The sequence below is a fragment of the Gymnoscopelus braueri genome (assembly GCF_963280865.1).
Source record: "Gymnoscopelus braueri genome assembly, chromosome: 19".
In the NCBI taxonomy this organism is placed as follows: domain Eukaryota; kingdom Metazoa; phylum Chordata; class Actinopteri; order Myctophiformes; family Myctophidae; genus Gymnoscopelus; species Gymnoscopelus braueri.
In genome coordinates this window covers 37,308,458-37,451,477 of record NC_137621.1, presented here as the reverse complement: position 1 = coordinate 37,451,477, position 143,020 = coordinate 37,308,458, and the positions used below count along the sequence as shown (strand labels likewise).

General features: G+C 40.9%; 11 protein-coding genes and 1 long non-coding RNA gene across 24 annotated transcripts; 6 read left to right on the top strand and 6 right to left on the bottom strand.

Moving 5' to 3' along the window:
* Positions 1-98: 98 nt before the first annotated feature.
* On the bottom strand, positions 99-2,735 carry LOC308075097. The gene is made up of 3 exons (XR_013932159.1): positions 2,171-2,735; positions 582-686; positions 99-185 (listed from the first exon to the last, which is right to left on the bottom strand). It is a non-coding gene; the product is annotated as an uncharacterized lncRNA (long non-coding RNA).
* A 1,659-nt stretch (positions 2,736-4,394) lies between these two features.
* nubpl (nucleotide binding protein-like) lies at positions 4,395-10,386 on the bottom strand. Its single transcript, XM_080414721.1, has 11 exons — positions 10,237-10,386; positions 9,354-9,504; positions 8,716-8,750; positions 8,389-8,479; positions 8,176-8,215; positions 6,976-7,066; positions 6,338-6,431; positions 5,995-6,080; positions 5,449-5,569; positions 4,966-5,048; positions 4,395-4,880 (listed from the first exon to the last, which is right to left on the bottom strand). The coding sequence occupies exons 1-11, from the start codon at positions 10,372-10,374 to the stop codon at positions 4,818-4,820; spliced, it is 993 nt and encodes a 330-aa protein (XP_080270847.1). The 5' UTR covers positions 10,375-10,386; the 3' UTR covers positions 4,395-4,817.
* Positions 10,387-11,024: 638 nt separating this feature from the next.
* LOC308075096 (D-aminoacyl-tRNA deacylase 2-like) lies at positions 11,025-13,239 on the top strand. The gene is made up of 3 exons (XM_080414722.1): positions 11,025-11,283; positions 11,425-11,494; positions 12,276-13,239. The coding sequence occupies exons 1-3, from the start codon at positions 11,167-11,169 to the stop codon at positions 12,623-12,625; spliced, it is 537 nt and encodes a 178-aa protein (XP_080270848.1). The 5' UTR covers positions 11,025-11,166; the 3' UTR covers positions 12,626-13,239.
* Positions 13,240-14,002: 763 nt separating this feature from the next.
* On the top strand, positions 14,003-33,327 carry LOC308074789 (uncharacterized protein; the record flags this gene model as incomplete). Its single annotated transcript, XM_080414290.1, has 19 exons — positions 14,003-14,124; positions 15,479-15,638; positions 15,893-16,029; positions 21,883-22,058; positions 22,632-22,824; positions 23,847-24,124; positions 24,473-24,558; positions 24,927-24,988; positions 25,586-25,824; positions 26,161-26,350; positions 26,691-26,753; positions 27,434-27,557; positions 29,262-29,403; positions 29,584-29,778; positions 30,174-30,264; positions 30,475-30,947; positions 31,469-31,598; positions 31,981-32,050; positions 32,981-33,327. The coding sequence occupies exons 2-19, from the start codon at positions 15,479-15,481 to the stop codon at positions 33,325-33,327; spliced, it is 3,156 nt and encodes a 1,051-aa protein (XP_080270416.1). The 5' UTR covers positions 14,003-14,124.
* A 180-nt stretch (positions 33,328-33,507) lies between these two features.
* LOC308075046 (uncharacterized protein) lies at positions 33,508-36,383 on the bottom strand. The gene is made up of 2 exons (XM_080414634.1): positions 36,119-36,383; positions 33,508-35,076 (listed from the first exon to the last, which is right to left on the bottom strand). Exons 1-2 carry the CDS (start codon positions 36,330-36,332, stop codon positions 33,956-33,958), a joined length of 1,335 nt encoding a protein of 444 aa, XP_080270760.1. The 5' UTR covers positions 36,333-36,383; the 3' UTR covers positions 33,508-33,955.
* Positions 36,384-49,565: 13,182 nt separating this feature from the next.
* On the top strand, positions 49,566-54,066 carry LOC308074788 (eukaryotic translation initiation factor 4 gamma 1-like; the record flags this gene model as incomplete). The annotated part of the gene is made up of 2 exons (XM_080414289.1): positions 49,566-51,725; positions 54,031-54,066. The coding sequence occupies 2 exons, from the start codon at positions 49,566-49,568 to the stop codon at positions 54,064-54,066; spliced, it is 2,196 nt and encodes a 731-aa protein (XP_080270415.1).
* On the bottom strand, positions 53,294-57,175 carry LOC308074612 (uncharacterized protein). The gene is made up of 2 exons (XM_080414120.1): positions 56,927-57,175; positions 53,294-55,380 (listed from the first exon to the last, which is right to left on the bottom strand). Exons 1-2 carry the CDS (start codon positions 57,099-57,101, stop codon positions 54,074-54,076), a joined length of 1,482 nt encoding a protein of 493 aa, XP_080270246.1. The 5' UTR covers positions 57,102-57,175; the 3' UTR covers positions 53,294-54,073.
* Positions 57,176-61,753: 4,578 nt separating this feature from the next.
* fam216a (family with sequence similarity 216 member A) lies at positions 61,754-65,213 on the top strand (the record flags this gene model as incomplete). Its single annotated transcript, XM_080414288.1, has 6 exons — positions 61,754-61,769; positions 61,941-62,068; positions 62,467-62,593; positions 62,995-63,170; positions 63,530-63,537; positions 64,048-65,213. The coding sequence occupies 6 exons, from the start codon at positions 61,754-61,756 to the stop codon at positions 64,166-64,168; spliced, it is 576 nt and encodes a 191-aa protein (XP_080270414.1). The 3' UTR covers positions 64,169-65,213.
* Positions 65,214-65,357: 144 nt separating this feature from the next.
* Positions 65,358-69,264, bottom strand: vps29 (VPS29 retromer complex component). The gene is made up of 4 exons (XM_080414732.1): positions 69,154-69,264; positions 66,840-67,031; positions 66,140-66,375; positions 65,358-65,927 (listed from the first exon to the last, which is right to left on the bottom strand). Exons 1-4 carry the CDS (start codon positions 69,154-69,156, stop codon positions 65,810-65,812), a joined length of 549 nt encoding a protein of 182 aa, XP_080270858.1. The 5' UTR covers positions 69,157-69,264; the 3' UTR covers positions 65,358-65,809.
* Positions 69,265-72,217: 2,953 nt separating this feature from the next.
* LOC308074234 (eukaryotic translation initiation factor 5-like) lies at positions 72,218-84,637 on the top strand. 3 transcript variants are annotated; one of them, XM_080413598.1, is made up of 12 exons: positions 72,218-72,316; positions 73,137-73,361; positions 76,170-76,452; positions 76,645-76,726; positions 78,177-78,349; positions 78,634-78,745; positions 79,664-79,791; positions 80,694-80,855; positions 81,204-81,365; positions 81,937-82,101; positions 82,913-83,053; positions 84,194-84,637. In XM_080413598.1, exons 3-12 carry the CDS (start codon positions 76,381-76,383, stop codon positions 84,290-84,292), a joined length of 1,296 nt encoding a protein of 431 aa, XP_080269724.1. In that variant the 5' UTR covers positions 72,218-72,316; positions 73,137-73,361; positions 76,170-76,380; the 3' UTR covers positions 84,293-84,637. The 3 variants fall into 3 exon arrangements, with proteins under 3 accessions (XP_080269724.1, XP_080269722.1, XP_080269723.1); XM_080413596.1 differs by having other exon boundaries at positions 79,658-79,791; XM_080413597.1 differs by lacking the exon at positions 72,218-72,316 and adding an exon at positions 72,324-72,607 and having other exon boundaries at positions 79,658-79,791.
* A 2,009-nt stretch (positions 84,638-86,646) lies between these two features.
* mark3a (MAP/microtubule affinity-regulating kinase 3a) lies at positions 86,647-134,970 on the top strand. 11 transcript variants are annotated; one of them, XM_080415028.1, is made up of 20 exons: positions 86,647-87,277; positions 92,071-92,259; positions 94,469-94,522; positions 103,773-103,821; positions 104,762-104,827; positions 106,666-106,736; positions 108,134-108,190; positions 111,440-111,676; positions 113,636-113,776; positions 115,404-115,503; positions 120,135-120,247; positions 120,408-120,555; positions 123,814-124,034; positions 124,185-124,288; positions 126,287-126,562; positions 127,680-127,706; positions 130,871-130,950; positions 131,409-131,462; positions 133,106-133,150; positions 134,081-134,176. In XM_080415028.1, exons 1-18 carry the CDS (start codon positions 87,227-87,229, stop codon positions 131,459-131,461), a joined length of 2,037 nt encoding a protein of 678 aa, XP_080271154.1. In that variant the 5' UTR covers positions 86,647-87,226; the 3' UTR covers position 131,462; positions 133,106-133,150; positions 134,081-134,176. The 11 variants fall into 11 exon arrangements, 9 of the variants coding, with proteins under 9 accessions (XP_080271154.1, XP_080271152.1, XP_080271155.1 ...); XR_013932184.1 differs by lacking the exon at positions 130,871-130,950; XM_080415026.1 differs by lacking the exon at positions 131,409-131,462 and having other exon boundaries at positions 134,081-134,310.
* A 2,222-nt stretch (positions 134,971-137,192) lies between these two features.
* Positions 137,193-142,190, bottom strand: ckba (creatine kinase, brain a). The gene is made up of 8 exons (XM_080414816.1): positions 142,061-142,190; positions 141,391-141,592; positions 139,511-139,665; positions 139,171-139,303; positions 138,465-138,636; positions 138,072-138,195; positions 137,686-137,875; positions 137,193-137,536 (listed from the first exon to the last, which is right to left on the bottom strand). Exons 2-8 carry the CDS (start codon positions 141,581-141,583, stop codon positions 137,358-137,360), a joined length of 1,146 nt encoding a protein of 381 aa, XP_080270942.1. The 5' UTR covers positions 141,584-141,592; positions 142,061-142,190; the 3' UTR covers positions 137,193-137,357.
* Between the last annotated feature and the right edge of the window lie 830 nt (positions 142,191-143,020).

The following is a 143,020-nucleotide window of genomic DNA, read 5'->3' as shown; positions in this document are numbered from 1 at the left end:
AAAGTAGCAAAAATAGCAGATCTACAAGTTCACAATGAATCACATAGCAGCACATTGTGAGATCGTAGATATGCTAGAAACATGGAGAGATGTTTTACCGTCCTCTGATCTGCATGGCGAACACAGTCGATGAAAGGATCACTGGTGTTTGGATCCGAGCTACACACAAAACAACGAACCTGGAGCTGATAGACACACAGACAGACAGACAGACAGACAGACAGACAGACAGACAGACAGACAGACAGACAGACATGAAACAGACAGATAAACAGACAAACTTCAAACCCTGCAGGTTTAATCTGCACATAATTTATACATGATTAGAAAAACCTATTCAGTGCATTTTTCTGTTTTTTGTAATAATGGGAGATGGAAGTCCTTCCAGTGATGTCATCAGAAATATACCTCATAATAATAATAATAATAATAATAATAATAATAAGGGTAATAATAATAATACTAAGGGTAATAATAATAATAATAATAATAATAATAGTGTTTTGTTACATCTTTATACTTCACTGAGCCTTCATTGATCAGAGTTTCATAATTAATGTGATGTAGCCTATTTCACCAACCCTTTTGAATGGACACTCAGGACGATGTGTGTGGTCATTTGCACCCGAAGCCTTACTGCAGACTGTGTTCTTTAAACGCACGTCAATTCTCACCCGGGGTGTGAGCTGCAAGAGAATAAGAAATGACCCAATTCAATTAAAGTGCCAAATTCCACTTCATTTTCAACCTTATCTTCATATGATTGGTCCTCACTAATGTCTACTCTGTCTACTCACTCTGTGTCTCATCAGTGGGTGTGGACAGTACAGAAAATGCCTACCAGTGACATCATCGGTAGGCAGGTTTGGTCACTTCAAACACGATTTCTAAAATGTATTTGAATTCATTCAAGAACAAAGGCTTCTATGTCAGCATGCCAACTCTCCAGGATGAGAAAGGCTATAGTTTCTATTAGCTCGGAATCCCCATTGATGATGTCACTGGTAGGCTAGACTGCCCCAACGCTCCTGATTTCGTGTATAGAGGGGCGGGTGTAAAGAGCCGGCGAGAGATTGCGGCTGATCCCATTGGTTCACCGATCTGTCCGTCAACCCCCGCCCCGTTAACACAACATTACGAGCGACGCCCACTGCACTCTGGTTGGTTGGGAAGTGAAACACTTCCTCATACCGAGTACACCGACGCGCTGGGCCAGGCTTTTATTTTTTAGCAACACTAAACAATAAAAGCCTGGAGATCGAGGCTACTGGTAGGCAGGCTTCTCAACAGTCCACCAATGAGACGCAGAGTGAGTGGACTCAGACTGAAATGGTGTCATCCAGTAATGAGCATTAGTGAGGATCAATTCGAAAATATAGAGCAGAGACCGGACTTTGTCCTCCCAACGCTCTGAGTAAGCATGTTTTGGGTCACTGGCTGGGGGAAAACGTCCTTTTAACTCTCTCAGTGCCAATTAAATAAAAAAATTATTGCGAACTGTGCCAACTTTTTTTTTTTTTCTTCAAAGTAAAAAAAAGGTGCTTAGGAAGCGAGATACAGCCTTTTTCAGTTATAGGTTAAACAAAGAGTGGATGGAGCTGCAAATCTTCAGATAATGATATCTTGGGTTCTGAACACTTTTTTCAAAGAAATATTTTTTTTTATTTATTTTTTTAACTCAGGATTTCTCGTTCTGGCGCTGAGGGTATAACCCTAAAACTCGGGATAACTCGGGGTCTGGCACTGAGAGAGTTAAGAGGAAGAAAGTTCATGTCAAACATAGTGATGTCAAACAAGTCTATGAAATCTACCAAAAGGTTTTATCTGCGACACAATTTTGTACAAGTGGGGTCTCTGTTTCATCTCTCTCTCAGCTAAGGTGTCCTTCGCCTGAAAAACTTTGAAATAAAAACTATAACTAGGCTTTACAAAAAACTAAAACAAGAGCCCTACACTGTAAGTTCATTCCACACTAAACAATCTTTTTGCTCGACTTTTTGCTCGATCTATAGCTGAGTCATTCCACAGTATTAAGTTACCAGTAGATATATTGGAACAGCTCTGATCTGTGTTTCACAAGAGAACACATTGTATCATAACTTAAAGCTACATTCACGAAAACAAAAAAATACAGTGCAAAAATAATGATTCAATAATAGGAGGGTAGTACCTGTGCTACATCACCGATTGCAAAGAAGTTCAGATGTCCATAATTAAGTTGTTGATTAGCTTTAATCAGAGCCAGATCAACAAAGCTCTTCAGGCGAGGTTCCATCTGGCTGTAGCTATTGTCTGTCTGTCCTGTCGCCAGGCAGAACACACAGCTCAGGAACAACAAGCACACAGTGAGTCTCATCTTCTGCAGCATGGATCCTGAACAGGAGAATATAGTGTTGGTTAGACCTTCAGAGCAGTTATTACAGTTAATTAAAAATATCCAAATAACGGAAACTACAATTGACAAAATATTTTAGTTCACTGAAATAAAAACTAAAACTAGGCTTTACAAAAAACAAGAGCTGAAAACTGTATTGTGTGTTCACAAGACTAACTGAAACTAACGGACACTTCGCCGATTTTGAGAAAAACGATCCCCATAGCGTCAAATGACGTTTTCCGTAGGTTCTCACCTTATGTCCGCACTACATGACTGCAAGTGACTACAGCTGTAGTTCAAATCCAAACCAACCCCCGTGGCTCAAAGGACCGGCCCCTGAGGGTGTCTCCCTAACATTTCGTACACCCTTTCCCCACTCGGCCACTCCCATTAGCTACCTCACATGCACAATCATGGTGTCTCCCAACATATGAAAGTCCGACCAATCTATGGAGGAAGATGACTATTTTTACGTTATCTCGGAGTCAGAAAAAACAGCAGGGTTACTTATTTGAACCCGAGTACACCAAAGAACAACCGCAGCACAGGGACGAGGAGCAGCAACGCGTCGGGATGATTCTTGGTGGAACATACACAGTAGCCTGTCCTATCCTATACATGAGGGACACAACGTGAGTGCTGGCATCAATCTTTCATTATTGGATTTGTGGAGCCGTAGCGTGCATACGGAAAGTTAGTTATTGTTTACTTTGACTGTAGCCCTGAAACATGACGGTCATGGCGGAACTTCAACCTGGTTTTGGCACTTTTTCCATTTACAGCCCGTTCATCTACATAAACGGATTTCTCTACCTGGCAACACCAAGTTGCCAGGTTCTGGAGAGAAACAAGCAACCAGTGTTAAATCGTTCGGCATTAGCGGTAGCCTCTCGGGAACTTTCAGCGCATGTTTGACTATCATGAGACTCTACAATGAGTAGTAGTAGAGAAAAAAATAACTTTGCATCGGTTATAATAGACGAATTTCCCTAAGCCACGCATTATGACAACGGAGGGGGTTGAAAAAATGACGACGGGGGAATCTCTGGAAAAAAACAACGCCACTTTTTACGTCGGTAGGTGAGTAACGACACATCAAAGATAACACTTAAAATGTCCGGAATTCTCCTTTAACTAAACTGGAAAACCTACAACCTAAATTGAAAACTTGAAGTCAAAAGGAAATCAAAACAATAAGAGAAACCATAATCACCTTGCTTCAGAGGAGAATGTTTTGTAGTGTAGACCTTCTTCAGAAGAACATGTGTTATATATATCTGGTCAAACCTCAGTCCAGAGGACAAAGAGCAGCAGATCTTGTGATTCCTCGGTTAGTTAGTTTGTTTGTTTTTGTGTGTGTTTGGCTTCAACCAGAAAGTTCATTGACCATCTGCAGAAGTGTCTTGTCACAGTTCAAACAGTGGTGATTTATTGATCGTTCCTGGTATCAGTATGATAGTCATGATAGACAACGTCAATAATATTTGATAGTATTGGTTTCATGCCAACACTCCTTTCATCAGAGGTAATACAAATTTCACATTTTTATTCAAACATGTTTCTACCCGTTTGTAGAGAGCCCCAAGTTTCTACAAAGACTCTAGGCATCGAGCTCTAGCAGATAATATATTCACCACACCACTGTACCACAATCTGGCTCACAAACTGTGTTCCATGTCACACACACACACACAACACAAACACGCCCCTCAATGTATTTCACATTTAAACACAAACCATGCAAGGCACCAACTTGCTCCTTGGGAGCATTTAGGGGTTCAGTGTCTTGCTCAAGGACATTTCAACATGCAGCCAGGAGCTGCCGGGAAACGAACCAGGAGCCTTCCGATTCCAAGATGACCACTCTACCTCCTGAGCCACTGCCGCCAGCACCACCATAAAAACAATCTTCCAACACTAACTCCCCAAAAAAAGTCCAGTCCACTCACTCCAAAATTAACATTTACTTTACAGTAAAAACCCTCTGAACAAACCAGGCTTCTCTTTGAACACAATATATAATATTGTTGCTGTCGGGCAGAAATGTTTAGTTTTTTCCATAAATGCATGCTCTATATTATACTTTGTGGTATGACACAGTTGAGCATAAGTAGCAAAATTAGCCAATGTACAAGCTCACAACGTGAGATGTAGATGTGATGATTCAGATCAGATGGAATCAACATGCAGGGATGCGATTTCTTTGTCAGTCTTTCAGAGAGTTGTCCAACACAGGAAAGTGCTCCAGGTCCATTTGGTTCCATTTGGACACTCTCAGAGTTAAATGAACTCTCAGAATTTTACAATGCAGTCAAACAATTTCTTATGCATTTCTATGTGTATGCGTGTTTTCCTGATCACATCCCCAAAGATGACCTGTTGTCCATTTGTCCACAGGCTGGTTGTCAATCAACCATTCACTTCCTGTTGAAGCTGTCAATCAAGCATTTACTTCCTGTAGTCTCTGGACAACTGCAGACGCCACCTTCCGGTAAGCCTCAGCCTGGAATAACACAGACACAAATTAATTAATTTCAAATGTAATTGAGTGAATGAAGAAGAAGAGAAGAGAAGAGATGAGTGCCAACCTCAGGACTGTTGGGAGAGGAAACGACCACAGGCTTGCCTTTGTCTGACATCTCTCTGATGTTCAGATGGAGAGGAATGTCTCCTGGACACAGAAACGGAGAGAGAAAGTAAGAGAGCCATGGAGAGATACGGGGTGGGGTGGGAGGGGGCAGGTTAAATGTAAAATTTCCATAGCTCTTTTTGACCATTTTCAGACATTTTAGCCCTGCCAAAAAAGTGATTGCCTATACTGAATATAATGATGATTGGTATGGTAGAAGGTATTGACCATATTGGGGGAGCAATATGGTCAATCCAAACCTATTCCAAGTATGGTCTAAATTGTTTGTGTCATTTGACAGACCAGAATTTTGTCTAAATTATGGTATGCTTTTCCACACTAGCAAATGCTTGCATGACAACCATGGTAAGAATTTCCAGAATGTAGGAATGAACACACTTTACAAACAACACTTCATGAATAAGTTGTATAAAGTTCTTACCCAGGAACGGTACTCCCAGTGTGTCTGCTAGGTGTCTAGCTCCGTCAGAACCAAATATGTGGGTCTGATGGTTACAGTTTGGACACTGGAACACGCTCATATTCTGAACCAGACCCAAGACCTACATTAGAGTGGATACATATAGTAAGTATATGTACACTGGTGGTTTTATCCATTAACAAGACAAAAAAAAAGAACACATTATGTGCTGTTTGTTACTTAATATCATTACAATACACTGTAGAGGGATCAATCTGTGAATTCTTTACTTCTAATCTATATAACATCTACTACTGTATGTCAAATGCTATTACATACAATGCCATTTTCTATACTGTGAAAATGCCTGCTCTAAAATATGTTGGTTAATAAGGAATGTACTGCAAAAAAAAGATAGAAGCTTCTTTTGAAAACATGGTAATATTAACTTTAACTTTAATACATTTTAAAGTGAAGAGTGCATTAACTATTTTACAATGAAATCAAATTTTGACTTTTGCAGGAGATTTCCAGTGAACACACATCATAGTAGGGTTATCACCTTACCGGCACATTGACTTTCTTGAACATCTCAGTACCTCTGCGTGCGTCTAACAGAGCAATGTCCTGAGGTGTGGACACTATGACAGCCCCTGGAGGACAGACACATGGAGGACACTCTTAATGAAAAAGGCAAAATAGAGCTGTCTGTGTTTGTTCCTCTGAGTGAACTGATGAAGAACAGGACTGAGCTGACGGAAGGCCTCAAAGATGCCATGGTTCATAATTCTTATTGTTTGATATATATTGGGAGTCTAGCGTGATATAACCTAGCGTGCATGTGTGTGTGTGAGTGTGTGTGTGTGTGTGTGTGTGTGTGTGTGTGTGTGTGTGTGTGTGTGTGTCTGACCTGCTACAGGGATGTTCTGTGAGATTGACAGCTGTACGTCTCCAGTACCAGGGGGCATGTCTACCACCAGATAGTCCAATGACCCCCAGTCTACCTACAGGCACACACACACGCGCACGCACACACATCACTGAACATCAAACTGCAAACATCATATGCCAATATTGTCTACTACTCTACACTAACTAAAATCAGGTATCTGAATTATACACAAAAAATATAAATGATGATCTAAAATGAAAATAGCTGCTGTTTAAGGGTAAAGCCCAATTTATATGGACTGAAAATAGCCAATCTATAAGCTCACCACGTATTGCAGATGCAACACTTGGTGAGCTTAGTCATTTTAGGTCTGCAACACCGTCTTACGATGAAGTATAAATGGTTGCTAGCAGTCCAAAGCAACTGGCCGCGAGGCTGACCAATAACTTGCAGCCAACTTCCCCTCAACAACAAAGAGGAAGTGAACGTGACTGCGGCTAATGTTTTTAACATTGTCCTGAGGACAAAAAGGCCAATTCTTAGCAACCTTGGTTGTCATGGAAAATAAACTATTGGAACTTGGATTTCATTGATCATAAAGTTGTTGCACAGTGCAGTAAATCAGGGCTATAATGACGTTAGTGTTGGTATCCCACCTGTCTGAGTAGTTTCTCTATGGCTGACATCACCATCAGACCCCTCCATACAATAGGAGCTACATCATCTACTAGGAAACCCATGGACATACTGCAAGTAGAGACAACACATGCAAAAAAGCATTGTGATTATGTACACACAGTATATAGACACAACAGCAGTGTTGGGCTTGTTACTTTAAAAAAGGTAATATATTTACTCATTATTCTAAGTAATCTTATTACTTTACTTATTACTCCCTGCCAAAAGCAGGGTTGCATTGCTCATGGGACGACCTTGCACGCCGTGCAGGAACCTATTTGACCAGGAGCATGTGCAGGCACATGCATAGATTTAAAACAACTTTAAATTCACACCTCTACAAAGTTTACAAAGGCTCCCGACTCACACCAGGTGAATTAACATAGGAATGAGCCTAGACGCATATCAATTGTCCATTGTGTCCACCTGTAGTGTAGGTGTTAAGCGACGTGCGCGTCACGTCATTAAAATACACGTCACGTCATTAAAATAGAGTGCAACCACGTTCCAATTCAGCAATGCAACACTGGCCAAAACGAACTTGTTAGTTACCAAATCAACTTTTCCATTACTTTGGTTAAATGTGTAGTACCTCATAGGAGTTCAAATAATACTATCTGGGACTAGACTGGGGTCACGTCGATTTGCAGCTGATCCGGTCTGGGTCTCAAGCGGAAATCCTCCCAATACACGCAAATCTAGATCTCTAGAGACCCACAGTTTCACCAAGGCGCGAGAAAATTGTAACTAAATACTTTTGGGGAAAGGTAACTAATATTATTACTCAAAATGTTATGTAAATAGTTATATTACTCGTTACTGAAAAAAAGTTATAAGATTACTTTTTCCATTACTTACTCTCATTAAACACTGCACAACAGTCACTGTTTTTCCGGGGTTAAAAGTATACTTTAAACAGGGAGTCAGGGACACGTGTCTATTCCGTTCTGCGATATCTCGTCTTATTGTTCCATGTTAGGAACTCTGATATATTTACATTTATATTGCATTCTTAACTCTACTCTATGTATTTTAATATATGCTGACCCTCCCAACTAAACAAATAAATATCAGGGTGTAGGTGTGTATATTGTTTAAAAATTGTATATGATGTCATATTATTTTCTATGTATAACATATACATGATGTTAAAACACCAGAGGAATTGGGCGACTAACCATGGAATCCCAAAGTTGGTGAGAGGTATCATCAGGTTTTCTTAAAGGACAAAGGACATGAAACAATTTCAACAATCCGGTCTTTCCATTCCATTTCAACAGCTCAAGATGATCATGACCACAATTACCATTTACACTTAGTTTGCACTATACTATACTGTACATGTCTGTCTGTTTGTTTAGTCAATGAATCATAAATGATATATGACATACTGTCAGAGAGCTCTGGGTTTCCCTTCAGGTTCATCAGCTTAGGGACAGATGGACCATATATATCAGCATCTAACAGACCAACTGACTTCGACTGGCAGAGAGACAGGGAGAGAGAGATTTTCAGGACAGAAAGAGGAGAAATGTGAAAGGGAAAGGAATGGAGAAGAGAGAAAGGAGGGGAAGGGAGGAGAGGTACAGTATGTAGATATATGACATACAGCATGCTATTGTTTAAAATGTTTTCTATCAGGCTACATATTTTTGTATTTTGTATCTATTCTAAAAACCTTAAATATCAGGGAGTAATGATTAACATGGCGACCTTACCGGATCATTGGCCATTAGTCCAAGGGCCAAATTCACTGTTAACACAAAATGTAAACAGACCATAAATAAAAACAAGATTCAAACTTTTTGTTTATAATAACAAAACACTTTAGTTGTACAGTACATCAACTTTAATATGCAGAATGCATCTCAAAGTGCATCTCAAATGGCATTAAACAATGTTTGCACAGTCAGGCTCTCCTCTCCATTACTATTCAGAAGAGAAGATAAATCTTCTATATTTCTAATTTTTCTATATAGCACTGGTTGTCAAAGTGGGCCCCGGGGACCCCCAGCCCCAGGGGTCATGGATGCAGGTTCCAGCGGGTCCCCAGCAAAAAATAGCATAACAATCAGTTAAACCACTTTAACCCTATATACTACATCAGCTATTTGAAAATAGCCAATCTACAATCTCACAAGTTGTGAGCATGTAGATCGGCTATTTTTTAAAAGAAATCTTGAAGAATTGTGGTAAAATATGGACGATTTTTAAAACATTTTATCAACACAAATCTTGTATGGGCTTCCCTAGCACAAACTCTTTTCAGCTGGGGGTAAGCAGCCAAATACATATGAGCCAAAAACACATGAAAAGGTTTGAAAAGCACTGCTATATAGGCCTGGTAGCAGCTTACCTGCTGTGGTGGACTTGCCCACGCCACCCTTCCCAGAGGCCACTACAATCACCTGTTTGACCCCAGCAATGGGCTTCTGTTTGGGCAGTCCCTTGGCCATCTGCTGCCTCTGTCTCTCCTGGAGGGACAGTTTGTTTGCAGCCCCTGAACTCTGAGAGACAGAAACAAGGAAGGACAATGAAGGAACGAAAGAAAACAAAACTGAAATGAATGGAAGAATGCAATAAACAACACATATTGCAGTCAGGAGCAGCCTTGCACAAGGTCCAACAGTATTCCAACATGAGACAAAATGAGTAAGATGAAGTACTACTGTACAGAGTGTATGGAACAGTGATGTAAATTAGCTAAGTACATTTACTCAAGTACTGTTCTTAAGTAACTTTTTTAGGTATTTTTAATTTAATTTAATTTTAATTTATTTTTCAGTACTTTTACTTCTACTCCACTACATCTCAGAAGCAAATATATTATAGAGCTTGTAGATTTGCTATTTTCAAAGACTTTTATACATTTTATGCATTTCAAAACCTGAAATGCGACATTCTGCGTAATGAGTACTTTTACTTTAAGTACATTTTGATGCCAATACCTTTGTACTTTTTATGTTTACTCAAGTAAATGTTGAATTCCAGACTTTAACTTGTAACAGAGTATTTCTACATTGCAGTATTGATACTTTTACCTAAGTAAAACATTCGAGACCTTTTTCCACCACTGGTATGGAAGTCCCAATCGGAATTAAATGGAAAATAACATCAACTTATCCAACATGACACAGTAGGTCCACAATTACAGATAGTGTGATGCAAGGTTACATATATAGAGCTGTTAGCTAATGCTAAGCTAAGATCCCTTCCCAGAGAAGAACATCTAGACTTACCTTACAACGTGTGAAATAAGCACAGTACCAGGGGCCATGTTTTATGTCTCTCCCTGCCTGTAACACACACGCTTTGTCAACACGAACACTGGATAATCTTAGTAAACATGAGAGTTTGCTGTAGCTGCAGAGAGCCATGTTTGGCAGCCCTTGTGTTATTGTTAGCAAGCTGCTTCGAGACAGTCAAGCCTGCGTACGGTTGCGCAGCACATCAGCAGTACTTGTGTAAGTATGTCTCAAGTACTGTACTTTCTAATTTACTGTCTGGAGTATTCCCAATTTTCAGTACTACTCCACTACATTTCAGAGGCAAATATTATACTTTCCCTCCACTATAATTATTTGCAAACTTTAGTGACGAGTTACTTTGTAGATTTAGATTATTATTGCAAAACATGCATTAACCACTTCAGCCCTTCATACATTTTGTCCATTTGAAATTAGCAGATCTACAAGCTCTGCAATGCATTGTGAGCTTGTAGAGCTGCTATTATCGAAAGATTGTGAAATGGGACATATGCATGCACAATGAGTACTTTCTACTTTTGGTACTTTAAGTACATTTTGATACCAATACTTTTGTACTTTTACTCAAGTAAATGTTGAATTCCGGACTTTTACTTGTAACGGACTATTTCCACATTTCATCCAGTATTGATACTTTTACCTAAGTAAAAAAAAAGGTGTACTTTTCCCACCACTGGCTATGGGATCCGCATGCGAAAATACCACGCAGCCATGAGCATCATCCAACGATTGTGAATAACACGCGGAAGACGTAAGTAAGTTGCACCGGTTTTGCCCTCACCCATACATTCAGTGGAGAGTACCTCAGTTTTACACTCCAACAGCTTTTATAAACATTTGCCATCCAGTTCAGTTGCATGTCAGTCTACTCTGCTGCCTTGTAACAACTGAGAACGTTCAGAAATGACAGAGAAGGCTCCTGCACATACAGTACTGGCCAGGACAGTCCTGCAACAGTGTCTGCATGGCAGGTTGCAGGTGAAACCTGCAGATGAACACTCTGAGGCAGAGTGGGTTGAGGTAAGAGGTCAGATGGTATTATATCTTGAATACAGGGAAAGCCACAGCTGGCACAATGATATTATGCTCAAAACAGTGGTTCTCAAACTTTTTCATGTCAATGAGCCTTTTCAATTAATCAGATCTTTTTTTTGCTCCCAGATTGGCAGAGGGATGGTCATCTATGTCTGTTTTTTTAAAGGAGCCACAGACAACATCCTACCTAAGATGGGTGAGCGTTTTGGCCCTTCCTTTGTGTGCCTGTCTCTCTGTGTCATTCTTTCTGTCTCACATTCCCCCCAACTCTGTCTCGTAGTGTATGTACTTTGTACTCGCACTTGTTGCTGATGGTCAATATAACTGATATATTTACATTTATATTGCTTTCTTAACTATACTCCATGTATTTTAATATATGCTGACCCTCCCAACTAAACAAATAAATATCAGGGTGTATGTGCGTATATTGTTTAAAATTATGTCTTATTATTTTCTGTGTCTCGTAGTGTATGTACAGATGGTAAAAAAAAACTCTTGATCTTGATCTTTCTCTCTGACATTCACTCACCTAAACTATTAGATTAATATAATCATATCTTGGTTGTGGGTTCGAATCCACCGTGGTGCATCCGGCTTTGTCGAGCGTCTACACGAACACAATTGCCCCGTGTTCGTGGGAGAGAAGGCGGGTGGGGAGGGTGGTATTGGTCATTGCACGTACTCCTACGGGCTGGGGCAGCACCTGTCAGTAGGGAGTGTTGGGCGGGAGGAGTAGAACGAAGGCTCTACTTTCTCCTGGTGGGGGCTCCTCACTGGCAGGTGAGTCAGTAGGATACGACAGCAGTGACAACACCGAAATGTGTGTGGGGAGAAATCAATTTGCATAACGACTAAATTGGGGAGAAAAAGGGGTACAATAATTATTGTCTACTCAAATGTTGAAGGAAAAAATATATATATAATCATATCTTGTTTGCTGCTGTTTCCCCCCCTCTACACTCCTTCTCCTCCAGTCTCTACCCTGTTGAACCAGAGGCTGTGTGAGTCTGACTCTGGGAAGTATGTCTCTGTGCTGGAGCTTCCCGGCAGCCTGCTCATTGTTCCCCAGGCAACGTTGGGAGGAAAGGCCAAAGGCAGGGCCATGCAGTACCACGCCAACATCGGCAAAGAGGATGGACAGAGACTCTACCATGAATTTGTGTCTCTGTGTGAGAAGGAGCTGATGCAGGCTGGAGGGGAAACGGGGAGTGGGGCGACAGAGCTCCAATCTGGAGCAGTGGTGCTGAAACATGGGACGTATGGAAACAGACAGGTTCTGAAGCTCGACACCAACGGACCCTACACTCATCTGATGGAGTTCTGACCTGCACAAGACAAAAAAAGACCAGCGGACTTCAAATGGTTTCACACAGATTCAATATAGTGAATAACTAAATGTAATCCAAGGAAAGTTATATGACTCTGTCAGAAGTTCTGAAAAAGCACTAGGATACATGTTGTTTTTCCTGGTAAAATATGTCAAGACCAGAGTCCCGTCTAAACCATAATTGTTTTGTTGTCAAAATATCTAAAAACGAGTTTGAATCCTCCACAGTGCATCTGGCTTGGGCTGGCCCTCCAACAAACACAATCGGCCTGTCACTGCATTAGTAACTCCTAGCAGGGTGCTCAACTGAGAGGAATAGAATGTTCTTATGAATGTGTTATGTCCTCTGGTGAAACTTCTCACTGTCAGTGTCAGGTGAAAAGATGTGTCTAGCCTGTAAAATGTTTATAGATCTCGTTTGTTTATTAAAAGCCTGGCGACTTCATGGGTATAGGAGGAGACACGTACTCGTCTACACCCTCACTGGCGAATTACAAATCAGAAACTCAAAACTTAAATCAATTTAGCGATAAATGCTTTTCAACTATATGTTTTTCCTGCCTTCCTCCTTGGATTGTACGAATGAGAAAACAATTAGTTAATAAAGTTATTTTTGGGAATATTTATTCCTTATCGTTGTTTAATTTATACACTACACCTGAACCTTAGCTGTTGGTAGTCAAGGATGTGATTGCTGCAAAAATGTTTGTTATTTGATCATCAAATCTTGTTTTTGTTCTTGTAATGGTAAATTCCCAATGACCTGGATTTGCATGGGTAATTGTTTTGTTGTATACAGATTACAGAATGATGTGATAATGTAAATCCAATGTACAGCTTTCCTGACATCAGATGAAAATGGATAGGCCTACATGATTTTTTTGTATTCTCAGGTGAAAAATATTTCACAAAAATGATTGTGACTTCTTTCACAGCATCATGCACACGCAACTTTTATTTGTATGAATAAAGCATAGAGCCACCACATATTTCCTTTGTGTTAAATGATCATAGTTAAATTAGTTATTAAACCCGTATTATTTTACTCTGAAATAAACGGGATGATCGAAGCCTGGTGACGCAAGGATAGAAGCAGGTTACTAAAGCAGTGGTTCTCAGAGTGGGTTCCATGGACTCTCAGGGTTCCTTGAGCCTGGGGATTCTAAAATGACCCTTGCAAGTCTGTAACTCTGACAGTACCAAATGGATTTGGTTCCATTTGTACACTCAGACTCAGAGTTAAGGGGGGGTCCTTGAAGTGTAAAAGTTTGAGAACCACTGTACTAAAGCACTTGTTCGTACCCCCCCACACCACTAGATGGCGGCAGTATATAAACAAGTCGGAAGCAGAAGTCTGAAATGGCTAGGGTTACAAAAGTGTTCACAGCTTTAAATCAGAAGCACAACGTAACTTTAAGCGTCAATTAAAGCTTATATTCAAGATAGTCTCAAAATAGTATGTAAATTACAACACACTACAACTCACAATCAACAAGGTAAGTCATTTTTGGGACATGTTGATGTGCCGAGCGATGACTGACTCGTGAAACTTTGTTATGGGTGTACCGACGAGTTTTGTCCCCCGACGTCAGTTTGTCTCAATACGCTACTGCATGTGGGATTTTAGCTCCGACGGAACCTCTCCCTCCGCTGTATAGCTCCGAGATGAGGTTCCTCGTTTCTCGTTGCCGTTTTAGCAGGACATTGTCGCACATTTTCCACTTTACACGTTTCTTACCCCTTTCTGCACATCGTATCCAAAAAGTAAAGGTTTTCTGCCATGCTCTCAGATGTTTTAAGTTCTAGCGCACAATAAAAGCTATCCAACGAGTTGAAAAAAGTATTTAATTCGCCTCTGTCCTCATCCGGTTACATGTTTTTAAGACATTGCGCAAGAGTTGCGCCCGTAGAGATAACATTACTGATTCCCCTACTGGTCAAATGTTGAATTGCATCTTCTAATGCAAAATATTATGGAACCGGCTGAGGACAGAGGCGAATTGAATACTTTTTTCAACTCGTTGGATAGCTTTTATTGTGCGCTAGAACTTAAAACATCTGAGAGCATGGCAGAAAACCTTTACTTTTTGGATACGATGTGCAGAAAGGGGTAAGAAACATGTAAAGTGGAAAATGTGCGACAATGTCCTGCTAAAACGGCACCGAGAAACGAGGAACCTCATCTCGGAGCCATACAGCGGAGGGAGAGGTTCCGTAGGGGCTAGTGGGATTTAAAGGTGGGACCAGTGATGTTCTCAAATGTTTTACTTAAGTCAAAGAATCAATACTGCAACGTAGAAATACTCTTTTACAAGTAAATGTCCAGAATTCAAAATGTACATAAAGTACCAAAAGTAGGAAGTTCCATTTTACAAGTTTTCAAATGTATAAAATTAATACAAATCCTTTTAAAATAGCAGATGTTACGCATTATGAGCTTGTAGATCGGCTATTTTCAAATGGCCGAAATAATAATCACAATCTACCAACTAGTAAAGTTTTCAAATAATTGTAGTGGAATAAAAGTACAATATTTACCTCTGAGATGCAGTGGAGTAGAAGTAAAAGTACTGAAAATTGGAAATACTCAAGTAAAGTAAACAAAAAAATGCCTCAAAATTGTACTCAAGTACAGTACTTTAGTAAATATACTTAGTTACTTTACACCTGTGGGTGGGAGACACTTTAGCTATTAACGTTATATACTATGTATGTATGTGTGTGTATATATATATATATATATATATATATATATATATATATATATATATTGCTCTTCCCATTTTCACCCTTGTTTCCTGTTCCCATTTTGTCTCTCATCTTCCCCTATACGCCACTCATCTCCTACAGATGTCAGGTGAGTATATCTTCAAGTCCATATATGGACTTGAAGGACGCATGATGGACAATGTGGAGTTGTTTGTTCGTACTGGAACCTACCCTTCTGAGGTTAAAACCAAGAGTGAGAGGTATTCCATCAGAAGAGCAAGCAAAAAAGTCATCTATAAAGGTGTGTAAGAAAAGGAAAACAAGTTGCCTGTCCTCTGTGAACTTCATTATTAAACTATAATGTAAATAGTTTGTTTTTGTTTTGTCAGTTTTTATGTTTGTCTGAATGTGGGCCACTGACGTTTGACATTTCCAAAACCAAAATCAAGAAATAATGAATTCATTAACAGATATATATATTATTATTATTTCTTTTGAAGTTGATCCTTGAACTTTAGCATAGGAGAGTGAAAAACTTTAAATTCTGTCTGTTAGATAAATGCCTGTTTAAGTCGTACAAGGGCCGCCTTTTGAAGGTGGTTAGGAGCTACGGGGAACTGCAGGAGATCCTGACACGTTACCATGAAGACAACGACCACGCAGGCATCGGGAAGATGAGAGCACAGATTATGGTGAGGTTCTCTCACTTCTGAGCACACCCAGGAGCTAGTTCTTGAATAATAAATACAGAATTGTTATTAGTGAAGCATTCTCAGTTTGAGCCAATGATGGGGCATACAAAATAGAATAATTATTATTATGCAAGTGCATTTGTGATGTTTTACTAATTATATACTGTATGAAGAGCAGAGACAGTGGTTTCAAACGGTGTGTAACGCGCTTTGATCTGATTCTTGAGGTTGGATAATGATGGCAACGACGAACCCAGGGTATGTCGTTGCCTTGTTAAAAAAAACAGGGGGAGACGTTACACCCTATACTTAAATAGCAGATCTACAAGCTCACACATTGTATTATAAATCTAGTATTTTTGAAATAAGGAAATTAGAAATTAGTGTTTTTTGTTTTGCTCCAAATAGGGACACCATGGTTATTAATGTGCTTAAAGAAATTATAAAATTGATATATTATCAAACTTAAATATCAAACATTTCAGACAGTCTACAGTTCCCAAAAGGAAATGCGTGTATTTCCTATTCGATCTGGAAAATACATATCCCCACTGGCCATAACAACTAATGATCATGGGGGATATCAAAAGCAAAGGCATGGATCCCCCCAGCAAATACGGAGAGGGCGTTCTTTGTCGTTGCACGAGCAACTCCTACAGGTTGGTCAGGCCTGTGTCAACCAAGGATTATATTTTAAAAAGCATACAACAGCATCATCACGTAACTTGGTCCTGCAATTCCAGCTGGCAGATTCGTCAGTGTTCGTCAGGCACTGGGAGGCAAACTGAGCAGGAAATCCCACGGAATGCATTGCAACTTTTATTAAATAATCGGTTCAGGAAAATAAAAGAAGATATATCATACTTAGTTTTTTGGTCTCTTGTTTTGCAATGTGCATATACAGGTCTCATGAAACCAAAAAATACCATGACAGTAGCGATTTTAACTATAAAATATAGCTGCAAGCAGCGTTAAATGGGGCCAAGGAATGAAAGGCAAAAAGCAACATGCAATAATAGCACAATAAGACGTAGAAACAGAATAGATTGAACTTGAGACAAAGCAGCCCATGTAACTAACAAATGAGCATTCTCAACAGCTGAGCAGAGTGCTGAGGGATTGTGGCTAGCATGCAGGGGAGCAATCCAGGGTTAAGAACCTGAGAAATAGACATTGTGAGGGCAACTTTCTTGTAGCTCTCACTGAATCTGAGTCTGTATGGGGGAAATTGCGGGCTATGTATGTTATGCCCAAAACTGGGACTATGATGTCAGTCCTGGACGTTTCGGTTAGCTCCATATATGGAGTTCCAGGAGGGTTTCTCTGATGTCAGAACTAGGTAAGTTAGGTATCTCCATGTATAGCAGTCTAGGAGAGATTCTATGATGTCAGAATTGTGGAGGTTGATTGTCTCCATCTATATATCCATATATGGGAAGATTGGGATCGAATAGGTCACTAAGGGTCGGGACTGTTAAATGCTGGCAAGTATGCCCTGAATGTTGTTTACACAGTGTGTTCAGCTGTTTTACAATTCCTGGTTCAACCTCTGGTCACCAGGTGGGGCCAACGCCTAATTTGTGCATATTTATATAGACCCCTTAACAGACGACGTCACACTGATAAGAACCAGTATGCGCGCGCTGGCCGGCACCAAAAGAAACCCATTCTGTCATGTCTCGCTAGGACGCGCCTCACTAGCCAACACACAAGAGGAGGTTGAATGAACTGAAACCAGCGCACCCCGAAACAATATGTTGGGAATTGATTGAATGAATGAAACGATCACCTGTGCGTATAGACCAATTATTTGTTTACCAACATTGTGACTGGACGCACAGGTGATTGTTTCATGGAATCAATTCCCAACATATTGTTTCGGGTTGCGCTGGTTTCAGCTCATTCAACCTCCTCTTGTGTGTTGGCTAGTGAGGCCGCGTCCTAGCGAGACATGACAGACATGACAGACATGACAGACATGACAGAATGGGTTTCATTTGGTGCCGGCCTGTGCACGCCATAGAGTTAAAAATAATAGAGAGGGCACCGGATATCGCCTCCCATCCACTTGCATTGAGTTGCTCACCCAGCGCATGGGCCCAATTGAACCCTTCTTCCGGGTTGGAAACGTATTGGAAAATGTGATGGGCGCGGCCTATTTGGGTCCTCAGTGACGACACTGGAGCACCATGGGCTCGTACATATACTGTACATTGGCCACACCTGCAATACCTCAAATGGCCAGCATGTCCATTTGGCTTCAATGAAACCACTGGGTTCTGGGGGCTTGGTGCACGCATACTGGTTCTTATCAGTGTGACGTCGTCTGTTAAAGGGTCTATATTATAAAGGGATGCCAAAAAACATTAAAAAGTTGAAACATGGAGATACAAGGTTTCAGATTTTTTTCCCCCTTCAGTTGACCATGTAAGACCTGGTTGACTGTCCCTTGTTACCTTAATATCGTCGCCGTTGGGCAGAAACCTCTTATCTCCATATTCTAACTTTTTGTGCTTTGTTCGTATATTACCACCCTACTTGATCATACTACAGCGTCACACAAAAGCATCAAAAGTATCAGATCCGCAAGCCACACGTTTCGAGCTTGTAGATCTGCTACTTTTGATGCTTTTGCATCCTGAAAAGTAACAGTTTTGGACATACAGTATGAGGTTTCCACCCTGAGAGCCACTGGTGTAGCTGTCAGCTGACCATGCTTGGTTGTTATACTAGCTTATGTCGCCACTACTGTGAATGCAGCATATTACTCAAATTAGATTAGTAATATGATGAATTAGATGAATATAAATTAATATATAAACAAAAAGTAGATAAACAAATGGAAAACAATACAAAATAAATAGATCATTATATTATACGTTTGAAGGAATGTCATAAAACCTTTAACACACTCACCGCCAAAGGACTCACCGCCAAAGGGGAGAATTCTCCCCTTTTCAGTCAATGGTGTTTACCGCCAAAGGGGAGAATTCTCCCCTTTTAATAATTTTTTTTTATTCTGTTTTTGAATTCCTAAAATGTTTCTCTAATTTTTGAGTATAAATTTATAACCCTAACCCTAACGAATTAATAAATAAAAAAATAAAAAAATAAAAAAAATCCATTCACTTCAATGTTAAAAAATAAACGGACAAATAATTCACATTGTTTCTATAAAAAAATGATTAAAAACCCTGGCAGTGGGTGATTTTATTATGAAAAAACTTTGGCGGTGAATAGGGAGGACCAGCAGGCCGGCGGGCGGACGGCGGCCCTCTGACATCACACTAATGTTACTGTGAGTCAGCCATAACCATATAAGGAATTCCCAATGCAGCTACGCCGAAATATGGACTGTTGTCGTCTAAGTCGTCATGGCATGCCCATATATGGGCATAAACTGAAGACATCAGCAATCTCCATATATGGGCATAAAAGGGACAAGGCATGACAGAAATAGATCTCGGCGCAAACCAATCAGTCAGCTCCATATATGGGCATATACTGATGACATCAGTGATCTCCACATATATGGGCATAAAAGGGACAAGGACTGACAGATACAGAGATCTAAATATATGGGAATAAAGGGAACACAGGTAGACAGACAGAAACAGAGATCTCCATATATGGGCAAAAAGGGACACAGACAGACGGGTACAACGGGTAGTCTGACAAAGCCCCCGACACTAGGACTCAGACAAATTGGTCGGCTAGGCGGTGAGACGTAGGTGTCAGACGTAGGTGTGAGACGTAGGTGTTAGCCTACGAACCTCTAGGTTGTTGTTTTTTGTAGGACTGACCGATCAGTCAAAATCAATATGTTTGATAAGCAATAAACATAATCAATATGTTTATTGCTTTTTTAATAAACATACAAAATACAAACATAAACAAACAATAAATAATAAAACAATAAAACAGCTCAGACACAACATTCATAAAATAAAGCTTCAAGCTTATTCGATTAATCAAAAACGTAGGCTAATCAACAGAATAATCTTTAAGAAAAGTATCAATTGTTGCAGCCCTAATGTAGTGCGCATGCCGGTGTGCGTGCGTGTGTTTGTGCGTGCGTGCGTGTGTGTGTTTGTGCGTGCTGTGGTTTGTGGGTTTAACAGCGAGGCTGTCCCACAGATAATTTCCCATGAGTATTTTATCCTGTGAACCAACTCCCTCTCTCACCACAACCACAGACTCTCCTCCTCTCCTCTACAGGTAGCAGTAGACAGACAAGACTAAATAGATTGGAGGGGGCCTACCCAGCCTACTGTAGACCCCTGGGGCAGTGGTTCTCAAACTTTGTCATGTGAAGGACCCCCAAATTGATATGTATTTGGCTGCCCATCTGAAAATCTTTTGTGCCAGGGACCCCCAGAAGAGAAGATTTGTGTTCAAAAATGTAAATTATTCAACATTTCTCAATAGCTCGCAAGCTTTTATATCTGCTCTTTTTTAATATTCAATGTATAAAATATGTTTAAAGTGGTTAAAATGTTTGATTTTATGTTAACTAATTTAGCTGGGGACTCCCTGGAGCCCTCCCGGACCACTGTGAAGTGGATTATAATGTCCACGTCATGTTACATTATCCCGCTATTACACAGCTTACTTGTAAGGAAATCAATCAATCAATAATTTTACACAAATATTGATTTTAAACATGTATTTATTAGCTTGTAAGTTAACATTTCCATAATTAAAAAAACGGTATAATTATATTGATGTATTTAAATAGCACAGTGTAAGTTTCTGACTAGGCTGTCTAGTTTGGAAACCTAGCAGATTTGCCAGAGCTTATACTGCCCAGTCGAAAACTGTTCTCTTTAAATACATCAATATAATTATACAGTGCACACATCCTAAAACGAAATCAGGAAACAACATGTGACATGTCTTGATAAGCAATAAACATAATCAATATGTCCACACTATCCTCATCCCAGAAAAGGCATTCCAGGCAAATGCCTTCCAGACCTTTTATGTCCTGTTTCGTCAAGACAGTCTAGTCACTGACATATTTGAAGTCCTCGACTAGCTCAAGCACAGTCACACTGGCAGCAATCTGGGAACCCATCGCCAACTGAAAATGAAAAACAGCGCCCTCTGCTGTTTGTTCTATGTCTGTTGGCTCTGGGAGGACGAAAACGTAGAGCCAGAGCGCAAGGAAACCGGTGTTTTGTGTATGCCTTCAGCGCATCACTTCCGGTTGGTGCGACTATGTTTTCATTCCCACTAACAATATTTCTACACGGAACACTAACACCACTTCTCCCAGAGAACATGGATCGTTTTGGTTATAAGCCCACTTGTTTCTATGATGAAAGAGTAAGTTAAAATGCTACACAGAGGAGACCTCTCCTCTGTGTTAAATGCCATTACTTTTGCACACCAACCAGTCTGAAGATCAACCAGTAGGGGTCAGCAGTGACAAGATTACAGTGAGCGGGCATAACAACTAAATTGGGAGAAAAAATGGGCAAACATTAAAAAGAAAAGCATGTGCTGCCGGCCTCACCATTATGCAGCCAATATATGAAAATATCATTCCACAATCGAACGTTGCTGTTTCACGGTCTATATTTTAGCTCCTTGGTGCACACATAAACTCCAGCAAGAAGTTTACTATATGATACACAACAACTGAGTTTGATGGCAGATTTTTACAACTGCAAGCAAAGTCACGTGTTAAGTTAAAACATAACCTCGGGCAATGGTGGATTACCGGGTGATAATGTGTACACACACACACACACACACACACACACACACACACACACACACCAACACACACCAACACACACACACACACATGGTTATTTGATTAAATTACAATGTTGTGTCTTTCCTCAGTCTCTGTACTACTGGGGTAATGTGACGGTTGCCGTTAAGGACTGGGTGAAGAAGTGTCCCCAGTGTCGACACAGGATCCTGGGGCCCAAGACAGCAGGAACTCAGATACTGCAGTGTCTGGCCTATGGCTGTGAGAGCAGCAGCTGGAACAATCCCAACAGGGTCACTTTCCACAAGTACATAACTCTTATTTCTCTGAATCTTTCTTTCTTTCTTTGGTGGTACATAACATTTTACTTCTCTTTTTCAGATGTATTTTCCCTTGCTCTCTTCATTCTAGCTGTTTAAAATGCCAGGACATAATGGGTGTATGTACCTTTAAATGCTCAGGTTACCATAGTAACAGGTAGTTACGTAGTCACGTTTATGTGATTCAACCCGGGAAGAAAGGGGGCGTGTCCTCCAGCCTTTGTTCTACAAGTCAAGTTTAAGTCGAAACTATTTGAGTTTATTTAATATCTTCACAAGCATTATGAGTTCATGAGAAGAAAACTGATGTAAATAATACTGTGAAGTAGCCTACTGGACTAATACAGTTACAAAACCAAGTCACGTCTCCTCGTCCATTCTTTGCATCCTGACCGATGCACCATCTTGGTTATTGCATATAACCGAAAGAACTAGTATCCAGCCTATTCCATCTATAGCCATCTTTCCATCCATCCTTCTTTCTATTACTCATACCATAGCAAGAAGACAATTCTTAAAATGACCTCTCCAGGTTCAGCTTCTCTCCTCCTCTGTCCCAGGTTCCCCAAGGACCCAGAAATTAGGGAGAAGTGGCTGTCTGTGGCCCAGAGAGACAGGGGCTCCCTGCGGTACCTCTCCTGTCTATGCTCCAATCACTTTGACCCCTCCTGCTTCCAGGTCGGAGAGGAGGGTCAGGTCATTCTGAAACCAGAGGCCGTTCCCACCATCATGACTGTACAGAGGGAGGTCCAGGTGAAGGATACATCAAAATTAATGATAATATGTAATGATGTATATCGTTGCTGTTGGGCAGAAACCTCATATCTCCATATTTTAGTATATTTTAGTAGCGTAAATAGCCGATCTACAAGCTCACAGAGTGTCGTGACACGTGGTGAGCTTGTAGATCTGCATTTTTTCTATCGTCTGATCCCTCAACATATCAGAATCAGATCACAATCAGAATCAGAATCAGAAGACTTTATTGCGATGACATGTAAACATTTGGTTTAGTACAGTGGAGCGCAGTTTACAACAGGACTGGTGCAAGACAGGACAAGACAGTGCAAACCAACATCATAGTGCAAACTTGACATAGTAGCAGTTAGTGAGCTTGGTCTATGTAATCGGTCCTTTCAGTGTCCGTGAGCAAAACAACTGGATCAGGCCATTGTCAAAATCAAGAACGCATCGGTGGATTTCCATGAAACTTGGTTTGCATGATTAGTAGGCTATCCTGAGGGCATCTTTTGGGTCATAAAGGTCAAGTCACCATGAAGGTCAAGGTCATGGTCAAAATGACATAATCAGCATTATCTAATAAGGAATGGAGAGACTTTGAGCAAGAGAAGGTGCAGACAGGGTTTGTACATACACATGCGTTTTTATTTGGAATTGTGATTTCCTTAAATAAGGACGACATTGAAAACATGTAGGTGCATTGCTGAATCGTTGAATTTTATAGAAAATATTTCTTCCAGCATTCAGTCATGATAACATTGCCCAGCCCAAAGTATGTATTAAGACACATGCACATGCATACATTCTTATGTAGCACACTGGGTTTCCTTGTGTATGAAAGAAATTCTAAAATGAAGCATTTAATTGAGTAAAAAAAATAACATGGTAGTTACCACCTTTTTGTTGTCTTTTGTCTTTGTGCTTTTATGACATCTCTTTTTTTATAATTCTTTTGAGCTGTAGCAGCAGTATGTACCTGAATGGTGCATCTAAGTGACAATAAGAACTGAATCTGAAATCTGATCTGAATCTAGCTGCCCATTCCTGCAGATGAGGTCTCCCTCCAGATCTCCACTCTGGAGGAGCTCATCGCTGCCTCAGGCGCAGCAGAAACCGTGGAAACCTCAGAAACATCAGAAGCAGCCTTAGAACGCCCAGACCTCCGTGGGGAACTTCCAGAACACCAGTACTCCCTCCCTCCTCCTGACGACAACAACAACAACGACAACAACAACAACAGAACAGGGATTCAGGGTGTCATGAGGACATGCGCTGCTGAGCCATGTTTCGTGATGTATGACAACATAGAAAGGTACCTGAAGCCTGAAGTATAGATTAAGCATGAGAACTCATCAAGCTGCTTACATCATGCACTTACAGCCAGCCAGGAAAGAACTACTGCTGTTTATAATACTGCTACTACTGTATCAAACTGTAATTACTCCTGAAAATAAAGGCAGCAGCATTGGCTCCATTAATGTTTTGAGAGCACAGTAGCACAAAACTATTTGATGATCATAATGACCCAGATATACTTTTAAAATAATAACTACGCTAGCACAACACAAGGTTTTGTGGATGATTAATGCATGTTTATTTACTGTATTGTAATTAAAGGAGTGTCCTTATGGTCTTTTGAAGTTGTGTTGTGACTTTGCAGGTATCTGAAGCATAGGGTTTTGCCTCCATACACCAAGGTCCATAAGAACTCAGTGAGGCGAGCGTCCAAACGCTTCGCTGTGATTGGTGAGAGAAAAGAATATGTGGGAGTGCCAGGAGCTGACCGGATAGTGCAGTGTTTCCAAACAGTGGGTCGGGACCCAATTGTTGGTCGCAGACCCATTTTTTTTTATAAAAAAAAAAAAACAATTTCATAAAACAAAAGATCAAAGAAATTCCAATTTGTAGTGAAATTACAACTATGGTCCTATGTATTCAGTTTACTTGCTTCCTTTCCTTTCTTCCTACTATTCTGTAAAATAAAGCAATGAAAATGTAAACCAAGACTATACCCCACAGTGGAGTTTCCTGTCACACCCCAGTGTATGTAATGTCTGAAGTTGAAATGCTTTGACTACAAACTCTAAAATACTGCTGTTTCTTCTCTGTTTCAGATGGAGTGTTGATGTACACACAGGTCAACCCGCCTCTCAAAGTACCACGTAGCAGAGAAGAGGTGCTTTGATTCAAAGTTCTGCTCATTATTATTATTATATATTATTGTTAACTGTTATTACATAACAACCATTGTTTATTCAGGGAAGGCTTACTGAGCACTAGACATTTACACCACCCTGCCCGCAAGCTGCCCAGTGTAATAATAAGTCTTCCACTTTTTTAATTTTTAAGCCTATATAAGTATACATACTTAAGCGTTAATGATAGATAGTCTTTGAGCCTGAGGAGAGTATTTCTCAGTTGCTCTCTTTCCCCAGCCTGTGAGGAAATTCAAACTAGCAACCTCATTATTCACACCTTTCCTAACCAGTATGTAGCCCCCACTATTCGTGGTGAACTCAATCCTGGGGCAGCTCTACGTCAACCAATTCAACAAATCCAACTGATACTCTTTATTACAATAAGACCGATGATACTTCTACTGTGTCTGACAACAAATCGAAGATGAATAATAATACATTTTCATGATCTAAGTGTTTATTAGCGGACTCCTGCACAGATTCTCTGTTCTAAGTGAGTATTGGAACAGATATTGTTTTTGAAAGAACTGACATTATGTTTAGACATATATAAAGCCTTCATTTTCTCTCTCCAGGTGAATGAGATACTGTGCCACTTCCATGACAACCAGGGTCATCGGGGTCAGGGTATGTGTCAGCAGGCCATCGGGAAGCAGTTCTACTGGGCCACAGTGAGTAAAGACCTGGCCCGCTGGATCTCCACCTGCAACACCTGCGTCAACAGCACCAAGAAGAGAAGATATCGCTGTAGCGTCTACAACTGTACAAACTGCTGTGGACCAGTAGAGAGAGGACTGGGCATGACCTTCCACAAGTATGGAACATCATAATCTACTCCATTCTATACTATATAAAGTACAAGTTCTGTGTCTGTAGGCGGGTGGTTGGACGAATTATGCCCAAATAGGGACATGCCCTACGTCACAGCACTGACATCGCACAAATCGGTATTGTTAAGCAACGGTTAACGAGAGCACAAATTGCTGTTGCTGGGCAATAGTTTCTGTTGTGTGTTACATCAGACCAGAACTCGGATCAGCAAGAGAGGAAATGAGATGGGACAGGAGGGAGTGAAAGGGGGGAGAGAGGGAAGTTGTGAATGTTGTCTTGTACAGAGTACCTGTCAACACTGACCCATGTCGTTCTGCAGATTTCCTATTGAGAACCTGGCACTGTTGTCTCGCTGGCTGAGGAACGTGGGTCGACCAAACTGGCAACCTCCACTCTGGTCCTCCGTGTGTTCAGCCCATTTCACAGAAGACTGCTTCGACCACAGCGGGAATGAGGTCCGCCTCCGACCGGATGCTGTTCCTTCGCTCTTTGTTTACAGCAACCCTTGGGTGAGGAGACCAACACCTGTGTACATGGCACTTTACACTTGTAGGTTCATTACGCAGGTGTGGATGCTGGCCTCACAGGCCCAATTCTAGACCGCTTGCCTCCTACAAAGCCATGCCGTAAAAACGTTTTGCTTCATTTCATTGTATAGTGGAGACAAGAACGGGGAGAATAGAGAAATAATGTATGAGTGAGTGAGTGAGTATATACTCTCAAAGTACCATGATTGACTGTAGCAGTGGCAGGCATACTGTTACCAATCTACAAATGAAACCACAACCAAAATAAACAATCACATGAACCTGGGTTCTGTCTAAAATGTGCCTGTCCTTTCTCTTGCAGGACCAGGTCAGAATCAACTCAGCCCAGCCTGCTCCACTAGAGGCGGTCACAACCCAAGATCAGGTAATGATCTGGCATTAACAGCAATATTAGATAAATGAATGTTAGGGACTAATAGTAGCAGGTAGAATGCAGGTTGGATACTAACTAGTATACACAGCAAAGAGCACTCTGTATATTGTCAGGACAATACATGTTCATCAATTGTGTTTGTACTGGTCGGAGGGTGATGCACATGTATTTTCAGGAAGTGTTATGGTCAGCTAAGGTTACTTATATACAGTATGTAACAATAAAGACACCTTAAACCTTGAGTGGGGGGGGGGGGGGTGAAATGTATAGAGGTGAACAGGCTGGCTGGTGCTTGTGATGCAAAGCTCACCAACTGTGATGTTGTCCAGTCTACCCCTGTCAATCCTCCGTTATCCATATAATAATTTTTCCAGTCCATTCTTATCATAGGTTGGATCAGACAGAAATACTAAATGGCAAAAAACTAAATCAGATGGAGGTCATTATGCAGTGGCTTCATTTTCTTCCAGGGGGCAGCAGCCCTTAAGATACAGCCAGTGTTGTGCAATCAGCACTCAGCTGAACCTACGTGTAAATGCCTGCCTGTTTACGTGGATAGGATCAAATCCAGCTGTAAATATGGGTCCTCAGAGTTGAGCATGAGAAACATGGCATTAGAATATAACAAGAGGATGGTCTTAAATGTAATTCTATGTTTTCTGTTTGAGCAGATGTTCTTTGCCAAGTATGATGCAGTGGAGCGATACCTGCGTAGAGGAACCTACCCTGCACCAGGACTGAACAGTGTGGAGAAAAACACCTTCAGGAGGTTTGCCAAGAAGTATATCATTAAAGGTTTGTATAAAGGCTGTATCCAAACTACAAACAATTGCAGAGAAAAACAAAGAAGCCAACCAGGTGCTCAACAGAGATTGAAAAAAGTTACAAAAGTAAACTGATGGTGCTTCCATGATCAACGAGAACAATGACTGAAGAGAGAAGAAAAGATCTGAGCTCTAAGAAAACTGGAGGAGAGGGCGTGAAAATAAAATTAAATCACGTGAATCATGCAAATGAATAGTCTTATCAGATACAATTAACACTGTGTGTGTGTGTGTGTGTGTGTGTGTGTGTGTGTGTGTGTGTGTGTGTGTGTGTGTGTGTGTGTGTGTGTGTGTGTGTGTGTGTGTGTGTGTGTGTGTGTGTGTGTGTGTGTGTGTGTGTGTGTGTGTGTGTGTGTGTGTGTGTGTGTGTGTGTGTGTGTGTGTCATACTGATTATAGTCAGATAGGAACACATGGACATTCAATCAATTAACACATAAAGGAACACATGTGAGTGAGTGGCCAGTATTAACAGGAGAATGCTACACTAATACAAAAATATAAGAAAGTAGGGCAAAATAGAAACAAATATAGGCCTACCGCAAATACAAAGAATGTGATTTAATTCAAAACGTTCACGCACACACGTGCGTTTGTTGATGATAGATTTCATTTGCATGGTTTCTGTGATTTGACACTATTCAATGGTCTGTCTGTATGTTTGTAAGTCTAGATGAAGACCAGTCCTGTCGAAACATGTTAGCAATTTTAATCTCTGCAATACATGAGTATTCTCTCCAGTTTTTTTTCTGAGTGCTCAGTCCTTTTCTCTCTACAAACAATTGCAGTTACAACTAGAAAAAGTGCTCCTTGGAGCACAGGTCTCTGCCAGGTCAGGTAGGTTATTGTGGGCCAGCAATGTTGATGGAATATGAACAATCGGACAGATCCGTCTTGATCACATGACTATTGAGATCATGTGTACCAATTTGCGTAAAATCTGAAGAAGTAATATTTAAAAAAAAAAAGTTTTGCAATCAGTTCATGATTTGAAGCATTTTGTTCAAAACGGGCCACTCCTGCAAACTTTAGATGTCAATCTTAGCCAATCAGGATGGAATATGAAAAATCAAACAGATCCGTCTTGATCACATGACTATGGAGATCATGTGTACCGATTTGCGTGAAATTTGGATAATCTGAAGGAGTAATATCAAAATAATAATTTTACATAAGTCGGCCTCTTGGTAAAAGGCAGATGTGAAAAATGCAGGGCAAAACATTTTCCTTGGCCTGCATTCGGCCTGGTGGAAACAAAGATGGGGTGGGTGCCCCTGGTGGCTTAGACAGTTGATGCGTTGATCATATAACCACAATGTCTTAGATTCAGTTCACAGATTAACATGTTTTAGTTTTTAATCTTTCTACCCCCCCCCCCCCCCTTTTTTTTCCATTAAGGAAAAAAGGGGTAGCGCATGGCCAAGTCGGGAGGATTCGAGTTATGATTCATTCTGTCTACACAACTATTGAAAACCATAGGGTGATTGGGTGGCTGTTCTCCAGTCAAAGGTTTCAATTCATTCTCTATGTAAATGAGCCATTTCAAAGTCAAAGACACTCTGGTGAATAGTCCGATGCCTTCATTGTAACATGACAAGTGTGCAAATTGACCCCTATAGTTAGTAGTGCATTATACTGATCAACTCTACGTGACAATTAATCTCCTGGTTTCCTAGATGATGAGATGCACATGGTACGGGGGGGTCGTGTGCGTCGGGTTCTGAGGAGCAGAGAGGATGTGGAGATGGCATTGGTCAGCTACCACGACGATCTCAACCACCTTGATGTGAAAAAATGTCTCCGCCTGCTCAACGAGAGGTTTATTAAAAAAAAAATATTTTAACTTTCAATTCATCTTTAAAACAGAACTTGCATTGTTTTTATTATCGTTGATATTGTAGGCTGCACAGTGAGTGGTTCAGTTCTGGGATTATATGATGTTGTTTTACTTAGGCAAGTCAGTAAAAGCAGTATTTTCTCTGGCCTTTGAAACGCAAGGTACTTCTGGAAGACCATGAAGCCAGACGTTGTGCGCTGGATTGACAACTGTTCAGAGTGTTCCGGAACCAAGAAGAGGACTATACTGAAAAACCAGATGGAACTCCAGTTCTCAGGGGTTCTAGAACCCAACGAGGGGTTATTAGAGGCCATGGTGGGCTCCCCACAGCTGCCTCAAGACTCATACACAATCAGGTGGGTGGGTGGGGGGGTATTGTGTGTTCGCACTCATGGTAGAGACGCACACAAAAACACACTACACACACTAAACTGCACTCATCATTCAGAGAGATGAGCACAGACTCGCACTCATCATTCAGAGAGATTTGCACAGACTCACAGAGTACAGTGTGTGTATTCCTACATTGTTTGTATTACCTCCTTTTGAAGTATACCTACATTGTTTGTATGACTTCCTTTTTGAGTATTGAGTATGTCTCATACAATATTTTATACATATACATCCCTAACAAGAGTTATTGATTGTAACTAGTGTGGCATTTTCAGCAGCTTTAACACAGACACAAAAGCAACTGCTGTTTTTACATTTACACTATCTCTCACTTTTCCCCTCCTATTTGTCTGGACAGTGAATATGGTGGTGATGATGATGATGATGATGAAGAAACCTGTAGCAACGATGAAGAGCACCTGCCAGAGTGCAGTCTCAGTGACCGAAAGGTTGGTCAGTCTCTGATGTTGGCAACAGCAATGCGCACATAATATGCACACACTTGAATATTTGAATTAGATTAAGAGTATTTTCTTTCCTATGGGGAAAAGTGTACATGGCACTCCTCTCCCTTTAATTATGTCAGCTCTCACAGCACTGCCATCTCACTCCTTCACTCAACACTTACACTTTGTCCCCTCCTTTCACCTTAAACCCAGTGTCAGCCAAAACCTGATTCACAGTCTCCAGCCCAGAAAGAGGTCAGCAAGTCTCAAACTGAACCCGAACCTCAACCACGTCTTCAGACAAAATTTGCACCAAGAACCCAGGGCCTAAAAACTGCCCAGCCACATTTCCACACCCCAAACCAGATGAGCACGTCTCGAAGACGTACAACATTTGAGCAAAACAGTGGGACCCAACTCCACTCTCATCCTGGAATTAGAAACCAGCCAGCAAAACTCAAGACCACAAATGCGGAACAACCCTGTTTTGAAACCCAAACAGAAGCTCAGACCCAGACCAGCAGCCAAGCCCGAGCCAAAAGAAGGATTCAAGACTTGGTTTCCGAATCTCCAGCTAAGAGAAGGCCCAGTCAGAGGGTGGATCCATTGGTCCCCCAGGGGTCTCAAACCTGGCCCACCCCCAGTGTCTCTGAATCCATCAGGGCAACGAACGTGAAATCATACAGGTGAGTAATTTAATGTTGCTGTTGGGTGGAAACCTTGTTTGTCCAACGCTATTACTTTTTAAGGAAACGGAAAAAATAACCTGTGTTCTAAGGGATCCAATGTAGTTATTTAGTCACAAGCTCTTGTTAGTACTTGTCATAAAACAGACAACCATTTTCAAGTCAACCTGGCGTCCATATTTTGGCCATGTCATTATAGGTGAACTTTTTCTAAATCTGTGAAGAAAAATAGCAAAAATAAAAGCTTAAAAGTTTGTAGATCAGCTGTTTTCATTACTTTTGCTCAACAGTGTCATATAATGAAATATAAAATATGGCATGAACATAAAAAGATGAAATATGGAGATAAAGGGTTTCTGTCCGACAGCGACAATATGGCATAATGTGGTTAAACCATTACCATCATGTATGTCATTTTTTGGTTTTATTTAACTTCAACTTTTTATATTTCTTTTTATCTCGCTTGAGAGCAAAAGCAGCTTGTCTTATCATCTTGCCTTCACTTGGTCTGTCTTGTGCAGCTCCAAGTGTCCAACTGTCCCCCCTGTGAGGCCCAGTAAGCTACAGGCCAGGGTGGTGGTGCAGCACTGTTCTCAGGCCAGGTTAAAGGTCAGACCAGCCATGGATGGCGCTGAGGCACAGTGGGTTGAGGTTTGTTGGTTATTCATCTGTTTACCTGCCAACATGTGTATTATGCAGCTATTTGTATCTGAATCACTTAATGTAAGGGATACATGAGATAATTATAATTCAATTTGGTGATGAGCACAAAAAGAAACAGCCGTCAGTGGTCCAACCATACAATACACAGGGTAGAATATAAAGGACTTATCATGTAGTGCAAAGAGAATAAGTGGAAGAATAAAGTGCTATACAATAAATAAAAAAGATGTATCTTGAGACACTTGTGTTCATCTATTTTTAAAATGCTGTAATTAAAGAAATATCCCTAAAATGACTGACTGCATTTTAACAGGGTGCACCATGTTCAAATCAAAGGCTGTCTTTAAAATGTAATATAATCTGTCTTCAGATACAGGAGGGAATGGTGGTGTATGTGTGCTTCTTCCAAGGAGCCACCACGGATGTTGTTCAAAAGATGGGTAAGCTGTTATTTTTCTCCATTGGGATTGTCCCTGACAAAGTATTAATGTTTTTTTGCCAATCTAGTTGTCTACTACTGTCTACTTTGTTCTGTCTGAGAGAATGTTCTTTAATAGAACGTTCTCTTAGACAGACACATTATATTATATTATATATTCTACAATGGCCTTTCCAGCGATGTAGATCTGCCATTTTCAGTGCATGACACGTATGACAAGTATATCTCAGGCTTCAGATCGTCTGAGACAGGTCTACCAACTGTTCCCACTGTACAGTTAAAGCAAAACATAGTGGAATAAGTAATGCCTTGCTGCTGTTTGACTGCATTACTTGACAAATACAGGGACACTTGTATCATCCATATACAGAAACGCTTTTAGACGATTTGCAAATGTAGCTGCTTTTGAATGCTAGATATTTATATTTCAATAATATACCAAGTACAGTATGTACATGGACCACAATGGAAACAAGCCTTTGGCTTTTTTGTGTTACCCAGTTGGCGTGTTTTAACTTGTACCATCTGTACCTTTTAATCGTCAAAGCATTAAATCAATCAAAACTACCAACTTCCTCCTCCACTCGTGATGTCATTACTGTGATGTCCGAGTTGCTACCTATAGTCACCTGTTCAGAACTTCTCATTTTAATATATAATTTTAGAAAAATTTAACTATATTCTGTAAATATTTGAAGTTGTCCCTTGTGTTGTCGTAACTTTAATTGCATGTTTACCTTTGAAATAGCTTTGTGTATGAAACATACTAATAAACTTAACTTAACTCATTAGCCACCCTGCATGTAGAATATGAAACGCCTCACAATCTATGCTTGCATGATGATTTGCAAAATAAAAAAAATAAATATCATTCCACTGTTTCATTATGTGTAGACGGATGATCAAATCTGTTTTTTTTCTGCTTTGACAGCCGACACTGTGATGAACGCCAAGTTATTCCGGAATGCCTTCAGGCTTCCGGTTTCTGTTCTGGAACTCCCCGGGAGTGTTCTGTTGGTTCCCCAGGACTCACTGCTCGGGGACCAGCTGGTACTGAGAAGGAAGAGGATACAGTACCAGGGGGGCTGCCCACCCTGGGCAAGTGCCCAACTCTACACCACACTAGTCTCAGAGTGCAGGACAGCCATGGCCAAATATTCAGCTAAGTGTATGAGGCCATCACCTTTGAGGGGGACTGTGGAACATGGAACTTATGGACAGAAACAGGATATCATCCTGAGCTCACCCGAACCCCTCACACACCTTCTGGAGTTCTAATTGCATACTCTGTGTTCAAATAAAGAACATTCAATCAATGTCCATTTATGAATGTGGATCACCTGGTTTATACACCCAAAGCATTCAAACATTTAATAGATATGATCTTAAAGTTAGCATGTTTTGTGTGTCGTCTCCCTCTGAAATCAAATAAGTCAACAAAAATATGGCAAACTTGGAAACTTTTAATGTAAACACGCGGTAAAAATCTTAAGACATAGTAGAAAGTGAAAGGACAAGAAATGTGACGGTCAATATACCATTTAACAAAAAAAAAATGTTTACAAGGTACAGGGAAAAGAATGCAGACAAGAGATCTGATTTACTATTCGGGTAAGCACAGTAGCACACCATTCCTTTTCTTATAAATAGGGCATCTTCTCTAGAAGATGTAATGGTAATCTTTTTCCATATGAAGGTGTAAACATGCATCTTAAATTAGGATACTTTTAAGCTACACATGGCATGTAGTTTTAACCTAGTCACCAAAACAACGTTAGATTAAGGCTTAACTGGGTAATTAACAGCCGGGGAATAAATCAGATGCTTTCAAAGCTGCCTTATCTAAACGGTTAGCTATAAACATGTCAGCTGTGTCAGCCAGGTGACATATTGTATACAGGTCTATCTATTCCACAAATATATAACTCTGCATGTTCTGCTGGCTGTGGGCTTCCATGATGTGCTGCTTCAGTGTTTGTTTGTCATAAAACATTTGCTCACAATCTTTGCAGCTAAATTGGTTGATAGTATGAATCTTCATGTGTGTCTTCAGTGCTCCACTTTCAGTAAATCGTTTTTCACAAACTGTGCAACCAAAGGGCTTCACGCCTGTATGAACCCTTAGGTGTTTTGTTAGTGAACCACTCTCAGAAAATCGTCTGCCACACACTATGCACGCATAGGGTCTCTCACCTGTATGAACCCGCATGTGTGTCTTCAGGCTTGTCTGTTGGCTAAATCGTTTGCCACAAGTTTGACAACTAAAGGGTTTTGTGTGGCTTTGCTTATGCCTTTGAAGAAGAGGCACAGAAGTAAACCCCTTACCACAATCTGAGCAGCTAAATGGCCTCTCCCCAGTATGAAGTGCCATGTGTCTTTCACAAATTGAAATGGTAGTAAATCTTTTACCACAAACACTGCATCGCTTGTGAGATTGAAGGTGCAGTTTCATGGTCTCTATAGGCTGTAGAGGTTTTCCACACAGACCACATTCACATGGATGGGTCCTAACATGCAGCATTAAAGCCATTTTGTTAGGAAAAGATTGCTCACATACTTTACAACAATATGAGGATGGAGTTTGGCTTGACAGTCCCAAGGCTGCCAACTCAGTGCTGACAGAAATATTCTGCATGTTGTTTGAGTCCAGTGTGAGTGAGTCTGTATCGGACTGACAATCCCTAGCCTCCTCCAAATCATCCTCCCCAACGTCTTCGGCTGAATCCAGGTTATTGTCTAGTTCTGATATTTTATATCCATCACTTTCCATTTTCTTCAGTGGGGGTGAGGTGCACGTTGAGCGTGAGGTGCTGGCTAGTGGCACTGTCTCTCCGTTTTCCTCAATCTGGTATTGACTGAAGTCTGGGGACAGAGGTTCCTCGTCACGATCTTCACTTTTCACTTTAGCCTCCTCTGGCTCAAGTGATAGTTCATTTTGTTCCTCCTTAATCAGTGGAGGCTCTGCATCCCCCTGGGCCAGACTGGGAATACCCTCCTCCACTTCGTTGAACAAAACCTGGAGGTGGTCTAGATAGAAAGAAGAGTGTGATACTGTAATTAGTGATCTCTAGGCCATGATTCCTCAACAGGGGGTCCGGAACCACTAAGGGGTCCTCAAAAGTTACTACAGGGGGGCCACCAAATCTTTGTGATAGGAACTTTGACCCCTACACTTGAACCCTAGCATTCCTATTGTGGTGGGAGAATTTGCAGAGGTTTGGTGTGTAGAGGGGGAAAAGAGTACTATACAATACAGGCCCAAAAGGTCTTTAAGAGGTTAAATGTGTGAAAATACACATCAACATGAATCCAACATTAACAGAAAAGATCATGTTATGTGTAAATATTAATAAACAAAACATTTTACGCAACACTGGTGATGGTGCTGTCAAACAAGTCTGAAGCTATCTTAGCCATGATCCAAGACGGTCATCCGTCATGGATGAACTTCAACATAGTGTTTGCACTTTCTCCCTTTTTGGCCCGTACATCTACATAAACGTTGAGATTTCAAAAGTAAAGTGCTTACCCCTTGGCCACGGATGTTACACTAATGTACGGGCCCTCAAAAATACCTGTATTGTTCAATAAAAAGCATTTTAATCCGATGGGTGGCCATTTTTTCCGTATTTTCACCATACTTTCAACTACGCGACCCTATCGGTTGGGAGGTGTATTGCTCTCTGATACATAATAACTACGAGAAAATGGCACCGATCAGATTAAAATGCTTTTTTATTGAACAATACGGAACATACGGGTACTTCTGAGGGCCCGTACATAATTGTAACATCCGTGGCCATGGGGTAAGCACTTTAAATTTGAAATCTGTACGTTAATGTAGATGTACGGGCCAAAATGGGAGAAAGTGCAAAGACTATGTTGAAGTTCATCCATGACGGTCTTGTGATGCATGGCTAGGCAGTTGCCTATGGGTCATATGTGGCTAACGTTACGATACCAGATTAATGACATAATAATCATCAACCTATCATCTGGTGATAATACGAATGACACGTCATCTATGAACAAGGTGAACATCAAAAGCCTCTTATTTATTTGTACTAACCTGTTCTATTCGACTCGTATTCCCTCCTCAAAATGGCGTCTAGCTGCCTCTGTTTGAGCTCGTACTGTCTCAGTTTGAACTCGCACTCTGCTTTGGCACGAGAAACCTCCTCCTCGTACGCCATGATCGTTCTTTCAAACACCACAGATATCTCTTCGACCGCCACGTTTAGTCTGTCGTTGACGAAAGCTCTCAGCATTTGTACTTTAGACATTTTGAGAGGAGAACCACTCGGGACAGAGAGAATGGAAGTACACGATACGGTACGAACGGAGGAGCCGTAAACGAAACTCAAACTGGAAAGACTCACTCTGATTTGTTCACTACTTACGGCCAGTGTTGCCAGATTTTGTGAGAGAAATAAGCAACAAGGTCTATGAAAACAAGCCCAAAATAAGCAACTACACATGAGCATTGGCTATTTTCAAAAGAATCTTGGGGGAAAATGTGGAATATTTTAACAACGCAAATCTGACTGGTATACGGGTCCCTGGCACAAAATATTTTCAGTTCGCTGACAAATACATATTCATTTGGGGGTCCTTGACATGAAAATGTTTATGAACCACTGGTTTAAACATCATTAGGAAACAAACCTACAGAAACAAGCCCCAAAAAACGTAGCCCGCAGGCCGCAACTAACCTACAAGCTACAAGCAACTTTACAGAAAAACAAGCCCAAAGTCGCTTATAATAATCCGACATGGCAACGCTGGTTCCACTCTATTTTCTAACGAACGAAGAAGAGTTAACTTGTGAGTCATGGAATAGAGACACACGGCCGGAAGCGGAAGGCCTACAAATCCACGCCCACTTTTGACACTCGGGGTCCGTTAGAACGATGAACTGCAGCTCTCAATGCAATCTCTATGAGAGGCATTGTAAAATACCGTAATTTCACTGGTTAACTACTGAGGCTGTAGCGATTTTTTTTGTGTTCTAATAATCTGTCCCATTTGTTTAATTTGTCCTTTTTAATGTCCCATATCTTTCATCTCGATATACTACCCACAATATACTATAATATACTCCATCAGTATGTCAAAACCGCTAGCAACGGAGATCCAGACTTTAAGTGGTCGCATCACGGACGCATCCCTTGAGGTTTTCAATACCCAGAAAACTGGCGAAAGTGGCCGTTTTCAATAGGTTTTGGTCATTATCTCTGGAACAGAAGGTCCAATCTGCTCAGTTCAAAGCTTGTTGGATGCGTGACTTTGAGGACATTAAGCACGCAATGACACATTTTCGGGTTTTTTTTTTTTTTAGGGGAGGCGAGATCTTAGTTGGGCAGGCGACCGCCTCTCCTGCCTCTACAGTGGGTACGCTGTCGGTCGGCGCTCGGCGCTCGTAAAGACAGTGATGTCACTGAAATGCCTGTCTGCTGTCTACCCTCTGCTGTGTTAGCATTATGGGTAACTCGTTAAAGTGGCAAATTAAATGTGAAACACATCAACTATTAAGAAAACAAGAAGATATGTTGACAAAGACACTCCATACATTTGGAAACATATTTTTATTTAAATCAATATCGTCTTCAGTTAATGCAGGATAATTTTAAAAGTAGGCTAACTTTCATATCCTCTCATAGGGAATGCATTGGCAGCTGCAGTTCATCGTTCTAACGGACCTCGAGTAGCGGCGCTGTCTCAAAAGTGGGCGTGAAATTTGTAGTCCCCGTGTGTCTCTATCAACCATGAACTAGTAGGCGGTTCCTAGGTTCCTCGAGGCGGCGTCATAATGTTTCACGTTACGTTCACGTACGGTTGGTGTTCATAGCTGTTTTAAGGCCACTCAACATAGACGGTGCAAGTTATTCTACACACTCAGTTACTTTTTTGAGGAGACAAGCTGCCAGTGCCATGTAAATGCAAACAAAACATTACAACTAGGGTGATATACAACCATGTTCCTACCTCACAAGCACAGGTAACATTTAAAATGCTGCAACACTTTACACCAAAGGCTGAAATGAGTTGAGTGTGGCTGGCCTGAATGGCACCCAACTTTTTCATCTCAAGACCCCCAAAATAGAAATGTGATGTCCCCCCAGCACCCTCACAAAAATACATTATGAATTATTCACTTAAAGGAGCACTACCCATTTTCATATATTCATATAATTGGTCCTCACTATTGCTCATTATAAGAGGCGGGTACCATAACTGTCCATAGTCCACCTGTGTCTCAGAGGTGGACAGTTCAGAAACCTGTCTACCAATGATATAATCGGTAGGCAAGTTTGGTCATTTCAAACAAGATTTCAAACTTTATTTATTTATTTACTCGCGACCCATTAAATCTGGCCCATGACTCACTGTACACTGTAGCATATTTGAGGCTATCAAGTATTTATTTTGTGCATTATACTTCTTTCTTTTATCAAGTCACAAATACTATGAATTCTGAATAAAAATTATTCAAGAAATAACATTGTATGACAATCAGAAACATTTAATACGTTAACAAATTAATCCAGTATTTTTTGTCATGAAATATACATAAGAATAATTAACTGAATCACTTATTTCCAAATTACAGTATGGATATGCATCATTTATTAGAACCATTGTACTGTGCTGCTGCAACACAAGCAAGCACACAGAGATAGGGATGGGATCCGGAATCGGAGGAACCGAATCCACCATTGAGGAACCAGGAATCGGTTCCACCACATTTCGAACCGTTTCCAGAACCGGTTTTCATCCCACTGTCAGAGCTGGTGTGTGGACTTCACGTCTGCTATACAATTACAATACAGGTAGTTCTCAAACCTTTTAATTTCAAGGACCACCATAACTCTGAGAGTGTAGAAATGGAACCAAATGGACCCTTAGTGTCCATTTGTACACTCTCAGAGTTATAGACCTGCAAGGGTCCATTTGGAACCCCCCTATAGAAATTGTTAAAGGGAACCGTTAAGGAATCGGACCGTTAAGAGGGAATCGCTAAGGAACCGGAATCGAGTTCAAAGATTCCCAGACCCTACACAGAGACTGTATGGGTTAGGCATGTGTCAGGCAGGTTACATAATACTGTACAGTACAGTATGTATAGTACAGTATATTATATACAGGTCTATCTTTTCCACAAATCCTTAACTCTGTGCTTTCTGTTTGCTGTGAATTTCCACGTGTTTCTTCAGTGTTTTTTTGTCATCAAATGTTTGCTCACAATCTTTGCAGCAAAAGGACTTCTCAGTATGAGACTTCATGTGTGTCTTCAGTGCTCCACTTTCAGCAAATCGTCTTTTACACATTTTGCAAGCAAAGGGTCTCTCCCCTGTATGTACCCTTACGTGTTTCGTTAGTGAACCACTCTCAGTAAATCGTTTGCCACAAACTATGCACTCATAGGGTTTCTCACCTGTATGGACGCGCATGTGTGTCTTCATACTTGTCTGTTGGCCAAATCGTTTGCCACAAATTTGACAAGAAAAGGGTTTTGTGTGGCTTTGTGTATGTCTTTGAAGAGCAGATATACAAGAAAATCCTTTACCACAATCTGTGCAGCTAAAAGGCAGCTCCCCAGTATGAATTGCCATGTGTCTTTCACAAATTGAAATGGAAGAAAATCTTTTACTACAAAAACGACATCGCTTGTGAGTTTGAAAGTGACGTTTCAAGGTCTCTCTAGGTTCTAAACGTTTTCCACACAGACCACATTCACATGGATGGGTTTTAACATGCAGCATTAAAGCCATCCTGTCCTGAAAACATTGCTCACATACTTTACAAGAATATGAGGTTGTAGTTTGTGTTGGTGATTTCAGATCATTACATAATCCCAAAGCTGCCATGAACTCATTTTGGACCGAAAAATTTTGCATGTTGTTTGGATCCAGGGTGAGTGAGTCTGTATCTGACTCACAATCCATAGTCATCTCCAAATTGTTTTCCCCAACATTTTCAGTCTCACAACAGTCTGAAGAGACAACAAATGGTCCAACATTATAGGCTGAATCTAGATTATTGTCTGTTTCTGATATTCTATTGTTGTCTCCATTGCTTTCTATTTTAATCAGTGGGGTTGAAGTGCAAATTGAGCGTGATGTACTGGCTAGTGGCACTGTCAACCTGTTTTCCTCATTTTGGTTTTGACTTAAATCTAAGGACAGAGGTTCTCCATCATCATCGTCAGCTTCGCTTTCCCCTGACAATAGTGTCACCGTTAAGACATCATTCTCCTCTAGCCCAAGTGGTAGTTCATCTGGTTCCTCCTTTATCAGTGGAGTCTCTGGATCCCCCTTGGTCAGACTGTGGATACTCCCCTGTTTCACAGAGGTAACATTGTCCACTTCACTGACCAAAACCTGGAGAGGGTCTGGAGAGAAGAGTGAAACAATTCAATGACATTTTGGAAAACCAACCCCCCAAACTATATAAAGGATTCTGACAGTTTAAGCGTGCTAAACTGGAAAATCGAATTATTTCTAATTAGTTAGTGATTTAAGCCCGTTTACCACTTTCAACCTGGCGTCCCTATTTTGGGCATACATTGTTTTTCAAAAATACTTGAAAATTGTTAAATAGCTGATCTACAAGCTCACAACATATGCCAATGCAATGCCTTGTGAGCTTGCAGATTGGCTAATTTAACTAAACACAGTAGGACAACTGAATACAAGAACGCTTGCCCCAAAACACACTTGCCCCGGGTCAAATCCGGCGACCTCGGAACTGTCGGACCCACGTATTTCTGGTGTAAGTCCAGTCGCCCCTGTCAAATCCAGCGACCTCGGAACGGTCGGACCCACGTATTTCTGGCCATCAAAGTCCACTCGCCCCTGTCAAATCCAGCGACCTCTGAACTGTCGGACCCACGTATTTCTGGTCACCAAAGTCCAGTCGCCCCTGTCAAATCCAGCGACCTCGGAACAGTCGGACCCACAAATCCGGCGACCTCGGAATGGTTGGACCCGGTCGGACCCACCAGGTATTTCTGGCCACAAGAACCTACTCGGCTACGTTAGACGTCTCGGGGTTACCGAGACTAGGAGGGGTGATGATTTACAATTCTGTCCCTATCGGGACTCAACTCGAACAGCGCTGAGTCGGCTGAAGCGGACTTCGCAACCTTCGGCAAAGCGACTCGCTCGCCTGTTGGCTCGCTTGGAGGTGCCTCTCGTGGCTCAAGTCCGCTTCAGACGGCGTGCCTCCATCGTTTTAACTGTTTTTGCCTAAGTACTTCCTTTGGGGCTGTAGCCAGTTCTAACCAAGCGGGCAGAGTGGTCTGCCTCGCTGGGGGCGAGCGTTCCGTGCCAGGTGGGGCAAGTGGTCCCCCGCTGGGGGCGAGTGTACCGCACCAAGAGGGGGAGTGTTCCACCACTGGGGGCGAGTGTTCCGTGAAAGAAATGGGGGCGAGTGTGTTTTGGGGCGAGCGTTCCGGTTACCGAACAACTAGAAGATATTGCACAGCATTGGGGAAGTGGGCTTGTTGGACGTAGCCAATAAGTAGTAGTCAATTATGTTGATGGTGTTAAGATAATTGTTAAGTATTGGCAGTGTTAGTATTAGTAGTGTTGTGTAGTGTGCCTTTAAGAGAATTACCCAATTTTACACTTGGAAAAGTGGCAGGTGCAGTTAATTTGTGTGGGATTTGATTAGTCGGTTGGAGTCTTATTTTTAACTCTATGGTTGGAGTGTGTTGTGTGTGTGTGTGGGAACATGGGTCTGTTCAAATGATCATAATGCAAAAAAAGTAAGCCTATACTGTACATTCATTACACACGTTTAGATAACAAACATGGGGGATAACAAATATACTGAGTATAAATTGTGTACAAAATCAAACAGGGTTTAAGTGGTTAACAGGTTAAAATTGTTGCTAGGTAACAAAGATGTTGCTAGGCAGTTGCGGAGTGACTGCCTGTAGATTCCTGAATGGTTGCTATGCGGTGGGGTGGTTACTAAGGAGAGCAACAACGGTTCAGATACATAAAGTGACAAGCTATGTGAACAAAAATGGTTTATTTGTACCCACCTGTTCTGTTAAACTGGTTTTCACTCCTTAAAATGGCATCGAGCTGTCTCTGTTTGTGCTCGCTTTCTGCTTTTGAACGGAAAACCTCATCCTCGTATTCGGTGATCGTTCTTTCAAACACCACAAATATCTCTTCGACTGCCACGGTTAGTCTTTCGTTGACGAACGCTCTCAGCATCTGTACCTGCTTTGACATCTTTATAGGATGACGATACTGTCTGTCTGTCTGTCTGTCTGTCTGCTTCCACTGAGAACCTTAATACTCGTGCTGAGAACAGAGAAGGGAGAAGGCTCAGCGTTGCCAGAGTTTGCGAGAGAAATAAGCAACTAGGTCTAGGAAAACAAGCCCAAAAGAAGAAACTTAGGCAACATGACCACTTTTTTTTTCTTTATTTGAAACATTCTAACAACACATGCTCCCTGGCACAAAACATTTATAAAAATATTTCAAACCTAAATAAGCAAGTACACTTTAGAAACAAGCCCACAAAACCGCAACCACACATTTTTACAAGCAACTTTACAGAAAAAGAATCCCAACGTCGCTTATAATAAGCCGACATGGCAACACTGTCTGCTTCCACTGAGGGAGAAAGGCTCCTCCTCTCAGACAACAAAGCGGTGTTTGCTGAGCGAAGTTGCCATGGCAACACCGTCGCTACATTCTTTTCTAGACCAGTCGGGTCCGGGGACTAAATATGTATCTGGGGTCCCAATCTTTGAAGATTGTGGTCCGCAGCCCTCAAAAAAATATAGGCCTACCAACTAGTAATAAAATACCCACCCATAGCACAAACATCCACATAACAGCTCAGCTGTATATTGAGATGATTACTCCTTAAGCATCTCATCATGCAATTTCAGTAGCCTACTTTTTTCTTCTTTTTTTAAAGTATGAAGGTAGCCTTTAAGAAAGAATATAAAAGAAAATAGGCCTACACCAAGGGGTGTTGTGTTGTTGGGAAGGTAGTAGTTGTAGCCTGCCCATATGCTATGCACTGCAGGCTTTCTGGGCTACTTCACCTATTTTACCACCAGGACAGGATCTCCAAATGATGGATGGATATATTAGCAATGTTGCAAAGTGATGCAGGCTATTTCAGGATGACTAAGACTAGGACACACATAAATAAATACTCGCAAATATGCGTAGACCTATGGTTTACAAAATTACATAATATTCTGTGTGCATAGTAGGCCTACATAAATCACTAGTAGGGGTTCTTACAAGATTTAAATATCTTACAATTCAGCAGATGCTCTCTATAAATGTACAAATATAGTTCAGACTGAGAATATCTTCCACATTTGTCAACAATCGGCAAGACTCTGTAGATTATTAAAATATATATATTTATATTTTAACCTTTTACCTAATAATTCATAAACAAGTTGTTAAGTTCAAAAGATAGCAGTGTTGATTTGTGGTCTTTAACTTTATTGCTGAAATTGAGCAATATATACAAACAATACAACAGTGCCATCAAGTGATGACATTAGAAAACACACATTGAATCAGTCATTGTCGATTATTTCAAATATTAATGTTTCAAGCTTTCTAAGAAATAGTAATGAAATTAGTCATTGTCTTTATCATAAGGAAGCCAAACATAACATGTTTGGGCATGGAACTCTTGCATAATATTTTCTATGAACTGTGAGTGGAGGAATCATGTTTGAAGGCCTATGCTAACAAAACTTACAAAGCTGATGTTGCAATTGTATAATATGACATTTCAGAATGCAACACATCCCATGTTATTTTTATAATTTATTTTTACACTTAAAAAGGAGTAGTTCACCCAAAATATTACTTATTTTCTATCAATTACACACCCCATGAAGCCTTGAGTTCATGTTTTTTTTGTTTTTGTCGCAAGTTTTTTTTTTTTTTCGCAATCCTAATCCAATAATTTGATGTAGCCGTCATTTGTAGCCGTCTGCAGTCCTGAGCAGTAAAGATGCCAAACCACACTGTGATACAGCCTGTCAGAACACTCTCAATGGGACAGCGATACAAGTTCTGGTACTCAGCCATGTGAGGGTGTGTCTGAGATGTGTATATCAAGAAATCTTGATATACACATCTAAAACTTTCAACAATTTCAACTAATGACCCATTGGTGGAAATTGTTATCTTTCTTAAGTGAATTCAACCATTTATATTGTTTTATTGACATTTAGAGATATTGTTATCAGGGCACCATATGGTTAGGCAAGATATTCTCCTTCCCTCCTATAGGCCCTCTCATCACTGTTGCTTACTATTTCAATTAATGTGGTGTCATCTGATTCTGCAAAAATGTTTGATGCTGTTGTCATGTCAAATTTGTCAACACAGTACATTCATGTCTAAACAGACATGCACATTTGTACAATAGGGGAATCAGACAGCAGCCCTTCATAATAGAAGCAACAGTTTGACAATCATTAAGGAAAGAGACAGGTGTTTCCTCCTTACATACAGGAACAATGGTTTCCTTAAAACACAATGGAGAAATACACGACAGGGACAGGTGAAAAATGGCCTGAGATAGCTGAGGTATAGCATAACGGAGGGGATGCCGTATGGGACAGTAATTACAAGCCTCAAGCCTTTAAAAGTTCTACTCCCATCAGCCTCTTTTACTTGTTCAGTAGATTAACTACATTGGGTGCGTGGGCACTCTGCTGCTGTCACTAGGTCCATGTTATGAGTTTCAAGCAGGCACACAACTTGTTATGCTTGTTCAGGAGAGAAACAGATGTGTTGGTAGCCACACTGGGTTTAGATTGTAGACTTGTAGTCTGTATGACCTGCAGCCCCCTCGACTGTAGTCATTTTCCAGTTTGTCTCTATATGGTATTTTCTAGCAGCTTTTATGGCGCTCCGTAGGTCATACCTGGACTTTTTTTTTAGGATTCCGCGTAGACCCTTAACCTCAGGCAAATGATGCTGTTAATCTAGGGCGTCTGGCAGGAATAGGAGCAACTAGTCCATACCAGGATACACACAGAATCTATCTAAAAAAAACACTGACCTATATTCAGCATTGATCTAAACTCAAGGCTGAATCCTTCAAGATTGACCCATCTGTTGATTCAAAACATCTTTATGAACCGTTGCGTCCCTATTCTGAACATGTCATAATTAGACAAACATCCAGCGAAAATAGCGATTCTACAAGCTCACAACATGTAGAGCTGGAAAAAGTACAGACCCCTGGGGGACCCCGGTCAACAAAGTATAATTATAGGGTTTTAAAGTGGTTAAGTTTGAATTTGTGTTCTGTAGTCCAGCCAGCACTGTACTATCCTCATAGTGGGATTGATTGTGCATTCAATAACAATGGTCCAGTAAGTAACTTTGCCTCTGGTTGGTCAGTTGACTAAAATGTTTGTAGTACAGATTTCAGGTTACAGTGTCTTTTCAGAAAATGCATGATTGATTTTGTTTTTCCAACTGTTCACTTCAACAAATCATTCCCCAGTACATGCAGAGGTGTTCTCCCCCATATGCATCCTCCTGTGTTTTGCCAGTGAGCCACTCTCTTTAAATTGCTTCCCACAAACTGTGCATGGAAAAGGTTTCTCCCCTGTATGCACTGTCATATGTCTATTTAAGGTTCCCCTTACACCAAACAGTTTCCCACAAACTTTGCAACTAAAGGGTTTGTCCCCTGTATGACTTATCAAGTGTGTTTTCACTGCTGACTTTTGACGAAATCTTTTGCCACACAATGGACAACTAAAGGGCGTTTCACCTGTGTGACTTTTCATATGCCGTTGCAGACTCCACATACAAGCAAATCTTTTGCTACAAATGTTACAGGTTCTGTGAGCTTGTATGTGATGTTTCAAGCTCTCAGAAGGTTCTAGATGTTTTCCACAGAGACCACAATCTCGTTTATGGGTTCTAACATGCAGCATTAAAGACGACCAACTAATGAAGGACATTTCACATATTTTACAAGTGGTTGATCTTTGATTTGTTGAATTCAGTTCTTGGGACAATTCTGGAGGTCTCTTGAAATCATTGGTGAGGGACAGACATTGTCCTTCCACGCTCTGTGTCTTCTTTGATTTCAGCATGTTTAAACATGAGTGAGGGTCCTTGACTTTCAAATCATCATCATCTGCGTCTTCAATCTCAGAATAGTATGAAGAGATGAGATGGCCATCAACAGCTAGATTAATGGCAGGTTCTAATACGCCATCAAATTCCAAATTCTGTTTAATTGAGGTATTGACTCGAAGGTTTGTAACATGGTATTCCTCGGTTTGGCTTTGACTGAGCTCTGAAGACAGAGGATTCTCATCTTCATTTTCACTTTTTACTGGAGGCAGTGTTGTCACCTCTGAGAAATCTGTCTCACCTGGCCCTTCAAACAGTTCCTCTTGTTCCTCTTTAATCAGTGGAAACTCATAATCCTCTTGGCCCAGACTGTGGCTCCTGTCCAGTTGCTCATAGGAAAACCCCTCTTCACTGGCAGAAATCTGAAGGGGACCTATAGTATCAAATGACATTGTTGGAAAGCACAGACCCATGTAATGTTTCTTCCAATGAAGATAATTATATCACACTGAAATAAAGTTTGAAATTGTAATGTGAGCACGTGTGTGTGTGTATATGTGTGTGTGTGTGTGTGTGTGTGTGTGTGTGTGTGTGTGTGTGTGTGTGTGTGTGTGTGTGTGTGTGTGTGTGTGTGTGTGTGTGCGCGTGTGTGTGTATGACTAAAGCATGTCGTTTGGCATCATTGCTTTCAGTAATCAACCGTGTTTTAAAGTAACTAAATACATTTACTCAAGTACTGTATTTAAGTACAATTTTTTACTTTTACTTAAGTAAAAATAAATTGAGTACTTTTTCCACCACTGTGATCTATTTAGTTAATGACAGAAAAGCTACATTTTCTCCTCACCATGGAATACATTTGATACATTGTGCACTAACAATGTGAAATAACATTGCTATCATTATACATACCTGATCTATATAACCTAATTTCAGGTTTTAGAATGACGTCCAGCAGCCGCTGGTGTCGACCGTTCTCTGCTTGTAACCGACACACTTCATCCTCGCACTCGGTTATCGTCCTTTCAAACACCACACATATCTCCTCAATGGCCATAGTTAATCTGTCGTTGACAAACGTTCTCAGCATTTGCACTTTAGACATTTCCAGAAGAAAATAAGGTGTTTTAGTAACTACTAATGATAGCAGCAGCTAACCAACAGTAGATTGTCAACACAAGCTTTCGCGCAGAATTATGACGTCAATTCTTCTCTTAGCTGTAATAAGTGTTGCCAGGTTTTGCGAGAGAAACAACCAACCAGGTCTATGAAAACAGGCCACATGATCACTTTAACCTAAATTTGCGTCGGCTATTTGAAAATAGTCGATCTACAACGCGTCAAAAACTCTTGCAATAAAATGTGGACATTTTTGAATATTTGTTGAAACATTCTATCAATACAAATGCTTCCTCTCCCTGTGGCACAAAACATTTATGAACATATTTGAGAACCACTGGTTTAAATAATTAAAACATTTGGAAGCAAGCCTAAATAAGCAAGTACACGCAAGGCCAAAAAAAACACAAGCACTAACTTTTACAAGCAACTTTACGGAAAAAGAAGCCCCAAGTCGCTTATAATAAGCCGACATGGCAACGCTGGTTTTAAAGTGGGTGAAACCAGAGCCTGGGTGAAACCATTCCTTTACTACACTTTAGAAACAAGCCAAAAAAAAAACGCAATTAACCAATATTTACAAACAACTATACAGAAAAACAAGCCAAAAGTCGCTTATAATAAGCAGACCTGGCAACACTGGTGCCGCTCTGTTTCAAGTACGGAAAGTGAATGTGGACAAACACAACGGTGGCTGTTTTACAGCTAATTACAGATGCCAATAAATAAAAAAATATATATTTTTTAAAATGTATAAATATCCGCAGGATAATAAAGGTATATATCTAGCTATCTACATTGATATGAAAGAGAACTCCAAATATAGAAAATAATCATGTTTTCTATAATTGATCTGCGATTTATACATTCACCTTTTTTGCACAACAAGCCAGGCCAAACTGACGAAGTTTGTTACATGCATAATGAAAAAATATTCTACAGTTTTCTAAATAAAACCACATTTTAGTTTTTTATAATATATCGGCTTTTTTGTTGATGTTTTTTTTTTGTTTTCACAACCCAATAATTTATTTAAAAGTTATAAGAGTCATCAGGAAAAAAAAATTAGTGTAATGTAACGAAGTACATGTACTCAAGTACTGTACTTAGGTACAATTTTGAGGTATTTTTTTTTTACTTTAGTGGAGTATTTCCAATTTTCAACTTTTATTTCTACTCCACTACATCTCAAAAGGCAAATATTGTACTTTTTACTCCGCTACAATTATTTGAAAACTTTAGTTACTTTGTAGATTTGTATTATTATTACAAAACATACAGTAACCACTTCAGCTCAGCCCATACATTTCGGCCATTTGAAAATAGCAGATCTACAATTAAGCTCTAAGTACATTTTGAATACCAGACTTTTGCTTGTAACAAATGATTTCTACATTGCAGAATTGATACTTTTACGTAAGTAAAAATATGTGAGTACTTCTTCCACAACTGAATCTAACTGACTTCTAAATGAAGTCTTATTTGCCTTGATTTCATGTTACAGTAACGTTACGCCAACGGCGTTCAGCTGAATTTAAGAAGATTTAATAGGATTCTCCTACTACAGACATCGTAACATCCATCACAACACATGCAGTAAAAGATGTTATTATTTGTATTTAAATGTCCATACCTGACCAGTGTTGCCATCTTTTGTGAGAGAAATAAGCAACCAGGTCTAGAATAACAAGCCCAAAAGAAGCAACGTAGGCCACATGAGCACTTTAAACCTATTACAAAAATCTACACAGATCAACAAAATCACACGATGAAACGCGTTGTGAGCTTGTACATCTGCTATTTTCAAAAACTCTTGCAAGAAAATGTGGAATTCTTTTTTGGGAAACATTCTAACACAAATCTGAGGCACATTTTCATGAAAATATTTTAAAACCACTGGTTTAAATAAATACATAAAAAATTGGAAGCAAGCCTAAATAACCAAGAACACGTTAGAAACAATCCCACGAAACTGCAACCACTGATATTTACAAGCAACTTTACAGAAAAATAAGCCCAAAGTCGCTTATAATAAGCCGACATGGCAACGCCGTACCTGACGTTAACTCTGACGTTGCTTCAGTTCAGTGGTCGTGTCACGAATTGCCTTGCTGAAGTCGCGCTGATTGGACGCGCTTGTGTACAACAGCACGCGCGACCGCTCACTGGACGCGCGTTGTTTATTTTCAAAATGAAACAGCCAATGTGCGACAACGAAGTCGTTGGCGCTGTTGTTGAAGAACGTCGCGTATAAAAGGCAGACCACAGCGACGGAGAGCTCATTCCTACTTGATGGTGATTGTGATGATGGACATTATCATGGAGAAGATCAACTATGATAGAGGATTCCTTCTACAGTTACAGTTCATCAACGTCAGCATGATCAAACCTGAGGGCCTGCCAGTCATCACTGATGTAATCCTGGACAGAGTCAGCAGCAGGAAGCCCCTGGGAAAGCCAAACACCAGCTGGCATCTACCAGGAGGCATGGACCGTGGCTCTGATTTCAGGCCTTCCACTGGAGAGACAGGCTGGAGAGACAGACCTCTTCGCCACTTCTCCCTGTCCGTTGACGTGCAGCTTAACAAGGCCAAGGAGGCCTGGAAGCCTTCCGGCAAGAAGCAGCAGAGGTGTGAGGAGGTCGACGACACAGAGGAGGCCAAGACCCAGGATCTGTTCAACCGAGTGCGTGGCATCCTGAACAAGTTAACCCTCCAGAAGTTCCAACAGCTGACGAAGCAGGTGAGGGAGCTCACCATCGACACGGAGGGCCGGCTTAAGGGAGTCATGGACATCATTTTTGAAAAGGCCATCTCAGAGCCCAGCTTCTCTGTGGTCTATGCCAAAATGTGCCATTGCCTTATGGAGCTCAAGGTCCCCAGCGCAGATAAGCCAGGAGTCTGCGTGAATTTCCGCAGGCTGTTGCTCAACCGCTGCAAGACAGAGTTTGACAAGAAGCAGAAAGAGCTGGATGCTTCCGAGGGGGAGGAGAAGCAGCTTCGCAAAGAGGACCATTACAAAAACAAGGCCAGGAGGTGCTCCCTGGGCAACATTAAGTTCATTGGGGAGTTATTCAAGCTCAAGATGATGACCGCGGCGACCATGGACAAGTGCATCATCAATAAGCTGCTCATAACACATGACGAGGAGTCCCTGGAGTGCCTGTGTACACTTATTTCCACCATTGGAAAGGACCTGGATTTTGAGATGGCCAAGCCTTGCATGGGCCAGATGGAGAAGATCGTCAAGGAGAGGAAGACCTCCCCCAGGATCCGCTTCATGCTGCAGGATGTGTTGGACCTCCAACAGAATAACTGGGTGCCCAGGAGAGGAGACCAGGGTCCTAAGACCATCGAGCAGATCCACAAAGATGCTGAGATGGAGGTGCAAATGGAGCAGTTGAAGATCCAGCAGACCCTCATCTCCAAGGAATCAGTCAGAGGCTCAGGCGACAGATTGGGTGTAGGCCGGCCCGGCGGACGGGGCTCATACACCCCACAACAGGGAAGGGTGGCCAAGGGCTGGAACAGCTACTCCAGCTCCACCAACAAGCAACCCAACCCTTCACTACTCAGCAAAATGACCAAGACTCATGTTCTTGACTTTAACAACCATCTGCTGGCCCCAGGAAACAAAGGCTACAAAGGCAGCAGCGTTGGAACCAGTGTCAAGCCTGCTGACTCAGAGCTGGGCATCCGTCCAGCCACCAGCACTCTGAACAGACTCTCTGATCTGCAGCAACCCTCTTCAGGCTCCACTCTTCACTCAGACAGACTATTGGCTCAGGACAACAGCCCTAGCAGAGTGCATGCCAGGAGCACAACAGAGAACATGAAGCAGGAGGCTGCTCCTAACCGCCCACCTTCCCGGACTCCCACCAAGCCCGCCTTGACCGAGGAGGAAGTGGAGAAGAAATCCACAGCCATCATCGAAGAGTACCTCCACCTCAACGACATGAAGGAGGCACTGCAGTGTGTACAGGAGCTGAACAGCGGTCAGCTGCTCTTTGTGTTTGTGCGGAATGGCCTGGAGTCCACGCTAGATCGCAGCGCCATCGCCAGAGACCACATGGGGCAGCTGCTGCATCAGCTCGTCAAGGCTGGCATAATGCCCATACAGCAGTACTACAAAGGGCTTCAAGAGATCCTAGACGTGGCAGAGGACATGTCTACAGACATCCCACACTTCTGGCTGTACATGGCTGAGCTGATCACTCCCATGGTCTACGAGGGAGGTATCCCCATGGGACAGCTCTTCAAGGAGATCTCCAAGACTCTCATTCCTCTGGGTATGGCTGGAAACCTGTTGCTTCGCATCCTCATTCTACTCTGCAAAGCAATGAGCCAGGCAAAGTTGGGAGACATGTGGAGGGAGGCGGGCCTTAGCTGGAAAGACTTTCTGTCAGAGGACAAGAACGTCAACACATTGGTTTTAAACAATGATGTACTTAAGGTACTTGTAAATATCAATTAAATACCTCAATCATTTTTCAATCATCAAATAATGATGTACTGTATATAACTTACTTGAAAATATCAATTAAATATCTCAATCATTCTTATGAAATATAATATTGTACCGTTCATGACTTACTTGTTATATCAATTTAATGCATAATAAATGATCTAAAATGTAAAAATGTGTCTGTAATATGTATCTTCAAGGTTTCTCTATTAAGTGCTACAGTTTCAAAAGAGTACAATTATTTTGTTAGACATTGTAGCAGCATTAATAGTAATAATAGTTAACATACAGTATAGAATAGTTTGACCATTGTACTTGTAAATGTGTTTAAGGTGATTTCTTATAAGAAATCTTGGGGTGATTTCTTGGTATGGTCTCTGTTTCAACATGTTTAAAGGGAAGTAATGTGTTAGTGTTATAAAGGGTGTTAAATAGGGCAAGGTATTGTGGAATGTAATATATACACACACTCAGTGGTGGAAAGTAGCCAAGTAGATTTACGTAAGTACTTTTACTTCTACTCCACTACAGTACACTACCTCACATAATCACATTATACATATGTCTTTAAACATAACATGACATATTTGAATAGCTTAGTATTGAATGCACAATAAACATGGTATGTTTATACATATTTTGTAGAGAAAGAAAGGGTCTTTTGCACACCTACTGGGACAACCTGTGGGTAAGAGCAGGCTCCAGGCAACCAAATTTTGTTCATGTTTATACATATAAAACACAATTCTATACATAAATATACGATATATGTGGTGGCCTACCCCCTACCCTACGAGGTAGGGGGTCCCTGCTCCATCGCCCCATCAGTCTGGGGGTCCCTGGCCTGAAAAGGTTGAAGACCCCTGCTTTAGGTGCATACCGCCACCTACTGTAGTATATTTAGTCCCCGGATTAAATGAATAATAATACTGTATATTAAAGGTAGGGTATTATTACCCTACCTTTAATATAAATTAAAGTGATCTTTTTTGTTTAAAAAAGAAAAATGTGTTAAAAGTTTAAAGCAATATTGTGAGTAATCATTGCTAATTAATGCCAATCAGGAGAGAGTGCCCATATTTATCAGCTTCAACTTTATAGTGTTTCAGTTCCAATTTTGTCTGCTCATTTCTTTGTCATAACTTCCAATTTCACTTGTTTATCCTGTATCCTGTGTGAGTTCTCTATCCTGATTGGATAACATTGGTATCCCGGCCTGAAAATGTATGGAGACTCCTGTTATTGAACACACACTCTACAGCAAATCTGTACTATCAGAATATAGACCGTTTTAACACTTATATTAAACAACGAAAATCACTTAACCTACCTTTAATGGTTAACGATATCTTGACGTTACTTGCCTCTAATGCCCACTTTATAGGCTACTCCATTGTTTGCTGAAAATAGCCGCTCTACAAGCTCACAATGCGTCATGAATGCAATGCGTTGTGAGCTTGTAGATCAACTATTTTTTAAATAGAAATTTAAACACACACACACACACACACACACACACACGTATATCCATTGTTTGGACATTTTATTAGGCAATTATTTCATGAACTTCACATTACAAGGATAGGATAGAATACACTTTGTATATGTAGATTAGTCATATAATGCACTTTATGCCTCTCCTCTCTCTCTATGAGATGACTATCTATCCTTTTAACTGCAATGATGACCATGCACAATCAAGAATTTCACCCACCTTACTTGCAATGTGACAATAAAGACTGATTCTGGATTCTGACTTGCATTATGCACTCAAAGACTGAATATTTTGAGCGGAATAGGGTTGTATAAAATCTGTCATTGACTAGGAGTTGAGATCTCTACTCACCTCTGGACCTGATGTTTTACTGTTAACTATACAATACTGTAGCTAACTACTGAGCCATCCTGCTACAGTGTAGCAGAATGGCACAGTAGTTTCATGATTGTTCTGTAATGCAAAGGTCTCCTTAATCGCTACTACAGCGTCACTTTTAATTGCCTTTAAACAAGACACTGAACATCCTTTCCTACTCACTCATTAGTGTAATGTATTCCTTAAGAGAATGACACCAGCAACAGAACATGTAATTTTATTTTAGTTTACAACATTCACTGTTGTGAACATCCAAATAAACAAGTTGCTAGAGGTTCCAGCTCTGCACCGTTATATTATTTATGATATCAGGAAGCTGCACACACCCGCCATTAATACCACACCGCAATAAAAAATAAAAGAAATAACAATCAAATAGAAACCCCTGTTCTATCACATAACCAACTGTACCTGTTTTAGGTACCACCACAGATCCTGCACCAAAACAGATACTGACTTGGTTTCACGTTTCGTCCCTCACTTGAAAACTACAGCTGGCGCTTTGCTCTTTCAAACTGTCCACTGGAAGGGAGCATTCGGAGTACAGCTTCTGTGCTGTGTGGGATTTCATGTGTCTCTTCAGCTGTCCACTCTCAACAAATCGTTGTCCACAATGAATGCAAACAAAAGGTCTCTCCGCTGAATGAATCGTCATGTGGTTCCTCAGAACTGACTCACGGACAAATCCTTTACCACAGACTGTACAGGTAAAGGGCTTTTCCCCAGTATGAGTTGCCATGTGTCTTTTCAGTGCTCCATTCTCAGTGAATTGTTTGCCACAAACACTGCACCCAAAGGGCTTCTCCCCTGTGTGATTTCTGATGTGTACATTTAGATTTGCCTTCTGGCCAAACCCTCTACCACAAAATGGACAAATAAAAGGTTTTTCCCCAGTATGACTTCTCATGTGTATTTTTAAAAGTCCTTTAGCATATATTCCCTTTCCACAAATTGTACAATTGAACGGCTTTTCGCCTGTATGTTTCCTCATATGTACTTTCATATATGCTTTCTCGCTAAATACTTTACCGCAAACTGTGCAGCAGAAGGGTTTTTCCCCAGTGTGACCCTTCATATGCCTTTGAAGACCAGAAACCCATGTAAATGTTTTACCACAAATATTACAGGTACTGTGAGCTTGAAGGTGAAGTTTCAAGTTCTCTGAAGCCTCTAAATGTTTTCCACACAAACCACAATCTCTTGAATGAATTCTAACATGTACCATTAAAGACAATTTACTTGGAAAAGATTTTTCACAGATTTTACAACAAAGAGGAGTTGGGATTTGGTTTGAAAATTCAACAGGTGTCTTGTTACTGACAGACGGATTTTGTCCTTTCATGAGCTGTGCATTCTTTGGTTTCAGCATGTGTAAACCCGACTTAAGTTCCCCAGTATCCTTCTGATCCTCATCCTCATCACTGTCTTCAGTATCAGTTTCAAAACAGTCTGAAGAGAGGAGCTTAATGTTGGTAGCTAGATTTCCATCAATTTTCCTCTGCGCAGTTGAGGTACCAACTGGTGATTCTGTCTCTCTGTTGTCCTCAGTTTTGCTTTGACTGACATGTGAAGACAAAGGTCTAACTTCATCAGTTTCACATTTCACCGACAGTAATGTCAACTCGGAGACGTCCGCCTCCTCTGGCCCTAGAAATACTTCCTCCCGTTCCTCTTTAATCAGCAGAGGCTCTGGTTGCTCCTGGCACAGACTGGGGCTCGTCTGCTGCTCAGGGGAAATCTCCTCTGGAAAGTACAAAACCTGGGTAGGATCTAGAGGGAAGAGTGAAATACATTAATTCTGACATGCAGAAAAAAACTAGTTCTCTTTTTGGGAGAGAACATTGAAACAAACACAGAGTAAAATGGATTTTATCACTATCATAAATCTTGGCACATATACAGTATGAGGAACATATGGGTCTACCGATTAATTCAGCATAATGTCAAAAATCAACTAAGCAACTGCTCTATCAATAAAATATAAACTTTATGACGATATTCTATTAAGTGAGTACTGGTGGACCTACATGTACAGTACAAGCAACAACATTAAACTTCCAGATCTTCCAATGTTGATGACATTTTATATTAATAAACTTGCCTTCATAGAAATGAATGTACTGTACTTTTATATCAATGCTTGCATTAGTGAATAATGTTAATGACATTCCGCTATAGGCTGTTCAACCAATGCAAGGTTTTTCAAGTGATAACAGGCTAAACATTTTATTTTTTAGCCTGGGACTGGGACCGTTAAATGTTTAAGGTGTGTGCGTAATAATAATAGCTTGAATTAATATAGCGCCTTTCATGAACCCAAGGACACTTTACATAAAAAACAATGAACAACCAACAAACAAACAACCAAACAAAACAACGAACAACTATTTGCCATAAACCTGAGAGAATTGGGGGGGGGGGGGGGGTGTGTGTGTGTGTGTGTGGGTGTTGTGTGGGTGTTATCAGTGGTGTTTTTCTTTTTAAAGTTCTAGCAGAAAACATGTATTTATTCTCCACTATTCCACGAGATTCATACAGACCACATTCTTTGTTATTCACAGCACTAACCAGACAAGATGTTATTCACAGCACTAACCAGACCAGATGTTATTCACAGCACTAACCAGACCAGATGTTATTCACAGCACTAACCAGACCGGATGTTAATATTCACAGTCACAGCACTAATCACATGTAAACTCCCTTCAATGAGCACATACATGGAATACATGCAATATCAGCCATTCTAGGGCTAGGCTAGGGTTAAAACTTAGCCTTGGTTCAAGACTGCTAGGGTTAATAGATATCCAGCTAAAAATGTGGAACTGGACACCTTCCTTTGACTGTAAGTATAGAACAGGCACTTATAAAATACAGTGATGTAAAGTAACTAAGTACATGTACTCAAGTACTGTACTTAAGTACATTTTTATTGCTCACACAGTGTGAGCTTGTAGATCTGCTATTTTCAAAAGATTTTGATACATTTGAAAACTTGTGAAATGGGACATTCTGCATAATGAGTACTTTCTACTTTTGGTACTTATTTAAGAACATTTTGATACCAATACTTTTGTACTTTTATCCAAGTACATTTTTACATTCCGGACTTTTACTTGTAACAGAGTATTTCTATATTGCAGTATTGATACTTTTACTTAAGTAAAACATTTTTAGTACTTTTTCCACCACTGCTTAAATAGAAGTGACTGTTCCCATGCGTGTCTTACGGAAATCATTCTAACATACACATGAGATACACACATTGCAGTGTGATTGCACACTAATGTACTGTAACTGTACTGTTTTAAACTACCTTGAGTCTTCAAAATGGTGTCCAGTCGCGTCTGTTGTTGAACGTTCTCCGCCTTTAAACGACAAACTTCATCCTCGTAGTCTGTTATCGTTCTCTCAAACTCCACAAATATCTCTTGGACTGCCACAGTTAATCTCTCGTTGACGAACGCTCTCAGCATTCCTACTTTGGACATTTTCAGAAGACAAATTGTAAAACAAAACAAAAACAAAAGAGAGCCGAGCAGAGCTCAACCAAACTGCAATATGCAGCAACTGAACTAGTGTTGCGGCGTTGCCATGTTTAGCGAGAGAAACAAGCAACCAGGTCTATGAAAACAACCCCAAAAGAAGCTACATGAGACCTTTAAACATCAGCTATTTGAAAACAGCAGATCTGCAAGCTCACAACGCGTCGCGCTGTGAGCTTGTAGATCTGCTATTTTCAAAAAACATCTTGAAGACAATGTAAAACATTTGGAATATTTTTTGAAACATTTTAACAACACAAATCTTGTATGGGGGTCCCTGGCATAAAATAGTTTCAGATGGGGGGTGTCCGACTGTCCGCAGATACATATTAATGTGGCAGTCCTTGCCGTGAGCAACTACACTTTAGAAACAAGCCCAAAAAACTGCAACCACCAATATTTACAAGCAACTTTACAGAAAAACAAGGCTAAATTCGCTTATAATAAGTGGACATGGCAACACTGAACTGAACGATAGCTTCCGCGCAGTGTTGTGACGTCATTATTTACTAACGCCCACTGCTGCATGCCGCCCAGAAGGAAACAAAGGTCAGCCAAGAGGTCAGCAGAGAACTTTACATGGAAAAACTGTAATAACCACCACTGGTGGAAAAAATACTCAAATGTCTTCTTTTTTTTAAGTAAAAGTATCACTACGACATTGTAGAAATACTCTGTAACTGAAAGTAAAATTCCGGTATTCAAAATGTACTTAAGTAAAAGTACAATATATTTGTAATTAAAAAGTACTGAAAGTAAAAGCAGTCATTTTGCAGAATGTCCCATTTCACAAGTTTTAAAATGTATAAAAACCATTGAAAATAGCCTATCTACAAGCTCACAACATGTCGCATCGCAACGTGTTGTGAGCTTGAGAAATCACGTCCAACCCAGATTTGGCTCAAACAAGGGGTTAAATTTGTTCTACTGCTATGCCACCAAAATGTGGAATGCCCTACCAACTGTCATAAAAAAAATTACTCCTCCTCCCCCCCCGAACTGTTTACTGTACATATTTTTATTTTTGATTACTACTCGTTCATATGATGTTTTGGCATTGCATAGTATTGTATATTTGTCTGTCATTAAATGTTTCGATGAATTGAATACACAGGACCCCAATGGAAACAAGCCCTAGTGCTTTCTTGGGTTTAATCCTTTTAGCATCCTTTTGTATAGTGTACAACTGTACTTTCTGTGTTTAGTTTTTTCGGAAACTGTTAATACATCAATCAATCAAGTACCGCAATCTTACTGAATCTATCAGCTCATTGTTTAACTATTGACGGTCTGTCAAACAGTGCCACCCATCGGTGCAAAAGTTAAACAGAAAATAGCAGATCTACAATCTCACAACATTGTGAGGTATTGTGAGCGTGTAGATGGGCCTTTTCACAGCAGCCATTTTGACATGAATTAGTAGGGTAATGTTACATCCTTCACATGCGATACCAATGACACTAATACCAATGATAACTAAGAAGAGCCTTTCCAGTGAGCCAACATGCACAATAGCAGCACCATGACTCTGTTTGACCTGAATGGAACACAACCTTAATTAGTTAAGGTTAATCATTGAGGATGTAACATAACCCTACCATTTCATGGCAATAAAAAAGGTCTATTGTATTGTATGTAGTACACCTGAATGGAAGCATCTGCATTTTTTTTTGTGTCTCGCTCATTTAAACAGGGCTTTCCTTAAATATGTCTGTGCATACAAAAACACAAAAACACAAATAACACTTATATGGGGTTTTAAGGATGCAGAATTTTAATATAACCTTATTCATTATATAGGGTCCATTTCAAGGGACAATCCATAGGGTCACGGTAAAATATGACCTACTGTAAGTTAAGTTAAGTTTTGTTTTTTATCTCAGATATGGTGTCAATTTGAGTATACCAGCTAATATATTCATATTTTGGGTCAGAAAATATGGGTCAGCACTTGATATATTTATTATTATCTCCCCCATCAAATACCCAAAGGTCAAAGTCACAGCGCAAGGTCAAAGGTTATTCCTATGCATATGGGTCATATTTAGAACTGGGGTTGTAAACTAATTGTGAATCAGGGACCACCACCCTGACAAGAATCAACCTGGAGACCACTGTGGTGTCAGGTGGGCATATGGGCTATGATTAGGTTTTATCTTGAGTCTATTCTTGGCAATAGTGGTGGACAAAGACAGAGACTCATGTCCTTTTCTGGCTCCAATCTAGGCCTGTACTTATTCTTCAGGTATGCCAGTGTGGGGGAAAAATATGTAGTTGCAAAAGGTAAGAAACACTTTGTTTTTACTGTAAGCTCTAGGGATTCTGCCTGACAACTCATCCAGAACTTCACAAGGGACTGCGTTTCATATGTGCCTCTTGACTGAGTCTGTGGACATGTCAACGAACAGATCCTCATGTGTAGTAGTTAAGTTTTAAGTAGTTTTGGAATTGAATAACAAGCCTCCTAAAATGACCACTGATAATTATCATGTTTAATTTCATTGTCCTCACCATCAACAGCTGTGGTCTAAGTTTATCAAACCTTCCTAGACCACCAGTGGTCCAAGGTCCACCAGTTGGTAACCCCTGATTTAGAGTGATCCTATTGTAGCACAGGTATAGCATTTCTGTGCTTTTTTTTTTAATGAAATGTGTCAACTGATTTAGGGTATTTTGATATGATTTTGTTGTCTTGTTAACCACAATATTTTCTTTTTTCTTTTTTTCTTCTTTTTTCAAAATTGACAGCTGCATACTTTTATTTTGAAGACACTACTTCCATGCAGCTTGGACATAGATACCTGGCCAAGAACACACCTACAGGGCCCTCCTGTTATAAGGAGCCAGCATGACTTCTAAAGTAATCGACTGCCCAAGACAAGACAGCAGCCTTTCCTCCATTCTACAGTTATAGATTTGGACCTTCAGTGAATATGGACCACCTGTTCTTTTTTATTTATATTTGACCTTTATTTATACAGGTGAGTCCCATTGAGATACAAGATCTGTTTTACAAGGGAGCCCTGTTCAGCCCTCTTTTTAAATCATATATTTTCTTGTAACGGGGAGTGAGCACTCTTCTCCTATTTGCATATTTTCTTTATACAGACAGACAGTGGTGTAAAGTAACAAAGTACATTTACTCAAGTACTGTGTATTTTTTACTTTACTAGAGTACTTCCAATTTTCTTTTTCTTTTACTACATCTCAAAGGTAAATATTGTACTTGTACTTGATTATTTTTCAAAGGATTTTTATACATTTTTAAAACTTGTGAAATGGGACATTGTGCATAACAAGTACTTTTACTTTTGGTACTTTAAGTACATTTTCATGCCAATACTTTAGTACTTTTACTCTCTGTCGTACTTGTAACTCTAATCTCTACAATAGGGTATTGATATTTTTACTTGGCTAAACAATTAGAGTACTTCTTCCATCACTGCAGACAAATGAGATGGAAACATCATAGGGACAGGATAGAGGGCTTGATCCTAGACCAGCTGGGAAATGTGTGCGTCCAGGGTCAGTGGGCTCGACCACCTGCTCATTGCAACGTCACCTCCCCCCGTCATGAAAAAGCAGGTGACGTTTTCAGAAAATCAGAAAATGAACAGGGAGCATCCGGTTAGCATTTTGCCCAGGTAAAGTGATACTGTACCAGCCTTTTCCATTGTGAATAATGAACTGCTAATTGTTTCTTTTCATTTTCTGCTTATAATCATTTTATTAAAAACAAATACCTTTTAACCTAGGTTCCCTAAATGAAAAAGGGATATAGTATTGTTCAATATACAGTAAATTGTGATTATACTAACTGAAACTTGTTTAAATTGCAGGTTAACAGGGATGCCTGATTCAAATAGTGGTAAGTTCAGATCATGCTCCTGCTCTAGTACTAGTAATATCAGTCCTGAATAACTAATACAACATTCAAATCTAAAATACACCTCCCTGATGAAGTCATAAGCAGATATACATAGTTTTGTTTTATAACATGTTCTAGCCCGTTAGGGCTTTATTAAATTCAAATCCTTCACGAGTGCCTGGTCTGGGATATTTCCACCTTTTTCTTTAATAAAAGGACTTTGTTTTTTAATAAATTTAGAAGAGAGTAAAGGCAAGCAGAGAACATGAGTTTAACTTTTCTTCTATGTCATCAACACACTCTCAGTCAACCCAGTCAGCATTTCGGACACATAGACACCATCTCCTTGCTGAATCAACAAAATACGTTAGTGTCTTGTTTGGTTTGAAACCCGAGAGACAGATTTATCTAGCCGAGACCCAGCAGTGCACATTATCTGTGGAAACTAGAGGAAATACTACACCTGAGGTTGAATTTGGGTCATGCCTGCCTGAGCTGTAACAGGAAGAACGCTGGCTGGTGTCCTAATTAGGAATGCTTTGGTTTGACACATTAACTACAGCATGAGGGTTTCAAGGACATACTGTAAATGCTGAGTAGGCTTTCAATCCATTGGTCATATTTCAGTTCAATTCAGTTCAGTTCAACTCAATGCAACCAAGATCAATTCAATTAAATTCAAAACATCTCACAAGAGGGAGACTGTAGCGGAGACAAGAAACACTTGGCAATGGTGGTGGTGCGAAGTAAAATCCTCAGTGTTAAATTCATTTACCCATTTGTACAAATGTAACCAAGTCAAGTGGTTACGTGTCCATTTGGTTACATTTGTCAGTGAAAACTGATGATTTTTTTATTGCGTGATTTTCAAGAGCTGAATTAGACAATGTCTCATTTGGTTGTGTTCTTGTTAACAGTGTTGCTCGATGTCAATGTGAACTCGGACAGTGGTTTGAGGGTCAGGAGACCCCTGGCTAGACATTCTCCACAGCATGGACCCATCATTCACATTCGCAGAGCTATGACTTCAGCCCCATTTTTGAAGGTGAACATCCATGTTATGTCACAGTATTGTTGTATTCAGGTGCATCCCAGAACTCAACCACTTACGTCGTATATGACAAATAGTGAAGATAGCCAATCTTCCAGCACACATGAGCTTGTAGATCTGCTATTTTAGGTATTTTTGAATGTTTTGACATTATCTGTACATTCTTTTGAAAGGATTTGAAAATGTCTTGCCTATATGACATGCCCTAAAATAGTTATGCCAGGTTGAAAGTGGTTTAAAGTTCAATCTAATTGAATGCAACAGTATAGAATCACCCAAAGCCAGAAGATTTTATTTGGGGCAGTTTTCTAACATGTTTAGGAAACCACTGAACGGCATGGAATGAAAAACACTAGTGAGCCTGAGCCAGTGACTCTGTCTCTCTCCTCTAGAACTCAGAGCTGACCCCTGCTCAGAAGGAGTATCTGTATACTATAGCTGAATCCTACAGTGCACAGCACGTGCGCAACCTTATTACCCAACATTACATGAATGTGCTCCACAGGTGCATAAGAACAGGTGAGAGAAATGCAGTTTGTATTTGATTTGTTTGTATTTTGCGTGGGACAATGTGCTGCTGACTTAAGGGAACAGGAAAAGCTTGCACATCTAAACCTGATCGCTGCAGATCCATTGCATATAGGATGAAACGTGAAGGAAATGCACACTGCTGTTGCAATTCAGCATCATTTGATAACTTAACATTGAACCTTATCGATCTCCAAAGGTGGTTGTTTCACTAGCCATATATAGAAACAAGCAGTCCTGGAAAAGTATAAGGATTTAAGGGAAGATAGGAGAGAAAATGCAATGTCAGACTAGAATAGTAAGAATGGGGCAGATTTGTTCATCTCATTTCACTGTGTGATTATGTAAATTCAAGTTAGGATGTGTCCTTTGTTTGTTGTTGTTTTTCATAGGCAACAGTCCAGAGAGGGACAGTTTTGTTGTGACTTCAGAGCCGGAGGTACAGTGTGCACGAGAAACATGTCAGCCAGAAGTTCCCAGCAGCTCAAAGCAACAGACACACAATGGTGCAAGGCATGCTGGGAAATCCAAGCTCCCCCAAATCCATGCCAAAAGCAGACAAGGAAGGTAGGAAACAATGTTTATTGATTTAATTTAATTATTGTTTTTTAAACAACTTAGATATCTTAAAGCCAAATAACACCATACAAATAATCTAATTCATTACTTATTGAGAAGAAAATATGTCATTTATTTACCTAGCATTATTGTACATAGACAGGAATGTTTATTTAGTATAGTTGCATCTGTTGTCTGGTAGCTTTTATTAATGGATTTTTTCTAATACTATTTATATTAATATAGTTAATTCTAGTAGTACTACTTTCTTTACATTATTGGCACTATATAGGAATTTAAGCCTTTTATTCTGCAGTCACTTAAAATCACTAAATTCTTAAAAACTTTTGTCTGTGTTAAAAACCACAGATCTCCTGGTACACCAACATCAAAACATAGAAAGACCAAAAAACACACCGCAAAGGTGCCTGCCTTAAAGAAAAAGACACGGCTGAAACGTAAGTTGATCAAATGCACACTCACTGACATTACTATCATCGTTTTAATCTGTTCCTGAAAGTTTGGGGACCCACATACAGGGGTCCTTGGGTGGGTTCCAGGGTGTCCCCAGCATAAAAGATTGATAGTTAGGAATCAAATGGACCCTTACAGTTATGTAACTCTGAGGGTGTACAAATGGAACCATTTGTCTCAGAATTAAATTATGACTTTGGATTTTACAGTGTAGATTGGGTTCCCAGATATAAAAATGGTATCAAATGGGGACTTTGAAATGAGGTTGAGAATCACTGCTCTACTGAATGGATAGGTTTCTACCTTTTTTAAATGACATCTCATTGGATTTGACTGATATTTTAGTAACTTGAGGGTGTGAAGAACAGCACAAATAACACTTGTCATTTGGCATGAATCTGATCAGGATCCAGGAGCAGCAGTCTGTGGGACGACCTGGATCTGGACATTGAGGAAGGACCTGATGATTCTCTCAGTGAATGTCTGAGTTTACTGTCGATAGGGGTGGACGGTGACAGTCTCTCCGATGTGTGACACTTGAAACATTTTAAAAGTTCTGCTTCTGTGTTGTTCAGCGGATACAGTATAGAGCCCGACCTATGCCAGATTTTTGGATCCCATGCCGATCCTGATTTTGAAGAGTCCTAGACCACCGATTAACGGATGTTAATAATATTCTTTAAACATTTTCACATATATGCCCAAAATAGGGATGCCAGGTTTAAAGTTGGGACACATGGACTTCATAACTGCCGATACCAATGTTGTCAAAAGTCAAATAATGGCTCTAGTATGCTCTAGTAGAGCATTCTGATTCTGATCAATATCTATGACTGGGTTGGGGGTTCCATTCCCTGTGTAGCTCAAAGGGTTGAGAATGGCACTCCTATTGCCAGGGTTAGGGCTTCCACCACATGGTGTTCAGTGGATAGAGCATGTAATTCTCTCTCTACACTCTCAGTTAAACTAACGGATGATTTTGCTGTGTGCACATTTGATCCTCATTGGAGCATGAATGGAAGCTAATGTTACACACAACTCTAGCTAGATGACCTACTACACAACTGCACACGTGTCTCCTGACCTTGGTGTCAAAACTCTTGTCAGAGGTAGACAGCATTGGTAAACCCTAGCCTTCCAGGGTCCAGTCCTACAGTAATTCAGCAAGGGTACATGCAGTTAGACAGAGGGGATGGAACCACATTATCTCTGGGCACAGGTTTAGCCAAATGCCACACCCAGTCTGGATCAGCATCAGAAAAACACAACAATTCTCTCTCACACTACTGCCAATGTGTTGGCCCAGTGTTTTTTCTATTTTTTAGGGTGACCGTGTACAGGAAAAGATTCCGTTGGGACAACAGCAAGGGGGTACAGGGGGTGTTTGCAGAGGATTTCATGTGAACTACAACTCCATCAAATAGCACACCCTTTGCTTTCTCTGATCTGGGCATGTGCTGCTTGTTATGTTCTTTAACCACTTAAGCACTATATACTTTGTCGTATGACAAATAGTGAAAATGGGACAGATTATGAACTTGTAGATCTGCTATTGTCATAAAAAAGGTTTTTGCCTTGAATTGCATTTTTGGTATGAAGGTTTTGGAATGAAAACGGAGTAGTCTACGATTTCCTCCCCTTACACAATGTCCATTTCCATGTTACATCTATGTTTCACAGTAAACTGAAAGGTTTGGATAACTAATGCAACAACTACTACAGATTAAATGAGTGAAATTAGATATTTATTGTGGGGGTGAAATGACAGTAAGAACACTTTCCCAGGGGTTACATGTACTAACAGGAGATCTGGAACTGCTAAGAGGTAAAAATTAAAATAAAAAAAATGGCACCAAATGACCCCCCCTCCCCTTGAATACAAATACATGTGACGTTATTGCATCCTCTACAGATACCAAACGATAGCTTGGACACAAGCAAACGTTGATGACATATATAAACCTATATAATCATACATATTCTTTTCTTTTAGAGTTTAAGTTAGCAAACAGTTTGGTACAGCATTAACATTGTGGTGTAGCGGCCCAGGAGGCCGCAGGTGGAAAGGAATGAAACGATAAACACGTAGCCAACAAGTGCGCCCACCCCAAGCCTCACCCTGCTCCTCCCTCTTCTCTGCTGCAATCTCTCCCTCCATACTCCTTCACACCGGCCTTACGACTTCTTGTACTCAATTCTCTCCACCTTGACGTCGTCTCCGATGAGCTGGTAGACATACGTGACCACTGTAGATGCCTGGATGTCCATTAACACGAAGGAGGGGATGATGTTGCTGTCGGGGGAAAGTTTTAAATGACACCTGTGATTGGGACAATCAGCTCATTTCTGCAGTACAGTAACCTAGAGTAGCTCTAGGTTAACTTTCTGTGGCACAATAATGTAATGACAACAACCTAACCAGTATTTTCAAAGATAGAGACGAGGTCTTGTGCTCAAACTGATCAGACAACTATGTAACTGTAAAACAGCCTCTTGTTCCCTCACCTTTCCAGTGCGTTGTAGGCCCCTGTGGCCGAGCCGGGGTTGATGTAGAACTTGTTTTCATTCTCGAAGGCCTCAAACTTGTGTGTGTGTCCCGAGATGAGGATGTCGACATCCAACTGCCTCTGCAGTAGCGCCAGACTTGCCATATCCCCCCAGGGGATCACCTGGTGTCCGTGGATCAGCCCAATCTTAAACTGGCCCACCGTCACAACCTTCTGCTCAGGGTAGTTCAGGTTCTGTTCAATGAGATGGGTGAAGTATAAAGCACAGTGAGATTTTTGTGCTGCTATTCTGTAATTTATTTTATGTACATTCTTTTTTTTTTCTCTCAAGCAGAGCAGGCAGTCTACTTCTCTTCAGCATTTATCTTTACTGAGATGAAATCTGACAGGAAATCAACAAGTAGAAGAAGTCTAATTACATTTACATTTGTAGGCTTTTAGGTGATGCTCTTATCTAGAGCGATGTCCTGGGAGTGGGCAGGTTGTGTGTTCATGCATCCTTGAAAACTGACATGACATACAGCTGCAGAAAGCACTGAACTATACATGCATGTACTGAATATTTATTGCACTTTAAGATTAAAGTACTTCTGATTGTGATCTGATTGAGATTTGATAGGTGTATGTGTATTTTTACAGCTGTGCAACGTATACATCCTGTGACTGTGCACACGTACACTACTACTACACCCACCCACCTCGTCAAAGTCTCCTCTGACAATGTGGACGTCTCCAGCTAGGGTCTTCAGGTAGTCATAGCTCTCCTTGGTACAGAGGTTGCCTGTACAGAGAATGTGTTGGATCTTGCCTGGGACCAAGAGCTTCTTGAACTTGGCTGGCAGGGTGTTGCACCGGTGGGGGATGTGCAGGTCACCTAACACCAGGACCAACTACCAGCATAGGACAGAGATGATTTAATAACCCATTAAGACCTGAGGCCGATTCTACAAATGCCTTCGAAATGAGTAGTTCTCACACTTTCAAGATTTTTCTAAATTGTTGAAAAACAGCAGATGTACAAGCTTGCAGCGTGGCATGAAGTGACACGCTGTGAGTTTGTATATCTGCTCACTTTGAATAGCCAACGCTAAAATGACACACCTGCTTTCCCTGTTTTAATGGGATAAGCTAGGACTAAAACCAGTGAGATTGAATCTGTACTTACAGAGAATGGAGAGTGAAAATGATGGAGCCTAAAATAGAACCCAGGTAATTCATTTTTTGTGGAGGATTTAAGATTATAGGTACTGTATCTCTTCCTGCTTCATATGTAGTAATATTAGGCTGGTCTTGACCACAAGATTAGCTGGTTTAGTGTCATAAGACACACAAGCAATAACATGGACCAGATAATAGCAGTTAAATTGGTAAGACATTTGTAATCCAGAATGCACCAGAAGAAAAACCTGGGGAATAAGTAAGGGATCAGAGTGCATACTCAAGACATGTACATCAATATATTGTCAGGCTAGCTCTGACAAAGCAAGAACGGCAACCAAAATTTATAAAAGCGAATAAGAGAATACATTTTAGACACAACGTATAGTAATACTCACTCACACACTATAGAATCCTATGTTCACACAACACACAGGGGTCAATCAATGATAGAAACATCCACAAGTCATATTCAATATAAAACCCATAATTGACCACACTATTCCTATGCTCGCTTCAACTCTGTATATCAGTGATCATTAGTTGGGGACCAGAGTGGAGTGCTCGCTGCAATAGTTAAAAGCGTCAAATGCCTGCCTGCCAAGCACAACAACAATCCACTACTGTCAGTGAACTGGCAGACCTGGCAGTGGCTGTGAAACTCCACAGCTGTGTCCCTTTTAAATCCCTAATTCCCCTGTTAGTGTGCGAGGCAGGCCCCTCCACCCAGCAGAGATGAGAGATAGAGAACAGGGATCCAACACGGAGCAAGGGGCACTTACCCGGTGACCAGCCTGGTTGATTGGAGACAAGCAAGGTTGGGGAGGTGGGAGGAGGGGAGCGGGTGAGATAGGTGGGAGGGCAGGATGTGTGTGGAGAGAACAACATGAGGCATGATCAAAGATTGGAAGAAGAAAAGAAACAAAAAACAAAAGCAAAATAATGTTTAAAACAGGACAACTGGGGTTAAAACTGATATTAGAAATTAAAAAAGTGAATGGATTAAATAGATTGACATCACTCAAAACATTAGTTGTTAGTGGTTGCTGGTTAGTGATTTCAATGGGGTGCAAAAGTAATCACTGAAGTTCCATGCTCATGAAAGATGAATGAATAATCATAATCAAACAGAAACGTAGTTTTAACAGTGGTCACATTTGACAGTCTCTACAATGGTATCTCTGCAAGCTGCTGGTCCTCAAAGAAATGTGTGCATGGTTGTGTGTGTCAAGAGAATGGTAGATATAGTAGTAGGAAAGATGGAGAGAAGTAAAGAGATAGGAGGAGGAATGAATGAAAGTTCTGATGTACAGTACGCCCGCTGGCAATGATGACCCAGCCTACTTCAAAATCATATTTAAAATACATAATGGCTGGATTTGGATTCCTACATCAGAAAGTGACTGATCATGAGAAGATGAGATAAGAGAACATTAGTTGTTAGCCTGCTAGCCTACTAGCTTCAGCTGAACGGCTGACAAGCAAGCCAGACAAATTCACGATCTAACCAGGATTTATCATCAATATGACAATGAAAATGCTAACTGTAGGTAAAAATAGTAGCTGGAAATAAAAGCCAAACTAAAATCACACCGTGCAAACTAAAGAGAGATGAAGGGAAGCTTGAATGCATTTATAGTGAATAGTGAAGCTGTCATGTGATCCGCTCCTTCACGGGGATGGGACGTATAACTAAAAACATGAAGGCTCTTATATGCCCCCCTTGAACCCCACTGGGTCCCCCCTCTCTCTTTCAACGAAACACCACCCTCAGTATCGTCACGCAGGCAACGTGTTCCAAACGCCGAAGTTTAAAAAAGGGGAGAATGTAGGTTTTCTTCTTTTCATACTTACCATTTTATTTTTGCTGCTTCTGCTAGTTGAGTTCAGGAAGCGTCTGCGCACGTACAGCGTCACCGACAACCAATCAGAAGGGACTTTACGTCGGTTTGCATCAATAGTGAATGGTTTGTGTAAAGTCAGCGGATGCTAGCTAGCATGAATAATGATTTCCGGTTTAGTCAATTGCCGTCATAATAAAAGCATGGTGGTGCAATACGTTATAGCATTCAACAGGGGGTCCGGGACCCCCGAGGCGGTCCTCATGGTTACTACAGAGGGGCCGCCAAATCTTTGTGTGATAGGAACTTTAAAAAAAAGTAATACAAATGTATTAATCACTTGAACCCTAACATCCCTATTCTGGGGTACCAGTTGTCAAAAATAGCAGATCTACGAGCTTACAACGCATCGCAGCACAATGTGTTGTGAGTTTATAGATCTGCTATTTTCGACGAAGAGGTTTGGTGTAGAGGGGGGAAAGGGCAGACCAGGTACAGAGACAAAGGTCAAGTTATGTCTGAAAATACACATTAACATGAATCCAACACTGATGGATGAAGCAAGTTAGCTACCTAAAAGTTTTATCTGCAACACCATTTTATACAATATGTAGTGGGGGTCCCTGCTTCATCTCTCTCTTAAAGGGGTCCTTGGTCTGAAAAACGTTGAAGACCCCTGTGTTAAAGAATGGTTAACATTTGTATTATTGATGCCAATTTTCAGGTACAGACTTGATACTTTAACTACCAGGAAGGGCATGTAATTTGTGTTTATTTCAGATTTGTTTTGTGTGTGTCGTTTTGTATAGAGCTGGGCATAGCAGCCAGGAAACTTTGGAAACATAGGGAACAGATGGGCCCTATCTTGGGCCCATACTGGACCCATATCCCTAAACGTTTTTTGCATTTTTTACTATTTTGAAAAACATTTTAAAATACCAATCTACAAGCTCACAATGTGTCGATGTAGATCGCCTAGTTGAACCATTTAAAAATGTTTTTCAAAATAGTAAAATATGGCTTATACGTTTAGGCATAAGGGGTAAGGCAAGATTGGGCCCAGAGCATGCATGACACAACTGGTCCCTTATGTTTCAAGGCAGCCATCATTGTCATCACCAATTTGCTTACTGGCCAGAGGTTTAAGCTGTGTTTCCCAAGTCCATGACAAATATCTCTAAAACACTAAAATGTCTAACCCTAACTAAAATTATCCAGGGCCTTCCAGTGCCTGAAGTTTGCGGTTATTATTGTGATTATTATTATGTGTGTATTTCCTGCTTATTTAGGATCTTATACCGGAGTGATAGGCCGAGTTATTATTCTAGGAGTTGATACAGTACATGCTTATATTAAGGTTAATACTGCTTATTTGGAGTTATAAACTGAAGTTATAATCCGAAGGTACAAATATATACAAATTCTAAAAGCCACAGCATAGCAGTGGACTTTACACATGTCACTTAAGTGTCACATGAGGGCATGTTGATTGATTCGGTCAGATGAGGAGCTGGGCGACAGTGGCTACTGTTTAGAACAGTGCTAAACAAGACAATACACAAGTCACATGATTAATCAACAGAAGGTTACACCCACATGGGTAGACCAAACCGATATAAATGGAGTGGATGCTCACTATCAGGACAAAGTGTTCTACGCATGCACCAGTGTTACTAGTTACCAGGGTGTTATTGCTGCGTTCGTAATTTTCCATTGCGAGCTCCGAGAGACTGACGGTAAGAATTGAGAGCGTGTTTACGCGACGATAATATATTTCTGATATGGTTTAAAGTTTTGTGTGTATATTTCATGTCAGTAATTTGTTGTTACGTTGTTGTTTGTGTTTACTTTTTTAGGTTTATAACCTGACTCTTTACTTGACTACTGGCCTACTGGCTTACTGGCCATACTGGCCTAAAAGTATTAATGTGTTTGTATTGTGTGTCAGTCAGTATAATAAAACCATCAAAGACACAGGTCTGAGTTGTGTCCGCTAACTCGGTTGCTCAAATACCCTCTACAAGGGGAGATCTATTAGTTGCATTACAGTGTGACTGGCTAGATAATTGTACAATCACAATGTATTCATTTCTGTGTTTTTCCATTGTAATTTTGGTGTTGATAAATTATTCTATATACTGATTTTATGTTTTATCTCATATGATTATAGGTTATAGCCTATAGTATATAGCCTATATCTGTTGCCAGAACCATTATAATAATTGTATGCTTTTCAAAAACAAAACAAAAACAGACTTAATTGGAAGGATTCACATTTAAACCTTTTTCAGTTAATGTAGCCACTGCCTTCCCGTGACTCCATTTGGGATCCTAACCCACAGTTTGAGAACCTCTGTTTTAAAAGGTATCACTGTAATCCTTAACCATCAAAACATAGATGAAGACATCACCTATTCTGTATTATCATGTTTTGTTTAGGAGATATGATGCAAAATACATAATTTGGTTATGGCGGAAACTCGGAAAGTAAAATGGCTGCCAAGGCCACCAGGGGGCGTTTTTGCGATGGCTCCATATCTGAAAATGTTCAGGGCCCCAAACTGTACAAGTCTACCAAGTTTCACGCTTTTATAAAAAAGTGAACGATTCACCTAAAATGTCGTACCAATCCACCAGACTATGTGTCTTTCCCATGACATGTTACGTTCACTCACCTGCCATTTAGCATTAATACAATATTATAGATCATGCTCTGAAAATAATTTAGGAAAAACATAGTTTTTCTTTTTAACACCCAAAACAGTTTTTTTTTTAAATGCAGGAACCAGTGGTGGAAGTAAATTAACTCAAGTACTGCTCCCATTGCGACGCATTGAGCTTGTAAATCTGCTATTTTCAAAATGTTTTAATATATTTTATACATTTGAAAACTCTGTTACTTTTACTTGTAACAGAATAAAAAAACAGATTTCCATATTGAAGTATTGATACTTTTACTTAAGCAAAAAGTATGGTGGAGTAACTTTTTCCACCACTGGTTTTAACCCCCAAAAAACGAATTAAAAAAACGCAGGAACATAGTTTGTCATATAACAACTATTATTTTGTAAAGTGCATCAGTCGGAAGTCGTGTCTCAGTTAGCGCCGACATGACGGTGGTCGCTGGTCAGTAACATCTACGCAGCAGGCACGGTATCCCGCAGAACATTCGAGAGGTAAGCACAGAGACGCGCTTCTTCTATACTCGTCTCGTTTTTTTTTATCTCCCTAAGTAGGTTAACTAGCCGTTTTATCATGTCATAAATATATAACAAGTTGAGCCAGCTGGTTTCAATTATACGCGAATTTTTGGCCAATATCTTGGATAACCAGCAACGTCGACGTCGTCGATGCTGCCGGCTAACGTTAGCCTGTGTGAGCTAACGGGACCGTAATGGCACGTCGTCACCGGGCTTCTTCCTGAAGCATCTCTGTGTGTTCAGGCTCCGTCTAGTTCCTGGAGCTCAGTGAGAAAAAACCCGACTTTTCCCACTTAAAACTTATATTATATAAACAATATTATTGTGGCTTTTTGCCGTCATTTGGTAACGTTAAAGTAGCTAATATCCGTTGGTTGAATTGTCGTTATATGTCCGTCTAGCACTGTGAAACACGTGATTTGATCCAGTTAATGGTTAGTTGACGATACCTTCAACGTTCATTACTAAATTTAGTAAATAGCACATGTACGTGACGCGCTGCGAGTTTGTACATCTGCTATTTCCAAAATTAGCTCGTCACTGAAAACGCCGAGGAGATATTTGTTTCAAGGTATTAATTTATCAATCGACGGTTCATTTAACACCTCGTCACACGACCCTTTACGCTCGATTAAAAATGACGTAACTTCGGGGGTAAAAACAACGATGCGTCACTTTATTCGGTTGAAAGTACGTCATTTTTGTCAAGGGGAATGAAAGGCCGTGAACAACTGACACACCTGATTACAATGATGTAGCAACAACCTGCTGGATAACAATCATTTTCTCCCACAAGGTTTTCCAAACCCCGAGGACGTTCCAGATATTCCTGTTTCTTTTGAGACGACATCGCATCCATTGTTGGGACATTTTCGCTGAACAACTGTGCGTCTCTTTGAAGCAAATAAAGCACCTTTGCTTGTTTATATCATACCTAAAAACCACCAAGCGACAAGACAACCCTTCACTGCGCCTCTTGGGACGATCAGCGTTGTGTTTATGTCTTTGTTTTGTGAAAACGGTAAGAGTTATGTGAATTGATGCATGATCATTTACTGTCTCGGCTTGTGTTAAGTAAACGGGTGGGGTATTTTACAGCAAAACATAATGAATTTACGTTCAATGTGTCGTACAAATATGCCGTGTTTGAGCAAGTGGAATCAAAATGGCGTCTCCCAGCTCGATCACTCGTGTGCGGTGACTGTACAGCCCAGATATGGTGACGCACTATGCACCAAGTAGCAGCCTGATCTAGACTTGGTCGTACCACTGTGTCGCTCACCGAAAATGGCAGATCTACAAAGTTTTGAGCTTGTAGATCGGCTATTTTTGGCATGCGACATACTCGTAAAGGTAAATTATGCGCAACTATTTTCTGGAAATGCATAGCACGACCTCTGCCCCCTCCATAGCAGCTTTTGACCAGCTACCACAGTGTCATTGAGAAAGCAGTTGGTAGTGAGTCATTTTGTCGGGGTGAATTTAATTATTACCATGGCTGCGAAATACCCCATGAGCTAGAACTCAACATTGTGTAATGTTAGCCGACACTCAGTGGGGAGAGGGGGAGCGAAAGGGAGAAAATGCTTTGGCAGCAACTAGGCCCCTGTTTGTGACCTATTAACAGTAGCAGCCTTTATTTCACTAAACCCAGAGGCCTTCATTTTAAATAAAGGGCTCTCACAAAGCCAATTTAAATAGATGACTGCTCTATTTTCTTTACTTAGCACTTCAACATCACATGATCATTCTACGTATCGGGGATATTTTGTTACGTTATGTTCCCAAGGCACTCAACCGTTTATCCATGCAGTCTTGAAATTTGGCTAGTTTTAATTTGGTAGATACTGGAATGTAGGCTTACTGCATTGTTCCTCTCCTAGGTTGCTCTGGATAGTTGCCCATTACTGGATAATGGTGTCTGACAAATTCCTAAAATGCAGGGGGCCTTTGAGGACACACTGCTGACGTTTCTTTCCTTTTTACTTGACAGTTTATTGTGGACATTTGTTGAATGTACCGCTATAGAACATCCCACACATGGAGGCTATTATTGTTTGATAATTTTATAAATAATGGTTTAGAATCTGGTTAAGAATCTGAATTCATTTATCTAACCAGCTCAGTGACTTTGTGGTTAGTTTGTCCACTCTGAGACTTGGAGGTTGGGGTTCAATCCCCAGCCGAATCATACCAAAGTCTATAAAATGATACCCAATGCCTCTTTGCTTGGCACTCGGCATCAAAGGTTGGATTGGGGGTAAGTCCCTGCTCCATAGCGTCATGTCCAGGCATGGTCTGTACTTTGTACATCAAGCTCTCATGCTACAGAAACAGGAGATAGGCTCCTGAACTATGGGCCATATGGCTCGGGAACCGTTGGTTCCCAAGCCTACTAAACAGGAATTTATGGATCACTGAACCTAATGACACATACTGGCATACAGTAGACCAGTCGTACTCAAATCCTTTAATGTCAAAGACCCCCAAATTAATATGCATTTGTCTGCGGACCCCCATCTGAAAATCTTGTATCGGAGGGTCCCCATACAAGATTTGTGCACTATTTGAAAATATTTTTAAAATCTTTTGAAAATGGCCGATCTACAAGCTCACAACGCATCGCATCATGATCATGTGTTGTAGGCATGTGTCGCCTATTTTCAAATAGCTAATGTATTTAGGGTCAAAATGGTTAAACTGATTTTGATGCTATATTAACAAATTTAGCTGGGGACCCCCTGAAACTGGTACTCTTATTTTGTAATTTTATTTACTCATGCCAAAAATATTGACTTAGGGATGTATTTATTATTGGGGTCCGGAGGTTCCACTTTTTATTTGTATTTTATACCTCTTGGCATTGAGAACGGGTGATGTCGTGCCGAGCTAGACTTGTATTACATAACGTGGGCTGTGGACGTAGGTATCAGGTCTGTGATGGAGCAATCTAGGAACCCATATGGTAAAAAAACTGAATGTTTGCCTCTGGGGATGCAATCTCCTTTTACGTGTTAAACAGGAACTCAGGTTTGGCTCTAGGCCTAGGGCAGTAAGGATTTTTCGGAACCGTGGTAAAAAGTCAGTTTACCGGCAGGTAACCACACCCCCAATAACCCTTGACTCCAGAGATAATGTGTAACGATTTATGTGAGTTTTGGACAAAATGTGTAGGATTCGTAACAAAGCGTTTTGAAGAAAATCTGACAGAGATGGGATGGGTGTGGCCTACATGGGAAGTTTGCCATGTAATTGTTGTACGGTCTACAATTAAAAGAGTTATAGGCCATACAGTGTGGCCACCCGAGGCCAATTTGGAGTAGAGTTTCTTCCTGGTCGTACTGGCAGTTTGCATGAAAAGATTGACTGATGTGTCCAGTGGTTCCTGAGATTAGCTGCGCACACACAAACCGGTGAAAACATGATCTCCACCTCCTGGCCGTCCAGCCTGTGGAGATGGTGTAACTAATACTAATTGACGATAACTAACAAGTGAGTACATCTTAATATGAGTAATAAAGAAAAATGTCTAAAATAATGTAAGGCTAGGCAGGTTTTGTGGGCTACTGTTGGTATCAGTGTGTGGATTTGATTTAGACTTCACTGAGGTGTCTTATTTGAAAACATCTTGAAAAACTCCATCCTTGAGTTCAAAACATAGGTTTTTACATACTGTAGGTGCTCATGCAAAACGGTGCAATAAGCACAGTATGTACTGATAAATACAAGGTAGCCAATTGAGTTCAGAACAGATTTTTTTTAATGCTATTGATAACTAGTCACGGCTTGCTAACGAATGTCCACTTATCTCCTCCCTCTTGTCTTGCAGAGCTGTTGCGCAGCCGTTGGAACCTGTGTGGTGGAAACCTAGCCTTCAAGCGAGGAGCTTGCGGCCACAGCGGCACGACATTTTTCATGTCAGAGACCGAGCACGCTTGCAGTCGTTTATGTCATCCCCTCTTTTCCAGACAGAAGATCCCCAAAAATCGCCATTCAAGATCTGTTTATCTTACTGATAGTGCTCATAACATCCAGCCAACATGTCTGTCAACGTCAACCGCAGCGTGTTGGACCAGTTCTACCGCTACAAGATGCCCCGTTTGATTGCCAAGGTACCCAAGTAATTTCTGCTAAGCTGCAAGCTCAACCAGTGCATTTGAAAATTGTGTTAGATAAGTCTGTCTCTATAACTAGACATCAATATATACAATTTGCATCATATTTGAGTAATTAATGAGAATGAGCATAATTTGTTACTTGTAAGCCAATGCAGTATACTAAGATGTTTGTGTTCTCCTGTTAAGGTTGAAGGCAAAGGGAATGGAATCAAGACGGTCATTGTCAACATGGTTGATGTTGCAAAGGCATTGAACAGGCCTCCAACATGTGAGTAAAACCTGGCTGACACCTTTATTTGGGGTTATATTCATAATAATAATGCACTTAATATGTATTACACTTTCTTGATCTAACCCATAGTGCCTCACGATATTATTGCTATACGGTATATTAAAAAAAGGCAAATGGATAAGAGAAGCTGTTTAACTTACTGTAAGCTTACATCCACAACACTGTTTAACTACATCAGCTAATTTTACCTTTTCATCTGTCATTCTCCTGTCTATTTGGCCTCGCTCCCTGTAGTGTATACAACCACAATACAGCTTTTTGTGTTCATTGGTCACAAAGTGATGTAATGATTGAACAAAAGGATAGTGTCACAGGATAAAAACAAAGTGGTTTCATTAACAGAGCTTTATGAACACATTTTTCCGCTTCACCTGGAATCTCAGGTTTTAACTAGTCCCTGAATAAGAATAACTGCAATTAACATGACGTCTTTGTCAGTGAACTTAATGGTAGGATAGAAAACCACTATACCAGGGGTAAGTGCCGACTAGTGTTGGAAACCCTGCTGTAAGGTCCTGAAACTCCATCTACTGGCTATCTACAGCAATGATATGAAATATGCTATTTGTTGACTCATCCAGATGGGGTGTGTCTAGTCTCTTGAGACAGATGTGTTGCCTCCCATAATTTTCAAAAGCTTAACCTAACCGTCATAATGTGGAAGCTCTGAAAATGTGTTGAAATGAAAGCGGATATCCCGCCCCACTTACATTTTACCTGTGCAGTCGCTTAAATAACTGCTATTAAAAACATATTTGTCGAAGCCAATTAGCTAGATTTATAGCAGAAATAGACATTCACCAATACAGTTTAAAGATATTTTAAAACACATTTCCATGAACACTGTGATTTGTTGAATAGTCTGCAGATGACAGCTTCCACTCAGATTTTACACGATGGAATTAAATACTCTGTAGCATTCGAAGATTTGGATGAAGATTGTGGAGGAGATTAGGGTGTGTCCATGTATAGTGGAAACACCACATCTTGACCATATCCTCATGACATACTGTACAGTTAGCAGGGGTGTGACAATTCACTCGGCTCACAATACACATTACACACAATCATTATTGGGTTCACCATCTTGGTAACGATTTGTAATTCTAAAAATACTAGTCCATACCTGGGAATGCACACCCCAACGACGTCCGAGAGTGGGTTTTCACAGTTCTTGGTGTTTATATTAAAACATGGGAGGAACAATAGAGAAGGCTGTGGTGGGTTTGAGTCCCAACCAGAAGTGTTACTTACCTGTAACATTGTACACTGTACTATACCTGTGGCTCTGTGTAGGCTAGTGTCTATTAGGAATTATATTAGGACATTTAACTAGGCACTTCAACAGGCTGAGCCACCAGGGCGCATCCTGTGAGATGAAGAAAATGTATGTATTTATCTTGTATTTTTTTCTCTCCCCCCGCAGACCCAACCAAGTTTTTTGGTTGTGAACTCGGTGCTCAGACCCAGTTTGATGCGAAGAACGACCGCTTTATTGTCAACGGCTCCCACGAGGCCAATAAGTTACAGGACATGCTTGATGGGTTCATCAAAAAATTTGTGCTGTGTCCCGAGTGTGACAACCCTGAAACTGACCTGGTAAATGTTTGAGAAGCATAGAGATTGGATGAACTGGTTTATAAAGGATCAAAGTTAAACATCTGAGCATTGTACTGTAATGAGCTCCACATCCAGTGACTAGCCATAGTGGCTGATGTACATTTGATAATGCACATCAAATGTACATCATATAGGATCTTTGAAAATGGCATGTACTGCATGTATCTGAACATAGTGCCATATAGAAATCTTGTTATAGTATAATTTGGGGTAAATTAGTATCGATTTGTCCATCTTCTCAGCAACTTCTGTCCAATTCTCAGCATGTCAATCCCAAGAAACAAACCATTGGCAACTCCTGTAAGGCCTGTGGATACCGTGGCATGCTTGACACCAGACACAAACTCTGCACCTTCATCCTCAAAAACCCACCAGGTGAGACCTTTGGCTTTCGTTGCTGTCCGGCAGAAACCAGCTAACTCCATTTTGACGCTTTTGCATTTTTTTCCATAAATCAGGGCCATTGAACACCCTTTACGTCTGTGTGTTCGTAAATCAAATATTGAACCTATGAAAAGCATTAAAAAGCGCTTCTGACAAAACCAGCTAACTCCATTGGATCCTCAAACTTTCTGCTAAACCAGCTAAGTCCACCGGAGTTAGCTGGTTTTGCTGACTCCAGGCTCCACCCCCTTTTGACCTCGAACCTCATTGTGAGGTTGTAGGTCCATTCAGCTGTCCATTCAAAACCTCCTAACTCCACTTTTTTTCATTTCCTGAAAAATGAACATTTTGGAGTTGGCTGGTTTCTGCCGGACAGCAGAGATATATATTTTAATAGCACCCTTTATACCAAGAATGTAGCTAAACTGCTTTACCTGAAGCACTCAAATACCAACTTGTCATGAACGCTTCTAGCTTTGCATGACAAATCCATTGAATTTCTGTAGTTTCTTAGTGACTGAGAAGAAGCTTCAATTCCTAAAACTATAACATTGTACACCAATATGCACACCAGTTAATGAACCATACGACAGATAATGTTTGTGTGACGCTACAAGATCTGATAAGGTGTCTGATGAAGAAGGGTTGTTAGTGGGGACAATATAATGTTAATTCTACCAGAGTTAAAGGCTTCCATTCCTACTGAGGCGTGTTGCCTCAGATGTTTTCCAAGATCCTGGCAGTTAGTTCCATGCTCCACCCATTGCACTAGATTGGGACTTGAACCCATAATCCTGGTAGTGGTCTATGAAGCATGTGGGGCTGCTTCTAAATCAGTTTAGGTTTCCATGCCCTGTATGAGAAATGTGACTTTAATGACTCGCCTGCTGTTCTTTACCACAGAGAAAGTTGACAGTGGATATGGAACAACAGCAGCTCCTCCAGTCAAGAAGGAGAAAGACAAGAAGAACCGCAAGAAGGACAAAGAGAACGGTTCTGGTAGCGCAGACAATGACATTGATGCCCCGGATGCTGTGGTGTGTAACCTCTCAATATATCTCAATATATGTGTGTGCGTGTCAACCAGTCAGATTGAAAAAGGTGCACTCGGTTTCACCGTCGGAGGTGCACTGCCTGAAGGTGACTTGAGCCACGAGTGAGCTCGAGTGAGTTGCGAAGTCACCTTCAGTCGACTCAGTGCCGTCCGAGTTATGTACCGATAGGGACAGAATCGTAAATAATTGCATATATATATTCAAAATCGTCTCATCTTGCTCCATTTTAGTCTGTTAGCTGTGGCATTTGTAGTTTGAGTTATTTATTACAGTTAATTATATATGTATACACACACACGGCAAACCGGAAGGTCTGCCATTCACTGAAGTCATTCCATCAATTGGCCTTTCTTAAAGAAGTCACTCTTCCTGAATATAGAAATCCTGCTATTTAGAGACACAGACCCCATTGATTTCTAATACAGATGCATAAGTCAGTCACTTCAGTCTTCCTACGCAGTTTAAAAATACTTTTTGCTGATGTTGAAAGGTCAGTCCATAAGTTTCTGTTTACAGCGCTTCCAAATGTAGAATTGTCTGTAATGAAACAGAAAAAGCCTTTCTGTGTTCAGGAAATGTAGTTTGAACTTGGTAAGAAAAAATTATCCTGCTCTATCCTGAAAAAAAGCACTGTTGTGCATACTTGCTTCTATGTTACTGTGACTTTTACTCTTGCTATGTTTCATTTGTATACATGTATAGATCAAATGAATAACGGCACAAGAAAAAGTGACATTTGTGCAGGCAGTCGTTTAAGGAAATACTACCGGGCCTTATGATCTAAAATAAAAGATCAAACTGACAGGCAAGCATACTGCATTTAGTGTTTGTCTTGACCCCTGCCCTTCTATCTGACCTGTGTATATGTGTGTGTGACGTTTTAGGATGGCGATGACGACGATGAAGACTGGGTGGAGGAGACAACAGAGGAGGCACAGAGACGACGGATGGAGGAAATCAGTGACCACGCCAAGGTCCTCACCCTCAGTGAGGATCTGGAGAAACCCCTTGAGGAGAGGGTCAACTTGTTCTACAACTTTGTCAAAGTATGAATGGTCATAATACATTGTTATTTAACTTGTTTGTACTGAGTACTACATATCTGCAATATCTAAAAGATTTTTGGAATAGTGTGGATTGCTTTTAGAACAAAAGCTTTATTTTATACTCACAAATGCTAGTCAGCTAATCGCATTAGCTCACAAATGCTAGTCACAAATGTTAGTCATCTAATCTAGCTATTAGTAGTTGCTGTAGTTGGCTTAATTATGTTTGTTTAGTCTTTCCACTTGTCAAAATATAAATCACCAAACAGCCTGCAAACAGCCCACATGTTCTTGCAGTTATAATGTTCACTGTGTGAAGATAAATTAAATGCATTCTGGTGTCTTTAGCAAAAGAAGGAGAGTGGAACCATAGATGCTGCTGATAAGGAGATCTTGGCTGAGGCAGAGCGTCTGGACGTGAAGGCCATGGGACCTCTCATCCTCAGCGAGCTGCTCTTCAACGAGAACATCAGAGACCAGATCAAGAAGTACACTCGCCACTTCCTTCGAGTAAGTTTGTGCTACCCTGAGGCGAGGTGGTGCTTGGCTGCAGCTCTGGAATCCCAGACTATTGCTCGCGCTTTGTAGTGAATTGTATTCAGCTGGTGTCCTAGGTCTAAATTTGAAACCAGCAGTATTCTGGGCCGAGAGGAAGTGACCCTGCTAAAATATGTCAAATTTGCCAAGTAACAGTAGTTTAAATGTCTTGACTTATGTGTTACTGTTTGTTACTGTAATCTGTGTAAAAAGAAAAGCTCTATGAATAGCAAATTATTTTTTACTTGTGTGCCACATTAGATCTGACTAAATTTGGCAGCCTGCCGGCTAATGTATCCGGTAGGAGACACAAAGTAGATTATTTGTGTCTCCTACCGGAAATACACACGGTCATCAAATTATTGTCTTAGGAATGCCACAAAAACAAAAATAAATCATGAAATCAAGGCTTCATGGGGTGTGTAATTGATAGAAAATAAGATTTTTTTTGGGTGAACTCCTAAGTCATATTGCTCGCTTTGAATCTGTCTGTGAAAATACTGTACTGGTCCAATAAAACTGGTTTCTAATATGTTACCCACAGTTCTGTCACAACAACAAGAAGGCTCAGAAGTATCTGCTGGGAGGGTTTGAATGCCTGGTGAAGCTGTACCAGGCTCAGCTACTGCCACGCGTTCCCATCATCCTCAAAGACCTGTACGACGCAGACCTGCTGGAAGAAGACGTTATCTTCGCCTGGGCAGAGAAGGTAGCTGGAGTTGTGTGAGAGTGAGAAGGTGGTTAATTTGTGTCTACAGGAGATTGGGTGTTTTAAAGGACCATTACAGCATTTTTACATACTGTATCATTATCTATTGAAAACTTTGGCCTCATATCGTATAAATGTAGGTACTTTTTTTTGTAAATGGCTTTATTTTTTAGATTGCTCATATGCTTACATTTTGTCCTTAGTCACTACATTCACTGCCATGCATATTGAAAAGGTGTAAGAAAAACACCAACTTGAAACTTGCTAGGTGTAAGACATTTAATTTAGTCTTGTGAAAACCACAGTATAATCTTTTATTTTCACTCAAATGACTGCACTACAAGCCAAACGAGCAGATTGAAATAAACGGTGCTTAACAGCACAGTGTGGTTCAGCCAAGTTAAGTCAGTTATTCAGGTAAACTACTGAGATAATAATGAGACTGTCATATTGTGACACCTATAATTCTTTTGTATATATCTTCTTAAATAAATGGCTACCAGTCCATTTACAGAACTAGATAATACAATGTAGGTCTGGATTATTACTAGATTTATATTGATAATTGATGGATGTCAATGCCAAAAGGTGCTATAATGTTTGAAGAATTCACTTTAATTGGCCAATAAATAAATCATTTTAGAATTTCATCAAGCTGACAAGTGAATTAAGCCCAACTGTGGGGGTGTGCTTACAGTCTTGACCTTGGAAACTGTCTTTCCACTGCCTCCACTTAATTCTTTCTATTGTAAACATTTAAGCCTGTTTCTAGACTGTATAAAGTCTGACTTCCTGTGCTTTCCTCCACCAGGCTTCTAAGAAGTACATCTCTAAGGAACTTGCCAAAGAGATCCATTCCAAGGCTGCCCCGTTCGTCAAATGGCTGAAGGAGGCAGAGGTGGAGAGCGGGGGAAGCGAAGAAGAGGAAGATGAAGATGATGAGACCGTTGAGGTAATTTTGTAATGTCTTTACAGTTGAAACCAGCAAGCCAGACCTACACACGCTAATATACACACCCTACACACTATGACTGTCAGTCACTGAGTGATACTTGCAGTACAGCTTTGGTTAGCCGGTTCCTCCAGATTATAGGATGTAGTCTATCTCAGTTAGCTCAATTAGTGCTACTGTATTGTTTTTCTGTTAAAAGTCATCGAGTTATAATGTCTGTAGGGTACTGTTGCTTTAAGAATTAACCAGTAGGTCACAAATTTTATGTAATTTGAACATTTCATTTCTAGGCATAATTTCTGCATTTTTGCCAATGCCTAATCAAACAAAACTCGTAGCAGCAACTGGCCTCACTGTGGGTTGTAAAATTCTGGACAATGTCCCATTTGTACTCTGGTCAAGGCTGGCTTTGCACACATAACCATGGGTGTATTCAATTGTAGCTGTTTCTTTGGTAGGTGTTGCACCACAGCAATCCATACTTTTATGGGATATGCACATCAGGGGTGCAAAAGTTAATCATACTAATTGATTTAATAGATTATGAAAAATAATAAAATGGGTTAATCAGACTAATCGATTTAATTAGTTGTAAAAAACGTATAGTATTTTTTGTTCATTTGTTGATGCATTTGTAACCGTAGAAAGATTAACTTTAAAATGAGTTTATTGATTATTCGATTAATCACAGGTAATCTTTAGAATAATTTCTCAGAATTTTTTTTTTGACACGTGCAGCCCTAAGCCAAATAACCCGATTCATTCCCTGAAATGGTTAACTAATGTCCTGCATTAAGCTGCAAGTCAGGCCGATGTGTTTAGCTCTCCATTCAACATTGTTTCAGAAGACAAGTGACAATGCTCACTTGACAGTAATGTTAAGCTTGGACAGTGACTAGAGTCGCAGCGCGACGTGCTGTGAGCTTGTAGGTAGATCTTCTGTTTTTGGTGTGCAAGTATAAATAAGCCATCATAAGCAATAGTAGTGTTGGTCACTGCATGGTCAAAAAAGTTAATCTGTGTGGATGCACTCATGACACAAACGGCAGTTTAAATTTATACGAATTAATCCCACGAAATGAACACTGCAAGTGTGAATATTCTCTGTATGCTGTATTTTCATCTGATTTCTGTCTCCAGGTGGTGTATTCATCCTCTGCCCGAGAGCTGAAGGTTGAGACTGTGAAGCCAGACAAACCTGAGAAAGAAGAGGAAGACATCGATATTGATGCAATTTAAAAAGACGAGAGACTTGGAAGAGATACTTTTCTTGCATTGTGGCTTTGACTCAAATCTTTACCTAAGTGGCTGGCCTTTTTCCTGCCCCCCCTCCCCTGTCCCCTTAGTAACCTTCCCTCTCTCCATCCTCATCCAACAGCCCTGTCTCTGCTTTGTGGCATGAATAAACATAGTGCTTCACTTGCTGCACATGATGTACTCGAGACGATAAAAAAAAAAAAAAAAAAGCTTTTGGGGATTTTAATCAAGGTGTTTTGGGGTGGGGGGTGGGTTCATTTGACTGCACATTTATTTTGTTTCTGTATGGATTTTCCAGTCAATAAAGAATGTTTTGCTATCCACCTATTTAAATGTTGTGTAATAGGTATTCAGTAAGTGTTTTGGCCAATAATTGGGCAGATTATGCCTGGAAGTGGGGCTTTATTTAAAAGCCTGGACTTTGTAGTGGTTCGGTTTTAATCAAACTAGTATAAAATTGATATTTTGTATTTTCTGGATTTACCAAATTTGGACATTAAAAAAATGTGGTGACTAAAACACCCTAGCAGGAGGTTGACACTATGTGCAGCCATAAAGTTCATTTAAAGGTTTTCCGATCATGACAAAGTCTGAGTATCTAATCTCAAATTAGATGTTCCCTACTAAAAAGTGGTGTATTTTGTTTACTTCCTTGGTGCTGGGTGTGTTTATTTTCTATTGGTTACAAATTATCAGCGAGCCACAACAATAGATATTATGAGCTTTCAAATAAAGCCATTAAGTCTGCAGTGAATGTTTCCGACCGTCTCCAAAATGACACCAGTCTGTACTCTGCATTGTGCTCCAATGAGTGTTGAGGTCAGGCCGTTTCCTCACTTCCTCCAGCGATCTGTTCAGCTGTCTGCAAGCAGAGGGGACTCTTTTGCCTTGAGTAAAAGTCCCAAGGCAGAACTTCCTAAAATAACGATTTCCCTGTTCAACATACTTTTACAATGGTTAACATCGTTTAAAATAAATTGACCATAGATCTGACATCAAATCTTCCTCTCATAAATGTGACTTCAAATTATTTTAAAGTTATAATTATAGTCTGATCAGATTACATGAGTATTTCTTGAATATCAATGATTATAGTGTTGAAATATAGCCTACCTTACAGGTGGGCAAACAACATATTGACCACACTTGTAGATATATATTTCAGACATGCAAAAGTGTCACTTTTCAGCTACAGTCACCTTTTTGAACCCAAATAGGGCAATTGTGTGACACCTGACCCGAAAGAAAACATGTCACCTTTTTCACCTCGGGCTGTTTGCATGCATGAGAAATCCAGTATTTAGATTTAAATATTATACATGTTCTTATTTTCAACAGAAAAGGGGAGAAAGTAAATCCTTTTTTAACAGTGGATAACATTATTTAGTTATATTAGCCTACAATTAATTATGACAGGCATAATGCCTAATGTCTTTTAAACAATAATTAGCTAATATCTTTTTTTTAGGTACTTTTACTATAGAAAAGTATGTAAATAAAAATGTATTTTACTCCACTACATCTTGGATCAAAATATTGTACTTTTACTCCACTACAATCATTTGAAAACTTAAATTACTAGTTACTTTGTAGACTTTGATTATTATATATGTATGTTTTGTATATATACAAAACATACATTAACCACTTCAGGCCATTTGAAAATAGCCGATCTACAAGCTCACAATGCTTAGCGATGCGATGCATTGTGAGCTTGTAGATCTGCTATTTTCAAAAGATTTGTATACATTTGAAAACTAATGAAACGTGACATTCTGCAATCTGCATAATGAGTACTTACTGCTTTTAGTAAGTAAAACATTTTACCAATACTTTTCTACTTTTACTCAAGTAAATTTTGAATTCAGGAATTTACTTGTAATAGAGTATTTCTACATTGCAGTATTGATACTTTTGATTTGATTGGTATTGATCCAGAGGTTTATATTCTATACTGTATAAGGAAAAAGTACTTTTGAAAATTAAGATGAAAAAAAAAACAGTTGACTTTGAGACATAATTTTTTTTACTTAAGTAAAACAAATAGTACTTTTTCCACCACTGTTTAAGACAGGTATAATGCTGTCTCACTAGGAAGACAGTGTGAAAAATTGTATATAAATATTGTATTGTGAAGTATGATGCACTGCTATGCATAAATGTATTGTCTCTCCTGATAATAAAAACAATGATTTGCACCAAAAAAAAAAAGACAGGTATAATGCTAATATCTTTTAAACACACAAAAAGTAAAGGCAAAAAAAGTACCGTATGCGGAGTCGAGTTGACTCTAATCCAACTCCAGCCTCTGTCTGAGGAGCCATTTTGGTCCCACCTAAAACACCACCAACCAGCTTCAGTGTTCTGGGCCGGAGGAGATGGAGGAAACGGAGCCGACAGCGAGTCTTTTCTGGGTCTCCAAGCTTCTGAATCGCCGTTAAAACATCCACGGTTGACAGCGTGACAACCATGACGTGTCGTTACAAATAGTTTCGATTGTAAAACCAGAGGAGATTGTCGGAAGCGGCCGAACGAACGCCGCCGTTACTATTTTTTTTTGTTTTACTTGCAACCCCAACGGACAGTGATTTTTGTTCTGCTTGTGCTTTTGCCTTTAGTTGGAAACACAGGCCATGTACGGTATATTTACGCCATGTAAATATTGATCGTTAGGATATTTCAGTACAACTTTTAGGTCACAAACAATTAGAAAGGAGATCGATCGGGGCTGATTATAACACGTCTAGTCCTGTTGGGGAGTTTTTTTTTTGGTACATCGATCAATGTGGAGACTCTTTCTTTGCGAGAAGCCTGGATGGTTTTTGGAGGAACATAGTTCATTAGTTGAAGGCGGTGGTGCGACATTTACAAGAAAAAAGACAGTAAAGTCTTTAACGGATTAAAAAAACCCCAACGATGTCAACGAAACCGATCCTGCCGACGGTCAACGAAAAGTCGACGGAAAGCGTAAGTAGTGAAATAATGGTGTTATACTTATGCTTTATGCTGATGATCTAATGGTTATTATTAACTCTGGTGGCGATCAGTACTTGTGTTGTGTGATTTAAGGTGTTTCGATGTAGCCTTTGAGCAAGACTATCGTATATGTATTTTATCGAGTCTGACTACGATATCGTAGATTTAAAAAAATCGATCTAATACATCTATGATAGTGATAGTCTTGATCCAAGGCTAGGTTCACACGGGGGGTGAAACATTGTTACCAACTCGTAAACACTCATATCCTCTCTACGTCAAACACGCCCTGGCTGTGATCAGCCTGCCCTGCACGGCCAACTGGAAACTCGAGTATCCAAAACACAATCCAATAACAAAGTCATTAACTTTGTATTCAATTGTTGAATGCACGTGTGTAAGCCAGGATACACAGGATCGAGGCCCCAACCTTTTACAGAAACTACAATAATTTTGCCTGACTGAACTGTGACTGACTGTACTGGTCAGTGTTGCCAGGATAGGGAGAGAATTAAGCAACCAAGTCTAGGAAAACAAGCACAAAAGAAGCAAGTAAGCATATGAGCACTTTAAACCTAGCTCGTTGTGAGCTGTGAGTAGATCGGCTTTTTGAAAATAGCCGATCTACTCACAGCTCACAACGAGCTGCTATTTTCAAAAACTCTTGCAATAAAATGTGGAATATTTTTTTGAAACATTCTTACAAATGCTCCCCTGTTGCACAAAACATTTTAATGAAAATATTTCAGAACCACTTTTAGAAAAAAAATGTTTTGGAAGGAAGCCTAAATAAGCAAGTACACGTTAGAAACCGCAACTAACCAATATTTACAAGCAACTTTACAAAAGAAGCTCAAAGTCTCTTATAATAAGCCGACATGGCAACACTGCTGGATGGCTAAACCTGGTTGGCAACAGGACTTTAAAAAAAGAAAAGAAAAAGGAATCGGGGCTCGGCTACTGGTTTTCCGATGTGTCAGTCTGGGGGTTTCAGTCGTTTCCACATATGGACTTTTTAGTTTGTCCCACCCACCCCTCTTTAGTCTTTACCAAGAAGACCCCCTCCCTCCTCCCTCCCATGTCAGATTTATTTCCCCAAGTCGTAGTTTCGGGCAGTAAAAGCTTTGGGAAATAAATCCAGGAGCATCTAGACTACAATAACGACCAGGCTGTTTCCTGAGTTGAATGGTGGACACCATGAGATCAGTGTTGCCAGATGTTGTGAGAGAAACAAGCAACTAGGTCTAGGAAAACAAGCCCAAAAGAAGCGACTGTGGGCCACACGAGCACTTTAAACATAGACATCGCCTATTTTCAAAAACTCTTGAAATAAAATGTGTAATATTTGTAAGCTTCTTGAAACATTTTTTAACACCCAGTATTTGTATTTTCGATTCCTACCCGTTGATATGATGTTTACTGTACATATTTCTATTTTCGATTTCTTCTTAACAGACCTTGTATTGAACTGTACTTGTCTGTGCTTGTCTTTGCAAACTGTTAATAAAGTATTCAATCAATCAATCAGCAACACAAATCTGGTATGGGGCTGCCTGCCTGACACTAAACATTTTCCGGTTGGCATGCGGGTTAGGGACAAATACATATTCATTTGGGGGTCCATGACATGAACATATTTGACACTGGCTACACTTTGGAAACAAGGCAACAAAAAAAAAACGCAACCCACAACTACCAATATTTACAAACAACTTTACTGGAAAAACAAGCCCAAAGTCGCTTATAATAAGCAGACCTGGCAACACTCCATGAGACGAGCGTCCAAATGGTCAAACTGAAACACATTCATGGCAACCTTGAGACAATCAACATCCCGTCCCTTAAATCTTTCATTTAGGTGGTCCATAGAGTCTTTGTCCACAAGTTTTGTTTGTTTTGTTTTTACTTAACAAAAGCCTATTTAGTGCAGGAGCTATTGATAGCTACAGCCTAGTAAAGTGGTTCTCAAACATTTTCATGCCAAGGACCCCCAAATTGATATGTATTTGACCCCCGTTTGAATAGAATGTATGCCAGGGGACCCCTATATAAGAGAAGATTTGTAAATTTTTGGGGGAAAATGGCACATTTGCAAGCTCACCACGCCTTGCATTGTGTCCTATTTTCGAATAGCCAAAAAATAAAATAGGCCTGAAGTATTTGAACTGTTCGTCATTTTGCTGGGGAGCCCCTTGGAGTTAACCCTGGGGGTCCCTGGACCCCACCTTGAGAACCTCGTCTAGCTTATCCCCTCCTTATTTGACCTAGAGGATTCCCACGGTCAGACCAGTGAGTGAGCCAGTTTCGATCAAGGAAGAAAGCTTCTACTCTACAGTAACAAGCCTATTGTTTCCTGAGATGAATGCAGTGGTGGAAAAAGTACTCACATTTTTTACTTAAGTAAAAGTATCAATACTGCAATATAGAAATACTCTGTTACAAGTATAAGTCTGGAATAGAAAAATTACTTGAGTAAAAGTACAAAAGTATTGGCATCAAAATGTACTTAAATTACCAAAAGTAGAAAGTACTCATTATGCAGAAGGTCCCAAAAGATTTCAAATGTATAAAAATCTTTTGAAAATAGCCGATCTACAAGCTCACAATGCGTCACATCGGGACACATTGTGAGCTTGTAGATCGGCTATTTTCAAATGGCCGAAATGTATATAGGGCTGAAGTGGTTAATGTATGTTTTGTAATAATCAAAATCTACAAAGTAACAAGTACATTTTCAAATAGTTGTAGTGGAGTAAAGGTACAATATTTGCCTTTTGAGATGTAGTGGAGTAGAAATAAAAGTACTGAAAACTGGAAATACTCCAGTAAAGTAAATATACCTCAAAATTGTACTTAAGTACAGTACTTGAGTATGTATGTACTTAGTTACTTTACACCACTGCATGAATGCAGCTGTAGGAACATGACGGGCTCTCAGTCTGCATGGAGGCATCCTAGCTTTGTGAGTAAAGCCACCGGGAATTCAGAGGAAGTGGTAGAGGGTGATGGAAGTCACCGGGAGAAATGGGAATTCATCTACACGTGAACAGTTTAAAGGCGATTTTTGCAGCTTGCCTTGCAGTAGTGTAGTGGTCTTTTTTTCTTTTTATCGGAAATGCCATGGATGATGGATTAAGTGGGGTCTTGGTCGGACAAATTGACTCCTGTTAAAAGTCAAATGAATCTGCTCTAAAACAGTTGTTTATTATTAATTTAGCCCATTAAACATAAATGAACCCCGTTTATAACTACAGGATTATAATACCTGGTCAGTCATTTCATATCTCTAATAATGTAATGAACAGTTTATAAGATGAACCAGTCCTATGTAGTATCTGCATGGTAGGTAGGCTAGTCAGTGCTATGGCGGTTGGGGTGTTTGTCGGGAGGGTGGCGCGGGGCTGACCACCATTCACGAGGTAGTCGATACCTACCCCAAACAGTAGTGATTTGTGGGGTTTGGGAAGGAAGGGGAATGCTTTTAAACTCCGCTATGGGAATCAATCCCCGTTGCTGTGTTTGTAGTCAAGGGTATACACAATGTATCAAGCTAATGACTATTGAAAGCTGCAGGATCACAGTGTACTTACTGAGTAACCACTACACAGTTTGCCCCCATGACTGGGAAAGTCACAATTTGAATGGTACATCTCTAGATACAGATACTTTAAGTCTTTGATATGGTGTATAAGGAAAATAATCTTCTTTTAAAATTCCATAATTTGCATAGTCTATAGGTTGGTTTTACTTTATTGTTTGCCAAAATGAACACAATTGTGATGAAATTATAAATGTAAACGGGACATTTTATGGCCTCATGAGACATGTTAAAGTCACATTTATTTGTCACATGATCAGTTCTCAAACACAATAACTTAAAGCACAAACATTATCTTCAATCAGTTGGATCAAATTATGGACGGTGGTGGTGTGTGAACGGTGGGCTGAAAAAGTCTAGTAGTTAGAGACACTGCAGACTTTAACCTTGAGAAATATTTCCATCTCGCTTCACGGGCATCTTATGCCCTAGTGCTGTACTGTACATCTTGTGCTGAGAAGATTCAGTCTACTATGGTCATGCCTTTTCTCTGGTTGCCATACTATAAATATCAGATGGTTTTGCTTGAATGAATGTTAAGAGATGTGTAACGTCCGGCATCATTATGAGTCAGCGTGGCCTATATGTTTGTGTGTGTAAACAAAATTATCCGTGTAATATTAGTGCATGTAGAGTGATGTGTATTATCTGTCTGCTGTATTGCCCTCCCCTGATCCTCACAGTGTGTACGGTCCTGTTATCTCTATGTACTTATGCTAAGAGTGTCAATGTTACTAGTGTCAAATTCCATAAACTGATATTGAATGAAGTGAATAAAGTTTCCTTTACAGATAAGTGTAGTTGGTATTCCAGGCAATTTAGATGGTATTCTGGAGTCCTCAGTTGTCAATGAGGCTAACAGACTGAATGGCCAGTTGCCCACTGTTTCAGAGTATGTTAAACTTAAGTTAGTGCTATTTTGTTCAATCAGTGTTGATGTGCTGACCATTTTTCCATAAAAAAACAAGCAAACATGTCACTACTGTACTTTTTAAAGCATAATAGGTAATTTAAGTTCTTGATTGACAAGATGGCATTTTTATATACTGATAAACATTGTTGTGCTTCATAAATATTGAACAACAATCTAAGTAATGACCTTTTCCGCAAAATGGCTACGTAGTGTTTTTGGAGCAGATCTAGTCAACATCATGCCTCACGTCTCTAACCTCTTGTCTGTCCTCAGCACACGTCTCACAGCAATGGCCGCCAGGAGATCAGCACACGATCGGCTCGCTCCGGTGTTCGATCCCGGAGCTCGGGGGCGGACGAACCTCAACAGCCCCACGTCGGCAACTACCGGCTACTGAAAACCATCGGCAAGGGCAACTTTGCCAAGGTCAAATTGGCCCGACACATCCTCACAGGCCGAGAGGTGAGATGGAAGGCAGGGGCGAGCTCTGCTGCAGCACTATTTCTATGCTTTAAAATCCTGACTGAGTGTTAATTTAACTCTGAAAGTGTAAATGTTAAGTGTCCATTTGGTTACATTTGTACGTTCTCAGAGCAGATGGAGAAAATGAACACTCAGGATTTTACTGCGTATTGCAAGATTCTGGGTTTGAGATGTTAACATTTATATGTTACTATCATGTTACCTTTCTTACCTGCTTGGGAACAGATAAGACAGTCTTCTTTTTGAATCAGAACTCCGAATACACATTTTTAAACTGGCTAAAGTTTAGTCTGAATGTCAGTTTAGTTCTTTCTTTTTAATTGTCTCTTCTGCTTTTGTTAGATTTTAACTTCCCCTGACCGGAGTTTTTACTGGTGTTTACTTTGTTATATTGTTTGTTGGTATTTTTAGTTGGTGGTTTTTCATTCTCTTCATCAAACTTAAACGCATATTTATTATGTATAAATCATAGGGTATTAGATTTACATGGTAATGTTACAGACATAATGTAAACTCTATTTCAGTTAGAATTCAGTTTATGGTGGCATGCCTGAGAATAAATGAAATGTTAACATTTTAGGTGGAGAGATGGGCGACTTATGAGTCAGACAGTAGCTGAAGGTTGGTTGTTGTTGTCAGAGGGAGTTAGATTCTACAGAAGGTGTCCTAAACAGGGTAGGCAGTAAAAGTATAAAGAATACTCCTGTATTCTTGGAATATTTTGTTGTGTGAGGCTGAACGTGAGTCATAGCGGATCAACGCAGGAACACCCGTGATGGTCAATGGCTATTTGTTCCTAATTACCACATAGAGCAACAGATTTGTTATTCTAGCAAAGGAGACTTGATTTAGAGTTGGGCTAACAAAGCAGGTGATGATGCTTTTTTGACGCCAAATTCTCTCTTAATTCTGAGGTTAACAATACATTTTGAGTGGATGCCTTTTATTAAAAAAAAGAATTATAAGGCACCGTGTACACACACACTTCAGAGCAGCTACTTGCGTAGGCTTCCAATAGTTTGACGTCATGCCAGACTACTGGTGTGCCCTTGTCACAGTGAAGGCTCAATTTGGTGTGATGGTTCAACTACAGTTTTGCTTTGAAAATAATCTATTCGGTTGGGCTGGCCCCGAATATTCAAAAACTTGTTTGGCAGGTTCATATTGGGACATAATTTCAATATTTGGATGCTGCACAATCACGTCATGTGTGCACACAGAGCTGATGAAGAGTCTGCTTTCAATCCACTGTAATCTGCCAGTGGCTGCTTCTTGTGGGTGTTTTAAGCTAGTGTTGTGTGGAAGTGACTCTCTGGGGTAGTTGTCCCCTTTGGCCAAATGAACATAGCCATCTTTAGAAAATCTTCTAGTACAAAAAGTACAAACTGCTTCACAAGATCAATGTTGGTGTAACTAAGAGATTGGCTGAATAACATATTCTTTTACATACAGTACATCAACCATGTCAACAGTACATGTTTCACACTCTTCATGACTTCCTTTTATACTTGTCCAAAAGAACTGAAAATAAAACTGAACTGAACTGACTTAAATTTCCTCGTCAGTGCAGCGATATTTAATGTACCGGTATGTAAAATGTTTTTGCATAAACAAAAATATTTACGTTCCAAATTACTTCACAAGAGCAATGTTTGTGTGACTAGGAGCTTCACAGAAGAACATTTTTATTTTATAACTTCCGCTAGTTGCCATTTCATAGTCTTACACAGACAAGATGCCCAAACTGCCCTGTGTTTTGGACAATGTGATTGGAGACATGGCTTACTGCATTTGCCATAAAGTGCTGGCCTCTGCAGAGACTAATATCAAACAATCTCACTGCAAAAAGCCTTGTTTTCATTGGCTATTTGATTTCGGATGCGTATTCAGATACTTCCTCGGAAGGTACAGGGAATATTGCTTGGGCTGTCCCGAATATATTTGGGACAGCCCTACTATTCTTTTCCTTTATTTTTTTCTCCTAGTCTATTCCATTCTGAAGTGTCCTTGAACAAAACCATGTCCCTACTGTACTTGTCCTGCACACTCGAGCGTCAGCAAAATGCCTCAAATTCTTCTGTTCTGTTCCGTTCAGTTCCATCCTATTTTACTCTCTCCGTTTCAGTGTTCTGTTCTGAATGGTTTCGTTCAATTATCTCTGTTTCAAATGTATTTGCTCTCTCCACAGGTGGCGATTAAGATAATAGACAAGACACAACTGAACCCAAATAGTCTGCAAAAGGTAATTAACCCCCTCCCTCCCTTCCTGTTCATGCTGGGACAAAATTAACTTATATATGCACAAACCGTCTAGCCTGTTTCCAAACCATAGACCCCGCCCACTCTCTGAGTGGACTGCCTCTTGGTCTGGTGTTCAAATGTGGGCCTAGGATATTTTCGATACAAAAAGTACCGTCCAATGAGAGTCGGAGGTGGGGGTGGGTCTAGCGACAAGCCAATCAGCGAATATCTGCTAAAACAAGCTGTGCGATGACGTCAAATGTAGGCGGATCCGTGGATCTCTTGTGATTGGTTTAGGCAAATTTGAATCCCCTCCCCCTTGTAATTGCAGATACTGCAGCCAATTTCAGACTGAAGCTCCACGCAGCTTCAGGCTGATAACCAGGCTACAAACCGTCCTCACGTTGTCCTCGGTCCTCATATTCTGTGAGGACAGAATGTGTGCATGTGACATAGGGCATCTCTGAGAAAAGCGAGTTGTATACTTTGCTGTACGACAGTGTCGCTCGCTGAAAATGGCACACATACAAGTTCACAGAGCTTGTAGATCGACTATTTTCGGCGGGTGGCATCGTTGTACGACAGAGTATAATTAAGCAAATGAGCACACATGCTTTGTGGACTTTGCTATATAAATAAACTTTAGAAATTGCAGTAAGGGTATTTTGATAGGAAAAGATGATTAGATCAGCTGTGATTATAATAAATGTGATGTGTGTCAGAACCAGAGGGTCAGTTCAAGAAAGGCTTTTCTTTAACATTTCAAATTCAACAACTGAGAGAGAGAAGAAAGAGGGATTGTTGGGATTGTCTTTTGGCTGTGTACCTTGCACTGGTCACAGAGCAGTATTATTGACTTGTCTGTTGCTGCGCTGGAGGGGGCTTGTGTTCATCAGACAACTATAACATGGAGCAGGACACACTGAGCCTGTTGCCTGCCTCTCTCTTTCGCTTTCTCTCTCTGTCTTGTACTCTGTCGTTTTGACTCCTTTCTCGCTGACTCGCTGTCTCTTTGACTCACTTTCTTTTTCTTAATACAGCTCCTGCCCTCTGTCTGTTTCCCTGCAACGGAGTCTCTCCGCTAAGCACCTCGCTGCTTCTCTCTCTCTCTGTCCCTTGCTCTCTCTACTTCCCTCTCTCTTTCGCTCAGTGGTCGGTGGCAGTTTCCATCAGTTTTTCCAAAGCACCATTGATTGTGGGTTCTTTTGTGTGTGTGTGTGTGTGTGAGTGTGGTCCTGGGCCCTGTAGGGCTGGCCGTCACTGCTAAGCTGAGTCATGACAGGAGCCTGTTCACAAAAACAAAAGGCGTCAGGCTCTTTGTCGGCGGGCCTTGTTGTTTTGGGGGGGCGTCATTACTTTGTGACCTGCTCGGCTGAAATCAGTCAGTTGTTACTGAAACTCCCATGGAGAAAAACAAGATTCTAAAGGTATTTGCCATTTTAAGTGAGAGAGATTCCATTTAGGAATTCAGGAGTTTAATCAACATTGCTTTTTGTCTAAATGTAGCCTCATGTCACAGAATTGATTCCATTTGGTGAATTCAGTGTGCTCTACTGAAATCAACCATGTTGTTGAAAAACTAAATTAAATATGTCAAACTAAAGTCTTGTTTGCAATTCTGTGAGTTTGCTGGATTATGATGGTGTTTTCATAATTTGTGAATGTCATCCATAGCCCAATAAGTATATTTGTGATCAGAGATATTGTTGTGAAGTCTTTCAATACAAAGTGCAATGTTACCAGAGCTATTTAAAGACCCTACACGCTTGGGCATTGTCATTTTTTATTTAGTCTTCAGTCTTTTCTCTTTGAGGACAGAATTTGTCAGCTACATGCTCTTTTACTTGCTATGGCTTTGAGATGTTTCAACAATTTTTGATATAGTCAAAGGAACAGGTTTACAATGGAGTATGCTTTATTATTTAAAGTATTTTCACAACGGATATCTTTAAAGTTCCTCTGCCTTTCCAGTTCTTCTATATTTAGGCTTTCAGTCTCTAAGTTCTTTGTAATGACAAAAAGTAGCTTGTCTTTAAAGTCAATCCACTGAGGCATGCAGGGAATAGAACCCCCGACCCTCATGCTATTTCCATTCTCAATCCATTGAGCTACACAGACAATTCTGGCACTCTTGGGCGCTGATCACACTGGCAAGCAGTAGAGGAAACGGTAGAGTAATTTCCATTTTCTGCTGTGAATTTGAAGTGGTCTTGCATGAACTTGGTTCAACTTGAGACTGAAACCCTATGCATGTCAAAGTCACTTCAGCGTAACCTGGCAACATTTTAGGCATTCTGACCAAACAGAATCTAATAGGGAGGTGCTTCCCGGAGCCACAAACCAAAGGAGGATGCCATTTTATAGAAACTGATTATTGCTGTTTGCACTGTCCGGGCAAAGTGGTGCGCTTTGCAGCTGGCGCTTCATCCTTGCCAGTGTGATCGCAACCTTAGAGTCACAGTCTACTCATTTAGCTATCCAATGAATTGAACCCCAAACTCTGTCAGTTCTGTAATCAACACTCTGACTCACACAGGAAATGTGACCACTAGCCCTTGTAGTGTTGGCGCCATGCTTTACCCACTGAACATCGAGGGGGATTGAACCCCTACACAGTAAAAATGTGAGCGTTCATTTAAACCTGACTTGGCGTTGGTGGCGCCATGCTGTCCCTGTTTCGCAGGGCCACTGTTTAGCCTGTCAATCCCAGTGCAATGCTGCACTTTTGTTCAGGCTCAAATACGTCTCAAAGGATCAAATCTTGGACATTGTGTTTGTCTCCCTTCTCATCTGTCGGCTCTCTCTGCCGCTTCCTGCAGTGACTCTGGCTACCTGTGAGGTCCATCCGACACCATTGTGTGTTCACACTGTGCTGATGACATCGGACGATTGGTGAATCTGCAATGTTTATTTTCAGCCTCTTCTTAATAGTTGGAAGAGTTGATATCGATCCTCTCACATCTGTCACTGTCCCTACGTATTCTTCTTTTACTCCCCCTTCCTTTTCTTCTCACTCGCAAAGTTCCCTCCTTCGTACTCTTCTTTTTACCGGCAGACCGTCTCTTTAGTCTATCAGGGTAAAGGTTGAAGAAATAGAGCATGCTGTTAAGTCTTGATTAAATGTAAACACAGTCGTTCCCAATATGCTTCAGAGTCCTGAAACTCCCTGCTTCATCTCCCCCTCCCTCTCACGCCTCTCCGCAACCATTTCCTGTTTCATAAACTGACCAGTGACCACAGTTCAGTTATTAAATACCGCCAGTGTCCAGTCTAGTATTCAATCCATTTGTCTTTCTCTGAGTTACAAATGGATACACTAACACAGGATTTGACTATGTTGTTACGGTATAATGTTTATGGTCTGTCACTCTGTTGTATACTTCCCAGCAAACACGGCACAATTGATTGCAAAATATATTGTAATCATAATATTGATAAATGCAACATCCATCTAGAAAGAAGCTGTTTTGGAAGTGTGGTCAGAAATATATTTACTTCTTCTAGAAACATCAGAAATACATTTATTTCTACTAGAAACATTACAAAGTGTTTTTGTACAGAATCTGATGTCTACAAATCAAAGGAGGAAGTCATTAGTAAATTCTAGCCACATCCTCTTTTCCATGTAATGTTGTTCTTCTTTTGAACATGGAGGGGGAAAAAGTTCTACACAAAAAGCCATGTTCACAATATATATGATTGTGAACAATTTCGCAATTATAATATTTAGTTGAAATATCATGCAGGCCTGGTGAAGATCAAACACTATAAATCACCCCTAAATTAAGAGAAACAGTTTAATGTTGATGCTTTATAGATGTATATAGTATCTAATATATAATTATATCGAACCCATGTTCATTTCTATGTGTGATTGTATTGATCTATCTGCGATTATTATTTATTTATTGTGCAGACTCATATCTTGGCTTGTTTATTTATCAGTCTACTTGGTGGACTGCGGTTAATAAAAACCTACATGTCAACTCATTAAGAATCGAGATGTAGTCTGATCTGTGATCTCCTAAACCAAACTGACATTGTGTCATTTGGCCTGAAGGTGTCTTCTGCATGCTAATCAGCTGTGAGATGACGTGTTGGAGATCTGTGTTTCACTGCAGTGATATGACTAGGATGGTTTCATCACTGCTCCCCCGTAGTGTCAATTCACATCCTTGGCCTCCTGACAGTTGTGTTGGTGAATCACTCATCCTGTGTTTTTCCACTCGGATGGAGCTGAAAGTTTCAACATTTAAAAAAAGCAGGCATCGGGTCTTGGTATTTGCCAGTTATTGGTATTGTTTGATTGTGTTCTTGACCTGGGGTGTCAGGTGGGTAGACAGCCCAGGCCAGGGACACCATACAGGGACACTACAATAACTGCGGGCAGTTTGTATAATGAATTGGGAATTTAAGATGATGTATTTACACCATCTGAATCATCTTAATACAATTAATCCCACCTATCTAGTAGTACTTCAAGCAAGCAAGCAAGCCGTCCTCTCTAATATTTGCAACTAAGGTTGATGCCATGGTAGTGTTGGTGCCAAGCAGGGTTTGATTTACGGGGAACCATGGGGGCGGAGGGAATCCATCCTACTGCTTTTGATATCCCCCTTCTGGTCATTAACTTTTATGGCCGGTGGGGATATGTTTTGTCCCTGCTTTTGGTCAGACTGAATTAAAAACATTAACTTCCTTATTGAAATGTAGACTGTCTAGAAATGAGTAAATAAAAAAACTGCCATTCTTATCCACATTTTTCCATTTTGTTATAAAATTCAAAAATAGTGTAAATAGCAGATCTATAACCTTAATAACGCATCGGCATATAGGGGTTAAGAAAATGCACCGCCCCCCCCCCCCCCCACACACACACACACACACTCATTTGTATTTATTTTTTCCAAGTCGAACCCTAGTGCCAAGCGACCCTGGAAATGGAACCCATAACTTAGACTGTTCCTCAATACTAGTATCCGCAATGGATTTCCCCTCAAAGAACACAGAGGACAAAGATGAAACTGTCCTGTCCTGGTTAAGCAGCAATGATAGGGCTTCCACTGTCACAGTCAAAACAAGCTGCGATTTATTCCTCTATACTTTCTCTAACAGCAGGGAGAGTATTTAGATTATAATGATGGGCAGAGCTGTAGTACAGGCGCAGGGTAATGACAGTGAGGTAGACCTCAATCTCAGGCTAAAACATCTCCTCCTCTTCTTTTTCTTCCTCCCCCCTCCTCCTCCTGAGTAAGCAGACAGAGTCCTGGCCCCATTTGTTACCATGGTATCGCTCAAAGGTTGATTACATCAAAGGCCCCTGACGATGATGGCTATTTTAATTAACCCTTTAATTAACCAGACACTGTCTTGCTGATGATGGTAGATGACTGTCATAGTTGACACATGGAGCTGGGTTTCTGAAGTGAATCATTGCATTTAAAGGCTTTTTAAATGTAACGTACAGTATGACTGACTAACATTATTGATCCTAGAGTTTTTTTATTTATTTATTTGCTTAAGTACAAAGTATCATTTAATGATTTTACTTAAAGAAAAATATTTTGGTGCCCTTCTTAACTCATTCACTGCCACAATTATTGCTGGCCGCGTTTGCCCACTGCCAGAGATTTTTCATCGAAAAAAAAAAGTACTCAGGAGCCGAGATACAGATTTTTTTAAGTTAACAAGGAAGTGGATGGGAGTCTAGATCTTTAAACAATCATATCTCCTTGGTCTTTGGGTCAAATTTTAAAAAAAAACAAAAAACGTTTTTTACGTCAGTGGCAGGATTGGTAAACGGGAAAAATTACGTTTTTTACGTCAGTGGCAGTGAATGAGTTAAAGGTAGGGTAAGTGATATTTTTGGGTAATTCTTTTTTTTTTGTTAAAAGGTTAAAGTAGGCCATATTCTGATAGTAATCATTGCTACAGAGCGTTTGTTCGGTCACAGTCTCTCCAGCTCCTTAGTAAACAGAATATACGTACATTTTCAGGTAGGTGACAAGACAACATTTTAGCCAATCAGGAGAGAGCACTGAATATGCGTTTTCTGTTTAATAAAGAGCTGGAGAGACATGGGAGACTCCTTTTACTGAACACTCTATAGCAATGAGTACTATCAGAATATAGAGCTACTTAACACTTATTTTAAACAAAGTAAATCACTTACCCTACCTTTAATCTTCATTTCATGAATTTGGTTCTTATTTTTAATGTTTTATCACCATTTTAGGGTCTGTAATCTAGTTCTTAGTAGTGGTGGGTGTAGCCATTACCTTCAATTGCTTGTATATACCCAAGACCTTTGCCCAATTATCGAATAACTTCCATTTGTCCAATCTCATTTGTTAGCCCTCAGCACTGTGGTCTAGTCCTAGAAATGGGGTCAGGGGTTAGACGGGACGGCATCCTTAAAAATATAGTGCATTTATAATTTATCAGACGCAGGCGGTCACAAGGACAGAGAGAGGGTAGAGAGGATGACACGTGACACAGGAATACAGGTTCTGGTGGTAAGGCGTGGCACAGGGTGACTGAAGGCTGCTTACTCCAAGAGCCATTATGTATGAAACATTGTGCATAAATCATATCTACTCACAGTAGAGTACACAATACATTTCTGCATTTCTCAGTATGGACATTTTTTTATCTCTGATTGATGAAAAAGCATATTGTCTAATCATAGTTCAGAGCTGTGCACATTAGAAGTAAGAAAAGAGTCCTCTAAGAGTGTCCAAAAAGCACGTGGTCATGTATAGCAGTGGTTCTCAACTTGTGGGTCCTCAGATGACAGTGAAGTGACAATTTATGTACTTTTAAGACCTTTTTAATACCTCAAGAAAAGAAAAAGACCATCACTGCATCAAAAGTAATCAACAAGCTATACTATAAAAACTGGTCAAACATTGGCCAAATTGTCAAATAATATAAGAAAGAGGCAAACATTTTGAAATTAGCCGATCTACAAGCTCACGAGGCGTTGTGAGCTTGTAGATCTGCTATTTTAACTATTTATTTATCTGTTGAACTGAGTCAAACAAAATGTAATGCCTCAACTCCTACATTCCAAGTGCTTATCAGGGTGGGGGTTCCTTAGTTCAAATGTGATTTATTTTGGGGGGTCACAGCCTGATATGTATAGAATAACTGCCACTGGATGGAGGTGGGACTCCCAACACATTTGGTGGAGCTGAGCTGACACAATGAATACAAATTCCTAGAAATTCATCTTAATGTGAATTCAGTTGTTTTTACCTTTTGGGGAAAACATTCAAGTTGGTTAACAGAAAACTGTTTTTATTGGACTCACTCTAACATAAACAGACTATTAACATTGAGATTAAGAACAACATAATCTCCTTGCCACTCATGTTGCCAAATCTTTCCATTCTCCCAGCAGGGTGTCCACATTAGTACGCACCATGTCACATAAAGTTTACTTCCCGTAAATGCTGATCTTTGTGTAGAAAGTTGCCAACCATGTATGTTTTAATTTGTATCACCTTAGCGGTTGTTGTTGTTTTCTGTGGTGGTGTTCTTTTTGAATTCCATCCTCTCTCTTTCTTTTTTTTCTTTTTTACACGGATATGTACATTTACATCAACATAAACCCACACACACCCCCACACACACCTCACACAGAGTATTGTCTACAATGTCGTGCAAAGATCAAATGCAATAAACAATAGTTTGGAAGAAAAAAGGGACAGTTTGATATTATTTGATATGAGGCTGTCTAATGTTTTATTATAAAGCACTTCTGTGTATTTCATCACGTGGCAGGCTTTTTCTATATATCGAAATATCCGTTTGTCTATCTGTCCGTGTTCTGCAGCTGCAGACCATCAGAAAGCCAACAAGCACGCACGTAGCATCAGCCCCTATTCTCACTCCATAAAAGATTGATGCCTTTTATATTTTTATGGAGATGGGGGAAGGAAAAGTGTAGAGAGAGTGGTGATGGGGGGGGGGTAGAGATGGTAAGAGAGGGAGCGAGAATTGGAGGGAATTGTAAAGATGCTGAGATAGAGAAATGAAGAGGGATCAGATGGAGGCAGATGGAGAGGTAGAGATAGAGAGTGGAGCAGGCAGGGAAGGACACGTAGAGAGTGAACGAACGAACCAGCGAGCTGGCTGTACTTAACCAGATCAATATTAAGTAGCACTTAGTTCCTTTCGTTCCCAGTTGGGCCAGAAGACAAAAGACAGTATTTTGGCTCTGACAGATCGACCTGTCTCGACTTTAATGGGACCCCACCGCTGGCCTACTGATTACTCTGCACTCTTGGCGGGATGTAACAGCTAGCACACTTTAAAACTTTATTCACATCACCAGGTGGTCACAACAACGATGTGACAAGCAACTGCTCTCTCTTTTCAGAACAGGGTTTGCTGTAAAACATTCATTTCCCTTGTAGGGGGTGGTTGCTACTTGAAATTCTTCTCTGTATGTTTTTAAAAGAGAGTGGGCAGTTCATAGATGGTAGGAAGGTTCGTAGGAGGTGGAGGTAGAGGAGACTGTGTAGGAGAGAAAAACAAAAGGAAAGCTGAGAAGGAGACGGAGAGACAGACCGTAGAAAAGCTGAGAGGTAGTATGGGAGAGAGACACATGGAGAGGGAGACTGTAAGAGAGACGGAATGAAAGCTGAGAGGCGGACAGTATAGGAGACAGACAATAGGACAGCTGAGGGGGAGACGGTGTAGGAAAGACAGACAGTAGAACAGCTGAGAGGGAAATGGTGTAGGAGAGACATAGTAGGACAGCTGTTGGGGAGACGGACAGTAGGACAGCTGAGAGTAAGACGGTGTAGGAGAGTCCTAAGAGAGAAGTCTTCAGGTGACATTTTGTAGGTCAGGAAGGAATGACATGTGGGTCTACACACCATTAACACACGGCACTGAATATTTTATAATACCAACACACTCTTACCTTCATGTCTTGGTTTTGTAAGAGCAAGTGTCAGTTGTGCAAAATGGCAGATATGAGGTTTTGGAATGAGACTCAGTTGAGCGTTAAATCCATTGAAACGGGCACATAAGTCAATGGCACATTGTCAGTAGATGTGCTTTATTTTGACTATCTCTGGGAAATCATCAGAAGAGTTGCACAGAATGGAAGAAAAACAGAATGATGCAAGAAATGTAAAATGATCTCCTGTAGTGGTGTTATCCTGAGAAAAACACAGCATCATGAGGTCAATATCACAATCAGTAATCAGTTATTAATCTGTTTTTTCCCCTCCTTTCAGCTTTTCAGAGAAGTTAGAATAATGAAGATCTTGAATCACCCCAATATAGGTAAGTGGATGACATTTGCACGCATGCTTGCACATAATCACGCACATACAGTACATTTAATTGCAACACATTAACATTGACACATGAACCCATAACACAAGCACAACAAACACACACAACACCGTGCATAAAAACACATGCACTTGTCATGATCCCACGGCGCCTAGGCAGATCAGACTCGACTAGAGGGTGCGTTTGGTGTGAAGGGATTCCCTGATAATTACTTTTAAATTCCTTCCAACGCACCATGGTTTCCTCTGCAGAAATATAATTACTGGGCCGATGGTCAAAATGTTTCTCTCTCTGTTCTTCTCGCACTTTCACTCATTTTCTTTCTTTCCTTCCCAAAATGTCTATCTTCTCTCTCCTTCTGTCCCTCTATCTCTTTCTCACTCTCCCTCCCTCTTTCTCTCTCTCTCTACCTGGTCTATATTTAGCAGTGTTGAGCTGCTCATCATGCAGTCCTTAGCCCGATTTATACTTTGTGGTACGAGTGTCGCTTGCCGAAAATAGCCGATCTACAAGCTCAATCGGACCGTAGCGCGTGACACCGTCATACAACGAACTAGGAGTTAAGCATTTTAGATCAGTTGAAAATTCTGTAGAGAGGGAGCAGGTTTCTGATGGTGAACACTACATAGTAAACGCTGTTCCCTGAGACACGCACCGAAACAGGGGTGATCTTTTACTTTTGTCTCTGTCTCTCTAATAAAACACAGCAAGAATCTTTCGCTCTCTTTCCATCATAAGTGTCCTCTGACAAATCTGTTCTTTCCCGTTTTTTTTTAGGTATTCATGTTCATGAAGTCATTACTGTTATACAATGTTGTAGATCAATGTAAATGTCAAACATTGATCACTGCCTTGAGATGTAATTTTATCTGTCTTTCTTTTTCTCTCTACATCACTTGCTGTCTGTCTGTCTGTCTGTCTCTCTCAGTCAAACTGTTTGAGGTGATTGAGACAGAGAGGACGTTGTACTTGGTGATGGAGTATGCCAGTGGAGGTGAGTGACAGTCACAAACACCCTGACCTGATCTGTCTTATATCTATAAATTCCATGAATCTCTGTGTGTGTGTCTCGCTTCATGCCCAAATATGGAGATGACTGACGTCATAGACTGGACTCCAAGTAACTGTAACAAATAGCACTAGTGCATTTATACAGTGACAATACTGATGTGAAACCCACATCCACATCCATTCCTGTTGTTACTTTTCTGTCTTTTTCATCTGACCTATTTTGGTCTTTCTTTTACTTCTAAATGATTTCTAACATCTAATTATTATTTTTTTCTGGTATGTACTATTTTCCTATTAATCTGTAATAGGGATTTTAGCTCTTATTTTATTTGTCATTGTCTTTTTACCATTTTATGTTTTTATCCCCAACTTGGTCATTAGGCCAGTTCCCACACATAGTATCTGATGATGATTCTCCCTTCCTAGTTATATCCTTATGTCAACGCAGCTCCTCCACAGTGGCCTGTGAGCTGTGAGACACAGGTTGGATGTGGAGAGTGTGTCTTTTAGTGATTTAATGTTAGCGAGCAGGGATGGCTGTCTGTCTTCTGCTTCAGAAACAGAAAGCGGTTCCATCCTACAGATCTGCAGCACACAGCAGGGCAGGACTGTTTAGGTTGTGATTGGTCAACAGCACACAGCCAACAAGACTGTTGAGAGGCTGTGATTGGTCAGTACCCAGCCAGCGGGAATGTTGAGAGGCTGTGATTCGTCAGCACAGAGCCAGCAGGGCTGTTTGCCTGTTTTTCTCATGTCATTCCTGAATACACAAGAAACATGTATCTACACACACAAATACACGTTATCATAAGTCACACTTAAGCACACATGCCTGCACACACGTCACACTCTTAGCACATACTCGATGCACAATTTACACACACTTCTCAACCATCATCGCCATTTGACACGCCACTTGACACGCACTTGACGGACTTCACACAAAGGCATCGATACATGCACAGACACAAGTAAAAAGTGTACACACACGCGCACAAAAGACACACTTAACACAGAGCCGCAAGCACCCCCACACTTCAACCACTCTGCTTCCGTTAGCACACGAGAGAGTAGAGTCACGTTTGGGCTGGAGGGGATGTATGAGCTCGAAGGCGAGAGACAGAGTAGGCTGAGGGAAGTAAACAGTCTGATGTTGGGAGCCATGTTTAGAATAAGCAGCATTATTAGCTTGTCTCTCAAGACCGACACAGCTTCACTGCCAATAGGTTCAAATATTGCATAGAGGGAATCATTAGGTCCTGGGTTCTAATCCAACACATGAGAAGGGATATCATGTGTTTTCTCTGGGTGGCCAGCTTGCTTAGTCTTTTCATATCAGTGTCCCTAGGACAGAATCACTTGATATGGGGATCCACGGCCTAATGAAAGTCAATTTGAGGATCCATGACATTAAAAAGTTTGAAAACCCCTGGTCTATTTGGTAGAGAGACTGCCCTGTAAGTCTCTCTTCAACCTGGGATAGAAGGTCCCAGGTTGAATTTCCACCCCTGTCACCATCCATACTGTGTCTTTGAGCAAGACGCTAACCCCCTCAGTTGTAAGTTCTTCTACTGCAGTACCTCAGTACAGTCAGGAAACACCCTGTGTTGGGCTGCTGCTTTGGGAAGTTGAGGTCGATAAAGCCATTATAATGTTTGGGGTTTGTACATGTTAAGTGTGAAAAGTTTCTTTTTTGTCCTCTCCTCTCTCCCCCTTACATCCATTCTCTCACTTTTATTGCCTCTCAGTTCTTCTGCCTGTTCCTCTAATTATCGTCCCCTTTTCTCTCTCTTTTCTCTACTCTTGTTCTCTGTCTTGCAGGAGAGGTGTTCGACTACCTGGTCGCCCATGGAAGGATGAAGGAAAAAGAGGCCAGGGCTAAATTTAGACAGGTACCCAGTATTTTCCCCTGCAGTGCTCTGGTTTCATCCCTCTGTTCTGCCTTGTGGTTGTTCTCTCCAGACAGCCCAGAGACCTGACCTGAGAACAGCTCTGTCACCACTGACATCCTGAGTAATGAAAAATGTCCAAACTAAACCACTGCCGCATCACTTTATCTATGTCTTGTCACACGTAGCACTAATTTGGTTGGGAGAGATAAAAAAAAAGCAAACAAAAAACCTCACCAACAAAATGATAAAAATTGAAACTGAAAGGTGAATGTGAAGATGAGTCAGATGAGTGTAAATGTGCTGAAGTCATCATACGAAGTTGTGACATGTGACAACCTTCTGAAACGGTTCCTTTAATGCCTCATCAATCTGTGTCTGAAACCACACCACCACCACCACCACACACTGGTAACTGTTGTACAAGGAGAAGTGACCTATAACCCTCTGACTTAGTTTAGTTGCATCACTATAAAGCAGAGCTAAAGTGATAGAAAACTCAGGAATAAGTCAATTTAAAACTAAAAGTTAAAACTAAAAGAAAATGAACGTTAGGAAAAAATTGCTCATTTGTGCAGGTGAGATAAAAAAAACGAAGCTTACCCTAACCTTAACAAAGAGAACTGTGCCTAACCTTGATGTCAGAATTGTGCATGGAGTCGACGAGGTCCGCATTCCTTTGGCGTCAACATGGTACGCAAAGCTTACCCTCTGCATCTGAACACCAAAGTTACCTGACCAAATGTCAATTATTTGACTAATACAGGATCAGTGTGTGATGATGTGTTTAATGCAACATCAAACCAGACAAGTCATGTGTTGCACCTGTTGTGACTTGAGGAATCCACAGGGGATTAATATAAACAATATAGTCGCTTATATCGTCGCTGTTTGGAGAATCCATGTATGTATAAAACTGTTACTTTTCAGGAAACCTGTGTTACAATGGATCCTATGTAATTATTATTTAGTCACAAGTTCTTGGTAATACTTTTTGTTGGTTAAATATTAATAAAAACGACAGACAGACAGACTTAACTACTTTCTACCTGGCATCCCTGTTTTGGGCATGTAATTTTAGGGAAAGACTTTGTTGCATCATGACACACACAAGCTTGACTATTTTCACTACTCTTATACAACAAAGGATAAATTAGGGCATTAATGTATGAAAAAGCACAAGATGAAATATGGAGATTTATCTTTTGTCCGACAGTGATCTAATCCCAGCCCTAGTATTTTGCCAGTGTCTGGTCTTTTCTTCCCTCTCTCTGTCTTGACTACATCTGGTAACCTACTGTACCATCACTTAGCACATGATCCTTTGTCAGTGTGTACAGAGTGGGAGACATTAGACTAACCGTCTCCTCTGTGTGTTTGTCTTTGTGTTGTTTGTCCAGATTGTATCAGCAGTGCAGTACTGCCACCAGAAGCACATTGTTCACAGAGACCTTAAGGTGAGTAGAAGACTCTCCACTGACTGTACTTTGATTAATCACTTTAACCTTGGTGTCCCTATTTCAGGAATGTCATTAGTGAAAATTCCTAAAGTTTTTGGAAATGGATCACGATGCAACAAGTTGCAAGCTTAAGCAATGAAATATATCGGCTATTTATTATTATTATAAAAAAGTGCTTTTTTTTGGCAGAGGTAATGTTGTTGATACTAAGGCAAGAGGGTAACATCTATAATACAAGCCCAAGAAGAAAACCAAACAAGAAAAATACAAAGACATTTATATTAAATTCTCAGTGGACCCTCAAAGCACATGTGAGCTTTGCCATTCTGCTTCCACACACTAAGTAACTTAAAGGGATACTTCACTTTCACATAAAATAAACATTTAAAAAATATATTAAAAATAAATGAAAAAAGTAATGAAAAAATCACGGCCCCCTCACGCATTAGAGTGTCCTACTAATGTGTGAGGGGGCCTTTATTTTGCCATAACTTCTTTCATTTTTTTTAAATATTTTTTTTTAATGTTTATTTTATGTGAAAGTGAAGTATCCCTTTAAGTGGGCAGCTGTGCGCATCGACGGTGGTCATGAGTACCCTCTCTGAACACTGCCGTTTTGATCACAAATTAATATATATATATATATCTGCTGTCGGGCAGAAACCAGCTAACTCCAAAATGTTCATTTTTCAGGAAATGAAAAAAAAAAAGAAAAAAAGTGGAGTTAGGAGCTTTTGTTCATCATTGATAAGAACGGCTTAATAGACCTCCAAGCTCACAGTGATGTTGGAGGTCAAAAGGGGGTGGAGCCTGGAGTCAGAAAAAACAACTAACTCCAACCCCCTTTGATGGAGTTAGCTGGTTTAGCAGAAAGTTTGAGGATCCAATGGAGTTAGCTGGTTTTGTCAGAAGCGCTTTTTAATACTTTTCATTGGTTCAATATTTGTTTTACCAACAGATGTAAAGGGTGCACAGATTTTGTGATTTATGGAAAAAAAATGCAAAAGCTCCAAAATGGAGTTAGCTGGTTTCTACCCGACAGCAACTATATATATATATATGTATGTGTGTATGTCTGTCTGTTTCCTGTATACATTTGACCCCGATCACATACGACAGTAGAAAACAAAACATTGCCCCTTGCGTCAGAACGCGATACAATAGACAGACAATCTGACAAAGCCTGCTATCAATGAAGAGTCTCCAGTCAGTATGAATGCCTGCTTAGCGACAGCCTTGCAGACGTTCCTCACTGTGATAATGATAATACTTAGATGCCGCACAATAAAACCCACAATGTCGTATCCATTTGTAACTCCCGAAAGTGTACAAATGGAACCACATGGACCCGTAAGGGTTTGTTTGATAAACACTGAGGATTTTACTGTGCACCGATGGCACAAGGCTCTGCATTATACCTTTTTTTTTTTGCGTCACTATCTGACTCATAATCACAGTGAAGGATGACCTCTCGGGTATTAACCGCTATAATAAACCTCCATAAAGCCCACTGGTGGAGCTGGAGGGGCGCTGGTGGGCGGGGGTGGCGTTTGTGAGTCACACGTGTAAGGGCGTAAGTGGATCCTCTTTCCTTTTCACCTGCTCACATGTTTCCCCCTGCTCTCTCCCACACCAGCTATTGTCGTTTTAATGGTACCAGCGGTACACACCAAGCTTCTCTGCATATTAATATTGATGGTCCCAGTATTTTTATCTGGGCCTCTGTGGGTTAGGGGCCTCCACGTCAGTGGGTGTAGTGGTGGAGAATCTGTACAGTATATATATCTCCATTTGCCGGCAGCTGCTTGTCCAAAGCCTGTTTCCTTCTGTGTGCGAACACACACACACACACACACACACACACACACACACACACACACACACACACACACACACACACACACACACACACACACACATGAAAGAAACATGAGCCAAAGATTTGAGAGTAGCATGTGTGTACTCACTGTTCACAGTAAAACCTAGAGTCTGAAAGCAACGGACCAATAAGAATAATTTTTTATACTTTTGGAATGAAATGACCGCTCTGGATATTACTGTGTATACTGTGTATTTTGTATGCGTGTGTGTATGTCTGTGCTTTTGTGTGCGTGTGTTCCTATACATGTGTGTGCTTCTGAGTGCGAGAGTCCTTGTGCGTGTGTCCTGGTCACATGGGAAAAGGAGAAGTGGAAATGGAACATAGTTAAAATTTTAACAGTACAGCGGCTCAGGCTTGTCGGGCACTTTGTTGTTCTCAAGCAGCTCCACGTGACTTCGTCAGTGACGTCCACGTGACGACATCACTGAGGTCCACGTGACGACGTCACTGAGGATACTTCTGGAACCTGACTACATCATAGCAAAATCCTTTTAAGCTCTCAAAGCAGCGCGACACGTTGTGAACTTGTAGATCTTGTATAGCTTGTAGATCTGCCATTTTTGGCAAATGTTCCCCTCAGAAAATGGATGCTGGAGTTCAAGTTAACACTGAGGATTTTGTGTTGACATAATATGAGACTTTTAGCTGATGATGGTTCTAATCTAGATCAGAACAGTGAACAAGCAGTATCTTGCTCAAGGACCTTTATAGGATGCACTGCAAAATGTGGCCCATTTTAAACGAGCATTGTTTAAGCATTTAAGTAAGCATGTGTCCTCCACCAATAATGCAGCAACCCTCCTACGCACTGCAATATATTTCATTGCTTAAGTATATTTAAAGGATAATGAATAAGCTAGGTGGTCATTACTGAGATATAAACCCTGACAGGGTGATGCAGGGTGATCTTGAATCACCCTGAAAAGGTTTATTTCTCAATAAAGACCGCCTCGCTGTTAATTATCCCACTTATTGCACAGCTACTTACTGAAGAAATCAATCAATCATTTGCCATAAAATTATTTATAACAAAACGTATTGAATTGATTTTATTGATTTTAGCCATACTGCCCTGCTAGTGGTCAACGTTATTAGTTGACAAATGAACAAACACACAGAGACCAATTCATAGCGCGTCCCCACCATGTGTGAACGCATTATCCACATATTTATTCTGGCTTTTGTTACATGTGAGATTGTTATATTATGTTTCTTGAAACATGGAATGGCATAGTTGACAGTTGTACTGTTGAATTACCTATTATTAGTATGCTGCTGTAACACTACGATTTCCCTCTGAGATGAATTGAAGTGTAATCTGATGTACACTATTTAATGTAACCTTGACCTCTGTGTGTCTCCAGGCAGAGAACCTGCTGCTGGACGCAGACATGAACATAAAGATAGCAGACTTTGGCTTCAGTAATGAATTCACTATGGGAAACAAGTTGGACACATTCTGTGGTTCCCCTCCCTACGCCGCCCCAGAGCTGTTCCAGGGTAAGAAATACGACGGGCCAGAGGTGGACGTCTGGAGTCTGGGAGTCATCCTTTACACGCTGGTCAGTGGCTCGCTGCCTTTCGATGGACAGAACCTCAAGGTGAGTGTAGATCTGCGCTCACACTACAGGAGTTATAAAATCCTAACTGATTTTGAAAGCGGGTGCACACACTACGAGTTCTGGAAATAATGGCGCATCACACACTACAGGATATTATTACGATTATTATGCCTGGAGGAACATGATCTCATCTGACGTGATCATATGCGGAAGCAGATGTAAACAATGTAGCTGTTTAAACTTGCAGTGGTAATGCTTTGCATTGGGGGAAAATAAATCGAAATGAGTCTGACTGAACAACATTTCATGTTTTCTTTGTTTTTTCCGGTCGCCATGTCAAAAATCCTCTCATTCACTTCACATCTGTCTCCTTGTAGACTGGTCTCTTGGCTATTGTGGTCACCTGTGACTTCCGCCTTTCCACTCAGACAATAGTGATGTAATCATCCAGACTTTAAATCCTAAATATCAAACATGTTTGATATTATCATGGCGGCCAATGTGTCTCTGAGCAAAGGTCAGAACTGTAAACTTCGTCCTCACACTTCATTTGGGCAGATAATCAGTTCCGACCAGCCTCAAATCAGGAATGTTCCCGCGAAGGTTGGGAGTTGCATATCGGGCATACACCAAAATCTGCCCAATTATCCTATAGTGTGAGCCCAGCTTTAGAGAGTGAAAGAGAGTTTGACAAACGGTAAAAAAAAAAAAAGTACTGAAATGAAGCTTTGCGTTTGTTCAGGCAGTGCACTGAAGCCCAGCTGACTTGTGCATCCGCCAATCACATTCAAACAAATCAATGACCGCTGACCGCGCATACTCTCACTTTGCTATTCATTCAAAACACTGATGCATTTCAACTCGGATCACTTCAGATTCCGTCCACAGTTCCCCACCTCTTTGTATTTATATCTGGTTTTGTGCTATTGTTTCATATTTATAGAATGATGTTGATTTTTATTGGACTCCCTGTTGAATCTCTTGCCTGCTGTTTTGATTCATTGGTTAGCATCCTCAGAGATGAGCCTTTTTCACCTAATAATCTGTATAATCTTTTAGTGCAGCAAATGGTCCTAAATCCTTCAACATAAGTGTCTTGGAGTTAACGAACCTATTGTTTTGAGCTGTTGTTAAAGCAAAAAGTATTAAAACACTTTTTCACGAGAAGCACTGAGAGAGTGCGGATTAGCCGACACCAACATGGGAGGGACTCCTGGATCGCTACCCTCCACTATAGCATCAGGGTCTGGAGCTCTGCAGTGGTGTGGCTCCGCTCTCACACCGCACTGTCTAGGGTGGCTCTTTTCCCTCCTAGCTGCGCCTTAGGTTTGACTCCCACAGTGTCAGTTTGCTCGCTACCAGTACTGGGTGCCATCCCTCTCTCTTTGACCTTGTCCGTGACCCACGTTTCTGATCTGGTCCTCCAATGCTACATCAAGTGCCTTTCGTAGTATTCTTGTGTAAACGCCATCCAGGGCCTTTTCCTGCTGTAGTGTGAGCGTCCACGTCTCGTCCCTGTACTGATTCCACTGTAGCCGCAAACGGCTGCCTCTTGAGATTATCTCCCATGTCAGATTTCCACACACTCCTCATACCATACAAAAGCACAAACATATTTCATCACAGACACTTTCTCTCATCTTTTTATCAATAAGACCATGTAACAGTTCTTTCCCCCCCTTTTTTCTGCCAACTTGGTCGTTATGCCAATTCCCAAATTCCTCACACCCTTGTGTTGAAAGTCTTGTTCTAACTTGTGTAAGTCTTGTTCGAACTTGTGTAGTCTCGTCACTAAGCTAACGATCCTGTACGCCAAACTGCCCCTGTCCTCTCCTCCATGGGAGTTGAGGGAGAGAGGCTTCTCTTTCGACATGTCCACCATAACACAATTACTTCCACAGTTGGAGATTAACGATGAACTAATACACAGAAATACACAGGAATACACAGAAATGTATTATATCGCTGACTCCTTCTTGTCCTGGTCTCCGCCTACAGGAGTTGAGGGAGAGGGTTCTCAGAGGGAAGTACCGCATCCCGTTCTACATGTCCACAGACTGCGAGAACCTCCTCAAACGCTTCCTGGTGCTCAACCCGGCCAAGAGGGGCACTCTGGAGGTGAGGGAGGACCTACAGAATGTAAATATGACATATTTTAAATATGAACCACATCAGAATGCCCACAGCCATCCGGAGAATGCCTTCACCTCTCCTGTATCTACCATCAACTCCTCCACCACTTCCTGACCCCTGCATCCACCCTGCATCTCCTCCAGTACTCTCACACACGTCATCTTTGTCCGAGTGTGTTGAGGCCTTTCTGTCTGTCTGTCTGTCTGTCTGTCTGTCTGTCTCTCTCTCTCTCTCTCTGTCTGCATCATCAGTCTTCCATTCAGTTCCTTACTGATTTTGCTTCCTCCTCCAATTGTGAAAACATGGAAAACGGATTCATAGTTTGTGCTGTTGAGATTGGGTATGACGTGATAACGGCACATATTTGGCTATGTAGCTTTAGTTGGGAGCAAAATCTAAAAAAATCTATTTCTAGTTTCTAGCCCATCACATTGTTTTTTTTTTTTTTTTTTACGTGCTTACCCATGCTAACACCACCTCCTCTGCTCTGCCACGCCCTGTGATGCAATAAAGTGTAATGCACAATTTGATGCCCAGCTTTATTATGGCACATCATTTGTATTAACTTCCAACATGAGCACTTAACTTGATTAGACTCAAAGGCAGAGTCCCTGCCCTTATAGCGTAAGACCCCTCTGTATCAAAGGCATAGAAATGTTCCCATTCTGTCTGTTTGAAGGGAACAGTCGATACATAAGTGAATTAAGTTTAATGTGTCTGACTTGAATATAAAGAGTGAGTTATTCTTGGTTGCTCGTCGTGCACCAGATCTATAAGCTCACGTTGTGAGCTTATAGATCTATTCTGTGTGTGCGGAACCGGCGCGCAACTAGGTTGAATTTGGGCTTAAGAGGACCATGTGTCAGTGAAATGTCTACACACCAGTTGCCACATGACCGGCCTAGTTCACGCTGTAAAGGGGTGGTCTTGCTAATCAATTCAACCCTTACTCTGATTCATTAGAATGCAGCAAAGGGATCATCTGATTAAACGCTGTGAACTGATGTCTTGTCTTATCTCAGTTCTGATGTCTTTATGATGACCTAGTAGGCAGGTGATGGACAGCCAAACAAAAACCATAGTGCATACTGATACACGTTCTATTACACAAAAGACTGTAATAAAAACCCACAACGCTTAGGGAAGAAAATGTAATGCTCCTTTTAAATAACCCATTAAGACCTAAGGCCGATTCTACACATGCCTTCTAAATCGGTAGTTCAAGATTTTTCAAAAATAGCAGATGTACAAGCTCGCAGCGCGGCATGTAGTGACGTGCTGAGAGCTTGCATATCTGCTATTTTTGAATAGCCAACGCAAAAATCTAAAATGACACAGATGCTTTCCCGGTTTTGATGGGTTAATGCAACTAACTAAGTTTGAGTTGCGTGCATCGTGTATCTGTTTTGAAGTCCCTCTACCTTGTAATCTCCCACACTTGAATCCACCAAAATGACAACTGGGAGATGTGAAACTCAAAGAGGTCAATCTTTCTCCACTGATGGGATTTGAAGCATACTCCATGTACAACACAGCAACACTCGCAGTCCCAAGATTATTGTTGTGAGCAGTTAACTGGTGCCCTAATGTCCAGCTGTATCATGGTCTGAATGTCTCGTTCTCTCATTTCTAGCAAATTATGAAGGACCGCTGGATCAACGCAGGCTTTGATGAAGATGAGCTCAAGCCCTTCACCGAACCAGAATTGGACATCACAGACCAGAAAAGAATAGGTAATGGAAATAATGATGTGTGGGTGTGTGATAGATTTTAAAGGATAGTTTGCAACATGGATTCATGTATGTGACCCTAGATTGTATATAGGGGGGAAAGGATTGCAAGTACAATCAAGTACATTTCTTTTTTTAATACACTGAATATACGCCATTTTGGAAGTGAGCTATTGACATTTGTCAAAGCTTATTATTAATTCAAGCTTATTATATGCTCAATACATCCTGATACGTGCTGGCCTGTGGGCTGCAACAACAAAATGGCTGAACTGCTCCCAATATTTCAACAAGAACTTTTAAAGAGAGAGATGAAACATGCTGATTAATAAAGAGAAAGAATGAGGACAGAGAGAGAGAGAGAGATGAGCAGAGAACGATGTGAGGAAGCGGATAAAGTCAAGAGGGAGGTATGAACAAGGATGAAGAGAGACTGATTAGAGGGACGAAATGGAAAGAGTGAAGGGGATGCAGGCTGAAAAGAGAGGAAAGGGATGAGATGATACTTGTGAAGTAGATAGAGAGAGAACAGAGGGGATGAAGACAAATTTATGAGAGAAGGAAGTCAAATGAAGAGAAACAAATGAAGCCGATAGATATAAGATGAGAGAAAGAAAAAAAATGAGGGATGGGTGAATGACCGATATAGGAAGAGGAGAGAAAGGAAAAAGAGAAATGGAGGCAGAGAGAGAGAGGGAGGGAGGGTCGTGAAGAGATAAATTAATGAGAGGGAGAGGGGGGGCCGAGAGACGGCCTCACATGTTCTTCCTAATCAGAGAGTCAGAGCACGTTACAGGGAGCTCCCCATCTCTCTCTCTCTCTTTCTCTTGCTCTCTCTTCAGTAAAAGTGAATTCCCTGCTGCTTTGATAAAGCTGCTATGTAGGGCTGTGACGCTATGGAATTTTTCTTAGCACTCTGGAACAGCAATGTATCCAGGCAGTTTACCGCACTCAGCTCTCACTCTTACAGCACTAGCCTCATGTACTCCATGCTAGAACACGCTCGCTTGAGGAGACCGTTGCATGGTTGAATCCCTCACACTGCACTTAACCACATGAACCCTAGCGTCCCCATTCTGGTGGCGAACATTTGGTGACAATAGCAGATCTTCAAGCTCACCCTGTTGCAATGCCATGTGTTCTGGCCTTGTAGATGGGGTATTTTCGGCGACGAGATTTGGTGAGGGAAAAAAGGAGTGGACACTTTCCTGTGTAATTATTTTGCTGTAAAACAGAGGACGAATATGATACAAAAATACAATACAATAAAAAATATATATACTTTGATAGAACACAGATTCAAACGGTCCTAATGATTCCTGCCCACTGCTTGATGGTATTGTAATCACTATTCTAGTCTGTGTATCTGCCTGTTAGTCTGTGAACAACATGACTCCAATGGATTTTCATGAAACTTAAAAAGTAGGAATGGTTTGCTGGCTGCCCTGAAGAGATGATTCACTTTTGGCTCGTCAAGGTCATAATCCAGGTTGTGAAGTAGAAGTTACATAATCAGTTATATTCCTCATCGATTTTTGTGTGGGCAGAGTTTGTCCACCCCAGGTGCAAGTTTTAAGGTACAATGCCGAAACGCGTTAGCAGACTGAAATAGTACAATAAAAATGTGAACCTGTGCTAAAAGTCTAGAATTTAATTTATTGTCTCCGCCAGGCCGAAAGGCATGGCGAGAGAGTATGTTTTCGCCCCTGTCCGTCCGTCCGTCCGTCCGTGTGTCCGTCCGTCCGTCCGTCCGTCCTGTCTGTGTGTTACCACCAAATCTCCGGCACCGTAGGCCCGGTCGCTGCGAAACTGTGCACACACACTCCCTGGATGCCAATTCAGAACCTCTGCCTCAAATTTTTCACATGGGCCTGTTATAGCGCCACCAGGAGGCCGATTTGTGCAAAACCCATTTTTTCCCATTACTCCTACAGTTTTTAACCAAACCTCATGCAAATCGGTACACAGTATCTCTATAGTCATGTGATCAACCCTGATCTGTCCGATTTCCCATATTCCATCCTCATTGGCTAAGGTTACCATCCAAAGTTTGCAGGATTGGTCCGTTTTGAACAAACTGCCTCAAATCATGAACGCAGCTTGCCATTTGCATAAAATTGCACACGCACATTCCCACTAGGCCGAGGAAGAAATGGCACTTAAAACTTTTCACATCAGCCTCATGGTGGCGCTATAACAGGCCGATTTGCATTTTTAACTATAACTGCACCGATCTGCGTGAAACTTTGCACGCCTACTCCCTAGAGGCCAAGGAAAAACATCTGCACTGCATTTTTCACATCTGCTTTTTACAGCGCCACCAGGAGGCCGACTTATGTCAAATACATTTTTGGATATTAATCCTTCAGATTTTATCCAAACATCACACAATTCGGTACACAGTATCTCTATAGTCATGTGATCAAGACGCATCTGTCCGATATTTCATATTCCATCCTGATTGACTAAGGTTGACTTCCAAAGTTTGCAGGATTGGTCCGTTTTGAACAAAATGTATGAAATCATGAACGCGGCGTGCGATTTCCGTGAAAATTTGCACGCACATTCCCACTAGGCCGAGGAAGAAATGCCACCCTTTTCACATTGGCCTATTATAGCGCCACCAGGAGGCCACAATAACTTACCTGACCTGGCGGAGACCTGTGCTCCGAGGAGCACTTTTTCTAGTTTATTTTACCTTTTATTGTTTTTTTCTACTTCAACAAAATATTGACTATAGCTGAGCACCTACAGATATGGAGACAATCAGAGGAAGCATACCTGCTGTGCATCTCGATGCAAAACATTTATTGTTCTGCAGTCTTTCAGTGAAGGATAGTTGTACAAATACATGGTGTGATGGCTGAATGAAGGAAGGGTAGGTAGGTAGATGGATAACAAAGCATATGTGTCTGTCGCAGTTGCCCTTCTCATCCTCGCAGGGAGGGAGGGAGGGAGGGGAGAGAGAGATCTGTCGAGGGATAGGTGGAGCGAGGTAATGTGGAGCGCTCACTTAGACAGATAACTGTTCCAAGACCAGTGCGTAGCTCCACCTGGCATGCTCGGCTCAACGTGAGCTCTGTTTCTGGCTGACTGGGGGTGGAAACCAGCGCACGTCAGAGGAGCGTGTGCAAGTACATATTTGCGCACGCACACATGAACTTGCATGCATATGTACAATATACTGTACATGCATAAATAAGTGTGTGCACTTACGTGCATAATTCTACACTTGTGTGTGGTGCACATGTTTTTGTGTGTGCATATACTGCATACAGTATTTGTGTATGTTTGTTTGTATGTATGCGTGGATACTTAAACACAACAGGCGAGTGTGTGTGCACTCATGTGTGTGTTTGCGCCTGCGCAGCCTTGTGCTTATTGTCAGCACCTGTCTTCTGCTGACTGATGGAGCCACAGGGCAGAGAGGGGGTCGATTGTGTGTGTGTGTGCACATGCACATGCATGCAGTGGGAGAGTAATATCACCTGAGCTCCACTGAGTCATTCTGAAGCCCCGAAGAGTTTGCTTCATTTAATAAACCATGACCTCCCTCTGGGATCCCATTTCTACATTTGCATAAAGCATTTACTGGACAGGAAATCCACAGCCGAAAAGATGCACAAAACACCACACTGGAAATGGAATATGCACAACGCGTTATCAGCCATATGGTCATGGATATGACTGTTATTATACGCTATATTATCGGTCCTGAGGAGGGAGTGCAGCATTTCAACATGGCAATATGAAGACACAAAGCTAGTCGATGGAACAGTAAAACTAATATATTTGGAGTCCCAGCTAAGGGTGGGCTGTAGCACAACACTCATTAGTTTAACAGCATCCACACACTTGTGGTTTCATTAACCATCAACTCTTTTTAGAAAATATGCACAACGCACTGAGCAGAGGGCCAACAGCATTCGTTTAATTGGATGCTTGCGGTTCCTTTCTTCAAACGTAGAGGAAACATTAGTTAAAAAGCCTGCATAGAGAGAATTGCACAGCAATGGATAACATATTCATTCACTAGTTAATTACTTAAATGGCTTTTACAACATCCTTGATTGTGGTTTTGTCTGACCAGACCAGATGATGGGGAATTTGGCTAGTAATCACAGTTTTGTTTTGGTTAGTATGCATACAGTCGCTTTTGGTCAATAAGCAGAATGTTTTTCTTTATAATTGAGAAGGTCGGGTCTATTCTTGTTATTGTGAATCTGGAAAAAAAACATGATTTTTATATTGGCGTCTGTAGGGTACCTTGCAGCTGTCTGGATCTTAGTTATTCTGTTTGAAGTCGCATAATGAGATACTAAGAAGTTCAAAGTCTGAAGTATCAGCTTGACAGAAAATAAAGAATGGATCCATGAGTCCAAATAAATAAACTGCATGGAAAATGGCATTAATTAGTTTGAACAGAACCCATGCTTGTGGCCTTTCTGCAGATGGGATGGTGTGGTTACACTTTTCTTTCTTTTTTTACGAGTAAATGCAAGCGTTTTTCAGAAAGTAGGTTTTACACCCTACCCATGAATGGATGGCATATAAAAAGCATTATAAACTGTTTCATTGTGCAGATGTGATGGTGGGGATGGGTTAAGTATAACCTGTGTGTTTTCTGTGTGCAGATGTGATGGTGGGGATGGGTTATAATCTGGAGGAGATCCAGGAATCTCTGGCCAAGATGAAGTACGATGAGATCACAGCCACGTACTTGCTCCTGGGCAGGAAGGCCTCCGAGGTACAAACAACTTCACTTTCTCTGTTGTTGGTATTTTGTGTTTAAATACAATATGCATAATAATGTGAATGTGTGTCCATCTGTATATTTCTCTGATCCCTGTCTCTGCATGCCCATCTGTCTGTGTGTTTATTTGTTCGGTCTGGCTGTCCCTCCTCAGTTGGAGCCCGGTGAGTCAGCCTCCAGCAGTAACCTGTCTCTAGCCAAGCCTAGGCCCAACAGTGAGCTCAATGGCCAGTCTCCATCTCACCTCAAAGTCCAGAGGACCGTTTCTTCCAACCAGAAACAAAGGCGCTACAGCGAACAAGGTGAGATAACCTGGAACTTAAGTATTTATATAAATATTATGTGATGTTATATGAGCCTCTAAACATTTTCACAATATATTTTTGACACATTAGGTCCACTTAAAATGTATTTTCTCGTATAGATAACGTATTTCATTGCCCCATTTTTTGGTGTATTTATAATATGTTGGGATATAAACATTGACTAAAAAGCTAAAATGTACATAAATGTGGGAAGCCCAAAACGTGTTTCTTAGCTTTGTTTTTAAAGAATAATTTTGCTTTGGCTGTTACATTTTATATTTAGCCAGTTAATTAGGATAATTTTGGCCACATAGGCTAGCCAAAGAAAATGGCTTGTGGTACTCTGCTAAAGAGCGAGGCAAACCATAGCCGTGCTAAATCCACTCTCTGCACCAAAACGTTTGATGCTCAGACAATTCACTTCCGCATGCCGCATCCAATGATCTGCTGTTGGCTGAAGTGTTGTGAAAGAGGAGTGACGCTGTGGCCTCACGTGATATACTACGTCCACACAGTCTCAAGAGGAGAATTACAAGAGCCAAAGATCAAATCTTTCTAGGAGGTCAAAATAGCCTTTGTAGATCCACTATTTCCAGTGAGCAAAGCCAAGCAAGTCACCCCCCTCTTGTCCTATACCAAACCGATAAGCCAATGCTACCATACTTGAGTGAGGAAGGAGCTCATCATATGTAATTATTTAATCCAGAAATAATGGCATCTTTAAAATGAGTATAATATTGATATTGTGTGTTTACTGTATATACTTGTTTTTGGATATGAATATGCTTGAGGAGACAGTTGCATGGTTGAATCCCTCACACTGCACTTAACCACATGAACCCTAGCGTCCCCATTCTGGGGGCGAACATTTGGTGACAATAGCAGATCTTCAAGCTCACACTGTTGCAATGCCATGTGTTCTGGCCTTGTAGATGGGGTATGAAGAGTAGCTCAAGATATCTTGAGTGGCCACATATTAGACATCTTTATTATTGGTTTTGAGCTCAGGAGCCCTCTACTGGCCTTAAAATGTAATCCCAAAAGAAAGATCTCCGGCAATAATATCCTATTTTGCAGTGTTTATAAACAATGCACTTTGAAAACAGTGACATTTTTATGGTGGTGTTGTGAATCCAAAATTGATTTGATACCACCCAGTGTTCTGCACAGCTCCCTGTGTAGAGTGCAATTGCTATTCACATGCGAAAGAGATCTTGGTCGCCTCCTTCACGCACCATTATACCTCTCTCCATTAATGTGTATAATTTCATGAATTTTTCTTAACACATTGTGTGCCAGAGGTTTATTAAAATAGGGAACATCTAGTGCCAGCATATCTTCCATCCATTTACGCTGATATGTTGCGTGCTGTAGAAGCCCCGACGAGGACGCGCATGTAAACAAAGCCTGCGTGCGAGACGGCGGAGGGTCCCGACTAACGCCTGGAACAATAATATTTCTAACGCAATCCTCCATTGCAGAGTGATCACCGATCGAAAACGGCTACTTTCCACCACGTTAAAAAAGAAATGGAGATATTAAGCTTTTAGTCAAGGAGTTAACATTGGAGCGGACGACCGGAAGCATTTTTGACATGGATCCATATCCGGCCGGCCTCTCCTTCTTAGAGACTTCTTGGATGATCCCAAAGTTTTGTTAGAGCGCCCCACGTGGGAAAAAAATATAAAAAACAAAAATGGTCCAAAACGGTCCGGACCGTTTATGGCACATAACGCATAGCTTCTCAAAAACGGTCGGGACCGTTTTTGGCACTCGATGTGTTAATTGGAAAGAACAGATTGTTCAGAGGACATAATGTGGATACATGTATCCACATTGGGTGAATGCTAACTAAGAATATACAAATGGGACCAAATGCTACCGCAAAAGTCCCTTTGGTTCCAGTTGAGGTTAATGGATAATGTCAGTAAATTCAAGTAAAATACAGACTATATTACATTAGGTCCCCTTGCTGTATCTGTATGAATAGGAAATTATAAAGCTTCTTGGTTCTCACGTAATACTAGTCCTGTGTGAATAGGGCTATGGATGAAGTGTGAATTGATATAAAAGAGAGCTAGAGTTGAGGCCAAAGGCCTGGAGACGGTGGCAAGTGATTATGCAAACAAGGCGGAGACCACTAGCAAACTTGCCTACATCATAAATTCTAATGGCCTCTGCTGTTCAGAAAAAGAAAATAAATCTGCTGGACATTGAAAATCAACAAAGTGAAATGAAAGAATGACACTGTCCACTGTGGTGTAGGTGGTTGCTGATTCAACTTCTTAGTCACACCTGGCCTGAGTAAAACTAGACTCTGGGCTGGATGTTACCGCGTAAATCAGCCACCATCCACACAACACACCACTCAGCACAGAAGGCAAGGCACACTACACTGCTTTTAATTAGTTAATTAAAACTATTAATTAAATAGTTAATTGCTATAAATAAACATAGCCCTTCTCCTCCAGGCATTGCTTGAACGAAAATTCTCCATGGGAATGACCTGAAGCATTGACTGCTGCTGTTTATCTTGTGGTGCTCCTGTACCAGACAAATTTCAATTTCACTAATTTGGCCTATTATTCTACCTTTCTTTTGGATTATCAATGTAGGATTAAACACGTTTATCTATTTTATTGATTTCTCATTTAAGCAGTGGAAGCCTACAATTAATGTGAAGCACAGTACTACTTGAAGGCAAACATAATTCACTGGTTAATTGCTCAGTGAATGAAACATTCTGATTAAAACTATAAATTGGAAATGTAGTAATTGAGTATGTGGTTAATTTCTGTCTCAAAATAATTGTTTTCAATGTTTTTGCTTTCTATCATTATTATTATTTTTTAAACCTGTTTGAAAAATCTGTATGCTCTTATCAGTGGAGTGGTGGCTCCAAACAGCCACGTGCTCCACTGAACACATGATCATGTGCTGTCAAGGGGCAACCCCCCCAGCCATACCGTGGGCCAAGGCAAGACTAGTCGAAAAATTCCAGGAATCTCTGTATGTATGTCTGTCTGTCTATCCTTTCCATATCTATAGAACTGTTCATCTGATGGACTTCACACTGGGCAGGTTTATTGCTGAGGACCCATGGGAGAGCAGTGTCAGATGTGAAGTTGATTGGATGAGCTGTTCTCTAGAAAGAAGTGTCATCTGTCATATGCCAGCAGTTCACTCTGTTCCTGTTTCCCTTCGCTGAATGAAGAAAAGCCACAAAATAAATGTCACCTCTCCTTTCCTCTCCAGTTGGTCAGAACGTCACTGGTGGGGCAGGCCACCCCAAGCGGAGTCAGACCAGTACAGCGGAGAACAGCGTGAAGGAGGAGACTGGCGGTGTTCAGCTCCGTAAGCCTGGCACCCCCGGGAGTCGCGGAGTTCCCCCTGCCAGCCCGCTGCTGGGGAATGCTAACAATCCCAACAAGGCTGACATCCCAGACCGCAAGAAAGGAGCCACCACTGGCCCCAGTGTAAGATACTGAGTGAATATATATGTATATATATGTGTGTATGTGATTAAGGTGATTTAGTTATTTTTTCAATCACTTGGAAATGTTGATTTTTAATCATGAATTTGTGTATGAACTAACCGATTGCCTCTCCTTTTCTGTTGTGTGTAGAATAACACTGCGTCAGCAGGCATGACCAGGAGGAACACGTATGTCTGTAGCGACAGAAACAACACAGACCGCCTGTCCGTTATTCCTAATGGGAAGGAGAACAGGTACGTTTCAGTTTTGTGTCAGGGTTTTTTCAGTACAGTCTCGCCATCCCAAACAGTTTGGCTTCAGGTCTAAAGGGTTTTCTGCTGGTTTAAGGGAAAACACATGGAGGTTAATGATCCTGTCTAGAGGACTCCGTTTGTTTTCTTCTTTTTCTTGTGTTTCTATTATGTTACTTTTCCCCCCTCTTCTTTCGTTTGTCTTTTCTTACTTACTTTTCAATTCTGCCTGTTTGGGTTTTTCTGTTGTTGTTGTTTGCTGTTGATGAAGCAGCATGACTGAGATGGCTTGTGCGACTACTAGCCCCTCGTCTGCCTTTGCGCCCGGCGCGTTCGGTGCCTCGTCCAGTTCGGTGCGGATGAGGTATCAAAACGTTGGCCCCCTGTACGCTTGCCAGGCAGGGTGGGCCACTCTGCCACACTCCTACTACGAGCTGGACTACTATACGCCCAAGTAAGACGGCAGGGACTGCAGATCTCGCCCCCCGTCTGTCTCTCCCCTCTCTCGTGTTTCTCAAACACCCCCACATCCCCACTCCCCTCGCTAATCCACACAGTCAACCCCAACATCCAGCTGCTTTACGCTGCTCGTCTTAACCTCCTAACTAAACCATGGACTTCACCGCTTGGCTGAGGAGAATGGAGGCAAACGCTTCTAATGTGGTATTTCAACCAAGGGTTGGGTGAAAGGAGACATGAAGGGCAAATGGACTGTAGTCGCATTCTGGATTTAAGGTGTCTGATTCATACTTGTTGAAACCATTTGTTGAACAAGAATTTCCTGAATCCAGTTTGCTGGTGTGTTTTTGAGTCTGTCAGTCATCTGTCACCAACCACAAAACGGAGAATCTCTCAGCTGCTCTGTCAAAGCTCTGTATAGGAAACGGCTCTGCAGAAACACTGCGATAACGGCTATGATCCTGGTCTCTCCTCAGTCCTCTGCTCTGAACTTTGAGCTCTGAGCCCCCCCCCCCCCCAGCTGGACCCTTCATCACTTTTCCCTGTCACAAAGGTCCAGATCTGTCTGTCACTCACTCATTCCTCTGTAGTTCTACCGTCCAGCCCCCTCAGTCAGCCTGGTTTTTGTTTAGTTTCTAACTGAATAGGTATACGCCTAGGCTTGACATCCAGGATGTTAAATTAAAGGTGCTGTAAGTGGTATTTCTTTGGTTAAAACTAAATGTTTTTGTTTTTTTAATTAAGAGAGAACCAATTTATCAGCTTCGATTTTAATATTGTTCTAATTCTGTCATTTGCTCATTTCTTTGTTTCATCACTTCCAATTTCACTTTCAGGACATCTCTCTCCTGATTGGATGAAATTGGTATCCCGACTTGAAAATGAGTTTTCTGCTTACTAAAGAGCTGGAGATGGAACCCCTGTTACTGAGCACTCTATGATTAACTCAATGATTACTATATACGAATAGAGATATTTAACCCTTACTTTAACAAAAAAAAAAAACACTTACAACCCCTTTAATGTTTGATACATCTTGACGCTGCACTGGTAGATTTGGCATTTCTACCGCATTTTCCCACCCTCGGTTTAACATCCAGCTGGCCAGATTCACTTAACCTAGAAGTCAGTGGAATGAAGAGACACCAGAAATCCATGTTCTCAGTCATAAATCTGAAGACACAAAGGGAGTGTGACGGCAGCCAGAGGTTTTCCTCTGCACCAAGATACTGTTCCGTACCTATATACAGTACTGGTCCTAGTGTGGTTATGGTACAGCACAGTAGACTGTAACCACTTAAAAACCTACTTCATCATATGACGAATAACAAAAACTGTTCACTACAAGCTCAGTTGTGAGCCTAATTGGCTGTTGTAGCAATTTTTAAATAAAAATAAGAGAAAAAATTGTAACGACCCAAAAAGAAATTGGGATGCCAGGGCAATGTGGTTAACCTGGCCATCCATGACTTCTACTCCACAATGTGATTTTTGCCATTTTCCACTCTGACCTCTGACCCCCCCCTCCCGTCTCTACCGTAGCAGCGTAGCGGTGTCTCCCGGCGGCACCCAGAGGAACCCGGGTACGTCCACCCACAGCATCTCCAATGCCACCACGCCCGACAGGCTACGCTTCCCACGAAGCACCGCCACCCGCAGCACCTTCCACGGGGGCCAGCTGAGGGACCGACGCACGGCCACCTACAACGGACCCCCGGCATCGCCCACGCTCTCCCACGACGCCACGCCTCTCTCCCAGGGACGCAGCCGCGGCACAAGCAACCTCTTCACCAAACTCACGTCCAAGCTCACGCGCAGGTAAGATAGATTGAGGTGCTGATGGAATGTTTGTCATTACAAGGCTTGGTGGAGTAGCTCAGTTATTACTCGGGTTGTAAACAGGAAGGCTAACGGTGTGCGCTGCTTTGTCTATGTGCCTCTATGACAGGGTTGGGGTTTAGGGCTCTTTCTGTTCATGTATGACAATGGATGAATTCAAACTCAAATGATATATTATATATTTTGTATTCCAGTGGTTCTCAAATATTTTTATGTCAAGACCCCCAGAATTGATATATTATATCACGACACATTGTGAGCTTCTAGATTAGATATTTTTGAAGAGCCGAAGTATAAAATTAGGGTGGTTAAAATGGTTAAACTGATTTTGAGAACCACAATCACAAGTTGGTTATTTACTTTAGTTGGATAAAAAGACTATAGTTTGCTGAATTAGTGGACTGAGTAGGAAGTGAATAGACCCCAACCCTTCTGTTCACAGTAGAATCCCCTGTGACTCCCTCTGTACCAATTAAAAACCAATCATAGAATTAGCGTCATTAATTACATGCTTTGGGAGGGGTCGCTCATTGTGCTGTAGAATGTGATTGATTCCTAAACTGTATCTGTCCTATCCTGGCTGCCTGTTGAAGACATTGACCTATTTTACATTGGACTGAATTGAACCCTGTGTAAAGTGCACAATTATTACTATTATTATTATTAGGGAGAATTTATGCCCTGAAGTTGACTTGTAAAATAAATATAATACAATTATTGGTAACTCTTTACTGAATGATTTCTGTGAATGAGATTATGGAAAGCTTTAACTCCTCTGTAACGCTGTAATTTTGTTCTTAGAGCAATGTCTTTTTATTTTATTTATATGGAGGACAAAGGCTAAATGTAAACCATTGCTACATAATCTAGTGTACAGAGCAGGCAGCCAGGCTAGTGACAACTGTTCTGCAATGACTGATCTAAAATGAGGAATTGAAATCAACACCTTTGATAGTTGTACGAAACTGCCCCCTTTTCACTGTTGCTGATTCCAATCACTCCATTTTTGTTCACTCATTCAGATTTCTCATAATCTTTTCCCCTTCACTTCCTCCTTCACCATTTTCACTGTTCCTTTGTCTGGTTTCTGTTGTAGAAACATGTCATTCAGGTTTACCAAAAGGTAGGACCTTTGTCCTTTGCCTTGGCTCTGTGCACAAGTGAAAACAAATAACTTTACTCGATTCAACTCTTAACTCCAACTCTTAAAGCCGTGGGCTGCTAACTGCTTCACCTACTAACACACACGCACACACACACAGACACGTGCACACACACACACACACACACACACACACACACACACACACACACACACACACACACACACACAGCTTTGTAGTTGGTAGGCAGCAGGTGCAGTCATGTGCCAACAGAGTAGTGCTTCATAGCGCTGGTCCTTGGAGATTGCTTATAGCCATATCCTTCTAGTAGAGTCAAATCAGGGAATACTATTAATAAGACCAGGTGAATCCAGTTATTACCAGCAATGCCAGTGATCCCTTAGGACCAGGGTTAGGAATCCCTGCTACAGGGGGCTGGAGCCAAATTTATTCTTTGTCGTATAAGCGTGTCACTCAATGTAAATAACAGGTTTTTCAGTTTACTTTCACAGTGAGATTCAGTTATTTTCGGTGAGTGACACCTTCTTGCCACAAATAAAATATAAATCAGGCTCGAGTGTCTGCAGGATTTCATTTCAAAGAAACACTACACTACACCAGCTGAGTTCATTACTACCTCTCTGGTTGAAGGAGTTCTGATTAGTGGAGACACTCTGGTGTAGTGTTTGGTTGAACTGAAAGACTGCATTCAAGCTGCCCTCCGTTGTACATGACCAGTTCAGCAGAAACTGAGTTGTGTCAAGTTAGCTGTTATTGGCGAGAGACGGCTTTGAATAAAGAGACAACTGATTTGGGAGGCGAGACCTGTTAGCCTTCTCCAATGAGCTAGGTGTCATCCATCTACAACCACGCAGAACAAACAAAACTAGCCTGCCACTAATCAATCGCCAACGCATGCATGGGGTTTTGCTTCTGCAGCTGCTGTGGTCTGTTTTTCTTTTCACCACATTAATGATTTAAGTATTGAATTGTGTGTGTGTGGAGTGAGTTTACTGTTGTAAATACACACTGGAGACTGTGACATGATGTTAAAAAGGGTTCTGTGTTGCAGCCTTGATACTAGCAGTACGTCTGTGGTTTTGGTTGCGGCAGCGTGTTGCTCACCGTCTCTGTCATCTGTACAGAGCAAAGTATGTTCTCTTTGCCATCATGTAGCCGCAATGATTTTAGCACAAAATGTACACTCAAGGCAATAGATTATTTAGATTTGCTGACATTTGATTAACTTGACTCATCCCCAAATGGAAATTCAACTGAGTAACCTTTCGTAAGGCAAAAAGTAATAAAAAAAAAAGATCATCCTTTATTTTCATTTTTTTTTAAAGACATGAATTAAAGGGACTACACATTTTATATCATATTGTTTATGTCCCACAAACGTTTTTCAAAAGGTTTGAGTCTAAATCAAGCCTCAGATATACTCATTCCAACTACCGTAACTTCTCTCTGGCTTATAAAGCACTTTCACCTGCAATACCACATTGTCCTGTTTGGCACGGGGTGCTATTGAGCCAGTTTGTATGCATGTTATCTCCTGGTTCTGTGTGGAAAAAGCAAAAAAAATTAAATAAGAAAAAAATAAGAAAAAATTAAATAAATTAAAAAAAGATTATTATTATTATTTTATTTTTTTAACTGAAAAACGGGAGGAATTGTTCCCTGACGTGACGTCACGTCAGGGACCAAATCAGTTTGGCCTGTTTTGAGACCAATTTACAGAAAACCCCAGATTTGCTGTGAAAGCCTGAGTGTTCAAACTGGGGTATTTTTGAGGATAGAAGAGCGGTAGGGGAGACCAAAAACACACAAAAAAGAAGAAAAAGTAAAGATTTATGGTGTAGACCCTTTTAAAGAGATTATCTGGAGTAACAGTGAATCATATACAACCATTTATTTTTAAAGTTGAGTGTGTACTGCTCTCCTATTTTGAGATTTGTCTTATTGACAGACAGGAAAGCTGAGAGGAACACTAGAGTAGTCAAAGGAGGAAGGCTCTAATGTGGTTCCATCTGAGGCAACATGTATTTCTGAACCACTGCATCATCAACAGGAACACATTTTTTGCTCAGGATTTATTCTCAAGTGGTCAAAAAAAGTTTTTGCCACAGATCCTGAACAGAGGTCAGACTTTTACGACACTGATGATTCGTGGCTCAACTTGTGCTTTGGATTTTCACTTCAGTACATGTGAAAAACAGGAAAGCGGATGTAGACAGCGGGGATGATGTCACACTTGGGTCTGTGCCTACATGGTATGTTTGGTGTCTGGCTGAGCAAACCTGGATGCCTCCTAGATGAGGTTTATTAAATCCCTGAGGCCGCATTGAATATGGATAAGGTTACAAGACAAGGAAGCGGAAATTGTCCCCGATCTCAATATAATCTGCAATGGAAAAGGCACAATCTAAACTCTGGGTATGAGTACAATAGATGTCGCACCTGAGGAGGAGTGAGGCAGGGGACCGAGCTTATTGTCATGACAAGATGTATAGCAGTGGTTCTCAAAGTTGGGTCAAAGGACCCGCAGGGTTCTTTGGGGGGCTTCTAAATGGACCCTTATACAGTAGGTCTGTAACTCTGAGAGTGTGCAAATGGATCCAAATGGACCTTTATGGGTCCATTTGGTTCTATTCGCACACTTCATTCGTTTGAGAACCACTGGTGTATATTTTTTTCCTGTATGCACTGAAGAGGATCACCTGGTATTTGCTCCTATCTCAGTTTTGTGGGCCATGTCTCCAGACACAGCAGTGCCCTCTAGTGGCTGGCTGAAGGGTAAACTGGCTCCATCATCCTGCCAGTGCCATCTATCAACTATCATTAGTCTTATCTGTTTCAGACAGGAGGCTCTGGTGTCATCTATCATGCCATCATCACTGCGTCCCGTCTCATTCCTTTCACCTCATCTTCCTCACTTGATTTATCTGCTGTCTGTCATCCTCCCATCCATTCGGCAAATTGGTCATCAGTCACAGCGCACCGTTGATCCCACCTCCTCATTTCTCCTCTCTGGCGTTAGCTAGCTTCCCTCACTCCTCTCGTCACTACCTCCTCCTCCTCCTCTTCTTCCTCCTCTTCTGCCTTTGATGTGTGTCTTCCTAACCTTCCTGTGCCCTGTAACCTTTGACCTGTCACTGCTCTTCCTTCCTACCGTGTGTCTTAGGGTCAGTATTGACCCAGCCAAAAGGCAGACAGGCAAATCAGGGCCTGCCGTCCCCTCTGCCCAGGGAGCAAAGACCCTTAGTAAGTCTTCTGTCCAGCTATCTGGCCTGTTTGTTTTCTTTCTTCTCCGCTCCATTGCTCGATCAATCCTTCCTTCCTCCTCCCCGCCATCTCTCCATTCGTGGCAAATCACGAGTACATGACATTTCATTCTTTCACATTCAGTCTTTCTTTGGCTTCCCATGTCCATTCTTTATCACTCTTCAGTTTTCTTCCTTTCTTTTTCACTCTTGATACCCTTCAGTCATTCTTTCTTGCGCTTTCTTTGTCACTATTCATTTTTCTTTTTTTCTTTTACTCTTTCTTTATAACCCTTTCATTCGTTCTTCCTCACTCTTCCTTTCAATTTTTTTCTTTTCCTTCTCACTCTTTACTCTTTGTTTCTCATTTTCTTCTTGCTATTTCTTTTTCTCTCGCTCTCATGTATCCGTTTATTTTTCAAAATCATGCTCTTTTTCAGAATCCATCTTTTCTTCCAGATTCAGGAGCAGCAGATATAGAGAGTTGTAGGAAGTCGCAGAAGGAGATCTAGAGTAAGGGACCGCTTCAAACCTGTCCCCTCTCCCTCCACCACACACACACACACACCAGTCAGTCAGCTCTGTCACGGTTACGTAGAGGGAACACAAACACACATGACCTGCAGCGTCCCTTGTCTTTGTGTACACGTGTGTGTGTCACGCATTCCACAGTTCCTTGTTCCTTCCTTCCTTCCTTGCCCCAAGATTCAGTCTCAGCCCTTATCTTGACCCTCTGCTATTGCCGTAGAACACAGAATCCCACAGGATCTTTGAAACCCATGCCGCCTTCCTCCTCCCTGCTCCAGGCTGGTCTGCATGCAGCCTTTCACAACTCTTAAAACCAAGTGCTATTGGGGGTGGGGGTGGGGGGGGGGGGGCTAGCTCTATACTCGGCTGGTATTTAGTTTTGGGTTTTTAGGGAGTTCTTTTCATTTTAGAAAATGGCTTGTAGTTGGAAGAACTGGTTACAAATTCACTTAACAGTCGCTCTGCATTGCCTCTCCGTTTCTAGGACAAATCTCGTTAGGTATATTTTAGCCAGTGACAGGAGGGGACACACAGAGGACAGAAGACAAAATGGGCACACAACTGCTCTGCTTTCGTTTTCCTTCCAATAATCAATTAATTTACAGAGGACAACTTTTGGGGGATTTGTCTCAGGAATGTCACTTTATCAGACAGGAACATCTTGTTACCAGGAGATATTTGGTTAGATGTTTGACCTTACTGTATTTGTCAACATCACCCTGAAAATGTCTGAAGTGGATCAAAATTCAGGTTATGTCTCTTCTTCTATGCCAGCACCTAAACCTCTGTGTACATGCACCGTAACACACTACATTGTATTATCAGTGTCCCAACAAACACTACATTATATCAGGGCTTCACAATTTGGCCAAAAATAATTATATTGCAAATATTAATTGAGATTACAATGACGGCAAATCAATATGAGTACGTCACCTGAAGTTTTCAACCTTTAAAAAAAACATCCAGAAAATATATATATTTTTACTATAAGATGACAATACTTGGGGTTTGGCCACTTTGAATAAGATGTCCATTGTCCAGAATACATTATGAAACGCCTCATACCTTTGCTTTGTTCTTTGGAAATTGCAGTAGGCAGTATTGGGATTTTAAAGTCTCTTTGACCCACTACATTGTAGACCATCTTACATTGTATCATAAATCACATCTATGTTCTGGTGAATGTGAAACTGTACCAGTGCTTTAACACATCGCTCCATCAGCTGCATCTCCGTCTCACTCTCTGTTGAATGTTCTGTACATCATTTCTTATATCTGTCTGCTTAAAAAAATATATATATATATATTCTCCTTCACAAAACACTTGAAGATGTTTATTTGCCACTGATCATCAATGGGTTTTCTTTCTTTCTTTCATTCCCATTGATCCTAATGGAAGGAGAAATGTCTTCCATTGTCGCTGTGTCTGGTAGAGGCTCTTATTACAACTCAGCTTCACTATTCTTTTCCTCTCCCTCTTCTGTGTCAACACATTGCTCCATATCAATTCACTGTTTACTAAAATAAATTCACTATTTACATTAAGTAAAATGCATATCTGTTGTGCACAAACCACAACTTTGCTTTTTGTTTTTCTTCCCTCCCTCATCGACTTTTGCTCCCAGAGTCTCAACCGAGTTTGAGAGAAACGGGAGACCTGAGGGCTCAAGGTGAGGTTGTCTGTTTACATTCCCACTCCAGTGACCAGTAGGTCACGTTTTCATGTTCTCCGTGTACAATCTGTCGGTCAAAACATAAGCTGCCTGGTTCCTCCCTGCACTGTCTCTTCTGGGTTGTTGTACTGTGTCACAGGTTTCAAGAATTTGCTCCAGTTGTTTTTCTTGTCATGTGTGTTGTTTCTAGTTTTGCATGGTGCTGCATTTGTTAACTAATGTTGCATGTTTTGGTATTGTAAGCTAAAAGCTAGCCCAAATACCCTACTTACCTTTTAATTCAGCATGGGTTTATCTACTGGGTGAGAAATCACCATCAACCATAATGATCAAATGCTTATACATTTTGTCTGTGGCTGTTAAATTTGTCCAATCTGTCCGTGACTTTGGCAGATAGCCAGCCAGTCTCTTCTCTGTACTAATTATAAAATTGTCTACTAAATTAATTCAAGTTGCTGGTTTATTTTGGAATCGACTGGCAGCTAAGAACGTAATGTAATCATTACAAAATTACCTAAATACATTTCCTACCCTCTTCGGGTCTGTTCATGTTGCCCCAATGGCAACATCTTGATTAGGGCTGCAACTGTTGATTATTTTCTTTGCAATTATTGTATTGATTACTTCCTACACAGTTATTTTATACTTCATCGCACAACAGTGGTTATTTTCACAATAGTGAAAATAACCAATCTACAAGCACACAACGCATCGCGTTTTGAGCTTATAATCATGCACAAAATAAGGCTCCATTCAATATAGCTTGAATATTGTTTCCAAAATGATTGAATCTATTACCGTAGTTTGATTAACTGTTGCACCCCTAATCTTGATGCTGTTCGTGCTACTGTTAATTACAAATACACAGAGAAGAGAACTGAACCCAAAGTAATCAGTGCTAATCCTGTTCTTTGTCTCCCCTGACAGTCGCCATGTACCTGGGGATCAGAAGGGGGAAATTAAAGACAGTGGTAAACCCCGCTCCCTCAGATTCACTTGGAGTATGAGGACCACCAGCTCCATGGAGCCCTGCGACATCATGCGGGAGATTCGCAAGGTGCTCGACGCCAACAACTGCGACTACGAGCAGCAGGAGAGCTTCCTGCTGCTGTGCGTGCACGGCGACGGGCACGCAGAGAACCTGGTGCAGTGGGAGATGGAGGTGTGCAAGCTGCCACGACTGTCACTCAACGGCGTCAGGTTTAAACGGATATCTGGCTCATCCATCGCTTTCAAAAACATCGCTTCCAAAGTTGCCAACGAGTTAAAGCTATGAACAAAAGGGTTTAAAACGACAACAAAAAAAGTATAAATATATATATATCTAGAAGTATTTAAGCTGTACAATCATCCAAGTAGCAGTTTCCAAATGTCTTTCTTTTTTTTTTCTAAACAAAATACAGCAGAGTATGTATTGAATATTATAATGTATAGAGTAAGGCTTTTTGGCAATAATCACTGAGTTACTTACTAATATCTTGTCAAGTCTGTACCGACCACACGGGGGCTCCACCATTGAGTTGAATATGATTTGTCATGCTGTGAACGTGGACAAAATGAGCATTTCTAGTCTTATTTATTTCATAATTTTCTTTCCCCCTTGAACATCAACGATAACAAATGGAAATGAACGTAGTTTTTGTTTTGTTTTCAGTGTAAATAGTGTATCTTACTTTCAAGACGGCTTCACCGCAATACGGCTTTTTTTCCTTCTTCTTTTGTATCGTTTTAAAGTAGAGATGAGGGGAAGTCCATAGAAATGCCCACATGGTTAATAAGGTTCACTCACGTCTCAATTAAAGTGTCTGTCAACTTGATTATTTGTCTCCCAATATTCATTTTGTTTTTTTCCTCTTTTTTTTTAACATGAAATGAACATGGTTTGTGATTAGATCGGATGCAGAAATCAAATGTATAATTTATGCTTTGTTGTACGACAGTGTTGTGCACCAAAATAGCATATTAATAGTATCTGTCGGGTGGAAACCTCAAATGTCCTAAACTGTTACTTTTCAGGATTCGAATAAAAAAATTGCAAAAGTAGCAGATCTACAAGCTCTAAGTATTTCGCTTCGCGTTTCGAGCTTGCAAATCAGCTACTTTGATGATTATGTGTAGCGCTTTAGGGCTTTAATTTACCAAAAAAACAGTACAAATGTGAAGATGAGAGGTTTCTGCCCAACAGCGACGATATCTTGCACCCGCAGCACATTGTGAGTGGAGGGGTAAGGGATGGTTTTGATCTGTGAGAGCAGGTGGTGCTGGGGTACAGATGCACCGTTGAGCCTCCTGGAGGTGAATACTGTCTAAAGTGCTAGGTTAAAGGGATAGTTCACCCACCAAATTACCTTTTTTCTATCACCCTATCTATTCTATCACCCCATGGATGACCAACGGAGTCTCTGGTAGGAAACTCAATGGAGACTCTTCGAGTCTCATACGCCGGTCATCAAATTATTGGCTTAAAAATGCAACAAAAAACAAAAGATCTCCATGAATTCAAGTCTTCATTGGAAGTGTTATTGATAGACAATAAGTATTTTTTTGGGTGAACTATCCCTTAACAGAACATCTGTGATATGAGGTGCCTACTTGATAACCCCAATCCCACATCTGCTCTCACAAGGCCCCCACCCTTTACTTCCTCTAACATACAATCTAGGTTTCCGCAAATGTGCTCAACAGAAGTAGCAAGGCAAGATTATTTGTATGGCACATTTCGACAAGGCAATTCAAAGTGCTTTGAAAATGTCGGGCAGTGTGTAGGGGCCCTTACACAGCACTAAGACAAAATAAACACATTGAATTTCAAAACGGTATACGTTAAAATAATAGAATTACAGTGTAGCATATCCTCAGTAAAATGCATGTGGCTTTCAACTTTGATTTGCAGTTCTCTAAAAACTAAACGCAGCTTCTCCACATTTTGTTTTAGTTCTGGGGACAAAGCAGACCTGTCCCAGACTACTTGAAGGGTCTGGATGGTTCATGTTGTATCATGAGATCAGAAATGTATTTTGGCCCTTTTTAAGGCAATTCTACGACAGGGAGCCAGTGATGATACAAGAACTGGAACTATGATTCTCTTTCTTGGTATTTTTAAGGACTAGCAGCATTCTGAATCAACTGCAGCTACAGTATGAGATGGTCACTTTCTGGGTATTCAATGCTACAATAGCATATGAGATGTGCAAAACAGTGACACCTACAGTATGCTTGAAAAATGTTAATAGATTCTGTAGCTCAAGTCATAACGTTTTCCTTGATTAAGAGAAGCTAGTCATTTTCTTGCATTTGTAAATATACCCCATTCAATAGACTAAGAAATGGCAATGTTTATTTGGAGGTTACCAGTCATAGTAGCTTTAAAGCATTAGAACTCAGGCGAATACCAAATACATGAAATGCCGCTGATGTTCCAATTGCTATATTTGCCAGTATAATGTTAGGGCAGTCATGGGCACAGGGTCAGGGAAGACCTTATATCTAATGTACATCCATTGGCAGAGGTGGACGAAGTACTAGACCCCAGTACGGATACTCCTGGTCAAATTTACACAAGTAGCTCAGTCAATGTTTTGAGGCCCGTAGGGCAGGAGCCTCTCCTGTTTCCTTAGCGTGAGGCAGCTTGAGTACACCCCCTGGACATGACGCTAGTGTGTCGCAGGGACTTACCTATTCGACCCTTGATTCACAATTTATAGGACTTTGTAACTCTGAAACCACCTGCACGCACTCTGATGCTAACTAAATACTTTCTCCTAGAAACGCTGCTAGGGTGAGAGCAGAAGTGGCCAATGCATTTTTTTTTTTTTTAATAATCCTAACTAAAAGTACTACTTTTAGTTGTACTACTTCCTAGAATTGTACTAGAGTAAAAGTAAAATATTTGTCTTGGAGGTATTCCAAGTAAGGGTAATAAGTATTTAAAAAAAATCTAATACTTGAAGTACATATCCAGTCACTCACCATGATAAATACCACACTGGTACATTTTAACACAGGTTAACCGGTTTGCATGGATAAAACGACAACTCAATGATCAGAACAATTTTTATTTCCTGCTCAAATCCACACTCACATTCAAACCTAGATGTGAGAGTTAGTGCCATTTAATACAGAGTGCATTCCAGGACAGTTGAACATTCATTGACAAACAAACGGAGGAGAGGAACAGTAACGGGAAGGTACAAGAGGGTTGGGCTTATTTCTGGGTGGGCATTATGTCATCGATGGACTGTCCCTTCTCCAACTTCTTCTCCATCTCAACCATTAGCTTGACTCCATCCACCACCATCTGCACCAAATCCACCTCAGAGAAGCCCAGCCTGTCAGCATTGGAGATGTCAAATGTTCCGCCCACAGCAGCCGTGTCAACACCACCTGAGAGAGAACAGGGTGGATGTTAAATAGATTGACAAGCATGTGGTTATCTACATAAACATTGGACATTGTGTGTCATTGTATTGACATAGACTACTAAAAAGAAAACATGCAGTGAAGTTTGGGTTGTATGGAGAATGTGTCCTCACCAGTTCCACGTTTCTGGAGCCTTAGCCTCTTGAGAATCTCCTCAAATTTAGCGTTTTTGCTCAGGTTAGGCAGTTTGACGTGCACTCCTGCACGCAGGCCGGTTCCCAGGTTAGAGGGGCAGGTAAGCACGTAGCCCAGATGCTCGTTCCACATTAATGCATGTCCCCTTTCTTTGAGCAGGTTCTCGATCTGTAGAATGAACAATGATAAGTTAGGTCTTAAACCCTATATGTTCGATGACCCCCAGGGGTCTATCCCTATTAGCCACCTCATTTACCCCCCTCTACCCCTTGGGTAGAGGGTCCCTATTCTGACATGCCCAGAATAGGGACCCTATGGTTCATGTGGTTAAAACCTGATCACCCCATTTGTTTGCACTACCAACCTTGGTGAGGCCAGTGCAGAAGCGGTTGAAGACTTCCTTCATGTTTCCTCCCTTCTCCATGGAGATGACACGAAGATGGTCCTCCTCGTTGACCCACACCAGGAAGGTCTTGTTGTCATTATGCCTGTCATACACAACAAAAGCAAAGCTTGTTTCATCTACCAATTGAAAAAGTGACACCTGTACTATTGTATTGAACTGTACTCTGCTTTTTTGCAAACTGTTATGTATTCAATCAATCCATGGCACAATTACCAATAGAAGATAACCATTAATCAACCGACTGCATCATGTATACTAGTAAATATTTTTTCCTTAAAATTGTATGCATGTTGATTTCCCTCTGACATATTCAAACAGAGGAAACCAACTCTAAATGGTCAAGGCCCCTACCAGATGCCCCTGGCATCAGGCCAGTCACGGCCCATCCCAGACGCTAGCAGCAGAGGAGAGACTGGCTTGTCGAACAGGAAGTGGTCGTCAATGAGCTGCGTTTGCTCGGCGTCTGTCATGTCCTTGAGGGCGTAGTACTTCCCCTTCAGGTCTCCTGACAGACCTGCCAGAGCTGCAAGGGAGGACAAACGAGTTCAGAAAATATTGAGTAGACTTCACTGGTAATACAGAAATGTTATAACATCCACCACTAGAGGGCACTCTGGGCCAACTTAACAGCGGTCAGCATTCTAGACATATTGAAGTCCATACCATAAGTAACTGTAATCTTAATGACACATTCTATCACAGCACTGTTGATTTTGTCACAACATTGCTTCACTCAACTCTTACTAGCAGTGAAACGGTGGCTGTTGCACGCATTAAACACAGTAGACAATTATTTTGTATCCCTTTTCTGATAATTTAGTCGTTATGCTAATGAATTCCTCTACACTGCTGTTGTACTCTACTAGCTCACCTGCCAGTGAGGAGCCCCCAAATGGAGGACTAATGCCTTCGTCCAATCCTCCCGTTTAACACCCCCCACTGACAGGCGCCGGCCCAGCCCGTAGGAGCACGTGCAGCGACAAACTTCCCCCTCTCTAACACGGGCCAATTCTCTGTATAGAGGTCAAGATGGAGGACATCCTCTATTCTATTGTACCTTCAATGGAGAGTTTCTCCACAGCCCGCCTCTCTCCACGGCTGCAGTGTGGCGGCAAGGAGATACCACGGATACTCCTGCCTGTTCGGACGCGGGAGCTCAGGACGTAGTTGGGGTCAAGGTCATCTCCACCCTGAGGAAGGAAGGAAGAACACAGAGTAAATTAGGTTAGGATGTCCTCGTGTTGTGAGCACTGTGTTTTTAATCATAGACTGCTTCATTCTGCCAGGTTGAGGCTAGTGTACACATGCAAATGTGGAAAGCATTCTAATCTCCCATCAGTATGAGTATTGTGTTCGACTAGAGGTTTGAGCCATGTAATGCTGTATTGCAGCAGTACCTTCAGGTTGGCAGGGTTGAGGTCGGTCTTGTGCTTGTCTGAGGGCTTGTAGCCTCCATGTCTGTCCTCAATCACGGGGTCCAGCAGCTCCTTGAAGACCTCGTATGTCTCCTCGTCTCCAGCCACGCAGCCCACGGTCATAATGAAGGGATGGCCTGGATAGACGGAATACAGTCAACACGAGACACCATCACAGGAATATAATATTTTAGTCCCCTTTAGTCGTTTCAGGGTATTTGTGACTACATCTGCATGAAATTTACCCATCTTAACTATTAGGAAATATGGACGATGTCACGATTCTGGAAATATGGATTACATTTATTGATTTCAAGGTCAAATTTTGATTCAATGTAAGATTACATTTTGCACTGTTGGAGAATTATGCAATTGAAATCCTGGTGGCTTTAGCACATTAGGGAACAATCTGTACTCTACTGCCATGTAGAGGCTCTTCTATTATGCAACTGCAGTGTGCGGCCAGTCTTCACATCAAACAGCAGGTTCCATTAGCTCTTGATGGCAATAGGGCATAGCAGTGGCAGCCATTTTCTGGTTCCACTTCAAAATAGTCAATGCATTTTTCCCATTGACATTTCCAAAAATATTTATATAAATAATTTTAAGCCTAGAATCAAGCCATCCAGGGTCCTGGTGAATCATGACCATAAAACGTTTGATTCTGTGAAAAAACTTTTGAAAACGGCAAAACAAGGTATTTATTAAATATAAAATCACAGAAAAAAATTGTCATGATTCACCAGGACCCTGGATGGCTTGATTCTAGGCTTAAATGAATTGATATAAATATTTTTGGAAATGTCAATGGGAAAAAAAAATTGACTATTTTGAAGTGGAACCAGAAAATGGCCGCCACTGCTATGCCCTATATGACTTCCATTTTAAAGTCATGGATTCAATTCTTGCTCATTTCGAGTTTTTTTTTTATTGCTACCATACCCCCTACTGTAGGAGCTGTGGGTGCCATTAATGCAGTGCCTGGGGAGCAGTTAGGGGTAAGTGTCTTGCTCAAGGACACTTCCGGCACAGACTGAGCAGACTAGGGGGGGCAAACCAAGGACCTTCTGATTACCAGACAGCCTCTCCATTCAGCTATGGCCGCCCTAAAAACCCTAGCCTCACATGCATGTTGAATTTGAACATGACTTATTTTGAACTGAGTGAGAGCCCTTATGGGTCAATCCTTGTCTGAATGACACCATCTATGGTGAAGCCTTTGTGGGCGCCACGCTTTCACAGTTTCTTGCACATCTCCAGGGTGAGGAACTTGTGGTTCTAGTGCCGAATTAGATCTGTTAACTCATCCTCAGCCGACAGTCCCTTGATGTTCATTTTGACCATCTCTGAACGAAATTCGCATTCGACTACAGGGTGGAGGCAAATTACCTGTCATGCTACACAGGGCTGCAGTAGCCCATCATATTTGGCTTAAATTCTCCTTGAAAAGGTTTGAATATGAGCATGCCTGGTGGGCAATTAATTGCATTTGGCTGTGGTTGTCAACACAAACACTACCAACCTAGTATTCATAATTTGGAGCCTCTGCACTGAAAATATGCATTACTTTACATTTAAATGGTTAAAGTGTCCATTTAACTTTTTATTTTAACCGAAAATCTGTCCTGACATATGCAACAGTGAGTCTGTTAAAATGTATAAAATTCCTAAATTGGACCCCTTTAAAACCATGTTTTATAAGTGGACAAGGTCACAGTGAAAAGCCTCTCCCTTTGGTGCATGATGCATTAACACTAATACCAAAGCACGGAGGCTGATTCTCCTCATGAAACGCCATTGATCAGAAGCTTAAAAGCAGCTTGGAGGGTTAGGGTGGGGTGGAGCCTTTTCCTTGTTCTTACCTGGGTTGTCGATCCCGGTCTGAATGACATCATCCAGAGTAAATCCACTGGGCGTCTGTTTGCTCCTCAGCCTCTCGTACATAGCAGGAGTCAGGACCTTGGCCATATGGTTGTTGTGTTTGGTCAGGTCTGGAAACTCCTGCTCGGAGGTGTACTTCATCTTCAGCTGGTTGTGGGTGTTACCGAAAGGCATGATTGATCCCTATAGACGCCAGTGGGGGTGGAATGGTGGATGGAAGACATGGATGCATTAATAAAAAGGCAAAACAAAAAAAAAAGCCCCAGAAAAAATCTTTGGGGAAAAAACCGGGGCAGCAAAGTAAATACCGAGAGACCACAGATCGGATTATTTCTTCATAATAAATCTAAAAATGTAATGCACCAGGATCTACGGAGATTAAGGCGAGGGGGTTGGATTGAAAGACATTGACGGCTACAATTTTAGAGTAGAAAAATGTTTTACATTTTAAATGATATGTTAGAAAAATGCATGTAATGTCCCAGTTTAAGAGGGATATTTAGGCTATTTTCACCATAATCCGTCGACATGACTGACGACATATATCCGGACAATAAAATATAATAAAAATGCAGCCTTGAAAATTAAAACTAATGCATTTTGGTAACATAAAAATGGTCAAATCCGAGGGAAAAAAACAGATGATCCTACCTGTTGTCGTCGAACGTCACTACTACTACTACCAGTAGATACAAAGATCCCTATTGTTACAGACGAGGAACAAAACGATCACCAGCAGTGGCGTTCTAGCAGCTCTGAACTACTCAGGACAATGAGCTGCTTGCCTGCTTTATAGAAGACGCTGTCGCCTCCCATTGGCCAGTATTTGTAGTCCATTCATTCCATTGGAGGCGCTGGGTTGTCTTTTGGAGTTAATTGGACTGCATTCTCCAATGGTATGATATAAAAATGTGCTTAATATGCAGTGGTAGAAAAAGTACTCACATTTTTTACTTAAGTAAAGGTTTCAATACTGCAATGGAGAAATACTCTGTTACAAGTAAAAGTCCGGATTTACAAATGTACCTGAGTAAAAGTACAAAAGTATTGGTATCAAAATGTACTTAAAGTACCAAAAGTAGAAAGTACTCATTATGCGAATGTGTAAAATATATAAAAATATTTTGAAAGTAGCGGATCTACAAGCTCACAATGTGTCGCGATGCGACATATTGTGAGCTTGTAGATCTGCTATTTTCAAATGGCCTAAATGTATATAGGGCTGAAGTGGGTAATGTATGTTTTGTAATAATAATCAAAATCTACTAAGTAACTAGTAACTACGTTTTCAAATAATTGCAGTGGAGTAAAAGTACAATATTTGCCTCTGAGATGTAGTGCAGTAGAAGTAAAAGTACAGCAAATTGGAAATACTCCAGTAAAGTAAAAAATACCTCATAATTGTACACTACTTGAGTAAATGTACTTAGTTACTTTACACCACTTAATATGATTAAAATGGATGGAATTCCTTGTTCTTGTGCTTTCCACAAGAACAAAAGGTTTGGGGGTTTGGGGGAGAGGGGGGGGAGGGTGGGGGGGGGATGATTCTATGGAGGTTTAGGAGCTTGCCAGGAGAAATGATCACAAAACAGCCAGGAGAGGAGACAA

What these genes read in the sequence shown, in the direction of transcription:
- nubpl (XM_080414721.1), bottom strand. Translation starts at nt 10,374, where the DNA reads ATGGCTCTCTGCAGCTACAGCAAACTCTCATGTTTACTAAGATTATCC. An exon ending in TCAAGAAAGTCAATGTGCCG is followed by an intron (nt 5,570 to 5,994) that starts GTAAGGTGATAA and finishes ACTCTAATGTAG; the next exon opens with GTCTTGGGTCTGGTTCAGAA. An exon ending in CCTCTCCCAACAGTCCTGAG is followed by an intron (nt 4,881 to 4,965) that starts GTTGGCACTCAT and finishes GTGTTATTCCAG; the next exon opens with GCTGAGGCTTACCGGAAGGT.
- LOC308075096 (XM_080414722.1), top strand. Translation starts at nt 11,167, where the DNA reads ATGACAGAGAAGGCTCCTGCACATACAGTACTGGCCAGGACAGTCCTG. An exon ending in CTGAGGCAGAGTGGGTTGAG is followed by an intron (nt 11,284 to 11,424) that starts GTAAGAGGTCAG and finishes TTTTGCTCCCAG; the next exon opens with ATTGGCAGAGGGATGGTCAT. An exon ending in CAACATCCTACCTAAGATGG is followed by an intron (nt 11,495 to 12,275) that starts GTGAGCGTTTTG and finishes CTTCTCCTCCAG; the next exon opens with TCTCTACCCTGTTGAACCAG.
- LOC308075046 (XM_080414634.1), bottom strand. Translation starts at nt 36,332, where the DNA reads ATGTCTAAAGTACAAATGCTGAGAGCTTTCGTCAACGACAGACTAAAC. An exon ending in ATACGAGTCGAATAGAACAG is followed by an intron (nt 35,077 to 36,118) that starts GTTAGTACAAAT and finishes CTTTCTATCTAG; the next exon opens with ACCACCTCCAGGTTTTGTTC.
- LOC308074612 (XM_080414120.1), bottom strand. Translation starts at nt 57,101, where the DNA reads ATGTCCAAAGTAGGAATGCTGAGAGCGTTCGTCAACGAGAGATTAACT. An exon ending in CACCATTTTGAAGACTCAAG is followed by an intron (nt 55,381 to 56,926) that starts GTAGTTTAAAAC and finishes TCTTCCCTCTAG; the next exon opens with ATCCTACCCAGGTTTTGTAC.
- vps29 (XM_080414732.1), bottom strand. An exon ending in TCAGAGGAGACTTTGACGAG is followed by an intron (nt 66,376 to 66,839) that starts GTGGGTGGGTGT and finishes CTCATTGAACAG; the next exon opens with AACCTGAACTACCCTGAGCA. An exon ending in GCCTACAACGCACTGGAAAG is followed by an intron (nt 65,928 to 66,139) that starts GTGAGGGAACAA and finishes TTCCCCCGACAG; the next exon opens with CAACATCATCCCCTCCTTCG.
- LOC308074234 (XM_080413596.1), top strand. Translation starts at nt 76,381, where the DNA reads ATGTCTGTCAACGTCAACCGCAGCGTGTTGGACCAGTTCTACCGCTAC. An exon ending in CATCCTCAAAAACCCACCAG is followed by an intron (nt 78,746 to 79,657) that starts GTGAGACCTTTG and finishes TCTTTACCACAG; the next exon opens with AGAAAGTTGACAGTGGATAT. An exon ending in ACACTCGCCACTTCCTTCGA is followed by an intron (nt 81,366 to 81,936) that starts GTAAGTTTGTGC and finishes TGTTACCCACAG; the next exon opens with TTCTGTCACAACAACAAGAA.
- mark3a (XM_080415021.1), top strand. Translation starts at nt 87,227, where the DNA reads ATGTCAACGAAACCGATCCTGCCGACGGTCAACGAAAAGTCGACGGAA. An exon ending in ACCCAAATAGTCTGCAAAAG is followed by an intron (nt 94,523 to 103,772) that starts GTAATTAACCCC and finishes CCCTCCTTTCAG; the next exon opens with CTTTTCAGAGAAGTTAGAAT. An exon ending in TGAGGGAGGACCTACAGAAT is followed by an intron (nt 113,777 to 115,403) that starts GTAAATATGACA and finishes TCTCATTTCTAG; the next exon opens with CAAATTATGAAGGACCGCTG.
- ckba (XM_080414816.1), bottom strand. Translation starts at nt 141,583, where the DNA reads ATGCCTTTCGGTAACACCCACAACCAGCTGAAGATGAAGTACACCTCC. An exon ending in GACCGGGATCGACAACCCAG is followed by an intron (nt 139,666 to 141,390) that starts GTAAGAACAAGG and finishes CCGTCTATCCAG; the next exon opens with GCCATCCCTTCATTATGACC. An exon ending in GCTCCAGAAACGTGGAACTG is followed by an intron (nt 137,537 to 137,685) that starts GTGAGGACACAT and finishes GTTCTCTCTCAG; the next exon opens with GTGGTGTTGACACGGCTGCT.